The sequence below is a fragment of the Labrus mixtus genome, chromosome 12 (assembly GCF_963584025.1).
Source record: "Labrus mixtus chromosome 12, fLabMix1.1, whole genome shotgun sequence".
Classification (NCBI taxonomy): domain Eukaryota; kingdom Metazoa; phylum Chordata; class Actinopteri; order Labriformes; family Labridae; genus Labrus; species Labrus mixtus.
In genome coordinates, this window is record NC_083623.1 from 19,656,359 (window position 1) to 19,800,537 (window position 144,179).

At 40.5% G+C, this 144,179-nt stretch overlaps 7 protein-coding genes across 7 annotated transcripts; 4 read left to right on the plus strand and 3 right to left on the minus strand.

The window, feature by feature from the left end:
* The first annotated feature begins 935 nt into the window (after positions 1-935).
* ubxn2a (UBX domain protein 2A) lies at positions 936-7,129 on the plus strand. Its single transcript, XM_061052467.1, has 7 exons — positions 936-1,046; positions 1,438-1,500; positions 1,853-1,955; positions 2,584-2,693; positions 4,422-4,559; positions 4,994-5,155; positions 5,838-7,129. The coding sequence occupies exons 2-7, from the start codon at positions 1,457-1,459 to the stop codon at positions 6,019-6,021; spliced, it is 741 nt and encodes a 246-aa protein (XP_060908450.1). The 5' UTR covers positions 936-1,046; positions 1,438-1,456; the 3' UTR covers positions 6,022-7,129.
* Positions 7,130-11,804: 4,675 nt separating this feature from the next.
* mfsd2b (MFSD2 lysolipid transporter B, sphingolipid) lies at positions 11,805-30,176 on the plus strand. Its single transcript, XM_061052470.1, has 14 exons — positions 11,805-12,252; positions 16,748-16,873; positions 17,005-17,129; positions 20,415-20,538; positions 22,178-22,256; positions 22,416-22,597; positions 23,936-24,026; positions 25,079-25,200; positions 25,704-25,787; positions 26,138-26,221; positions 26,380-26,489; positions 27,606-27,749; positions 28,555-28,731; positions 29,814-30,176. The coding sequence occupies exons 1-14, from the start codon at positions 11,899-11,901 to the stop codon at positions 29,860-29,862; spliced, it is 1,851 nt and encodes a 616-aa protein (XP_060908453.1). The 5' UTR covers positions 11,805-11,898; the 3' UTR covers positions 29,863-30,176.
* Positions 30,177-30,227: 51 nt separating this feature from the next.
* Positions 30,228-35,047, minus strand: wdcp (WD repeat and coiled coil containing). Its single transcript, XM_061052468.1, has 4 exons — positions 34,940-35,047; positions 32,186-34,110; positions 31,941-32,061; positions 30,228-31,180 (listed from the first exon to the last, which is right to left on the minus strand). Exons 2-4 carry the CDS (start codon positions 34,085-34,087, stop codon positions 30,996-30,998), a joined length of 2,208 nt encoding a protein of 735 aa, XP_060908451.1. The 5' UTR covers positions 34,088-34,110; positions 34,940-35,047; the 3' UTR covers positions 30,228-30,995.
* A 580-nt stretch (positions 35,048-35,627) lies between these two features.
* On the plus strand, positions 35,628-45,469 carry fkbp1b (FKBP prolyl isomerase 1B). The gene is made up of 4 exons (XM_061052471.1): positions 35,628-35,829; positions 36,474-36,521; positions 44,123-44,235; positions 44,695-45,469. The coding sequence occupies exons 1-4, from the start codon at positions 35,793-35,795 to the stop codon at positions 44,821-44,823; spliced, it is 327 nt and encodes a 108-aa protein (XP_060908454.1). The 5' UTR covers positions 35,628-35,792; the 3' UTR covers positions 44,824-45,469.
* A 2,048-nt stretch (positions 45,470-47,517) lies between these two features.
* Positions 47,518-73,414, plus strand: mmut (methylmalonyl CoA mutase). The gene is made up of 12 exons (XM_061052472.1): positions 47,518-47,947; positions 48,950-49,317; positions 49,443-49,600; positions 53,661-53,832; positions 54,203-54,451; positions 54,560-54,671; positions 60,005-60,120; positions 68,264-68,379; positions 69,643-69,774; positions 69,866-70,013; positions 70,590-70,757; positions 72,398-73,414. The coding sequence occupies exons 1-12, from the start codon at positions 47,551-47,553 to the stop codon at positions 72,524-72,526; spliced, it is 2,265 nt and encodes a 754-aa protein (XP_060908455.1). The 5' UTR covers positions 47,518-47,550; the 3' UTR covers positions 72,527-73,414.
* Positions 73,415-78,759: 5,345 nt separating this feature from the next.
* Positions 78,760-93,530, minus strand: opn8b (opsin 8, group member b). Its single transcript, XM_061052473.1, has 4 exons — positions 93,287-93,530; positions 86,613-86,906; positions 83,191-83,519; positions 78,760-79,324 (listed from the first exon to the last, which is right to left on the minus strand). Exons 1-4 carry the CDS (start codon positions 93,354-93,356, stop codon positions 78,995-78,997), a joined length of 1,023 nt encoding a protein of 340 aa, XP_060908456.1. The 5' UTR covers positions 93,357-93,530; the 3' UTR covers positions 78,760-78,994.
* Positions 93,531-107,613: 14,083 nt separating this feature from the next.
* Positions 107,614-116,507, minus strand: opn8a (opsin 8, group member a). Its single transcript, XM_061052750.1, has 4 exons — positions 116,287-116,507; positions 114,012-114,346; positions 112,218-112,543; positions 107,614-108,447 (listed from the first exon to the last, which is right to left on the minus strand). The coding sequence occupies exons 1-4, from the start codon at positions 116,505-116,507 to the stop codon at positions 108,046-108,048; spliced, it is 1,284 nt and encodes a 427-aa protein (XP_060908733.1). The 3' UTR covers positions 107,614-108,045.
* Between the last annotated feature and the right edge of the window lie 27,672 nt (positions 116,508-144,179).

The window sequence follows — 144,179 nt, forward strand, 5'->3', positions numbered from 1 at the left end:
GCCCTAATATATTGCTTCATATGGTTGATGAAATGTATTTGGCTAAGATTATATTTTTCCTAGGGGCTAATAGGGGGTATTGCAATGTCTTTACAATATACAATATGAAAACCAACACCATAACCATGACTTAGGAAAATGAAACGATTGATTTGTAGTGTAAAAAAATGAATATGTCTAAAAATACATTGGATTTTAAAGTTAGAAAAATGCATTGAAAGATTGTGAGATTATAAAAATGGATCAAAGCCAAAACACCTTATTCTAGCCTGTCAGACTCAGCTCTAGTCAGACTTGGTGTGTATGTGTGTGTTTTTTTGTTTTTTTTTAAAGAAAAAAGAAATGGTGTAGTTCCCTAGAAATCGTGCTGTTTTTCTTTAGTTTGATTCAATTGCTAAAATACCACAGCGAATAATATTATTAATTGTTATTATCTTACATGCACCTCTTTCAATAAGAAGATAGGTCCAAAAATAAATATTTCTATCAATTAGTGTGCAACATTTTGAATCCTCTTTAGGGGTCTCTTGTAGCCAATGATGGCTCGACCTCAAAAATATAGCCTAGCCTACATAAATAATAGTCTAATAATATATAGGCAAATAATAATACAAAAAACAATAATAATAATAATAATAATAATAATAGCCTTATTATTATTATTATTATCATTATTATTAATACTATTATTTGTATTTGTATTATTATTATTATTATTATTATTATTATAATATCATTATCAATATTCATTTGATTATTTTTTGTTGTTGTTGAACGATGGATGGATAGAAAAAGAATAGATAGTCCAAGATAGATAGATAGATAGATTATCGACGCTCAGGTATGTTTTCTTATGTAATTTATTCTATACGATCGTTTACCCTGCTTAACTGAACTGAGCTCAGCAGCACAGTGTTTTGCGACAGGAGTAGTGGCTTTACGGTAGCCTCCTCCTGCGTCACAGATATTGCTGAGCAGAAGAGACGCTACACCAAACTTGTGGCTGCAGATGTGTAGCCCAGGATTATCCAACAAATCACGAACTGGTAAATCGGTATTTGACCTTAACCTTAATACGAGCATGCAGATGTGCATCCTTTGAGTGTATATGTTCATTTAATCCATGTTATCATTACACAGGTCCTCTGTCGGAGGCGTCCATGCTGTGTGACGCCCACTTACATAATTAACGATAACATTTTAGGTTATTGGTTGTTGTTGTTTTTTATCTTTACAATTCAGCCGCTTGTGTTGAGCGAATTCAAGTCATAAAGAAGTTTAATCTAAAACTGACAATGTACACGCAAATGTTAGTGTTTGTACACAATTCACTGTCATAATTTAATGGTTTATAAAGGTTATATTTCAATTAAAACTTGTAATGGTAGTAGATCCTATACTGATGTTTTCTCTGTCCACGTGCCTGTCATATCATAGATGGAAAACACACAACGTCATGAAAGAGTTTGACACCGTTGGTGGTGAAAATGATGCTGATTGGTAAGTCAAACTGGGAATGATTATTCTTTCCTTTTGATGTCATACTTAAATGAAATATTTGCATTTGAGAATTCCCACAACTCCGTTGGTTGTGAATCATCTTTTATTGTTACGGACAACACAGTATAAACTCACACAACATGTATTTTTGGTGTATAAAGCGTCTCAGCAGTTTGGCTGGAAAGTCATGTTTCAAAGAGGTTATTTTTCCCGGTTGACAAACCTATTTGCTTAATATAACCCTGCTGGGTTGAGAGGTCAATAATGCATTGTTTCTGTGACTGCAGGCAGAATTCAATATGATACATGATGACTAAATTGCACTTTTGTCTATTTCTTAATGGATGGTCAGTGAAGAAAATGCGGAGGAGGCACCAATGAGGCGTAGTTTCTCGGTTGAAGACCTCCTTGATGAGGTGGAGAAGATCTGTTACGATGCCTCAGGGACGTCAAAGGTCAGAGACAAACACACTCACACAATTTCAGGGACATTCCTCTGTCAATGCTCAAAATGAGATTATTGTTTGCAGTTTTATATTATTATTTTTGAATCGTAATTTACACAATTCAGTTGACTCGAAGCATTAAAAATAATGAAAAAGTTGATAAAACACCCACATAAGAAAAGGTTTTATTATTATTATTATTATTATTAATAATAATAATAATAATAATAATGATAATAATAATAATAATAATAATAGACTTTATTTGGCATGGACATCACAGATACATTGGACGAACCAGATGCATTGTTTAAGTGTTTCAGCAAGCATGCTAGTTCTCAACACCTGTCTAATTTACATAATTAAGGTGACTCGAAGTATTAAAAAGAATGAAAAAGTTGATAAAACACCCACATACGAAAACGTTTTAATACAATCTGGTACATAAAATTTGCATTGGATTAATATCTAATACAGCAGACATTTTAAGAAAACGATCAGGTGACAGTGTTCACTTCAAGCAACTGACAGTTACATTCCTGTTGTTAACATTTATGGGACCACAAGATCCTCCTGTCAGCTGGACTTCAGTACATTTATCTTTAAACACAGATCTGTTTTTCAAATTTGACTCCAGGCGGAGATGGTGGTGCGCCTGTGGAAGGATGGCTTTTCTGTGAATGATGAGGAATTTCGCAGCTACTCAATACCAGCGAATCAAGACTTCCTGGATGCCATCAAAAGGGGGTAAGTGAAATTGTCACAAGAAGCAAAAAGTCATCATATCTTCAGATCAGGTAGGGTTGAATATTTACATTAAAGATTAATCCAACAGGTGAATACATTTCTGGCTTCCTATCATTTTCCTTCTGGCCTGATATAACCCTGTCTGTGTCCTCTCACAGTGACATGTGGTTAGAGATGGAGCACAGTACACTGATGTCAGTAACATATTACAACATATTCTCTCTAGATGATCAAACGCGGGGCTTTGTTATTACTTTTCTGCCTGCTGTTAGACTTCATTACTAGATGTTTCTGTTGACTCCGGGTTGTATTAAAAATGTGACTTGTGTCAATAACAATCCAATGTAAGCCATGATAGTGACTTATTCATACTATTTCTGAAGGTAATAAAACATTTTAATAAAACTCTAATCATATAATACACTTATAAAAGATGAGTGAATGATGTGGATACCATAAAACAGAACGTTCTCTGACCCATTCATATGAGACTGATGGCACTGATTTGGATCTTTTAAAAAAAAGGGTTATTTCAAGAATTGTGACAAATGTTCATCACAATGTCATCATGCACAAGTTCACCTCCCCAATAAATGTGTGTTTTTTGAACAATATTGAAAGCCAGAAAAATGAAATTATCCAGAGAAGTAAGCACATTTGAGAAGATGGAACAAACAAGTGTTTTGGCATTTAAAATATAAAGGCATGTGGCACTGGTGGTTTGGTGGTTTGGTGGTTTGGTGGTTTGGTGGTTTGGTGGTTTGGTTGCATGCCTTATGTTTGGAGGTCCACACATGTGTGACCCACTTATGTGTGGCTTCATATTCAGCCTGTGGTTGCTTTCCCCCGTGTCATACATACTTTGTCTTTTGTAACCAACTTTGCCCGCTGTTCTGTCTCTCCGGTAAAGGTACTAAAAGCCCCAAATACATCTTTAAAAAAAGATATACTATACGTGTATAAAATTACATTTCTTTGACATTCATTTGTGTGATTTTCGAAGCAGTTTTAAAAGCATTGACACAACCAAACAGACACATGCAAATATTCTTATAAAAAATGTAAATTATAAACATATGAATGATCCATCAATTTTATATGAAATAAACAAATTAACTTATTTATTAATTGACTTATCCAGAAAGCTGTATTGTTTCACAGAAATTACTTATAATATATATTATTATACAAGACATCATATGCATACAAGTTAAGATTCAATTACAGTTCTCTTCTTATTCAAAGACTTCATACATTTGATTCTGTGATTTTGTCTTTCCCGTCTTTCATGCCCATTTTCTTATTAAGTGTTTAAGAACTATTTATCTAAGGTGTCAATAAAATATGACTTCCTGCCATCAATAAATTCTTTAAGGCCGTAAAGTCTGACCTGAGGTCATCCGGAGGAGATTAATGTTGCAAAGCCAAACTGATTGTACCTGAGGGCACGTAGTTTTTCCAATAAAAGACAATTTCTCTCAGGTCAGGTTTAGCTGGTGGATGTCCACTCCCTCTATATGTAACTCAGATGTCATATTATGCCCATCATTTGTGCGATCCTACATGCAAAAACAGTCTCCAGGGGATCATGAGCAGTTCAGCTGTCTTCCTATAGCCTACAACCAGGAGATGAAACATGGCTCAAGCATAATGCTCGTTAGTGTTCATTCTAGAGACTATTCAGTGTTCTGACTAGAGACTCTAAGCCTGATCTCAAACCTGTTCCAGGGAGCTCCCGACAGAGTGGGAGAGCAGAGCAGAGGAGGAGGAGCTGGAGATCAGTGTGGAGGATCTGACCGAGGAGGATTATGTTCCCAAGAAAAAGGCCTTCCACCCCTTCAGCGGCAGAGGTTACAGACTTGGCAGGTAAGAGACAGTTTCTGTTGTGACGATGTTAAACAATATATCTTAAATGTATTTGACCTTTTACAGTTATTTACATATATATGTCTTAATAAATGTCACAGATAATCAATGATGTAATAGCTGAGTTGGCATGTTTGTTGTCCAGTTGTGTCTGTTTATAGTTCCATAAGACACAGTACTGCTTTACACCACTAGATGTCCTTCTAAATCCAGATATTTGAAAACTGGAAAACAAGCAAATCTGACCAAGCAGTCCATCAACCTCATGAACTAGAACCTCAGCATTTTCATAAAATCCCTTTTTGGATACCAAATTCTCCAGAGCAATCAAAAAATATTTATTTTCCTAACATAAATAAGTTTGAAAAAAATAAACATTGCATGTGCTCGCTCTTATAGTTTTAATCTAATTATTTATCCCTGTCCATTCCCAGTGTTGCACCCAGAGTTGTGGCCAGGTCACCATCTGTGCACGAGGATGGAGAATCTCCTCCTATTCCCATGGTAACACTAGACCACGCCCTTCCTGTCACCTCCCTGCAGATCTGGTTGGCCGACGGCAGGAGACTGGTGCAGCGGTTTAACCTATCGCATCGGTGTGTATCCAAGTGTCAAGGCCCTAAACACATCCTTTTGCATCATGCATTGATATCCAAACAGCCTGCATAGTCTATCTTGACATTTTTTTTATCTCTGTTGTGCTGTCTGTAAATCCCATAATCTCAAGCATTGCAGCTGAGAAGTAGTTCAAGGGATGACGAAAAAGATTTTTGTTTGTACTAGCTCTGGAGCTGGTGAGGGGGTTTGTTAGAGGATTACGTAATGCTTTGTTCTAGTCTGCTGGAGTTTGAAGGCATGGTGCATGTTATATCCCCTGCCACAGTGCATGGGGCTGCAGAAAACATAATCTGAGATGTAGCAACGGAGTGGATCTATAAAATCCCCAGAGAGGGATTGCGTAACTGGGATGCAGCATTTATATAACAGAGTTTGTGGAAAGGATAGAGAGGGCTGAACCCCTCTAACCTTCAGCAAGTGTGTAAGGAGTAGGGTAGCCATAAGATCGCTTGTATGTGCTGGGTGGTGATTAATAATAGATTATGTTACTAGTATAGTGCTCCACAGAGAAATGATGTGCCACATGAGAGAGTAGGGAATTTGGATGGGCTGGGTTTTGCTGCTTAAAAGAACTAAAGCATTTTCTTAATCTTTGTATAATATGATTTTTAGCCTTCTGTCCTAATCTTTTCTATCATTCCGTCTGTAATTTTCCTGCAGGATCTCTGACGTCCAGGATTTCGTCGCACGCTCCCAGAGGAGCTGTCCACCTTTCGTACTGACGACATCGCTCCCTTTCCGAGAGCTCAACGACAAAGATCTTAGCCTAGAGGCGGCGGATTTGGCGAATGCTGTCATCGTCCAAAGACCCCTGAACACACAGGCTCCGTTTGGACACTCCTGACTAAAAAGGGCATATATTTCATGCATCATACCTCTTTTACCCACGTACACTGTCACCTCACAATGACCCCGATGGCAGACTAAAGGCCTCTGATAACTCATTAATCCTTTGTTTATTCTGCAGTTTGTGCTACATTTCATGATTGTTACCGCCTCCTTAGTTTGTTAATCTTAGTGGGAGATAATCTGCGGTCTAATGGAGACGTTGTCTGTTCGGGTGCTGCAACTATGAATGTGTTTTCAATGCTTAATTTGTCTCCTTCTGGAGAACAATATTTACCTGTCAACACGTGTCCCTAAGTCCCCAAACTTCTGAAAAATAATGTCAAGGAAAACCAATTGTGTTGCCTCTGCAGATGGAAAACCATGTGTGTGGCCATTTGTTTGTCTACTGCATTTCTTCTTCCCTCACACATTTACACACCACCAGCACCGCCAACCAACTCTCCAAAGTCTTCCCAAACTGTGATCACCAGTTTTTTCTGCACTATTTATATGAACAAATAAGGGTTTGTATCACTATGTTTACAGTTATTTTAAGTGGAAACATGTTGTATTTGCATGTTTTAAAGAGGTTAGATGGGAAAGATGTCTGCTTGTTATTTATGCTGACCTTGCTGTTAATGTCTATCCATTATTTTGCCTTAATTTGCATATTATGTGAATATTTGCCTTAATTCAGAATGTAATGTTTTTCTTTTGAGTGCATCAGTTGAATACTATGGAAGCCCTAAGTGGACATACATCTGTTTCATTTGATTTTACTCTGTTTTCCAATGATAATGAGTAATTTCTGGTTGTTTTCCTGAGATCTCGACTTATTTATGTCTTTATCTCAAGATAACAATGTTTATTTTTCCCATGATAACTTGTTAATTTTGCGATATCTTGAGAAAATGACCAAAATCAAATAGTTATCACAGGAAAACCAGTGTTGTTATCTCTAGATAACGAGATGAATATGTCGAGATCAGAATAAAACAACATAAATTTACTCCTTATTACAGAAAACTGGAGTAAAATGAAATGTATTCAGGCATGTCCTCTAAAGGCTTCCGTAGAAGACATATCACAAATCAAGCAACAATAAAAAATCCTCTTGAAAATTCTGCGCTTTTTAATGATTTCTCATTTGATGAAGAAAAAAAAAGGAATGTCATACAAATGGTTTGTCATTTTGAAAATTTGAATCCCGCTCAGCTGTGAAGCCTTCTGAATGAAATATTTGATAATAAGGGGAATCCATCAGCTTCAGGGTTTTATGATGTCAAAGTGATTTTGTCTTGACAATGAGCAGAACATTGTTTCATGTTGTAATGCCACATCTGTGCTGTCAGCACGGGTTTATTTGGGATTAAGATTGGGGACGCAGGCAGGTACTAGTGATGTCAAGGAACCCAGAATTGGAGCAATGACGCCTTCACAATGTCTCCGCTAAGACATGGTACGGGGTTAAGTAAAGTTGAATCCTTGATTTCTTTTTTGGTGCTCCTTGACTGTGGCATCAGAGGGTTTCTTGGGATATGTAGGGACACGCATGCTTTTACATGAGCTTGCGTTTGCCTCTCCATCTCCGAGCTTTCGGCCTGGCCCCGGGAAGAAGGCGAACACCATTATCCATCTTCAATATTTAAAGCAATGGGAAGGAGGGGCAAGCAGAACAGGGGAGGGAGTGTATTTTTCTCAGGAAGAGGAGATGACAGCCTTGGGGCGGTCAAGGTCAGGTGAAGAAAGTCAGCAGCAGAACTGTCCTGAATATAAAGAATTACCTTTCTGAGAGGCCAAGTTGCACATTTTAGGATTTTTAAATGAACATGCAAGCTGTATGCATCACTTGGTTGGCAGCCAGAGGGGGTCTGGCTAAAGAGTGAAAGAGGGCACATTTCCTTTGTGCTACATATTTAATAAGGCTAAGCATGCAGGGAATTACTTTCCCTTTAACTCTCACATTTCCTTTCAGATTGACCCTTTTACTTGCGCAGCAGCCGACCTTTCATTTTGGACATTCCTCTTCACGCATCATCTGAAACATACCCATTCTAATGCAGGTCATATGCTTGACTTTTCAGCAGCCGTGTCTTTTTTCATTGTCAATAATGTGGTTTTGGTAGAGGGGTTTGCATGCTTGGAATTTATGAAGAGGTCTGGGTTCATCAGCCGAGGTCTCCACTACATGTTTGTTGTCATGCTCTGAAGACAGGCTTACTGTGGAGAGTAAACATCTTTCACTGACGGATGAGAGGACTTAGCGGGGAAAAAGGGAAGGCACTCAATATATCATAAGCCAAAGGGCCAATAAAAGTTACATTGCAAGCATGTGTACAATGGTAAGTAGTTCCTGAACTAGTTTGAAAGTAAAAGGCTTCCTCTTCTTTAAAATTTCAGCCTAAGAAGAACAACTTAATGGTATATTTTAAATTATGTTGTTTCATTGAACTAATGGTCTGAATTAAAGCTCCTGAGGAACTTTTGGTTTGTATCAAATTCGGCGACCCCTGTGGACAAAATAGTCCCTCTAAAAAAGTAGTGTTTTCTAATGAATAATGTCATCCTGTTTCCTTTTAACAGTAAAGTGATTACTCATCACCAATCATTGTCGTGGAATATAACCTCCTGGTAAACGCTTCGTCTGACACCTACCCAGTGGCAGAGGCTAAAGGCATTAGAATCTGTATAGCCAATTGAGATAATCACTCTGGTTGCTCATTGGTTTGTTTGGGTTTTACGCTCATAATTAATCATTAATTCCAGTCTTTTTAAGACTATCTCAAAACTTCCCACAAAACTTCCCGCAACTTTGACATGCAAAGTCAAGTTACAGGCAAACCGTAGAAAATACATCTTTAAAAGATGATGATGATGATGCAGTATGGGAAATATGTAGCTGGATGCTGGAGAGCTTCCTTGTTGAATTCTTTACACACCTGTCTGGCTCCCTGATTGAAGAATAGCTCAGTTAATTTTTTGATGACTAAAATGACACCTGACAGCATTACATTACACATTACATTACAGACATTCCACGTTGTCACGCACCACTTCATGAGAAATATTATGCATCATTTAGGGAGGGTTTTAAGTCGGTGGTAGGATGATGACAGTACACCAAAAAAGGATTTTAAAGATAGTCTGTAGGCCACTTTCATAAACATAGTTGTCACCAAGCCTAAAATGTTCATGCCAGAAAAAACACGTGCCACGAAAAGAACCAGCAGGCCTATTCACGCAATCCTAAATCTGAAATCAAGTGTTTGAATATCATAGTACTTTTCAATAATTAATCTCATCCATTAACAATTCCAACATCATTTTAAAATTCTGACAATACAAGGAATAATGAAGTAAATGTTTGTCTCGTCCCTTAAGGGTTCATAAAAAAAATGCTTGCGTCAAACCATCCCCTTACACGAAGCACATATTTTGAGGCCAACCAGTAAAAAGGCCTGGTTCAACAAGACAATGACACAGCAAAATGATTTGCATTTATTTGTGAAAAAAAATAGTTTCAGAGGCTCTGTGTCAAAGCCAGGCAGTGCTTGCTGCTATCTAATGTAGCTTGCAGGCTAACCTGTGACATTTTTATTGCTAGGACATACTACAGAAGTCAGGGTCCTTTTCAAGGTTCTGTAGGCTACTCTGTACTGGAAAATGTAATCCTCTTCAGAATGAAACTATTGTCCATGGGAAAACATTATTTCATTAGATGAAGATTGGATTCAAGGTGAAAAAGCTAGCTCAGCTGCTAATGGAAAAGCTAAACAGTTTTTTCAGCATACCGCTGTTACCGTGTTGGTCATCAACGTTTTGGTTACCGTAAGCCATTCCTCATTTTGAAGCAGTTTATACTTTATTAGAGGAGTGAATGGTGAAAAACAGCTAAAACAAAGCTTCCCCCAAATTAAACTCTACATCTCTTCGTACCCTCAAATGCATGCTATTAGACTGTGTCTGCTGCGTGTTCTGCTGATAACTGTCATTATTAAAAATGGTTGTATGAAATGTTTTGTAGACTTGCAAAGACAAACTTTTCCAGTTTGATTGTGGGAAATGTAGGATCTGGTGTTTTTTGGAGCCATGTCATTTTGTGGGGCTAAAATCTGAGACTATTCTGCCCCTGCTGCTTCGATTTTGACCTTTAAAAAATAATCTGTTTCTTGTTAGTCCTTCATGTTGGTGTCGCCTAAAAGAATCACAGGAGCATCCTTTTAAGTGAGCCGACACACACACACACACACACACACACACACACACACACACACACACACACACACACACACACACACACACACACACACACACCTTGTGCTGGAATGTAAAATGTCAATAAAACTTGCCAAAAGGTATCATGAAATACTGCTATGTAACTACTGAAAAAAAGATTGTACTTCATACAAAGAGTATGATGACGATGATGACGATGATGATGATGATGATGCAGTATGGGAAATATGTAGCTGGATGCTGGAGAGCTTCCTTGTTGAATTCTTTACACACCTGTCTGGCTCCCTGATTGAAGAATAGCTCAGTTAATTTTTTGATGACTAAAATGACACCTAACAGCATTACATTACACATTACATTACAGACATTCCACGTTGTCACGCACCACTTCATGAGAAATATTATGCATCATTTAGGGAGGGTTTTAAGTCGGTGGTAGGATGATGACAGTACACCAAAAAAGGGATTTTAAAGATAGTATGTAGGCCACTTTCATAAACATAGTTGTCACCAAGCCTAAAATGTTCATGCCAGAAAAAAACACGTGCCACGAAAAGAACCAGCAGGCCTATTCACGCAATCCTAAATCTGAAATCAAGTGTTTGAATATCATAGTACTTTTCAATAATTAATCTCATTCATTAACAATTCCAACATCATTTTAAAATTCTGACAATACAAGGAATAATGAAGTAAATGTTTGTCTCGTCCCTTAAGGGTTTCATAAAAAAAATGCTTGCGTCAAACCATCCCCTGCTATAATCTCCCTACAGATGCACACAACACATGCACAGCCTAGATTGACTTACACACATATATGTGTGTGTGTGTGTGTGTGTGTGTGTGTGTGTGTGTGTGTGTGTGTGTGTGTGTGTGTGTGTGTGTGTCTGTCATACACCGTCCCGGCCGCTGCACGGCGCAGCTCCGTCACTGCAGACTACAAACAACCGGGAGTGGAGACGCGCAGACCATCTCCATCCTCCGCAGTCTCCTTCTCATCCTGCCCGGCAGACTGACTGGCAGATCACCGCACTGAGCGAAACTTACTTAGGCTGCAAACCGACCCACTGCTTTTTCATCCACAAAGGGGTAAGATGATTTCTGTGGGTTTTGCTCTTTTATTTTTATTTTTAAAACAGGCGTTAAGGTTTAGGTGTGCAGAGTGCTTGTTTATGGATGCACTTACAGTAATAGTAAGATGAGGAGACAGCACACTCCTGCGCGGGACGTCGACGTATCTTGCGCGCCTGTTTGCTCTTTTTTTTAAGCTATTGTCAGCTGTGCAAATGTAGAAAATGATGCTAATCTAAATGTCTTGATACTTTTAGCAGGCTATATATTTGAAAATGTTGATTAAGAAAGAGTGTTTGTTTGTATCATTTCTTGTTGCATCTGTATTCATCCTTTTTTTTTTTGCCAATGTCCCATTTGTGTGTTTTTGTGCATCCATTCAAAGTCTTTGTCTGTGCTCATGCATTCTTGTGCTTGTATGTCCCAACAACACATGCTTGTCATTGAATATGTGTGTGTGTGTGTGTGTGTGTGTGTGTGTGTGTGTGTGTGTGTGTGTGTGCAGCCAATACACATGCATGTTCTTTGCCTGTCTGATTTTGCCCTTCTCTCCTGGCCTCATTCCAGAGCACAGCCCAGCATGTGAATGGCGGCAGAAAGCGGCAGAGTTTTCACAGAGGAGCAGGAGGAGCTCCCGGCCCCTGGAGCTGTCACTCACGTGCACCATGCACACACACACACCCGGAGTCAGAGCCACAGTCAGTTTCACCCTCTGACACACACGACAACCGCCCAGTGGCAGGCTCCTCGCACTCTCGCTCACACAAGGAGTCACAGTCACACACACTTCAACACTCCCTCACACACACAGACGCAGAAGTACGGCTGCCGGCTCACACACAGCCTCTCAGCCATGACCAGAGGAGAGAAGGGAGCGCAGGGATCTGCAGGGAAGCTCATCAAACCCACTGAGCCGCTCTTTCCCAAAACCCCTCAGCAGGTAAGATCACCTGTTTCTGTCGGCTTATTTTGAAGTTTTCAACAAGAGGCCATCACATGTAATAGCAGCATTTCTAAACGCCACAGCTGTAACCTTTATTTGGAGTCTGGAGTGTTAGTCCCATGCACTAAATCTGAATGAAATCCTTAATCTCATCTGGTGTAGTCGCGGCTCAGTTTGGTTGAGAGTGACTTTGCATGATTGGATAGAGATGAGAAAAAGATGGAAAGTGTGATCTCTTTAGTGGCTTATCTGTTTCTGATTAATCAGCTACACTGTTTTCCCGTGAACTCTAATCCCAGTCACAGTAGATTCAGTAACTGGATGTTGATTGTTTTCATTGGTGAAAGGTTGATTGGATGATCTGCGAGATGATTGCTTTCTTTTGACTGATGACGACCATATCAGTCGACTTTGATGATGGAGACTGTTACTATCCCACATAGGAAGAGGGAACTGTGGATAGACAGTAGAACGTGATGGCTTTAGTGTAGGAATCACCAGAAGGCAATGTTTGCTTTCCTGTCATTTTTGTTTTATCTGCATGACCTACATTTGTGACTGTCATTTGAGTGATAGACGCTGATAGGTCTGTGAAGTTTCTTGTGTTTGTTTTTGCGCATCAATGGAAGTGTGAGAAGCTGGGTTTCAGCACTTCACTATCCCACAGGCTTTAAATCAAGGGAAGAACCAAGCCTTCACATTGTGTATTGCCACTCAGTTGAGGTAGAGAAACCATATTAAAGAAACAGTTGTTCACACAGACAGTCACAGTGTAATACTTTAGCAGTTAGTCACTCACATTCTGTTTGGCTGCATTAGCTCAGGGTTCCCAATAAACAACATTACATCACTAGATCTAACCAGTTTTGCAACTATCTCATCTCAGCCAAACCTCGGGCTGTTGTGCATTTTTTGACCACTTATATAGCCTACTAAAGAAGCTGAGTAATATAAGGACTTCATCTTTTTTTGATGCAGCCTTTTTGCCTTTATTAGATAGAACAATTGAAGGGAGACAGGAAATGTTGGGAGGAGAAAGTGGAGGATGACATGCAGCAAAGGGCCCGAGGTCGGATTTGAACCCACGGCCGCTGCAATGACTATAGCCTCTGTACATGGGGCAAGCAACATAACCGCTAGGCTATCCAGCGCTCCCAAGCACCACATCTTCACTTGTTTTTTAAATAATCCTATACCAGCTTACACAGCAACAAAAAACACTATTTTACAGTCATATCGTGATTTTGTCAGGTGAAATAAAAAGGAATGTTTTTTTTACATGGCTTTTGTACCAATTTTTGATCCCATATATATCTATGAAAAGGCATTCAGAAGGCTGCTGTCTTAAACAATTATTAAAGAATGTTTCGCTGTATAACACGTTTTCAACCAATTCTTTTTTTGCTACATTTTCTGCAGACATCGCTGAGAGCAGTGTTAGAATTGAATCAATGCTCTGCTGAACAAATAAGGTGTTAAATCAACCCCAGCATTTCTTTCTTTATATGTTTAGTAAAAATAGATAATTTGCTAATACAGCTATATCAGTGATGAGGCTTTATCTGCTGACAGATGTATCTGTCAAGCTCTAGTAAGAACGCCTTAAGGGGACAAAATATCTGATAGTGGTGTGTTCCTCTGTGAATGTGTGATAGATCTGTTGTCAATGAACATCAAATTCCACATGAAAGCCTCCAAATTGTGACTGAAACGATAAAGCTTAACTATGCATTTGCTTTAAAATGTCCTATCTTTAAGACAAGGCCTACATGCCTCCACTGGTGGGAAGAGTGTACAACAGTAATCCGGTGATTTTGGATTGATTCCCCCTCGGGTTTATCCAGTGTCACTGGGCTACTGCTCACGTTCTCAAGGCTTGCTGCCATCACTGACATAATCAACTTTTCCCTCCATATTCATAACACATAATCTGAAGTGAGAGCGTTAAAACCCTAACCTTGTCGACCCCTGTGTGGCTACAAGCGCAAATTCCAAGAATTGTAGGAACATCCTTCACAGAATGGACATTTAAACTGCTTTATGGATCCATTTTAGCAGCTTAACTTTTTTTTTTGCATGCAAACATGCAGTTTACACATTTTACTCCGCGTGGTGAATTGAGCTTAGCTGACTCTAGATGGAGTTTGTTTCCATTTGGGTTTTGGTCGCAGTAGAATTACCCTCAATCCTGATTTAAATTACTTGCGGTGCAGTTCAGACATTTTAAATTGTTTTTCCTGTAACGGTCAAGGATTCATTAACTTTAGAGATTAGTCTTATCTGTCCTTGTCCCTCGCTTGTTGATGCTCCAAACGTCACATGCTCCCTTTACTGTCAGTGTGTCTGTATGTATGTGTTTGTGTGTTGAATTGTGTGTATGCGGTGTTGTTTGTGCATGCAGACACCAGTTGAAGGGATATCCTGTTTATCCTCTTTGATGATAAGAACTCACTAATGAAAGATAGAGAGTTTGGAGGGAAAAATAAGAGTTGGAAAGAGAGGAAGGAGTACTGGGAGTTCAGAGTATTTCTGCACATCATCAGTTAAGCAGCATTCTCCAGACACCAAAGACTTTAATTTTTCTCTCCAATTAGGGGTAATTGCAGTGAGAGTGGAAGAAGAGAGAGTTTTGAAGTCGGAACCGCCACGCAGCCTTTACTTACCTCTGACCCGCTTGTCTTGGGATTGAATAATTACACACCTCCCTCCTGGTAATTGTCGTTCTCGAACCCCCTCAGTGTTTTGAAGGAGTAAAAGAAAAACAGAGGAAGAAAGAACGTGAGCCGGATAATAACAGTGTGTCGGTCTCGGCTGTGGTTACTTTGGTGATTTTCTTCTTTCATGAAGCTCTGAGGGGAGCAGCTGTGGGCCAAAGCCTGGGCCACTGGATTCGGATTGACACTGTTCTGTGTGTCTGTGTGTCTGTATTTGTGTGTGTGTGGCTGACACCAAAGGTTATGCAGGAGGGAGGAACAGGCAAAGTTTGATATGTATGTGTGCACAGCCTTAGAGGAGACGGTCGTAAATATTGTGCTCCCCTAGACTGTGGTGTCTCGTCCTATTCATGTGTGAGGATGAAAGCTCGCCCTCCATGCTGCACACACACACACACACACACAGCGTCACGTGCCTGATGGTTTAAGCAGAACATAAGTGAGGGGAAACAGAGCTGTGGATGACTTGGTGGGTTTCTCCGGCAGCCTCAGTGTCTGCACATATGGACCACAATGCAAACAGCCGACAGGGGGTCTACTTCAGATCCTCACACACTCACACACATACCTATAATTTATAGACATGAACATCATCTTTTTTTTTTATCTGCTAGAGTAATCTGTCATTTAGGGAGACAGAGATACGGCAAGATTGATGATCATAGATTGAAGCCAGAAAATTTGTGTGAAATTCAGGAGGATACTGATGTGTTACACATCCTCTACATACATCAGAGCAAACGCAGTGTGACGTATTTGCACTTAAGCAACTACTTAAAATTTAAACTTTTTTTATTACACTGAACAGATGCGACATGAACACGAGGGAGGGATGTTATTTTAGGAGCCCCTGAAATAGATTGTGTACGTTTTCGGAGTAACAATGACTACAGGCTTCACTATCTGTGAGTCATAATTGTGCTCCCATGGCCTCGTTTAGTTTACAGCGACACACCTTATTGTCGTTGGTGTGTCTGGGAAGTTGTGCACAGTTTAGGTAGGCATGTCTTTGTTAAAAAAAGACAAGACCTTAACAAAAAAAAAAACAGGTTAAATGAAGTCACATTGAGTCAGTTGCTATCTACCCACACTTTGCATCTGTTATCGGTTGTGTAACCGGAATGAGTTTTCATTTTGAGGCTGAATCATCCATTCTTAGGCCTGACAAAATGACACGTTCTTCACCACACTCCTCACTTCCAGTTCTAGGAAAAGTCTGATTCAAATATAAGCAATACGTGCGTCATTCATACCCTTTTTCACCTCAACTATAAGCCTTCGCCTCGCATACTTATGATTGAATTCATGACAGCTCATCAGATGACTGAACTCCAACCATGACCCTGATGACTGATGAGTTTTATTTTGGTTTAAATTATGGTGTTTTTTTTTTTATAGATTCTCAGTTTGCTGTTGTTACCCAATGACCTCTAGTATTTATGTATTTAGAATTCACTGTGTTTGTTGTTTCTATTTTCTATGTGCTTGTGTTTCTATATGTTTTCTGTTTTCATCTGGCTGCAAAACAAATTTCCCCTTGGGTACAATAAAAAAGTTGAATTGATGAATATGTGACAAACAATTGGTTTCCATGCATGCACAATGCAATTACATCATAGTGGTAACTCAAACAGCGTTCAGCTCTTTTGTCTGTGTATAGATTCTTTATCAGAGTATTTTGTGGTGCAGGAAAGTTAATTTGCTCATTAGCAGCCTGGCCTCTAAGTTCACCATTGTCTTATTAAGTCTTGTCTCCCTTGTCGCCTCTGTTCTCACAGACTGTGTTGGGACCGCAGTTGACATTATGCAGTAAGGTGTGTTTCGCCATCGGAGGCGCACCCAAGGAGGTGGCAGCCAGCGCCACGGCCTTCTTCCTGCAAATCTACCTGTTGGATATTGCTCAGGTAATATGTGTGCGAAAAAAGACAGAGTGGAGTGTGCTTCTTATAGGCTACATATGATCTTAAAGGTGCTTCATTTGTGGGCGTGCATGTGTTATTAACTCCAGTCTGTCCCCTTTCTTTGTGCGCCGTAGATCAACGCCTTCCAGGCTTCCATGGTGCTGTTCATTGGTAAAGCCTGGGGCGCCGTTACAGACCCCATTGTCGGATTCTTCATTACGAAGAGCAGATGGACCAAGATTGGAAGACTCATGCCCTGGTGAGCTCAATGCTCACTCTATTAAAGAAAATCTACACTCCATCATGTCGTCCTCTCATCTACACAGCGCTGTATTTTATTCAAATTATTTTGACTACTTTATCTGTTATCCAAAAATGTCTACTCCACTGGTTTCAAAGTACAAACACCAACATTCAAAGATATTAAAAGAGTATGTAAGAAAAGGACTATTATCTCTTAACTTTTTGGCCAAAAAGATCCAAATAAGATTTGAGAAATCAATTCATAAAGCAGCCTTTAAGACCAGAAACGGATGACCAATTGTAATGATAAAAGGGAAAGTATCTATCTAGTGTTATATTACAGGTTTGGCATGTATCTCAGTTATCTAACTACCTCCTTTCCTTGTTGCTGTTGACACACAGCCAATGTTGCGTAAAGGAGAGTAATTTGTTGACAGATTATGAAACTTGTTTAGCTTTTCTCCCACTCTCCCGACCTTAATTACAACCGCTACATCATGCTAATGTCTGTGCAAAAACTAAACAAAAACAGGCTGTGTGCCCCATTTTCGGATGGTTTTGAAATGATTCTCAGACCCGAGCCTCTCACCTGAGGATTGGGCTGAATAAATATCCATTGTGCTTTAATTACACTGTTCCTGACGCTCCCACTGATGAGCTCTATGTACTGTTTTATTCAAGGGCGTGGGCTGTTTGTTGCCTTTTAGAGCCAGACAACAATAGGCAAGACATTTTATTGGAATTCTTTTATAAATCATCTGCTACCGGCTGCTCGGTGACATCTCACCACAATCGGTGTATCACCTCATTTCACATTATGAGTCTCAAAGTGATTGGACTTTGTGGCTCTCTGTCTGTGGATTATAATAAGATTTGTCCACATAATCCATCAATCACTATTATCAAAGATGGTTTTATAAGCTTTAATGCGTGTTAGCGCAGAATGTGTATTTGAACACTCTAGCTAGCGTGACACTTACTGTAATAGCACATGTAGTATTTAATGCACACTGCATTATAAACCATAGATTCCTCACAAGCTGACAGTGCTGGCTGGGGACCAAGTCCTCTGTGGCCAGCCATCAGCGCTTAATAGCAGACAGATGCTGATTGCTGATAAATCATCTTTGATTACAAGTAGAAAGCTGTAGGTGGTATTGGATGTTGGTATTTAAAGTGTGCCTTCATCAGTATATGTTTTGAGATTGCCAGACACTCCCTCAGTTTTGACCCTGTTTAGAAAGTCCCGTCTACCATCATCTAGCAGGAAGTGTGTTTCCCTCTCTGGGTGTCACATCCCCATCCGGACATGAAGTGATTTATATCTCTAAAATCTCAAAGATGGGGTAATTTGTCTAAATGTTCTTCTGGGTGCAGCCATGTTTATGTTTTTTTTTGTGACTTAAGTAAGGGACTATCCCTGCAAAGGGAGGACGTTTTTTTTTCTTCTCATAGAAGACTTTAAAACCATCAATGGATGAACGTTTGTTTAATATATGACAAACAAAAGTGATCTCAGGACACTTCATAGAAAGCAGATCTTGATTGTCTCTTTGTTGTATTATTTACAGAGACCCGACACTAACCCAGCATAGCAAGTACTTGACAACCGTTGCGAGAAAAAAAGCTTCCTTTTAACCGACAGAAACCTGGAGCAGAAACAGAATCATAGGCAGACAGCTAACTGCAAGGAAAGGCTGGGCCAAGAAAGTGGGAGAGAGAGAGAGAGAGAGAGAGAGAGAGAGAGAGAGAGAGAGAGTAAAAAAGAGAGTTGCAAAAAAGACAAACAGACAGACGTGGAGACAAACACACAGCATCAACAAATAAAAAAAAGAAAGTGATAGTAAATCAGTGGATTAGGAAGTACTGTATAATGTAAATACCAAAGTAAAAGTGCTTTGCCTTTGGGACTGTTATTTTACTGGTGTATAAAAAAGTTCCACCTTAGATAGACTTCTCCTCTCCTCTTGGGTATACGAGCACTACAAAGACTCTCACCCACCTAACCTCTTTAATTCCTCTCTGTTCCTCTGCACATCCTCTAATTAACATGCTGAACAAGTCAGAAGGAAGAGAAATGTACGGCCCATCTTCCTGTCAGCCTGCTCCGGCTTAATTAAGACGATGTCAATTATTGGGACAGGTGTGAACGTGCATTCATGCATGCCTGATGTGTGAGAAAATATGCCTGTGCGTTTTTGCCTTTGTGCCCCCTCTTCCTGAACACACACACAGTCATCTTGCAGGAACATTCTAACTGTCCCATTCACCGACCCAGCAGCCCTTTCATCGCTCCCATGACCAAGCGGTCAATACTGCAGCACCAGCGTTGTCCGGCACCTTTTGTTTAAGCAAACAATCAGGAGGAGAGTGAGGTGGGCAGGCTGGACGATGCTAGAAATGACCATTGAAGGCCTCCTCTCTCTACCTCTTTCTCCACCTTTCTCTGTTTGTAATTCATGTGGCAGAGGAGGCCAGAGGTCAGAGCCCCTGCAGGTTTTAGTCACAGTCGACAAAATCCCATCAGTCGTCTTTTCCTACCAGTAGATGTGATGCTATTAAAGCTGCCTTCGGCTCCAAAACATACTCCAGTTTCTCTTGAAATCAAAAGGAGACCATGGAAGGATGATTTAATGTCCTTTAGCAGACAAATCATACTGTTGATCGACCGTAATCCAGCCTTTTCAGACTCATTTTTAAACACACAGCTGTTGGCTTAACCATAATGACACATGCCCGTTGTTTACTTATGAATTTTACATGGCCCACATACTGTATCACTCCCAAGTTCTGAGAAAAGCATAACACAGCAGAATTGCTTCCTGCTGCGTTGGCTGGAGTGTGTACTACATATGCATGTATTTCTGTCTGTGTGTGTGTGTGTGTGTGTGTGTGTGTGTGTGTGTGTGTGTGTGTGTCTGTGTGTGTGTGTGTGTGTGTTTGTGTGTGTAGATCCCTAAATGCTATGTCGGTTTGCAATATTGTGGTATTTCCCTGCTTGCCCGTCCCTCCGACAACAAATTCCTATCATACTTACAGCAACATACCGTAATCGTTTGGATGTCAGCTAAGCCTTCACTATAATCTGTCAGAAATATGGCCTGAATTTAACGCTGCAATGCCATGAATAAAATGACATAACACTCCCTCTATCATTGCGAGTCTGACAGTTTAAAATGGTGATGATGGATGCTCAGAGATTACTTAGATTACAACCATAATTGCTGGATTTTTTTTTTTTTTTTTTTTTACAAATATTTCTGTGTTTTTAATTGAAAATGTGCACGTCTGTGTTCTTCAGGATGGTGGGTTGCACTCCATTCCTGGTGGTCTCCTACTTCTACCTCTGGTTTGTTCCTCCATTCCTCAGCGGGAGGTTCTTTTGGTACCTAGGCTTCTACTGCCTCTACCAAACCCTCATTACCGTGAGTATGCATGCTCTCTCAGCAGTGTATTTGATGTTTAATAAATCTGAAAAGCTTGCCTCTGAAAACTCAGCAGGATTCCACATGCAGTGCAAAAGAAACATCAAGTAGGCAGGTTATATAATATGTATATAAAATGCAGAAAACACTGCAGGTGACTATAGTCTTGTCATGCCAGACTCTGACAGCCCTTTGAAGGATTGACTCTTATTGCAACGTGCAGCAGATTAGAGCGCAAAGCTCTAAGATACCTCACCTCAAAGGGGAAGTGTAGTTATTTAGGTTCCCTTTTGTTATTATGGTTCAGACCATTCATCTCGCTCGTTCCCTGCCTTGCTCTGCTCTGGGGTAACCCATATAACATGTGCTGCAGAGCGTGTAGACCGCTGCGGCCACACTGCGGCGGGCTGTAATGGCATGTCATTCTAACTACTTGATAAGTATATGGTCAGTCCTGCCAGGAACCTCTCGCTGGGTAAATGCTGGTTACCCCTTTTAGCCTCCCTTCATTGTCTGTGGATGTGTGTTTGTGTGAAGTTAGCAGGGAGAGGCCAGCTGTTATCATTCAGAGGGTCACAGACTGTAAACAGAGGTTAGGATGCAGTATATATAATCTGTTTATATAATCAACTAATAATGGGTTTCCATCCAATTTATCAGTTCTCACGTCCATCTGTAACGGAAAGTCAAGCAGGTTTAATGCTATAAATATTTGCATCCACTAAAAGCACCGTAAATGACATGCTGTATAGAACCAGCGGCTGCAAAAGAAAAAGCCCTTTCACGGCCGTGTTTATTTTCGCCGTGGCTTTGCATGCTTGTTTGGCCGCAGCGCTGACTGAGCCCTTGTGTAAATTACAAAGTGAAGCAGAACTCTTCAACCTATTCTCTGGCAGGGTCGGTGAGGAGGAAGAAAACAGAGTGCTGAGGTTGGCCGACATGGAAACTGCCGAGATTGCTTTTGATAAATATACACTGTGTATATTTTGCGATTTCACATGAACACGTAGATAAAAGACATCCAAACATATCTAGGGTGTTCCCATTTGATTCCGAGTGAAATGTAACATGGGAAAGAGACTTTACACGAGTGTACAGCCACGCTAGCAGCTCCAATGTACACCAGCATGCAAACATGGTCGAAACAACTACACTAACAAATTGATGGACAGTTATACTGTTTAATTTCTAAGTTTGCATGTTAGCATGTTTGCATACTAACATGTGCTAATTACCAGTAAAACTGAAGGTTAAGCTGAGGATAATGGCTGAGTGTACCCTTTTTGAAAGTTTTCAGCTGACAAGTTGATATACACATGCAAATTTAAAGTGATAGAGCAAAATAAATTAATCATTAAAAATATCATTGGTTTCTGCCAATAGATGATCCAAAATTTGACAGACTAGTCCTTTAAAGGATTAACAAAAACCATGAGGATGCATAATGATGAATCCAGTAATGTCTGTACAAAATTCCATGAGAATCCCACAAGGGGTTACGACGCTATTTTTGTCTGCTGCTAGCAGGGATGAAATTAAAGAAACAATTAAGACTTGTGCCGCTGCTTGATTATTCCTTTACCAGCCTTTTATTTAATTTGTTTCCAGGCCATAACTGTGTCTTTGTGCCTCATTGCAGTGCTTCCATGTGCCTTATTCTGCTCTCACCATGTTCCTGAGCACAGACCAGAAGGAGAGAGACTCAGCCACTGCCTACCGTAAGATGATTTAATATGCAAAAAAAGAATGTATTCATGCCTCCAACACTGAATTAATCTATGCCTCTTCACCGTTTTTGCAACGGTTCAGACAAGAAATGTGTGTATTATAGTGATATTCCTGCACTGATAGCTGAATCTTTGCTTGCATGATGCCAGGAATGACAATGGAGGTGCTGGGGACTCTTGTGGGTGCTGCCATCCAGGGCCAGATTGTGGCCAGCGCTCACACTCTGAAGCACTGCCCGATTCACAACATGTCCATTGGTAACCTTGGCAACAGCAGCGGGGCAGAGATCGTCAAGAGCCTGGTGCGCTCCCAGGACTACCTGTCACACTCCGTAAGTGTCACTGTGCCAGGCCACGAGACCAGGTGTGCTCAAAGTGGGCCGAGACTGTGGTTAGGAAATAACTCTGACTGTCAGCAGCCTTCTCGCTTAAATTAGAGCTGCAATGTGTGCTGGGGCGGTTAGCCTTTGCTAAATATCTGAAAAAAAGCGGTGCTGAATGAAAAGGTTGATTGTTTAAAATTGGGTCCATATTTGCAGACTGTTCTGACATCCAAAATGTCTTCATGTTTTAACCCGTGTAACCCACGGGATTGAAGGGAGACCCCAATGTTTGATATCTGAACCCCACATCCTGAGCAAGCTCCTGTCTCATGACCACAAAATGGGGTTCCTCCCTTTTCATCAGGCTCCAAACTGTGGGCCCCACATTTAGGGGTCTCCACAGCCTGTAAGTCATTAGGCATATTTATATCTAATCCTGCCTCGTCGCACTTAAAAGCACCCGAGATTCAAAATGTTGGAAACATAAGTGTTGTTCTTATAAGTGTTGGCTGCAGTCTAGCTTGAAATAGGAGGGAACGGAAGATTAGGGACACATTTATATCAACATTTCAGTTTGCAGAGCTGTGAGAAACCTCCAGGGCTGCTGCTAATCCATCATGGGAGTTTTCTGTGAAGATGAAACAAGCAAAGGTCCAAACTGTCCCGCGTCGGATTACGGGTTGCACCGCAGCTATTTGTGCTTCAAATGGTTCTTTTCCAATGGATTTTTGGTGAACCCTATCTGGCTGTACCACTCACCACCCTAAAGCAGCCACCCACAAAATTCCTCAGTGGTCACTGGTGAGGGTGGCACACCGTCTGTGCAAACCAGGTCTGCCCTCGGGAACAGGAAGTGTTTGATGTGCGTAAATAATAATGGATTGCTCGGCTTAGCCACATGGAAAAATAGCAAACAAATACGAGTTGTTTAAGGCAGAGCAGTTCCTGTCTGGGTTGGACATTAAACGGTGAAGGATGCATTTGAGGATACAGATCTCCTTGAGGTTTTTTTCCTGTTTAGACTTTTATTTGTACAGTGAAATGTGCGTGGCTGGGTTTGGGGATTAAACTGATGTGGAAAACAACACAGAAAGTCACAGCCAATAAATCATGCACTGATGACTTTAATGGGAAGAGGTCAAGTGAACAAAACGAAATCTTCCCCGGAAAACGAGCATTTCATTTGTTTTCACAGAGGTCATATAGCATGTGTAAGTGAGGCACTTCAATTTTTTAGGCATTGGTGGAGATTATAAATTAAAGATTAAGGAAAGGCTCAGAATAGCCTGGATTGTGCTGGTGGTGTAAGAAGACATACTGATTTAGGCTATGTGTTTGTCTCTGCAGAAGGAGGTCTACATGATAGCCGCTGGTGTTATAGGAGGAGTGTTTCTCGTCTGCACCGTGGTGATGTTCCTGGGAGTCAAAGAGAGAGATGGTGAGACATTTTGGTTTTTATGTCTAACACTGTTAATCCTCTGAAATTTAGAGCGCTTATTTGAAATCAATACTCCTTTAATTTCGTGCTTAAAGCTCTGATTACAGATCAAAGAGTATCACTCAGACATTCATGCACTGGTATACTTTTCCCTGTGGTTCTATGGACGTCAAGCAAATGATCTTAGATCTGACTCCAGACTTTGTGTCTTTGACAGATAACTTGCATTACAAAATATTGATGTCTTTTTTGCCAATCTCTTTAACAAAATATATCTCTATTGAGCTCCTAACGTCCCTGACATGCAATATAAATACAGAATTACCCCTTTAAATCATCAATCAAGCAAATGCTGGATTACGTTTCACAATCTTGTTTAATTTCCTCCTTTCTTAAAGAGAAATATTAGAGTCTATTGGTAGGAGACTCGTGCCTGGGAAAAAAAGACAATTAGTCCTGAATTTTTAAGCACATTCAGACATATTATTGAGTGAATATGTACAGTCCATGTGCTGTAGTTTGCATCCCTTCAGAGGTATTCCAGACTCTAGGAATGGGAGGACACTTTGTATTAGAAACAGTAAAGTCGGAAAACAAATTAATAGCCTAGGGACATCACTTTAAGTTAATGGTGCGTACTAAAAAAACGGCAACTCTTGCAGTATTTTGATGACTTGGGGCCTTTGATGCATGTAATCAAGTAAATTGACATTGCAACAGGGACTTTCAGTGACATGTAAAACGCTCTAAATTTATTAGGCATATGTTCTGTATACATTTTCAGGGATTTGAATTACTGTTAAGTATGATTGAAATAGATCCCACAGTCTAAAGTAAAGTCCTGGATATTCCCCTGAAGTTTATTTGATCCACACCTGCAGTCCAGTTCTGTCTTTGCAGCGCAGTTATCACACTCTAAATGACAGACAGCATCCACTGCAATGCAGGGGCACTTCCAGGATTCCCAGGGAGCAAATCTATTGCCTTTTTTTTTTCCTCCTGCATGTTATTGGATATGCTGCATACTCACATAATTAATCCACCTGTTTCAGATCCGTATGCCCCGAGGACTGAGAAGCAGATCCCCTTCTATCAGGGTTTCATCCTGGTGATGAGACACGGGCCGTACCTCATTCTAACCGCTGCATTCCTCTTCATCACTGTTGCCATTCAGGTAAATGCCAATTTATTTGTGAAGCACTTCTCAGACATGACACTCAGTGTTACAGTAAATGGAGCTCGGATCCTGACAATGCTGGCAGCTCAATGTTGATTTGATCAATGCAGAAGAGCACTTACTGAAAGCTCATGGTTTTAAAGCAAGTTTGGAGTCTCAGGACTCTCCAGAGTGATACGAGTGATACAGGCACAAAATATTCTCGCTGTTTGTCATTTGTAGGCCGATGTCTTACTTTTGACACATTGGGTTTAGGCTGTGTAAATGATTACACACATCCCAACTTTTGCATGGGGTCTATTTCTGTGTATTTTCCCCCTCTCATCTCAGAGGAGGTGTCAGTTGTCATCCATGCAACGCCGAATGAATCACGGCAAGAACGCCGTCAGCAGCTTCCCTAGTCACTTCATCTGGCGCTCAGAACAGCAAGTGGAGTGCCGAGCAACATGCTGAGTAGACAAGACCTGACTCTCTGAATGTTTGATCTCTGATTTCTGCAGCTGGTTCAGAGCAACTTTGTCCTCTTCTGCACTTATGCCGCCGACCTGAGGGATCACTTCCAGAATATTGTGCTGACCATCCTGGTGAGAACAGCTCTTATCACCGATGCACCTCACAAATATGCAAAGATAAAACCTGTCTGTAAGATACATTTGTTATGACAGTTTTTCCCCTGGGACACTCTTTGATTTATATAGAGGCACAACAGTTTTCTTTTTTTTTGGGAGGGGGGGATTTTCAACAGAGAAAACACTTTCCTCATTGCTATTCACATTTTGCAAAGTCTTTGATGACCCCCAAAGGACCCATAAAAAGTTCATCATTTTGCCTTTTACTGTTTTTTTTTCCAAACACACTTCGTAGACTGTATGACATTTAAAACCTTTCTTTGTAACTACGCGTCATACATTTACATTTCCATGTGTTTACCCAGGTTTCTGCAGTGATAAGCATCCCATTGTGGCATTGGTTTCTGCAGAGGTTTGGGAAGAAGACGGCAGCTTTTTGCGGCATCACAGTGAGTGTTCTGTTTTTATTTTGGTTCACCGGAGCAGCCTTTTTAACATTGACCGTTTACACTTTGATGTTTGTGCCATCTTGTGGCTCGTAATGTTATTGTTTAAATCTCAGAAATACTGACTTTTTTTTTTTACGACTCTTTCTCCCTCTCTTCAGTGGATCATGCCCTTCACCATGATGCTGGTCTTCATCCCAAATGTTGTGGTGGCCTACGTTGTGGCTGTCTCCTCTGGACTAAGTGTGGCGGCCTCGCTCCTGCTGCCATGGTAACACTTCAACACATCATATCACACCTTAAGCAGACGAGGGGGAACCTTTCTTGGCCGTATTTAATTAGGGTTATAAAAAGGTCTAAATATTTGAGCTTTGGCCACCATCAGCCTTAAAAGTGGAAACATCTATTATAAGAGCACATGAATCAAGTCTCTTCTTCTTCTGTGGTGCCTCAGTTTCCTCAAATGGTTAGAAAATGGGTAACTTAGAAGGTAGAATGGGAACTCTGAGTTGCTTTATGGATATACAAATATAAGATCATCCGTCTGTGTCAACCCCATTTTGGGACTGTGAGCTACCAGAGTTTATTTTGGAAGAGCCCCCTCTGATCAGATTATTTATTCATATCCTTAAAGTTTTTGAAAATCCACTGAGCTTCTGATTTTGTTTATTCAGTTGCAGTGCTGTTATATGTCTGTCTGTGCTGCTCATGTTGGTTCCTTTTGCTTTAATGCAAAGTGTCATTAGTTAAACCACAATATTGCACCAACATGCTTTTAGTGGTGACTTGGTTCCTAGATGGCCTGGTCCATTTCCTTCAGGTCATGTAACGGTCATATTAGTGATGTCATTTTGATGAATTAGAGGCAGCATGTACTTTAAATCTTCTCCACCATCACAGAGCTTACACAGCGCCAGAGGTAAAGCGATCTTCCTCTAACTGTATGTTTTCCAGACGTTACTGTGGACACCGTCTCCTCACTCTTCCCTTGACCCAAATTACAGGGGCCTCATGTGGGGGCCTGTTTATTTTGGAAGGGGACAATTGTTTATCCTGTCTGTGGTCCGAGACCTGCTGCTCGTCGTCTAATCGTGTTATTAGCTCTGTAATTTCAGCCCACTGCTTTATCAGAGCACTATAAATAAGAAGACCTCACATCATCAGCTGCAACCAGCTTGACTGGTTGAGTAAGATGATCAAAGTTTGTATCGTATCGTCAAAGTGAGAGCATGAGGGAGGTCCCACACATCAGCTTAAAATTCCACAGAGTCTTTGTGTGATGTTGAGTATCAAGACAAACACTATATTCTCTCCTGCAAATCCTGGAAAAAAAAACCCAGAATGTTTTGCATTTAACTCTTTATGTGTATTTGTGTGTGCATCTCAGGTCAATGCTGCCAGATGTCGTGGATGACTTCAGACTGGCAAACCCCTACTGTAAGGGTCATGAGGCCATCTTCTACTCCTTCTACGTGTTTTTCACCAAGTTTGCTTCCGGCATCTCTCTTGGAGTGTCCACCCTCTGTCTGGAGTAAGTCTGCACTGACCGTATTCACATGGCGGCCATTTTCATCTGACGTCAAGTTGAGGGAGGAAAGCTCAAACCCTGTTTTAATATCAAATTGCAGTCTTATAGGATGTAAATCATATAAATGTAGACTATCTAAGAGAATACAAAACGTATCATTACAATGCTTTTACATTGAGGACACCCTGAAAAGATAATTGATAGTGAAACCGTTGAGCGATAAAGGCCTTAAAGACTTAAAACAACATATTTAAAAACACATTAGCCTGTCTACAGTTAGTCAACAGCTTTTTCTGCGTAGGTAGTATGTTCAAGTACCTCCTACCCCTTACAGTACACATCGGCACAGTTAGTAGTATCATGTTAGCTGGGAGTTTACGTCTAGGCTAACGTCATTTTAGCTAATAAGTGGATGGTTGCTAACATAGCTGTTGTGTAACTACTACGATGGAGGCAGAGTAGGTTTTTCAAGCACAACTTCACCAACTTCCAAGGTGCATGGAGAGTGAACGGCCTTCATCAGGATTGTCCTCGATGACAAGCCACAAGCCAGAACATGTCAGTCTTAGAAAGTTAATATAGTTAACATTTGGACCGACTACAATCAAATGAGTTAGTTCAGTCACTTACCCTTCATTTAGATGACCTACTACCTGGAATACAGTAAATTATACATATTATTAAGGCTTTCCACCCTGACAATGACATCAGAAGAAATGGCAGCTGTGAGAATTTGTTAAAGGTGTTGGGTTGGTCATTTGTATCATAAGACTGTGTTTAAATGGGACATGTGTGTGTGTGTGTTTAGATTTGCAGGGTATGACACCGGCGCCTGCAAGCAGCCCGCTCCTGTTGTGTACACCCTGAAGCTGCTGATAGGTGCTGCCCCGGTGGCCTTCATCGTTACGGGGTTAATGATCCTACTGCTCTATCCTATCAGCGAAGATGTGCGGCTCAGGAATAAAGTCTGCCTGGATGAGCTGAGGTGAGTGGATATCATAAAAAGCACACCTCAGAACAAAACGTTAGCCGATGAGGTTTTAAAGGGAGTATTTCTCAGCCTGTAAACACAGTCATAAATATTGAGTAGATGGGATGCTAATGACATCATCGTGGTTATTTTTCTAAAACCCTGATGATGATTTCCTTTTGAACCTCGGGTTGTGCACTTTTAACAGTAACTCTGCATATTAAATGTGCTTAAAAGGTTGGCGATAAGAAGTACTACAGGTCTCATAGAAATATCCTTGTACTGTATATCTAGGCCCTATCTGGTTTAGATTTTTTTCTTATTCTGTGAAGTGGAAGTGCATTACTAAATTGCAAAAGCCCTTAGGCTATACCTTTTATAGGCTGACTTTTTAACCACTTTGTGTAACAAATCAAAGATTCAACTGAAAAGTCTGTCTCGTGAAAGAGATGTCATGATGTCAGTTGTGACAATATGAGAAACGTTTTCATCACCTCCCACTGAACATATACCTGAACACTAGCACAAACTGTTTGAAGGCAGCATACTCTACTATTACGCAAACAATGCTATTAAAATGAACTTTTATCGAATGGTGGACGAAGTATTGAAGCCATTACTTTAAGTAAAATAGTCGTTCTAGGGTGTAAAAATAGAACCTCATAAGTACATGTCCTGGATTCTCAAACTATACTGAATTACATTTATAGATAAACAATGAGCAACATTAACACCGAGTATTAAGACACTATATGTACACTATTTTGGATCATTATCATTAAAATTACAAATATGTTAGAAGAATTGAAATGTAGCATTGGATCAAGTTTGGGCTCATTTGAACTGCTTTATGTTGATGAATAGTAGAAATGCAAAATTATTTATCATTATATCATAATGTGTCTTGAATGAGGCATCTTGTAAAAAAAAAACCAATATGTAGCTGAAATAAATTAAAAATACTTGAAAATGTAGCATAGTGGAAGAATGAAGAAGATAAAAAAATGTAGTTTTCAAGCTTGTACTTCGGTATAGTGAATTAGTCATGTGTTCTTTGTCATTTTCAACCACATTAATAGTTCTCATATTTCCCACAGGAAACAAAGCATCAGCGCCAGAACAATGGAGGATTTGAATAGCGTGTGACCTGGACCTTGAGTGACCTCACAAAGCCACGTGTTCCAGCGGCGCCGCTGGAAAGTTGTTCATTAGTGTATATTACACTGATAAAAAAATTAGTTTTAATGTAAACATTTTTGTTTCATTTTCACATGTACTGTACAGTCATCTTGGACATAAAAAAGTATAAAAAGATTACTTAATTTATATAAATGAATGTATATCATTATTTGCTGTGTTTAACTCTGCAACTCTGTTATTTATTGATGATATGATGGTTACAGAGGGCTGATAGTATGAAATAAATGTTGTAGAGGTTGGTTGGCAGACCGAATAAATGTGTGCAGTGTTTTTATTTCTGAAGTCAAACAAGTAAATCAAAAAACGACAGGCACTATTTATGCAAATTTAATTTTCAAAAAGGATACCAAGATAAGTCATTTGAAAGACAACACACTTTCATGCTACTTTGGTCTTCAATAAAGCGCTGAACAACTGAATGCCAGTGAGTCTCGCCCCCTCTAGTGGCCAGTTGTGCAACCACGCTTTGTAACAGTCTCTCAGAGGTAAAAGTGCTTCAAATGTGTTCTCTTCAACATCTTAGATATGCTTATATTTGCCGACTATTCATCCTGAAAGTGCTCATCAAGACATTTTGTGAGTGAAATCTGTTGACATACACCCAATTTCAAGTGTGAAGATACCTGCACTCTTCAGATAACAACTAAAAAAGAGCAAAACATTCCCCTCGTACGTCATTGTCCCAGGACGTACAAAATGTATCTGAGAAATCTCAAACATAAGCTAAGCTTTTGGTAGCGGGACATGGCACTATAATAAATAGACTGCATGGAATTGACTGCATCTTGACAACATCAAAAGAACGGAAAAGACGAGGACGGCATCAGCAACTCAGACTCCTGTCAGTTGAGCTAGCATGACAAAGTAGAACATGTCAGTATTAAATGTAAATGGAGTGCCCTTTTAAAATCATGGCTGTATTTCATTACAAAAATAAATCTGTGTATCTGCATTAGTGAGGTTCTACATGTTTACACCATATCTGCTGGACCTTGCACACTGGGATCCAGTCAAATATAATGAAGTAACATAGATACACCCGGCACGAGTCCATAAACGGATGTGTATGTAAAGAGGCATTAAGTGGAGGCCTCCACGGTATTATGGGGGATTTGTCCCGGAGCCGGACTTGGTGGACAGGAGCTCTCAGGAGTCCGTATGTTAGTTTTCCTTTTCCCGTTCCGAACTGTGAGTTCCTCTTTGGGCTTGAACGCCAGAGGCACAAAGCCGTCTGCATCCGCCACGAGTACAATCCACAAAGGACCTGGAAAACAAACAAACAAAAATGTCTTAGAATTATTCTTTTTTTAAATCCATCTGTTATTAATAATTTACTACACAATGAAGTGTTAGCCTTGTAAGGTATGTTACTGGTCCCGTCAGTTTAGGAGGAACAGTGTCGGCTACAGCAACAACAAACTCAGTCAATAGAAGTAAGCTGCTTTTGTTTAAAGCCGTGTAATCTGACCAAGGCTTTTAATCATGTCTAATTATAGTTCACGCATGTTAACAGAAGAATATTGATAGAATCATATGTTGCCTGAGATTGTACCCCAACAAAAGTAGATCCTTCATGAGATAACTGGAAACTGGAAACGATTAAAGATGCTAAAAAGAGATTTGTTTGGAGAGTTCAACTCTGATTGCATAAAGTTTGGGACGACTTTCAGTCGACATCAGCGGGGGGAGTCTCATCACACTCCAGCTGAAAATACTCACAGGGGGGGAAGACCTTTCAACCTTCAGACGCGTGAAGTGGAGTTTCCTGAAAGTGCTTTTGATTTATTAACCCTGTACGCTCTCTAGCACGGCACGGATTATCCGACAGGTGATGCGACGCGGAAGGTTCTAAGAAGATTAGACAATGCTTTGTAGTGAAGACAAACCACTTTCAAAGGTTAAGATGCACTTATGACAGGAGAGATGACCGTCTTAAAAGATAAAGAGTTTGCTATTTGAATGTTTGAGGAACAAATTGTTGTTGTTTTTTTTTTTATTTATAAAACATGACAGACTGAACCTACCATACATCATCTCCACAATAGTAAGATTGAAGAGTTCTTGGAGGGCTCGCAGACACAGCTTCCCGTCACACAGCAGCACTGGCCTCCTTTCATCAATGAACACGTTTTCTGATAACTGCTTCTGCATTATGCACAAAGAAGGGACAGAGTCAACAAAGGGGAAAAGCCGTCATGAGAGATCAATCTAATAATTCAAGATGAAAACAGCAGGTTTTCCAGATGCCTTCAAATGAGGAGAGCTGTACCTGACATGTCACATTGACATAGGGGGGTTCAGAGGCATTAGGGTAAACACTCGGGGCCTTCTTCCCATTCGGCGTGTAATCTTTGATTTCTGCCAGGCACTGCTGGACGTCTGCAAAGTGATTAAAAAGCCTCTCCATGTTAAGGACGAGCTGCTCCAGCGCGCGGTCCTTGGCGGGACCTGAAGTCTTGTCCGGCATCGGCAGTGTGGCCTCAGAGTGGAGCTTCTCCGACAGCTCCAGGCGAGGCGAGCCGGCCCGGCTGGAGTCCCTGCTGGTCTGGCCGGCGACAGCCAGGCTGCTCATGCGGTTGACATGGTCCATGTCGAAGTTCTCCACTGTGACAGAGGAGGCGCTGGAAGTAGCTCTGTCTGACGCTCGGTCAGAGAAGTCCACAGAGCTGGTGACGGGGCTCGGCTCACCGCTTCTAAACTCCTCAATGAGCCTGCGTCTGTTTGCTGGCGAACGAATGACTCCCCCTCCAGGCAACACCAAATCCTTTATCCCTGTTCGCTCCCTGTCGTCCTTTGACAGGTTCTCCGAATGCCTCCTAATCCTTGGGGTGAAGTTAGTAGTAGAGTCGTGATTGTGAGGAGATGGAGAAGTTGGGATGGGGGTCTCTCCGTCGTAGATCAACTCTTTAGCCGTGAGACGAAGAATGTATTTATCTGTGTTTGAAGAGGGAAGAAAGGCAGGGTCGCTGGACTTCTGCTTGCCCACCATCAACAGCAGCATCTTGTCATTGAGGAAGCAGACCCCTTTAGGTCTCTCGTTAGCCTGCAGAGAGATCTGCTGGATGTTGGGCATGGTGGAGGCCGTGATGCAGTACACGAGCACCATGTTGCAGGTGTTTGAGGCCACCGCTACCGTGGAGCCGCGCGGGTCAAAAGCTACGATGTCTGGGACCAAAATCCCGGGGATGCTGACTTTGCGAGTGGTGGTGACTTTTCGCTCATAGGTCACCAGGATGAGGTGTGAGGAGTCCTGGCCCGAGCCCGTCACAGTGTCTCGGCGACGCAGGTTAATGAGGGGGCTGGGGTCGGAGCGGCGGTGCCTGGCCAAGAGGTGGGTTAGATCCAGAGGGCCTGAGCTGGGCATGTAAGACCGCTCCGATTCGGAAGACCTTCTTTTCGGGTGAAAGACGTTGTCGTCGTCCGACATGGCCACATGGGACTCGGCCTCTGAGGGCATGTCGAAGGCAATGCCCGCATTTAACCCACAGAGTTTATCCAGCGGCAGCTCTGTTGCCACGGCTACCTGAGCTTCCCCCGTCGCCTCGATGGCACAGATGTAGCCTCCCACGTCAAAGATGGGGCAGAAGGAGCAGGCCACCAGACTCTTCTGGATGTCATTCCAGATGTAGGAGTGGAGAGCACTGCCCATAGCCACCACCAGGCGAGTGCCATCCTTAGTCCAGCATGCACAGTGGATCAGTCCGCTACCTTTGATGTCCGCTTTGGTCCTCCTGTTGTCCACGCGCACAGAAAACAGCACAGAAGTGTCCCTCTTGGTCAGAACGGCAAGAATGTCCAGTTTGGGATGCCACACACAGCCCTGGGAGAGCAAGGGGAAGGGCTCGCTCATCTCACAGGTCTGCGTGCAGAGCAGCTTGTTCTGCTCGAGGGCACTGAGCTGCAGCTGCCACACGGTAACGTGCTTCTTGTGCTGAACAGCAAGCAGTGCGGGGGAGTCCGAGCAGCACAGCGGACCCCAGAAAAGCCCGAAGACGTGCTCAAACTGGCCGATGACGTTGGTGTCTCCGAACGTGATCTCGCCGTTCTGGAAGTAGAGGGACGTGAGGCAGACCTGCTTGCCGTCCGTCCATGCTATCCCGTGCACTGGGTGGATGGCCTGGTGTAGGGTGTTGAGACCTGTCCTGAGCAGCTTCGCCTTACCAAGATCCATCCTGGCTGACAGGTATGAGGATGCTTGTTAGATTTGAAAAAAAAGAATTAGAGAGTAAACATTCATGCATAGACTTGTGTCCGGTCTGAAAGGGGTACTGCACAGGAGCAGCTAGTGCTACCCACGCAGATTAAGAATAGCAAAACCCTCTGCAGTGTCTCCTTCCAAGTACATGCTTTAATCCCTTCTGCCTGAGCTGAGGCAGTTGTGACGAACACTTATAGCTGCTTACGTCTGAATGACCTTAACTACACACAGGTCCTGTTAGGCCATCAGCGCATTAACAGAACTATGCTGTGGAGTAGGAGCATCTCCGCACTAACAGCATTAACTCTGATAGACCTGCAGAGGCTGTCATGATTTGTTCAGAGACTTTATCAAATATAGATGTTGTTTCTCATTAAATTTGACATTTGTCCAGACAATTCAACAGTTTGTGCAAACATTATTGTATAAAGTGTTATACTGTGATGCTTTGGAAATACTGTTTTGAAACGTTCATCCCTCCTTTCAAAAGACACTTTCTATTATGGTTGAATTGTCAAATACTTTTAATTGACAATTTGATGTTGGATTAATTATTAACTGTGACTGTGACAATGGGCGATTTTCATAGTAGCACACATTATTTTAAAAAGGTAGCTATCTGAATTATAGCAACTATATGGAAAGGTAGTATAAAATAACAGAATGCCTTATAATATATCTACTGCCTTACATTATATATAACATGACGTTAAAATAACTCAATATTCAGCCATTATTGTCCGATTCTTCACTCAAATTCAGCCTTATTTCACTTAAAGTTGGTTATCATCTAACTAATAACTATTTATCATATTCTACTCGTACCTTATTCACCCACAAGCATCGCCTGTGTGATTCGTGTAGTTCGGCTCAAGTCAGTTTCCAAAGTAAAAATCAGAGACTGTAAGAAATGCACGTTTCTCCAGTTGAAATGAGCCTTCGTTTGCAATTGACCCGGAAACAAAACAAACCCTGGTGGTGCATTATGGGATATGAAGTCGAAGTGTAGTCACCTGTTTTTTGCCTCCTTTCCCGCCTGAGGGCGCTGCGTGTGCTTTTGCGAAACACTTAGTGCTGATAAACAAACGAAATATTTTATGTTATAAAGAATAAAGAATAAAGAATAATAATAATAATAATAATAACAATAATAATAATAATAATAATAATATTTTATGTTATAAAGAATAAATAATAATAATAATAATAATAATAATATTGTATGTTATAATGAATAAATAATAATAATAATAATATTTTATGTTATAAAGAATAAAGAATAATAATAATAATAATAATATTTTATGTTATAAAGAATAAAGAATAATAATAATAATGATAATAATATGTTATAAAGAATAAATCTATCCAAAGAAAAGAGAGATACGGTTATTGTGCTCACGTAAAACTGAGCAGATCCTCTATGCAATGCAAAGTGTAAGCCACAGCTGTAAACCGAGGCTGAAGACGACGTACGTGTTGTAGTTGTAGATCTCAACGACGTCTCTCCACAAAATAGAGAATATCTTTGCTGTAGCTGCGGGTCTGGTGGTGGTCTGTGAATTCATGGTTTCTACCGATAGAGCCCGACTTGTAGCCACAAAACGGGTGACACTGGCTGTCAAATCGACTCCATAGGCTGAATGTTTCAGAGCTGATCTTTGCAGTAAGCACAACCATGGGTGTGGAAGTCGAGACTATATCTCCCGGTGATGGTAAGTTGATTTATCCGCCTGAATGTGCTTTGATGCGGGGGTGGCTGCAGTGGGGTTTGGGGTTCGGTGGTTCCTCGTTCAAATGTTGGTTAATATTAACTAAATGTGCATAAAAGTAAGAGTCCAGTGATGTGGGAGGTGAAGTAGTGTGCTCGTCAGATAGATGGCACACAGTTGAAGTATTCGGGGTTGGAGGTAGGAGTCTGTAAAGCCTGTATGTTTACTGTGGATCTTTCTAGAACTCCTCAGATTGATGATAATGTGAGATGGGTTCAGTCACTTTAAATTAAGGAATGGCTCACAAGGTAACTGAGATTTGGCATGCAGGAAGGGGTAGACACGTAAAGCTCCTCAAGGCTTTTAATCTCTCTGTCTAACGTACTAATAACGCAATGAATCCAGAGGTATCTGATAGCCCCTCACCCTGCACAAAAAAGCCTGCAGGCTAAAGTTTGAACATGAGGATGAGACTAAGAGACACATATCTCACCTCTAAACGTCTGCACGCATGAGGGAAACAATTGCATGTCTGCCAGGAACACCTCACCAGACTAAAGCCAGTAATTGTTAATACTAGATTAGCCTTAGAGCCTCCGAGTCGTCCAAACACACAATAACAATTGTTTTCTCTTTCTTCTTAACAGGAAGAACATTTCCAAAGAAGGGCCAGACATGTGTTGTTCATTACATAGGTAACGTACTCTTTCTTTGCACACCAGACGTCATGTCTGTCTCTTTGTCTAGAGAGAGGAAATTTGTCCCTAAATTTGTGTGTGTGTGTGTGTTATTGTTTTTTTTCTCCCTTGACAATCTCTGGTGCACAGCAGGGATCAGTTTGCAGCCCAGCTCGCTCAGTGTGCACAGTCTGCCAGACATGTATGCACCTGTGTGTCGCTTACGGTTTCATAGAAAAGGGTGGAGCTAGCACCACACCCAGAAAACATGATATTGTTGTTTGGTTTTTTTTTAACAAAGGAGAAAATTGGTTTTCCTTTTAGAGACTGTTGCAACTCTCACTATGCTAGAACTCACACACACACACACACACACACACACACACACACACACACACACACACACACACATTCTTTCTTTTTCCTGTTTGTCTCCTGTCAGATTGCCCAATTTTGATGCAGGGCAGAAAGACGCTGAGATATTTGGGGAATAAATTTGGGTTATTTGCTGCCCCCGGGGTTGGCAGTCCAGACATCTAGGTCAGACAGAAAGTAAACAAAGCCTAGTTCGCATGTCATCTGACTGTCTGAGTATTACAGCGTTATTACACGGCTGTAAAAGTCACGGCTCACTCTGCGGTTTAGGCTCAGTTGCAAACAGGTTTGACTGACGTGTGTGAGTATTGTTATTGCCTGGATGCTGAAGTCTGCAGCCAATTGTTTGCTTGTACGGGACGCTTGGTATTCCCTTAAAAAAAGAAAAATTCTAGATCTGTTTAAGATATTATGTCATGGCTTCAGAGACGTCCTTTTAGTTTACACACAGCAAACACGCAAACCATGGTGGAATGTCGTGTTGGACTTTTTCGGGACAGTGGGAAAATGTAACAGATTTCCCTTTGAGCCTGATCTCTGCAGAGATCAGCGACAGTAGTAATGAATTGTGCTATATTTGGAGATGATTCATCTCAGCATGTGAGGCTGCTCTATTAAGATACGGAACATCCCAGTCTGGGACAGTCTTGCATAGTGAGGCCTTTTTTATTTTTTATTTTTTATTTTTAGTCTCTTCCCTTTTGTCTGCTGGTTGTTTCCCTCCACATCTCACATTATGTAGAAAGCACATCAGCAGAAGAGATGATTGATTACATTTCATATCTCTATGGGTTTATATTTATTGATGGAGCACTGATAGTCGTTCCCCTCCTTTATTGTCTCTGCTCCTTTGTTACAGATCTAATGCCTGTATTCTGCTGCTTATTCATTAAAAGGTTATTCATAAAAAAACCCGTTTTTCTTTTAAAGTAATCTGTAGCCTGGCATCGGCCCTTTAAGAGATTTCCTTTTCAAACACCCAGACAAGGTCCTCGTGTTCCCTTTGTCTGAATCAGCCCGTGTCATTCTCTCCTTTTGGCTTTTCCTTTTCCACTCACAGGATTTACCATTAAGCTCTTATTGGCACGGCTGGCACGCGAAGTTAAGCCAAAGCAAGGACCGTGCCCACTGAGCACAGCGAGAGCTTAAAGTATGTTATTGTATCAGCAGGGGAAATATGTTCACCGTGATGAGTCTGTGGAAAAGAATGAATTGGTACTGAAGACTGGAGTTGTACGCAGAGACAAGAATCCTGCTTTCTTAGGAAATAGAAGAATGTTGTAATAGTAGTGTTACAGTTCGGCATGTAAGCACCTGTAAACAAGTGGCACATATCATTTTGAGCTTAAGAGGTATTTGTTGACTTATGTTGACCTATCCAGCCTGTTAACCTTGTGTTGTGAAAAGACTCAGCAGACAAAGTATGGAGTATTCCCTTTAAGTCAGTGTGGTCGGCCAAGTGTGGGTTCATTTTCCTGATCTTTGTATAAAAAGCTAAAATAAGATGAATGTTTGCAATGCATGCTGACTCCTCAGGTCAGTACGCTGTAGCTGAGCAGGGACTAACCCATGTTTGTTTTATTCAGATGCTTAAACACAAGATCATTGGGGGCGGGGTAGCTTAGCGGTTATGTCGCACGCCCCATGTACAGAAAGTCTCACGCCGTTGGTTTGATCATGGGCTGCATGTCGTCCCCCCTTTCTGTATTCTCAACATTTCCTGTCCTATCTAACGAAAGCGAAAATGTCTTTCTGAATAAATTATTTTCAGATCGATTAAAGAGATTTTGCTTGTAATGGAGGTAAGTCTGTCTGAGAATCCAGCTAACTGCTAGCATGTAGAGCTAAAGACTACACCCTGCACTGACTGCATGCTGCACTGGTGTTAGCTTTCCAGATAGCAGAGCTAAGATAAACAGTGAAGGTATGGACAGCGTGATGTCCCAATCCATTATGGGATTTTGAGACATCCCCCCCCCCCCCCCCCCACCCCACCCCCCCCCCCCCACCCCACCCCCCCCCCCCCCCCCCACCCCTCCACTCCCCCTCTCAGTTTCCAGCGTTTAACCGGAGCCTCATTCTCCTCCCTCGCTGCGATGCCTTTTTGATCCTCACTTTCTCCTGCGGGATGTTAAACATGCAGACGTACACATGCCTCAGAGCACACAGACACTCAGATATGTGAGTGACCCTCCTGTGTCACTCGCTGAAAGCTGCATTTGCCCAAATTAGCAGAGTGAGAGAGAGTGAGAGGCAGGTAAGGGCTGCACAGAAGCAGCGGGACAAAAATAATGAGAAAAGCTGCACAGTGGTTCACACACGTCTATGTTTGTATCCGGCCTGACTGAGAGTCTGTTCACATTGAACACCACAGAGCAGTGCTGCACTCACTTAGCTGTGTTATATTCAGACTGAAGACACTGATTTCAGAGGGAGGAAACCTGTGTATCTATGACAGATACAGGCGTGTATATCCTAAAGTTTTAAAAGGGGATGGAAATAGAACTTTTCTACGAGATTTTGCTAAAAAAAAAAATGTATCCTTCTGAGGTACTGAACTTAGACAATCATTTCATGACAGAATATTACACACATTTATTCACTGTCACATAGGGAGAGGACAACATTTAGACATGTATCGTTTTCATGATACCGTTATTGTAAGGCTGGTTCCAAATATAAATTCAAGTCAATTAAAAAAAGGCAGATTTCCCTGCCAATATGACTCACTGCAATACTACGTCACACTTTTGACACGAATGAAGGTAAGGTGAATGGAAGTGAATTGGCCATAATTGGATCATTTCAGACAGTGGTGAGAAGAGGTTAAAGTATGAAGCCATCCGATACCTGTAGTTCAGGCTCTACTCAGGATGTGCATGGAGTTGGATTGGATATAATGCATTATATGTTCTATAATAAAATACCATATTGGCCTATATCAAGTACATACAACTGATACCATGGGTAAAATGGGTGATAGGCCAATTTGGGCTGATCGATACATCAGTTAGGCTTAAAGAGAAATCTGTAAGATATCTACTGAATGAAGTTTTACAATGACTTTGCTATACCATCAGACATTAAGGAAACATGCTATGTGGAAGTGCTGCCTTCTCTCTTAACATTGCAGCAGTCTGTATGTCCTCCTTCTAAGATTAGATTCCGGTCCTGAATGTTTTTTGGGTTGTTTTTTTTGACCAGAGAAGGTAGGCAGTTTGTAAGCACACCCACACAGCCGTTGTGGACCCCCCCCCCCCCCCCCCCCCCTCCCCCCGGTTTGCCAGGCAAACGCCAAAACCAGCAGGTGTTGCATTGATGGAATTGGGCAAGCACATTGGTTCTTTTGAAAAATGGAGAGGGGTTAGAGCGCAGGAAGGTCTACAGACCGATGCAGAGCTGGCTAAACGCTGAAGCTTCCGTGTGCATCGACTCTAAAGGAGGAGGCGGGGCGGGGGAGACAGCTCTCTACAATGTTTGAATTTGGATTTGAATCTGCACTTTAATGTGTCTTGATATTGCTGCTTTAAGTGTTCTCATCTATTATACTTCATATTTTCTGTTGTGTTGTATTAGACTTTATAGATCTATCTATGCCCTCACACATTAACACAGAGCTTCTTACTTCAATAACAAATGTGTTTGACCAGGAAAAAGATGAATAGCTGAGGATAAAGTTCAGCAATTTGCATTTTGGACATTTCTGGATGTGTGAGACTCCACAGGAAGAGAGTGAACTGAAGTCTATATGAAAATAACATTCCAGAAGCCTCTGCGTCTGGTTTAGGACGCCTGGGTCTTTACTACGATGATCAATTTGCTCTCCACTGACAGGACATTTGAGATTTGGGAGCAACAGGCTTAGCGGATATGATGTCATGCCTAAATGCGGACGTCATTCCTTACCATGTTTGAGCTCCACACCTCACCATGAAACGTGCTGAAGTGGAGGCAGGAGGACCCTCCGTGTGTGTGTGTGTGTGTGTGTGTGTGTGACACAGAAATAGAGTCTGAACCGCGGGTTTGTGTGTCAGGAGATACTAAACTGGACTTCCAGGGGAAAGTGTTGTGATCGAATGCCGTGGGAAGAGTTGAATCCCAACATGGTGGAGTTACCGTGAGCGAGGAAAAAGCAGTTATGTCAGCTTTTTGACAGGACCAAAACTAAGATGTATCTTTATTGTCATCATGTGCTGCTTATTTTTTATTTTTTTTACATGAATTATGGATTTTGAGTCTATATCAGGTCAAAAAGTTGTAAAAAGAAAAGTCTCATCTCAGTGTCACAGAGCCCAAGTGATGGCCTCAGTTTGCTTCTTTGTCAAATCAACAGTTGAAATCAAAAAAATGTAATTAACAAAATGACTAAAAGCAATAAATCTTTCAATCAATAAATATTTTACTTTTTTGCTTGAAAAAAAATGATTAGAAAAGTATGAAAATATTTCGAGATGATTTTCTGAAACGACTCCTGATTCCACATCACACCTCCTGTCACTTCGTCACACTTTGACATATTCATAAAGCGCGAGCGAGATTTAATTCTTTCCATTGAGACAAGTCTGCCTGCAGCTGTGAAATGCTGCAACACACGTACATCTGTCATGGACAGATAGCGTTACACGCGTCTCATTTCATCCACACTTGGTCGGGCAGAGGGGGGGGGGGGCTGTTGTGCTGGCAGTCGTCCTAGACGGGGCTGAGACAGGATACAGTGAACGGAGTAAAAATAACCCCACCCCTGTGCGCCAGTGACTCTCTGCAGATCCAGCCAGAGCTCTACCAAGTGGAAGCCTTTCATGAGGAGAAAGTGTGGGAGCCGGGGCGCAGGAAGTGAGCGGGGCCCTGCTTTTATTTTCGCAGAGACCCCACCCATGTTTAGAGTGCTCCAGAAGGTGATAAGGTAGCTCTGATACAAGAGGGGGGGGGTAAGAGTAGTATTAGGTGATTTCACTTTCTTTCATGATGGGGTTGCACAGCCATGAGTGAACATTTACACTCACTTTTGTATTTTTCTTCCCCTCAAACTGGTATTTGCCAGTTTTCAGTAGGTCTGTGATGTTAACCCCTCTCCAGAGGAGATGTTAGCTGCTCCATTTAGTGTAACACAGAGGAGCGTTTACAAATAGAGTGTTAAGTTATCAGGTGTTAATACCTCCTTTTACGTCAGCAGACTCTAAACAGAGACCCCCGACCAACCAATGTGACTCACTGGTTTTAAACGCCCAGGATACGATCCCTCACTGGCTCCCCACCTCTGAACTTTGCCAATCCGTGTTTCCTGCCAGAAACTGACCCTGCTTTAATGCAGCTGATGCAGGAAGGTTTTTTTTCCCCCTCTCTCTGCTGCTCCCCTGCTCTGCAGCAGGTGGTATATGTCTTGGTGAGTGCACTTGATGACTCCATGGTTGAGATGAGCCAAGTGCGCTGATATCTGGGCTGCTGTGATTCTTGGAAATGATGGACCTACTAAGTTTAGGGGGGCCTGTAAGGGGAGACGCAGTACAGTACCAGCATACATGAGACCAGATGAGCCAGACACCGTCAGTAAACTTGAGTTAGCACACAACTTTAAATGCCAAGTATTCACACTTACAACCTGGGAAAGATTCATCAGAGGAGTATCAGAGCACGGAGAGGTGGATGTTGTTGCAAGTGGAATTTTTGCCCAATGCAAATTTTGAATCAACGCAACAAGACAGTCAACAAGGTTATAATATCTCCTCCTTCATGCTCGGGGTGGGTGATGTGGATACACTCACACTCTATCACAGTGAGGTTGACAACAATCTCAATACTTTGATAGTTTTTGATACCACATGTTTTAAAATGATACAATCAGATTTATTTAATGATCAGCAGTATTGACAAGTACAGAAGAACTGGAAAAAAAACCTACAGATCTTAAGTCACATTTTTAACCATAAAATACAACAGCTACAAAGAGAGAGAGAGAGAGAGAGAGAGAGAGAGAGAGAGCTGTTTAAATTGTGCAAATATTTTGACTTTTCAGTGCAGTAATGTTGTCGAAATATTTTTACCATTTGGACAGGGTGCAGAATTTTTTTTTGCATTTTTGGTCATTAAAAGCGATAAATTGTGGGCTGCAGGTAGCCTAGCAGTTGGTGCTCGTGCCCCATGTACAGAGGCTATAGTCCTCCGTCCGGGCGGCCCAGGTTCGAATCTGACATGTGGCTCTTTTCCCGCATGTCATTCCCCGCTCTCTCTCTCTCTCTCTCTCTCTCTGATTTCTGACTCTATCCTCTGTCCTGTCTCCACAATAAAAGACATAAAAAGCACAAAAATGAACTTAAAAAAAATTGTATTGGATGCCTAGGAATTGTTGTTGCCATGGTATCAAAACATGTATCGATATCAATTGATTTTTTTTCCTAGAATCATATTGATGTTTAAAATCGGGTATTGTTACCACCCTATATCACCGTATGTAATATTTTAAAATACAATGTTGATATATAGTATTTTGATTTATACATTGTAACACACACACTTTATAGAGAAGAATAATTTAAATAAATTAAATAAAAATAAACCTTAAAAAAGAGAATATCTAGAGTAGAACATGATTTGATCCAATTCAGGAAATGTCTTTCACACAATAAATGGTCATTATAATGAATGAATAATTCATTTCTATGAACATACTCAAAGTGTCAATGGGATATCAGGCCTGTCTTGTTTACAGTACTGAAGAAGGGCTTGTGTCTCGATTCCTTCATTAGGGTTAAATAGCCCCGATGTTCCCATCATGCCTGAACAGTCGCTCAGCGTTTTGAAGGAGCGCAGTCCTGCACTGCTCCGCCTTTGTTACCAATTTCTCCCTGTGGTCTAGATGCAGGCAAGCAATGGCCTAGTTAACTTCAAAAATAATCCACTGAACCAGGCCAACGCTTCCTGATTCACATTCCCTTTGTTCATTTTGGGTAATTGAAACGGGCCTGAAGAAGCTGATAAGACAAGCCCCACAAGAAAAGTTTCTCAGACTGGAGCCAGCTGTACTTTATTCTTTTAATCTTTAAATGTTGGAACATTAGCCTCTGAGGAAAGGGCGTGCATTGATCTGGTATCACATGAGAAATGAGGATAAAGAGTTGAGCTGTTGACTACACAGCCAGAAGGAAAAAATGAACACTTTGTCTTCACCAGAGAGAAGTCAAATGTGTACTTTTAACCAGATGCCTCTGCTCTCTCTAACATGTGTTCATATGTTTGTCTTTCGCCAGGTATGCTGCAGAATGGGAAGAAGTTTGACTCGTCTCGAGACAGGAACAAGCCCTTTAAGTTCAAGATCGGACGGGCGGAGGTCATTAAGGGCTGGGATGAAGGAGTAACACAGGTGAATACTGTCCTCGCAGTTATTGCCCTGATTCCATGTTGTGTTGTCCTCCTGTCCTCATACAGCACTAAGCGATTCTTTTGAGGTAGGAATGCCCAGCTTCAGTCAAAGATTGTTACTGGGGTTGCTGGCTAACGGCCCTCGTCAACAGCATGCGAGGCTGTAAGCTGATACGTTTCAAATGTCCCTTCAGTAAGTTGTAACATGACTTGAAAAGTAGTCAGCAGAACATGTTATAAGGTCCTATTGATAACACATTAAAGTTCATCGCACAGGTAAGACAGCACTAATGTAGGTTGATGAAGACCTATGCAGATTAAAGGAACAAATATGAAAGTTTCATATTGAACAGCCAAAGTTCAAGTCGACTCCCAAGTTGTGGTTTTTATACTCAGGAGCTTCTTAAAGAAACAATGAAGCTTTATTCTTCTGACCCTGATGTGTTTTCCATTGTCTCAGATGAGCCTGGGCCAGAGGGCAAAAATTACCTGCACACCAGATCTGGCTTATGGCGCGACAGGACATCCCGGGGTCATCCCTCCGAACGCCACACTTATATTCGACGTTGAACTGCTCAAGCTGGAGTGACGCCTCGGGTCAAACACGAAAAGCTTAATGAGGCTGCGATCGCCACAAGCTGTTTCCACGGGGGGAGACCATACTCACACGGCTGCTGCCTCCCAACGTCCAGCCGCTCTTCTTCTTTGATTTATACAGTCTACTTTTAGTTCAATATTTAAACATACCTAATGCTGCTTTTAATGCCACCTTGTTGTCATAGATAATGCAAGACAATTGTTGTTGTTTGTCGGAGATGCTTTTTTTGTTTAATTCCGTTTTAAAGTTGTACATTTTGTTGAACCATGAGGAAATCAGTCATCTGACAAAAGGCTGTAATACATAGCAATCATAACTTTTTACTGCCTTACAGATTCAACAACAGGAGGAAGGGTACGTATGTTGAAAGTCAATAAGTTCTGCTCTGTATCTTAACTGGGCATTATATACACCACTGTCTGCATTGCCACTTTGATAAAGGTTTGTCCTGCTGAATGCTCTGAATGATGCTATGTTTAGTATATTTTATATCCCTCATACACATTTACTGCAAGTGTACTCTATCCAATCTAACCCAGTCTGATACTGTACAGAACTCTATAAGAGCCGTTGCTGTTATTATGACAGTCTGTCGACCAACTCTTGAATAAAAATGGCATGTACTGTGTTGAGAAAACTGTGTCCTGTGTTTGATGTGTGAATGAGTGAAGATTGTTTACAGAGAAACCTTTAGAGGAAGTTGCACTGTGTAATAGTATGTATTAGACAGCATGCCTAACAGGGCCCTCTGCAGCAACATCGCCTCCCAGTGGCAACGTTTAAATAAATGGAGTGGAGTAATGCACCAGCAAGCTGAGCTTGAAATGTAATAAAAACTGCATTACAGACAAAGTACCCAATAGTAGCTATATTACCCTGTTATGACTAAGAAAGTAATATTCACCAAATCAGTGTTTTATTTATTTTAATCTGAGGAAAATATTTTACACTCCTCTTTTCACCCAGAGGGAAAATGATGAATTATTCAGTTGGCAAAGGTGTAATCATGATGTGACATAGTCAAATACAAAAATAAGGCAATGGTGATAGTAACATACTTAACTGGGATGATAAATGAGAAAACCAAATGCTATTAGAAAACAGATGAAAACAGAAGAAATCAGGTGAATAGACCAGGGAGCACGAATGAGCAAAGTAAAATACGTTAAAGAGCCAGGGCTTTGATGTGTTTAGTTTTTATATTATAAATAAAAAATATTTACAAGCTTAACACTATCTGACATGTTTGCATAATAGTTCTATTTTTGTTCCTCCAAGCAGCATTTTAGTTAACAAAATAGCAACCAAACTGACCAGAAAATAACAATATAACAATATATAACATGAAATAAATCCAAAAAAATAATAATTTAAATTACATTTAAATTGAATTAAATGTTGAGGATTTAATCAATGTAAAAGTCAAGTAATTCAGTAAGTCTCAATGTACTTTATTTTCCAACTCAAATATTTAAATACGATTTTCAAGTCATTTTGCTGCAAAATGTGTGAATATAGTTAGACCGGTAATCAAAATGTTATTACACACAAATTCTACCTATTTTGCTGCATTAACACACCAAATGTTACCATGTGTTAAACACAGTTATTACATGCTTTGAAAGAAACTACACACGGATTATTCTGCCCCCCCCCCCCCCCCCCCCCCCCCCACAAAAAAAGCTTCACAGTATTTGCATAAGAGTGGATGTTACAGATCTCTACGACTCTCAACTATCTTGATCACTTTCACTTCCGGTGTCACCAGTCAGAGGTCGTACCACTGCTCCGGCAAGCGATTGGCTGACTGCTAATGTTGTGAAACTTCATTGGACAGGTGAACTCACGCCTTTCCGTCCATCTGAAAAGAACACAACAGACGACAAGGTCAGAAATATACCTTAAAAAATATGTAAAATGTGTTTTTTTAAAGCAGTAACATGCCTAGAAAATGTATCATGTTAGCAGACAACCATTAAGCTCCTTAAACCAAAGCTAATAGTGTAAGAGGTTATTTGACATTGATCAGGTGCTCGCAGCTGCAGCTTTTTATACCATGTGTCATTATCACGTTTATTTTGTTTACTAGTGGTGCATTAGTCACATAATATTGTAACATGTTTATAGAGTTGAGATAATGAAGTAGTTTGATGACTCGGCCCTCCACAAAGCTAAAGTAGCTAACCTACTCACAACAATGCTATCTATCAAACACAGCATAGAGTCTCTGCTGCTGGCTGTGGACATGCTCAGCCCTGTACGTGTTAGGAAAGTGAAGTTATTTCGTTTTAATGAGACGAAATGTGAGCTTTGATTCAAAGTTTTACTCCATCCGGGTTATTTTATCATTTAATTGAAGTGTGTGAAAGAATACTGTGTTGCTGTTTGCTGTCATGTCATCAAACACCTACACCTGTGGAGGGTGTCAGCCTGCAGGAGAAAACACCCACTAACATTTACTATATTAATAAAACACTTGGTTGAAATTGTTTTAATTATTGTTTCTGTCTTTAGGATCAGATATTCTAAACGTTCTTATGTAAATTGTGACTACACGTGTGATTATTTGTTCCATACCTGTTAGTATAACTCTCTCACTCCTATATCAAGTTCACCCCGTCTTGTGTGTTTTCATCACATCTGTTTTTTTTTTTTTTAATTTTTATGTCGCCCGCCTCAGGTTATCCATGTGCGTGTGATCCGGTGCAACAGAAAAGCATGCTGACTGCACGGAGGGCCTGTGCGGCGATGTCTGCTGGACGCCTTGTCGGAGCTTCTGTCTCCTCAGCACGCACACTCCGCTCTCTGATCCACACCTCTGTACCGTCTCAGGACCGGGTCGACCTGCACTCCGATTGGGCCAGTCTGGCTAAGAAACAGCTGAAGGGGAAGAATCCAGAGGACCTGATATGGCGCACACCCGAGGGAATCAACATCAAGCCGGTGTACACTGACGCAGACTCGGCTGGCAGGGCAGATGAACTGCCTGGAGTGTTCCCCTACACTAGGGGGCCCTATCCCACCATGTACACCTACAGACCCTGGACTATCAGACAGTACGCTGGCTTTAGCACTGTGGAGGAGAGCAACAAGTTCTATAAGGATAACATTAAAGGTACATTTGTTTCACTCTTTATGTAGTTATTTCTAATCTGATTTGAAATGTAAGCCAAACTCTCACACATCAACGTCTTCACCACTTCATTTCTATCGTGCAGTTACATTTTGCAACCCTGCAGTGAGTTGATAAGTCATGGGACGGTAGATATACAGGAGCTCACTTTACTTGAAGTGCACTTTTTTTTTAAGAGAGTATATTAGAAATCCCAAACTTGAGCAGCACTCCGTCAACACTGCATTGTCGAACTCAAAGCTACTCACTGAATTACATGGTGTGTTGGGAAAACGAGTTACAATAGAAGGGAAGTTTAATAGAACTTGTAGAAGGTCAGAACTGTGGGTAATGTGCATATTCTGGACACGTGAGTGTGCAGTGAGGAATTTTAACCTTTTTCAAGGTCACCACAGCTTGCAGGGGCCCGACACAAACATTTGGTGTTCTAATCTGAAGTTGTTGAATCTCAATGATGACTATTCATTTTGTTTACTGCCTGATAATCATGCTGTATTCTTTTTTTTTTGGTTTGAGGCAGCAGACCAGTAAAAGTAACGGCGTGCATAAGTGGCAGCAGTACAAACGTCTCTAAAAATAAGACTACTATGCTGATGCCGTAAAGAGTGCATGGACCTGGATCATACCTCCATTTGTTCAGTCTTACATTTTGCTCCACTTTGTTGACGTTATTATCATATGTTTGATTCATCCAGTAAACATCAAGCTTAAATAGAAGTCAACGTGTGCCTACGATGTTCACTATTAAGTAATGGTTAAAGACAAGTGGGCTAAGGATTTAAAATGTAATCCTTTGTGCTGTTGTTATTCTCAGGCTGTTTTGTACTCATAAACTTTGATTTACTTTGACTATTATTTGCCCGTTTAAAGCTCTCTTTTTTTTTTAGCTCCAATTTAAGACTTCCTCTGACACATGTATCTCCATTCCTCCACGAGCTCTGATTCACTCTCCGCTCTCATTGGCTCATTCCTTTTTTTTTTAAGCTGGACAACAGGGTCTCTCCGTGGCCTTTGACCTCCCGACTCACCGCGGCTATGACTCAGACAACCCACGAGTCCACGGCGACGTTGGCATGGCCGGGGTTGCTATAGACACGGTTGAAGACATGAAGATGCTTTTTGACGGGATCCCACTGGAAAAGATGTCTGTTTCAATGACAATGAACGGAGCTGTGATCCCCGTGTTGGCCATGTTCATTGTGACCGGAGAGGAGCAGGGTGTGTCCAAAGCCAAACTCACCGGCACCATTCAGAATGATATTTTGAAGGAGTTTATGGTCCGCAACACCTACATTTTCCCGCCGGAACCTTCCATGCACGCCATTGCAGACATCTTCGCGTACACCTCCAAAGTACGTCACAGTCACACTGTTACTTAAATAATCGGATTGTTTGATGCTTCTTTTGTCAAGTTGTTACTGTTACAATCCCCATATTTGGAGTTTCACTGGTTATAATATTCTCTCTCTGTCAACAGCACATGCCCAAGTTCAACTCCATATCCATCAGTGGCTACCATCTTCAGGAAGCCGGAGCTGATGCCATCCTAGAAGTAGCCTACACCATCGCTAACGGCCTGGAGTACTGCCGCACCGGACTGACAGCAGGCTTAACCATCGATGAGTTCGCCCCAAGGTAAAGAAAAATATCAGGAGAGGAGAGTTTTCTTTTACGTGTGCATCCTCCCTGTTTCTGAAGGATTGTTTGGTAGGATTTCAACATTACTGCAGAGTTTCCACGAGGTACTCGGGCTTGAGCTGAAGCCGTCTTCACATCCGTACCTCCTGAACATTATTACAGGCTCTTGACTGAAAGAGAGACACTTGTAATAAATAACAAAATGACAAAAGAATGAACTCCAGAAGACATTTGACAGGGAGAAAAAAATGAACCATTCTTTGTCGGTGAGGTTCATCCATATAAAATATTAGATAGCTACTGAATTAAATCCTAAAATGACCTTCCCATATCACCAGACATTTAGGAAACATGCTATGTTGAAGTGCTGGCTTCTCTGACAACAATGCAGCAGCCGGTATGTCCTTCTCCTAACTTTAGATTCTGGCCCTGAATGCTCTGTTTTTGTTTTGACCAGAGAAGGTAGGCCGTTTTAAGGATCAATATAAGACATGCTTTTAAAAAATGGAGAGAGGTTTGAAATGCAGTAAGGTTTCAAGACTTGAACTGCAGTACCAACTTTAAACACTGCATGTCAGGGTTGCATTTTGCCCCTTTAAGATGTCCGTACTGAAACATTAAGAGTAAAATGAAGGAGGATGCAGTGTGAAACTTTTAACGGATCCAGGGAGTCTGTAGTTTTAAGGTCTGCACTTTTAGTTAACACTTAGTTTTATCTATCACATCTTATAACACCATTACAACGACATGTTTCTCACACTTAAGATGAAATCCTGTCAGATATGCCTTCTAAAAAGAGTTAGAGGGAAATGCTGTATGTGATTTTTGTATTTTTTTTAAGTACTACAGCTTATTAATTCAAAAAGACATGTTTAATATATTCAAGTACTTTCAATTATTTGAAACCATAACTACAAGAATAAAGGCATACCATGATCTAAGATAAGATGTCAACCGTGACGCCACCATCAGGCGAGCGGCGTGTGACTTGGCTCTTAGCACCACCGCTGTCACCAGATGATGTCACTTTCACTTTGCACCCCATATTTCTCAGACACTTGTGTTTGTTTAATGGGTGACATTTTTGCTGAACATTAAGTCCAACAGTGGTGTAGCAAAATGAGGACAAGTGTTGGTGTCCTGTTTGAGAGCAGGAACTTCATTTGATGAACAGTATTTCACAGAGGCTTTGACTTACTCTTCTGTTAATGATGAGGATTAATTCATTTCCCTTGTTTAAATAGAACAGATTTCATAAACGTTGGCTTCACCAAAGCCTTTTGATTGGCCTCAGTGCATTTTATGTTTGGAGGTGCTCGGCAATTAACAATTGAAAATAAACTAATTGGACAGACATTTTGAAACCAAACATCCGCTGCATCAAGAAAATATTATTGCCTGTGCAAGGAGAGATGTTAAAGAAACTGTGTTTTGACAGCAGAAAAGCAAGTCAAAGTCATGTGAATGCAGCTGATTGATTGAAAACATAGTTCTGACAGAAGAAGAATCAGAAAAGACAACAAAAAGAGGTGGGAGGGAGGGAGAGAGAGAGAGAGAGGGGGGGGGGGGGGGGGGTTAAGAAAGATATTGGGTGAGAGTTTGTGTGAGATGTGGTGATGACCAGTGACAGTAATATCCTCTCTCTCATTTACCAGACATTCAAAGGTAACAGAGCAGATCATTGTCTCTGTCTTACTTGCTTTGAACTAACGGGCAATGTGTCCGGACCAAAACACTGCAAGTTAGACAGTGAGCAGGAGCTTGCATATACATTTTTAAATACTTTGAAAATCCATCGTCTTTATGTGACATTAAAAATTAAGCTCATGTCGCCTTTTTCTTGTGCCATGAAGCAGATATGATTGGTGAAGTAAGAAAGATTAAATAATTGATATTTATTCGTGTGTTGGTTCATACATCACACTTCAGGCCACTTAAGGCAGTGACTTCAGTGTCTTCTTGTTACATGTGATTCTTTGTTTTTATGTTTTTACATTCAGTTGATTATATACCAAAACTCTCACCCTTCACTTTGCTCAATCAGTGTTCCTCCGAATGTATTTCCATTTTGTGACCTCCTTCTTTTCTTTTTTTCTTTCACTGTCTTTCAGTCACTTAGATAAAAGGAGAGTAACATATAGATGCAGTTCTCAAAAAAATCCTTTAGGGCCTGGATTGGTTTGACCCTTGGACACATAATTACATCTGAAAAGACAGACCTCACTGAGTGACAGTCTGAATGAATATACAGCTGTCACACAATTGTATGAAATGGAGGCCTTTGCACCATATACTTTAATCTACGTGCTGCCTTTTTTCCTGATTTCCCCTCGACCTTTGGTCTGCAGAAGAAGTAGAAGTTGATTTCATTGTGACTCTCATGTCACCCTTTTGCACTTTTTCATTCTGTAGTGGAAGGCTTTGATTGTGCTGTCAAAGTGTGTTTGTAGGGCGACAGGAGGAGGAGCACCGTTTCTTGACAGTATCTGTTGTGCTTCACTAAAAGCATTATGTCATGTTCAATCCTATATGTTGTCAAATATTTCTATAAGGGCCCGACCGATATGGGATTTTTGGGGCCGATACTGTTATTGGGGAGAGAAAAAAAATCAGATATATCGGTGATAATGTTTGTCAATCCATTTAGCGCAGTGATGGTGAAAGAGAACTGCTAGTGTGTGAAACTCAAATGAAATGCTATTTGACTGGTGAATAAATAATCTAGTAATGTCTGCGATAAATTAACCATACCAACAGTCACTTGATATGCTAATACCGGCCCATAATATCAGCTGGCCGATGAATCGGTCGGGCTCTCATTTCCATGTTGAAAACGGTGTTGCCAACATGTTTCTATCTTGTAGAGGTGGGGTAAAAAAAATCCATACAGCATAGTATCGCAATATTTTGTGTGGTGATATTATAACGTGTCATGGCGGCCCAGTATCGATATTTTTACTATTATATTTTAGATATGCTTTTTATCTTTAACTGCTGAAGGGGTCGCACAATTCATTTTGAACCACCGGTAGTTGCATTGTTTAGAATTCATGTTAGAGTTCAATTAGACGGAAATACAAATAAAAAGACTGAAGAGAGATAAACAGACCGAGAATTTTATCTTATTTGACAAAAGTTCTCGATTTAGTTTAGTGTAGTGGACATAATTTGAAGTCAAAAAAGTTAAATCGCAATATTGTATCGCAATTCTCAGCATATCGCAAAATGTTAATAGAATCGTATCGTGTCTCAATATCGCGATAATATCGTATAGTAGGGACTCTGGTGATTCCCACCTCTACTGTGTTGGCTGTGTGACAGATGAATTATCTTCTCTCTCTCTTTACACAGTTGATTGAATCTGAATCCTGAAGCATACATGTTGATTGACAAATTATCCAGCTGACATTTTTCCATAAATGCATAATGGTGTTTTTGATTAGATTGCCCTGAACAAAATTCAATTCAAACAAGACTCTAGCTTGAAGTATGAAGTATATGTCAATATAGGAATTGATAAAAATGCAGGCAAACATAAAAGAAACAGGAAAAGAAAAAAGATATTGGTCAAGGACGAGAGTTGTGTGTGTCTGTGTGTGTGCTTTTAGATACATGGGTATATTGACATGAGCATATATGCACAGAGAGGTGCAATAATCTGGATGCAGAAAAGATACAAGAAGTGTAATTCAAAATGTGAAGCGAGACTCGAATCACTTCCACTGCATTAGTATGGTGATGGCAGGGTGTATGTTATTTGTTCCACGTGGTAAATTTCCCAAACCTTCTCAGTCCACATATTATATGTATAGGTCAGGTTTTTACATCTTAATTGTGAAACATTTGATTGCTGCTTAATATGTTTTTGATCTTCATGGGATGCCTACTTCTGGGTCAAGTGTTGTCACAATTTGATCTTTTGTACAAGTTTGATGAAATTCTGCTCAACAGCCCAACATGTTCTCAATCCTTCACTTGTCCAAATGATGCGGGTAATGGTGGCCAATTTATGTCTTTCTCTGTTTTCACCATTTTTTTTGTGTGTGTGTGTTGTCAGGTTGTCGTTCTTCTGGGGTATTGGGATGAATTTCTACATGGAGATTGCCAAGCTGAGAGCAGCCAGGAGGTTATGGTCAACGCTCATTAAAGAAAACTTCCAGCCCAAAATTGCCAAGTCTCTCCTCCTCCGCACACACTGCCAGACTTCAGGCTGGTCCCTCACTGAACAGGTTAATACGAGTCGAAGTTCTCAATATGTGTCGAGATAAAGCTGTAACTACAGAATCAGAATGGTGAGATGAAAATACAGGGGACAAAATACGAAGGCAATCTTCTGGCAAAATGCAGGCATCCTTTATTTTGATGTCTATGAAATGATAAAAGCATTCACACTGCTTTTTAATAACATGCTGAGAAACATTCATGTGTAGTGGCAAAAACAGGCTTCTGTAGGTTTGAAGATGGATTGAGAAGCACCGTACACATATGGTTGTTACACTACGCTTTTTTTTCCCTACCAGAGAGCCCCTTCATCTTTTTTTTATCACACTTCCAAGCGCTCCTGCAATAACATCCCTTCCCCGTGTAAACCCTCTTTAGGATCCGTACAACAATGTGGTCCGTACAGTGATTGAAGCTATGGCGGCCGTGTTCGGGGGGACACAGTCACTCCACACCAACTCGTTTGATGAAGCACTCGGCCTGCCAACTGTGAAGAGCGCTCGGATTGCCAGGAACACACAGATCATCATCCAGGAAGAGTCGGGCATCCCCAAAGTGGCTGATCCCTGGGGGGGCTCGCACATGATGGAGTCACTCACTGATGATGTCTATAACACAGCTCTAAAGGTCTGTCTTACGGACGAGTGGGAAAACGGTGTTGAGGTTTGATCTTTTTTTTTTTACCAGTCCTATTTCTTCCCAGTCTTTTACAACCTGCGTTTTCTCTTTGCATAGTTCATCAAAGAAATTGAAGAGGTGGGAGGCATGGCCAGAGCTGTGGCAGAGGGAATACCGAAACTTCGCATTGAGGAATGTGCTGCTCGTAGACAGGCCCGTATTGACTCAGGTAATGCATGACTATACTATCTGCTATTCACTTTAATGACTCTCATTCTTTAAGCTTTTATTCTCTTGCTAATTCTCGCAAGTGAAAATGTCTAATGCGGGTTTTAGTTTGAAGTGAACTCTTGCAGAAATGATTCAGGACCTCAAGACATAGCTGCATCGTTCTGTTGTCTTCCCCAAATTTTCAGACACAACCAAACCAACACTAAACCCAGTGGAATCCCTAATTCTTTGCAAACAAAAGGTTGGGGGGAAGGGTGTTATAGACAGACAGTACTATATATTCCATACTGTACCTGCATAGATGCAATGTGTTATTGTTTAGTCAGAGCCAGCTCACTGGTGGAAGTGTTATCGATAAGCTGGAACCTGTCATGTGTCTTTTTGGGAAGTTCTGCAAAAAGGAAATTTGTGTTTGTAAGCTTACATTAGTAACTATAATCTTTGTTACGTTTTGCATGTTTTTGAGACATCAAGTGGTTCATGTCAAGTAATGCATCAGACAAGCTCATTAACCAGGTTAAGGCTATCAAAGAAAAGTGAGACTTATAGCTCTGTATTGTTGACATACTGTAGTTATACAGGTGCAGCTCTAAACATTAGAATATCACAGAAAAGTCGATGTCTTTCTGTTACTGAAGTGAGAAAGTGAAACTTCACTATATTCTGGATTAATTACACTAGGGAAATATTTGAAGCCTTTTTTTGTTTAAATCTTGTTGATTATAGGGATAGTAATTTACAGTAATCCCTGTACTCGATTTCTCGAATTACCCAATGAACGAGTACTCGAGTACCCGCAGATTATTATTAATTTTTTTTTTAACTGTAAACAAAAAAAAAAGGGTCCGTCGGACACGGACCTCCCGGACCGGAATTGTAGACTTTATGCCTGTAAAATGACATAAACATCCAATATTTAAACATAAATATAAATAAATAACCAACAACAGAAAGCGATTTCAATTTCAATGACGTGTGCTAACAGGGCTAGCAAATGACGTGATGCGAGACTGCCTGTTTTCTGTCTCCGCTGTTTTCTCCTTGTGCTTTAAGCACAACATCAAACTAGTATTTCTGTGGTATGCAAGTTTAATAATAATAATAATAATAAATTAGATTTATATAGCGCTTTTCTAAATACTCAAAGGTGGTATGCAAATTTAACGCCACATATCTTACACTGCACATTAACTAATCGTTTTTGTCGAAGTACTTCCAGACATCACTTTTCTTGACTGACATGTCGCAGGTGTAGCTGACGGTTCTGTATTTATTGTGCTTTTGCTTTCGGTGTAATAATTTGTTCCTAGAGAGTTGCCGTAGCTGCCGTAAAAAACTGTTGTTTTTGCTGAAATCTGGCTCGGTGTGTACTAAAGCTGAAGCCGTGGCCGGTCATAAGTCATACGATTGTATCCCGTTCATTATTTTCCTGCCTAGTATATTCAGTTAGGCGAAAACAAAAAGCTGGGTCACACATGTAACGCTGTATGAGTTCAAGTTTTGTAGCCAAAAGTAGCGCTTGCACAGGTGCGCGAGTAACAAAATGTTACTCGAATAATGGGATCAACGGCGAGTACTTGTACCCATCCCTAGTTGATTACGGCTTATTTACAGCTCATGAAAACTGAGAGTAAGCGAGAACAGCATCGATTAAACACAGGTAGGCGAACACGGCCGTTCAGCAACAAAAACAAATGCAGCAGCTTACAGCAGATAATAAACAGACTGCGACGTTCAGTCAACAATAATGCACGATCATCAGTTGTTAGAAAATAAACCTTCCTATACTATTCTGTGCCCAGACTAAAGCCTCACTTGGAATCACTTTTCTGATGGCTGTTTCAAGGTTCGGTTGGTCTTCAATCTGTTGACTGTTAAAATCAACAGATCCAGGCAGGTTTCCGTGGCAGATGAAAAGAGACGGCAGCAGGAGTCAGATTTGAGCAATGCTCTATTGTCTTTCTGGTTTGCAGGAGCAGCGTTTCCTTGGTGTATTCTTCTTCAGGTAACATGGGGCTGTCTGCAGCGCTCCTGTCCAGTTACGTTCAATGACGTCAAAGAAGATTAAGAAAGAAAACTCTGTGCTCGACCACTAGTTATGTGATTGTGCCAAAACTCTTAAAACAGGCCGTGGAATGAGGCCAGGTTGAGATGGGTGTCTCCTCTGAAGCTGGAAGCATGTGAAGAGATGGAACAATGAGAGGCGACTGCTTTTATCGACCCTACACTTAACACCTATGTGTCGATGTTGCAGAGCATGCTGTGAGTGTTTCTGCAGGGCAGGGCATGCTGGGAGTAAGAGTCATTTAAAGTACTCGTACTCAGGCTTCTGTATTGGCTACAGTCCAGACCTTTGTTTCAACAAATGGAGATACCAACATTGCCTTAGTAACGGGAAGAGTGGACAGTCCTTAATGTGGCCCAGGGCACGTGCGTACACACTACATAGCCAGTGTGGATAAATGCATCCCAGACCACCTACGGTATCCAATATTTGATATTCCTTAAACCATAGGAACAAAGGAACATGATACTGAAGTTTTTTTATGCATTCTTTTTATTGTTTAGCATTCGCAAGATGTAATGTCGTCTTGAACTTGGGCTGTGGGAGTTATTCTATCCATGACTTACAACACCACTGAAGTTTTCCTTCCTCTCGTCCCATGATAACAGTGTTGGTTTTGATCTACTGCTGGTAGCAAGATAGGAAATACTGAAATCTCTGCACTGGCTCCCTGTGACTTATAGGATTAAGACAGGCCTTTTTATCTATGAAGTACTCGTTTGTTCCTGTTTGTACATGTTGTTTTTTGTTGATGTAAAGCACTTTGTGTGACCTTATATATAAATATAAACTTTACTTACTTACTGATATATGAAGCTAGTCATTCAAAAATAGAGCAGTCCTCGAGAGAGACTGTGCTACAGAGTAAGTAGCTGGTCTACAGAGAATCAATTCCCACTCATTGCTTTAGCTTTTGGTACAATGTGAAGAGAAAGATAACATAACGCCGGTGCTGTTTCAAAAAGCTGTGTGTTGTTAAGTCAGCTCTGAGCTGGAGGAATATCTGCACATGTGAGGTCTATAACCAGGAAGGTTATGGTATTTAACGGTCCAGCATTTGTCAGTGTGACTGTCAGTTTAAAAGCAGCATGAAGACAGAGTTTGATGCAGCCTGCATTAAATGAATAATGTTTTCTACATGAGTACCATGGTGGACCACAGACTGTATGGATTATCCAGTCTGCCTGATGCTGATCCTGACTGGCATCAACTCAGACAGAGGATAATCTGACTGACTGACTGGAAGAGTCAAAAGAAAATAATTTATGAAGGTCAGAGTCCCCTGAGGGGTTTTAGAGCAATCTGGTCATGTAAGAAAACTGATTTCTTGTTTTGTTTTTTGTCTTTGCTGGAGAGGAAATGTTAACAGTGTAAGGCGTTTATCAATGATCAGTTGGGCAACGTTTTAGGGAGAAGGGGGTTATTAATGTAGTCCATTTTTTCCTCAGATAGAGAAAGACTTAAGAGACTAAGAGAGAGAGAGGGAAGAACTCCGATCCTTAGAGTTTGCTGGAGGGCGTTCCACGAATTTGGAGCATCAAAAGAAAATGCTGATTTACCAAGTTCAGAAAAAGCTCGAGGGACTTTAAGAACGAGCCAATCAGAAGAACAGGTCATGTAGGCGCCCAAATTCCACTCCAACAGGTCTGTTATTTAAGGTGTACGTTTACTAATAAGAGCCTTAAAGATATATAAAAACCAGTGTTTGTTGCGCCTCTCTTCAAGAGAAGGCCAACCGACCCTCTCATACAGGTCACAGTGGTGAGTGTCAAATTGATCACCAGTTATAAACCTGAGTGTGGAGTGATAGATGGCGTGGAGAGGCTTCAGAGTTGAAGCTGCAGCATGTCTTTAAATGACATCGCCGTAATCCTGCACTGACAAGAACACAGCTTCAATAATAATTTTTCTGTTTTAAAAGAAAAGTCTTAAAAAGAAAAAAAACGAGAGCAGCTCTTTCTAAGGTGACGGGGAATGTCAGTGAAGAACATTACGACCCTGTGTTAGACAAGATGGATCCTGACTTCGAAGACACTGCTTACCCTGTGTTAGTTTAAAAACTTTATTGTTTATTTGTATTTTAGTGTGCTGGGGTGAAAAACAAGGGGGCTGAATGTGGCCAATGGTACACGTACATACACACTGCCAAATCACTGTGGGTTAAAGCATCCCAGACCACCTACGTACAGTATGTAGCCTGAGTCTTCAAATCTCAATGCGTCGTCAGGATGCATTTGGGTGCGTTCAAACGTAGCATTAAGTCTGCCTGCTTGAGATCCAGTCACCCAGGAGGGATGTTGATACAAGTTGTAAACAGGGTCAGACTCATGTTCACTTCCTGAATAGGTTTCATCAGTTATGCTATGTCTTTTCCTGATTTGTTAGGGTCCTTTGCCCAGCTTGGACTGCCGTATGCTTTAAACACATTTTAATTCATAAATGGTGAAAAGAAACAAGGTAATTATGTTTTTTCTTTACACCGTTGCTTTTCTGTGCTGAAAATATTTTCTTTAGACGAGCAACAATATATGTACAGGACATCCCCAAGTTTTTGAAAGCAGCTCACCAGATTTGGGTTCTGGATGTTGTTGTTATTGTGACACCCCTTGTTTCTCTTTGGAAATTACTTTTGTCAACCTCCCTTAATACCCGGAGTTACTGCATCGAATCAGAGCAGAACCTGCTCAGACTTGTGTGGCTTCTGTCTGTAATCCCTCTGATGCCTGTTCTCATTGATATTCATTGGCTTTCTGATTCACCTTGGTAGCATGTTTGCTTCCGCTCAGTACCTTACCATAATACATGAAGATAATTTAAAGGTCAAGTTAGCTGGGAAAAAGGTTTTTTTTTAAATAGATGTCTGTAAGAAGTAGCCCGGTTAAAAGACAAAAGGAGGCACACAGAGATAAAGTCAGCGAGGATGTTGGTCCCATGTTTTTCAAGTTGCTGGTTACTGTTATCTGATGTGTACAGGCTCAGGGTAATCTTCTGATAACACTGGGTCTGCCTTGCTCTCTGCTGTCTTGCACATCTTGATAATGATCCAGATCCCGGCTGGTTTGGTACCTGTAATCTCCTCAGGTCTGTTTTCTTTCAGGACACTTAATGGTTTTTTGTGTGTTGTCTCCAATTGCCTCAGTGAGAGTGTTTGATTACATCCTTAGAAAAAGATTGTTCACAATTGTGCAATCACTGTGTTGTACTTTGTTGTTGCTGATTTTCTTCTCTGTTGTTGCTGATTTTCATTTTCTTTTCTTTCTTTTCAGGGTCAGAGGTCATTGTCGGAGTGAACAAGTACCGTCTGGAAAAGGAGGAGACAGTGGAGGTGTTGGCGATTGATAACACCGTCGTACGTGAGAAACAGATTGAAAAACTGAAAAAGGTAAGTGTTTCTTCGAGATATCTGATCATTCAACTACTTTATCTATGATATCGAAAAGACAAAGGTGTAAAGAGTACTAATATATTCTACTCAAGTAAAAGTACTGTTACTTTGATAAAATTTTACTTAAGTACAAGTAAAAGTACCAGCTTAAAAATGTACTCAAGTAAAAGTAAAAAGTAACTTGTTTAAAATGTACTTTAAGTAAATGTTACTTAGTTACTTTTTTTAACAACGCATCTCTTGTGTGTCGTGAAAAAAGGATGAGAGAATATTAATCTCAAAGTTTTTTTAATTAAAGGCCAATCTTTACAAAGATTTATCTTTTCAGGTAAACATTTTCTTTTCTACCCCATTGACAAAAACAAAATATAAATAATGATGAATAAATAATCAAGGATTATATGTTCAAGTAATCAGCTGTTTTATGAAGGGAAATGTTTAAAGGCTTTATATGTGATTTTTTGATCCAGCAGATGTCGCCTTTGAGCACCAGCATGAAACCAAAACAACTTGCACTGCATTGTTGTGTTTGCATGCTAATGCTAGCGATCTTTATTATGCTCGTATCTTCACACTGCATGTCAATTTACCTGAAATGAGCGTGATCTAGAAACACAGTTAAGCAGTGAGTACAGTATGTTATTCTTCTTTTCTCTAGTCCCTCAATTAAACAACTTTTTTTACACGAGGGGATGAGCTGGCCGGCCGTCCTGGCGATGTAAACAAACTGAAGATAGGACTCTGAAAACATCACAGACAGTGGGACTCGGGTGTTACACCCATTGTAGACAGTCATGACTCACAGAGTTATGGTTTTCATGCCCTCCCAGACCTCTCTCGTGTTGTTGTTCTGCAACTTCTTCTCCACTTTCCTTCTGTACTCCTCCTTTGCCTCTCTGAGCCGGACCTTGAGTTCCCCCTGCACGCGCTTCAGCTCTTCCTGCTCTCCTTCCTTGAATGCCCTCTTCTTCCTGTTAAGGATGTCCTTGACATTACTGGTAATCCAGGGCTTGTTGTTCGGGAAGCAGCGCACAGTTTTTGTGGGAACTACAACATCCATACAGAAGTTCATGTAGTCAGTGGTGCAGTGTGTGACCCCCTCAATGTCCTCACCGTGTGGCTCTTGCAGGGTGCTCCAGTCAGTCGACTCAAAACAGTCACTTAGTGTCTCCACTGCCTCAGGAGACCACTTTCTGAAGGTGCGTGTGGTTACTGGGTGTCTCTGAATCTTTGGTTTGTACTGTGGGTTAAGAAGGACCAGGTTGTGATCAGACTTCCCCAGTGGTGGTAGAGGGATGGCAGTGTAAGCTTCTTTCACATTTGCATACAGGAGGTCTATTGCCCTGTTCTTCCTGGTAGGACAGCTGACAAACTGGTGAAAGTCCGGTAGTGTTGAGTCCAATGTAACATGGTTAAAGTCCCCAGAGATGGCAATGAATGCATCAGGGTGTTGTGTCTGTAATCTCGCGATGGTGGAGTGGATGACGTCACACGCGGTCTCAGCGTGCGCTCGCGGAGGGATGTAAACACAAACAACAATGGCATGGGAGAACTCCCTGGGCATGTAGTATGGTCGGAGACCTACCGCCAGCAGCTCCATTTGGTGTTAATAAACAGCGCAAGCCCCCCTCCTTTCCGTTTGCCTCCTGTCCGCTCTCACTGTTGTGAAGCCCGGTAGATCCACCTTAGCGTCGGGGGTCTTTTGTGTCAGCCAGGTTTCTGAGAAGCACATTAAACTGCACTCTCTAAATGTCGTTCCTCACAAGGGCAGCCAGCTCATCTGTCTTGTTGGTTAGACAGTTAACGTTCCCCATAACTATCGACGGAACACAGGGCTTGTACTTCCACCGCTTAGCCGCTAGCCTAGCTTTTACCTTGGCTCCGGCTCTGCAGCCTCTGTACCTCCGTCTCAGCTCCTCAGGTATGGGGCGAACGATGCCGGCTTGTCCCATTGTTCGGAGTGAGAGCAGCTTCTCCCTTGAATAACCAAGTCAAAGTAAAGTTAGCAAAAACACCGATAAAATATTAAAAACGAATACGACAGGGATGGAGCTACTGGATATGCGGCCACTCGCGTCGGCGCCGGAAGTAAGTGTGAGATAAACCAAAAATCTGTCATATGTTAGGGGTGGTATCGATCACTGGTATCAATTATGCTAGGAAACGCATGCCTGGTGAGAACTGAATACACCTCGCAGGACAATGTAAGATATGTCACAATTTGTATGCTGCCATATTTTGCATCACACAGACACTTTAGAGACAAACACTGTTTGCAGCTCCTTTAGATTAGAACTCCCAAGAAAAGCCATTGATGATCTATTGGTCACATATGCTCACTGCCTTAAGGGCAAGGCCTCCACCCCGTGTCAGGGCAGGTGTCAGTTTTTACAATGAGAGTGAAAACTTGTATTCTCTCCTCCCGAGTCTCAGCAAATAACAGCAACATTAATTTGGTGTGCTCATTTGCAGCGTGTATCTTTCGGATTGTCTGGGACATAGGCAACATAGGCAACGTGCTGGAATGTCTTGACTCTGTTTCACTTGAGCGCAGCACAGATTTGCATATTTATTGCAATGAGTCTACCTTCTGAAGGTGTGTTTCAACTGATAACTTGCTGGCTTACATCCAAGATGATTAAATGAAGGGGGCTGGGGTTCGGACCAGTGTTCACAGGAGTGGCTGTAAACACTGTAACTCCCTAGGTTGTTCTTGAAAACCCCCGCTAATTGTAGTTATTTTATTGATAAACAATTTTATTACTGACAAATCCTTCAAAATAAAAGGCCCCTCCTGTTATGTTGTTGTTGGAACACTTTTATTGTGAAATAGCTTAATCAGGATATTATGTGTTTTAAGCACCAGTTTAACTTCAGTATGTGCTGATATCAACTCTGAACCTTTTTTAATGGTCAATCATGAGAGAAGGCATGGGACTCTAACACCAAAAGATGCAATGAAACAAATCGGAATCTGCTATTGGCAAACTTGTTTTTTTAAACATCTGTATCGGCCTAGATTTTCACAGTGGGCGGATCTCTAACATTTATCTATGAAGGCACATCAGACATGTTCACCCATCAGATGTGATGTATGTGAGATGACAGAAGAGGATTCCTCTACCTGCAGTCATCTGTCTGTCTGTGTGTCGGGGTTCACTGGGTCTGTTAGAAGGTCAGCAGGCTTTTGAAATGTCATTACATATTGATAGAAGCTGTCAGAAGATAGGCCAGAAATTAGGTGCTCTGTGCTCAAGGGGCAGATGTTTCAAAGGAAATACATTTTGTATCTTGTGGGATGTCTCGATTGACAAGCTGTTCTCGTTTTTGTGACATGAAAGAAGTGTGACAAAGAATGACATCATTGATTTATCGTTGGACCAGAACTCAACAACTTGCCAGTCCCACATGACAATTTTTTTCCCCCTCAAGTAATGAATTCTTTTTTGTGACTGAACAAGACGAGTTTTAAGCGTTTTTCCTTTTTATTGCCACTAATTAAGGCCAATCAGCTTAAAGCCGTTTTCACATATGTACCCCTGAAAATATCTAGTTCATTTGAGAATATTTGCCTTCAAGTCAATGCTAGGTTTAGTTCAACGTAATGACATTATCAACAAAAGAGCGGAGAACAACATACTGGAGAACAGAAAACATGTAACAGCCATTTAATTATGTGCACAGAGATCGTAGAGGTGGTGGTCAGACAGTCAGTAAACTGATTCAAGTCACAGGACATGCATGTCACTCCCCCCTCCCATTGGCTCGAGGTGAATTCTCCAGAGAATATCCTGCTGTGTTCTCACATCATCTCACTCGGACTTGCTGCGGAAAAATTACTAGGGGTCTGGCAGGAAAAACTCCGGGTGAAGTCATAGTGAAAAATTTGCCTGTTTGTGTTCACACATACAGCTCCTCCTGGAAGTATCAGGAGTTTTCTGCAAGTGTGAAAGACCTACTGTAGTAGCATTCGTTCAGTCAGTAGGAAACTAATGCGAAGTGACTAGCATCTCTAGGTGTATGTTTTTTTTTTTTGCTTTCCCGCTTTTTACGTAAATATTTTTTTAATGTTTTTGTAAACAATGATCTGGTACGTAAATATTTCTTTTTTTGGATTTAAAGGTCAGTAAAAACGAGGAGGAAAAGATTTTATGCAAAATGTACATGATCTATACTGGTTATGCAAACATACCTTTTAATAAAAATATTTAATAGGTTGATTCATCAACTTTTTAAAAATGACTTTAAGAATCTAGAAATAAAACATCTTGTGTGAAAGTGAAATATTTTAGTTTCTGACTGTCGGTCAGACAAAGCAGATTGTTGGATTATTAAAAGAATTATCTGCTGTTTACGCAGCTCCTTTGTGTTATTTGACTGGACAATACGCTTCTATATCTAGAGATATATACATATACACAGCTGTTGATGGACACAATTGACACAATGTTTAAGCTTTGAATGGGCCGTGCTGTGCTGTCAAGATGCACCATTTGTCCAAGGCTGCATCTTCGTCATTTATGTACCGTGACCTGTTTACACATAATGATAACATAAAGATGTTAGTGAAGGTCTTCAGTACCTGTTGCAGTGCACTTGGCTCTAGACACTTTGTTTTAAAGAAACGAGTCATAGAAGTGAAGGCCATTGATGTAGGTCAGTGTTCTTCACAGCTGCAGTTCAACAGAATCACAATATCAACGTGATGAACAGAAAACGTAATGCAGCCGTTTAATTACGCGCACGGAGATTGTAGCGGTCAGGGGCAGACAGTCAATACAACTGTCACTCAACTGTTGACACTCAACAATTGGACCACTCTAACATGCAACCCTGCCATTAAACAACCTGGACTTCTGCGTCGGCCCCGTTACATCCACAGAAGCTCCCGTCAAAAGTTTGTTTACTTCAAGCCCGGTTACTCCATTCCATCTGGTCCTCAGCTGAGTGCACCTTTGCACGTCTGCGACGTCATCAGTACGCTGCTGTCCCTGGAACAAGCAGCACTGGAAACTCCGCGAGATCACCAAACTTCAAGCTGCACAAAAAATGTGGAGTGGACTCCAGTCTTCTTCGGCCTCTATAACGATTCTCCCCTTCCTCAGCAGTCAAAATAGAGCTTTTTAATGCACAATCTCAAATCCAAATCATCCTTTATTCAAAATCACATTTCGGACAAGGGCATTGACTTAATGTGCCTAACTGAAACTTGGCACCAGTCAGGCGTCTTCTCTGCCCTGAATGAAGTCTGTCCTCCTGGTTACAGCTACCTCGAGAAAGCCCGCAGCTCTGGGCGCCGGGGTGGCGGTGTAGCTGTCTTTTTCCAAAATTCATTTGAACTGTCCCCCCTGCCCCTGCCTGAACTCTCCTCATTTGAATGCCTTGCATTTAAATGTAAACCCCCTTTCACCATAACAATTGTTCTCATTTACTGGCCACCCGAACCAAACTCAACCTTCATCTCAGAGATGCACGATCTTCTCTCTTCACTCTGCACAACCTCTGCCAACATTATAATACTTGGAGATATCAATATCCACGTCGACACCCCCTCCAGCCAACCTGCAGCTGAGTTCTTAGAACTACTGGACTGTCTGGACTGCACCCATTACAAACATATTAGCAAACGATTTGGGTGTGTCTGACCACAAGGCTGTCTCAATGGAGCTGCCTTTCCATTCTGCTCTCACCAGACCCAAGCGCCAGATTCACTTCAGAAATCTAAAAAACAAAAACCCGGACTCACTAACACTGGACCTTCAAAAACTGATGAAAACTGCTGTCATATCACCACTTCTCAAAAAACCCACCCTAAATCCAGATGTCTTTGCCTACTACAGGCCCATCTCCAACCTTCTGTTCATTTCCAAAATGCTGGTAAAAGCAGTTAGAGCTCAACTTCACGATCATCTACAACACAACAAACTATCTGAGAAATTTCAGTCTGGCTTCCGCTCTGCCCACAGTACAGAAACAGCTCTGGTCAGGGTCACAAATGACGTGCTGATGGCAGCTGACGCTGGTTCTCCATCTCTCCTCGTTCTTCTCGACCTGACAGCAGCATTTGACACCGTCGATCACGACATCCTCCTCAACCGCCTTCACTCTATCATCGGTCTTTCTGACTCCGCCCTGGACAAGTTCTGTTTATACCTCTCTGGAAGAACCGAACATGTGTCCCTTGGAGACAGAAAATCCCAGGCTCACCTTGTCACCTGCGGTGTCCCCCAAGGATCAGTCCTCGGCCCCACCCTGTTCACTATCTATATGCTATAAATGGGATGGGGAGAAGGATGATACAGAAACTGTTGAACATTATGGACAATAACATGCATCCCTTACACAATCTTGTGTGTGAACAAAAGAGTGTTTTTAGTGGGAGGCTACGGCAGCTAAGCTGCAAAAAGGACAGATTTAAAAATACTTTTTACCTACTGCAATTGCACTTTATAACGACTCCCCTTTAAGTAAGGACAGAAGACATTTAAACTTTTAAACTTTAGCCTGAGTTGCATATATCATATATCAAACTGTATTGTGGGCTCAAGTTTTTTTGTATGGGTGGGATATGTATGTATGTATGTGTTGTGTTGTGTGTTTGTATGTATGCTGGCTGCTGGAACACCTAAATTTCCCTGCTGGGATGAATAAAGTATATCTTATCTTATTATTTATCTTACCCCTTGGCCGCGTCAACAGCCAACATGGTATTTCATTCCATTGTTATGCTGACACGCAAATCTACCTAAAAACAAATCAAACCCCCTCTGCACCCCTGCCATCATCGACACTGACCACCTGCCTGGAGGAGATAGAGGCGTGGATGAAGCACAACTTTCTCAAATTGAACAGCTCCAAAACAGAAGCGATTCGACTTGGCACCCCACACCAGATCAGGTCATCCCCCATAATCACCTTTTCTGGCCAAGTCATCCACCTCTCTCCAACCGTCACAAATCTCGGCATCAACTGAACTTTGAAGCCCACATTAAACATCTGTGCAAAAACTAATTCTACCACCTCAGAAACATTGTCAAACTCCGTCCTACACTCTCCCTGCCAGATGCTTTGTCTCCTCCAGGCTGGACTACTGCAACGCACTCCTCATCGGGATCCCTAGCAAGAGCCTCCAGAAGCTCCAACATGTTCAGAACAGCGCTGCTAGGATCCTGATGAGAGTGCGTAAATATGAACACATCACACTCATCCTTCAGACACTACACTGGCTCCCTATCTCTTTCAGGATTCAATACAAAGTCACCCTTCTCACCTACCAGTGCACCCATGGAAATGCCCCCCCATCTCAAAGAACTCCTCATCCCAAGCCTCCGCTCTGGAAATACCAACCCCCCCAGGACTAAACTCCACACAATGGGTGACCGGGCCTTATGCTCCTCTGCTCCCAGTCTGTGGAACGCTCTCCCCGAGTAGCTGAGGTCTCCACAGTCTGTTGACACTTTTAAAAGGGCTCTAAAAACCTTTTTTAACAAAGCCTTCTGCTTGTGCTTTTGCAAAAATGTAAAGTGCGTTACAAATTAAATGTATTAGTATTATTATTATTATTCTTATTATTATTCTTATTATTCTTATTAATACACCGACTCCCACTGGCTCGAGATGAAATCTCCCGCTGCATTCTCACATCAGCTCACTTGGACCTGCTGCGGAAAAAATTCCAGGGGTTTGGCAGGAGAAACTCCGGATGAAGTCTGAGCAAAAAATGTGGTTGTTTGCGTTCACAACTGGAAGTATCAGGAGTTTTTCAGGAGTTTTCTGCAAGTTTAAAAGCCCCATGCGTCTGCTCCTTTGAAACAATGGCATGAATAGACTAACAAACTAGAGATATCCTATCACTTAACAATCAACACATTGACAGTCCATGAGGGATTTAACACCAGAGAACGTCTTATTATCTCTTTTTTTTATCACAGATTTTCTCAGAGGAACAAGGGGGGAATTTTCCACTAGTGAAATAAATGCGGATGGCTGTTTTCTCATGAAAGCCTAAAACATTAATGATAGATTAGATTGCATAAGTTCTTCAAATCATTCACAATATGATACACATACTGTTTTGAAATGAATTCTTAATGCAAATTTTGTCAGCAAGGTAGATCGAATCTCATGACCTTTTTTGCAGGTGAGAGAAAGTCGTGATGCAGAGGCAGCGCAGAAGTGCCTGGCAGCCATTGAGGAGTGTTCCCGAACCAAAGAGGGCAACCTTTTAGCCCTGGCTGTGGAGGCAGCTCGAGCCAGGTGAAAACTAAAACCTCTGATTGTAATGATGACTCTTAAGTCTGCATGATTTGAGCTTCAAAAACTAATTATAACTCTCATAATGCTTTATGATTGTGGGAAGTTTCTCCTCATTACGTAAGGTTTGGAAGCTGAGGCCAAACTAAATCATCGCAGGCAATCCAGTGATAGTAGAAAAAATATTACCCACGATATTAGAAGATATATCGTTATATATTTTATTGAATTGAAATCACTGCAAAGCAAAATCTTGAAAGTGACTTCTAAAAGTAATGACAAACTAAAAGTGAGACTGAGTAGGGACTGTTAGTCAAGTTTTTATTTACAAGCGAAAGAGCAAGTAAAGAATCGGCCAGCTGATAATTTCTTCCGATATTAGCATATCATGTGACTATTGCATCAGCTGATTTTCTCGCAGATATGCGCAGATATTATTAGATTTATTCACCAGTTTAATAGCGTTTCATTGTATTACACTAGCAGTTTTCTTTCACCAGGGTAACAACAAGCATTATCACTCTCCAGTGTCGGGCCATGATGCACGGCATGTGCAGTTACTTTCCAGTTGAGTCACCAAATTGTCTTTGTTGTATATCTTTTCCACAAGTGTTTGATAACTGCATTTGAGGGATTAGTTAATAAATTTGTATATCTGTATCTATCTATCTCTAATACGAAGATAGATCAAAGAAAGTAATCAGTATCAGATTTTTTCTATTCCTAATATCGGTCGGGCCCCAATAAGTTAAGAAGATATTGGTATTACAAGCAGGTTTAAATGGAACTTGATGCATTTAAACAAATGTGTGCCATAACTGTGATTTAACATCCCTTGATTGATGATCTAAATAGTGATCTCTGTTAATTAGCAACAGCAATTCTTTGACTTCCTGCTTTAATTCTTGCAATTACCAGAACAAGTCATGACGGAAATAATTGAGTTAAGCTTTTCTTTAGACAGTGTTTTGTACCTTATTGTCAAGTGTTGCATATTTCAATCATCTCAAAAACTACATGAGCAGCTTTTTAAAAAATGACACTTCGGCTAGATGATCGTTCTATTTTATCTCCCTCAATCCAATAAGAAAATACAACAAATTATTTAGTTAATGAAACGGACTGCAATAAATGCTATAAGGATATTCAAATATTGATTATATGTCTTAACATGTTGTAACCAAATGGAAAACTGGATTGCCTTGCTTTATTTATCCCCCTAGAGAGAAAACTCAAAGAAGTAGTTGTTGTCCGCTCTTCTTGTAGATGTTCTGTTGGTGAAATCACTGATGCCATGAAGAAAGTGTTTGGTGAACACAAAGCCAGTACCCGGATGGTCAGTGGTGCTTACCGCAGCGAGTTTGGGGAGCATGAAGAGATCGCTTTGACCCACAACAGGTAGAAAATAAACCTAATTGTCACCTTGCATTTTATTATTTACACTGATTACTGGTTGGGTTCCATTGCTTTTCCTTTTATTTAATCTCAGAGTTACAGAATTTAAGAATAATGAGGGCAGGAACCCTCGACTGCTGGTGGCAAAGATGGGACAGGATGGTCATGACAGGGGTGCCAAAGTCATCGCCACAGGGTTCGCTGACCTGGGCTTCGATGTGGATATCGGGCCACTGTTTCAGGTAAGTGGTACAGTTACAGGTGGAGTGGAGATACACAGTGTCAGCCAAGTTTTTTTGTTTTTTTTTCCTTTTATTCGTGAAATAACAAAACAAACAGTGACACAAAGGACAAAACGGGGAGGACAATTTTACAGGCATATAGAGAGTCAATTGCCAGAGCAATGGACAACCCAAGAACTTGAGAGATCTGTCTTTAGAAGACTCGGAATGAAAGCAAAAGAAGAGCAACATTACAATTAAACACACCAATACATAGCCTAATCACACATAACAGGTTAAACAGTCCAGCTCCCCACACACAAGCATACCCACCGATCCACACACCCACACACACCCACACACACCCCCACACACACACACACACACACACACACACACACACACACACACACACACACACACACACACACACACACACACACACACACACACACACACTCACACTCACAATGCACAGGGATCATACCCCTGGGCACACATTTAGCAGATTGGCTCATCATAAATTTGCAAACCTCAACCCTACATACTGTATTGTTCATTTCTTCTTCTATGTTTCTACGTCTTCTTGGTAACCAGACTCCCCTGGAGGTTGCCCAGCAGGCAGTGGATGCAGACGTGCACTGTGTCGGTGTCAGCACGCTCGCCGCAGGACACAAGACCCTGGTCCCTGAGCTCATCAAGGAACTACGGAAGCTCAACAGACCAGACATCCTGGTGATCTGCGGAGGTGTCATCCCACCACAGGTAATCTTTTACCTTTACTTATTAGCACAAAAAACAGTGTTAATTTCATGTTTGTGTTACATACACACAAGGACGGTACATCAGTATATCAGGACCGTCTTAAGGATTATCTTCATTGTTAATACAAATGTTCACTTTGACACAAGAACAAACTCATTAGATATTGTTGGTCAGGTACATTATGTCTAATGTATGTTTTCACCACATCTAGATATTTTAAACCCTAACTATGACACCATTTTGCACAAATTCAACTTTTTCAAAGAGAGGTCAAATGGCAACAAGGCTTTTTAATGTCTGAAAAAAAAAAAAAAGGTTAGCCATTATTTCCTTCACAATTCCTGTGAACACAATATCTCAGGAATGCCTGGAGGGGATACTGTACATTAGACATAGAAGCACTTAGAAAACTGGACCTTTTAGGCCCAATGATGAACTGGCACATTTTTTAAGGAGCCAAAGGTTAAAGTTATCATGACCAGAAGTCAGTGAAAACAATAACTCAGCATCACTTGGAGGGAAATATAGACCAGCTGATTTATACATTTTTCCATGCGAGTGGACAACGTCACATCACAATCGAGAAGTGTTCAGTCTCTCCTCTACTCCAGGCTTGCCTGTTTGTTCGGATGTCGCCAGAAGTGGTTAATAATAAACTCTGTCCCCTGGCTAACACCAACATGTGTGAAACACTGGTGGACATAAACTGCAATTAAGATATTTGGCCAAGGCGTAAACCAGCAGGCGGCATTGTATCTGTGCTCTCTTGAATTCAAAGTCAAGGCAGTGGCGACTGTGTGCAGAATGTCCACACAGACACTTTGTCATGCAGCGTGTGGTCTGCTCCTTCCACTTAACTTTCACAGCAGGTGCTGGCACAGTTGCAGCCGTGCATTATTTAACGCTACTGGGAAGAGATACTGCTATAAAGCTAGGTGTAATGTATGTAAATCGCATCGGCTTTCTGTTTATGTTAGAATTTTTTTCTTTCAATTAATGGAGCACACAGGACGACTTCAACTTCTCATGAGACTGTGGACAATGGACTTTATGTTAATCAAAAGCAGTAAAGCTCATGTTTGTGTGCATCAGACTGAGCATTATCATACTGCCACTTACATTGATACAGGCTACTGGCCTTGTTAAGTTACCCTCACTAGGGAGGCAGTGGATAATGAATAGCACAATGCTTAATACTCTGTGGGTCTACAGACAGAAATAAATTACCCTACAGCTCTTCTAGGCAAGCTTAGGCTGTTACATCTGCAGCAGCTGGTGCCGCGGAGTCATGAAAGCCCCATACACGAATGTAGCTTAACATAAGAAGCACTTGCATACATACATATAACCCTGCTGTCATATGGACAGTGAACCAATCTTATGATGAGGATTCACCTTTTAAATAATAAGCATAACCAACCACAGCAATCAGGTCTCTTTACAGGACATGGGTCATATTCCTGTCCCGTGTCTGCAGCACACACTTCATCTCTGTCCTGCTAGGCATACTCCAGGTTGAATTAGCATTTGCATAATTAACAGCACAATCATGTAGGAGCTGTGCCCATCCTTCTGTCTTTAGGGGGGCTGAGGCCTCGTAATTGCAGATGATCATAACTGGGTGTCGTATCTGTGTGCAGGATTATGAGTTTTTGTACCAGAGCGGTGTGTGTGCCATCTTCGGCCCAGGAACCAGGATCCCACAAGCTGCAGTGGAGGTTATTGAGAATATCGAGAAGAGCCTGGAAAGCATCCGACAGGCCATGTGAAAATACAGAAACCATTCTGTTTATTCAGGCTGAATCACAAGTACCTGCAAGTGGGAGCTCAAACGGCTGTAAGGAATCTGTTTTGATTTGTTGCGTTAGATTGTAAAGATTATAAAATGTCATTCCCCAAAGTGAGAACACAGCATGTGCGTTAGTCACAGTCAATAACAACCTTTACAAGTGTCATTAGGTTTGAACATTACTCTACATTCTTTTTAATGTCAAATTTCGGTACAGAACGTTTCCTCAGTTTGACATTTTCATTCCTGTAACTCAGCCAATAAAAAAGTGACATCATTTTTCAGTTACGTTTATTCACAATAAATGCTTGAAAATTAGGAGACACATCTTTATCAGTTAAATAAGAGGTAATTTTATTAATTACTTTGAAATGTTCTTTTTTTTTTTGGCCAAGTTAAAATTGGAGATGTTGCAGTGTTTTTACTAATCCTCTGTTAATATCTGATATTTTCCAGAATAATAGTGTGAATGTGGCTCTCATCAGTACCCACCATTAACAAAACAGCACAGCACTAGAGACCTGCTTGGAGTGTAATACTTTAGTAGAGTAATTAGTGTTTGATTGGAGTTATGTAGCAGGTTGTGATGAGCGGCTGTGTAAGAGATCCAAATGCAGAAATCTTCAGTGAAACAAATCACCTATGAACTCCTTCACCCTGTCACTTGAATGGTTCTACTATCTTGAACGTGGCCTTCTGTTGCCTTGAACTCTTGCCTGGATTCATGTTTAATAAGAGAGCTTCTGTTAGAAGAAACCACACAACAGTGATCCTTATATGTGAAATGGTGGGGAAAGTATTTTTCTACTTGTAATGCTGATCAGATTTATTGCTCTTTGGTTTAAATAAAGTATGTGAACTTTGAAAAGGTGGCCTGCAACTCTTTTTTTCAGAGATGTTAAAACACTTAGAATAATTGTTTTGGATTTGTTTTATAGTTAGTGTTTAACTTTACTGTATACAGCAACACAACTACACCACACCCAACAAGCCAAATAATTAAAGATCTGAAACAAAAAAGACATTCTGTTGATTAAATGCTAAATTAATTTCCAAATGCAAAAAGCTGACTCAATATCAAAACATTTTCTTATAACACAAGTCCTGTGTTATTATTCGAGAGGAACAAAAAGTCAGTTGTAGCACAAAAACTTTAAAATAAAATAATGGTTGATGCAATTGATGGCTTCCCAAAAACGGTGTTACTTTTTCTGGTTCAGCTCTACCTGAATATAAATGATAATTTATAAAATAGATTTCATATTATATTTCGGTTACCAAGTTCATTGTGAACCTCCTTTGGCTCGGTGGCAAAGGAGGTCAGTTCTGGACTGGTAGTAGCCTACAGTATACTCTTTAAGGGTGAATGAGTCTTCTATACTTTTTCAGACTGTACAGTAGAATCAATGCAAATTGAAAGAAGTTCTCTCAGAGGTTTTCAGCTGTTTCAGAACAATTTTTTGATTTGTGATTTTTACAGAAAAAAGGCTTCATAAAAAGATATTGAACCTTTAATGTCTGCATACTGGGAATAAGACCCCCCCAAAAAAGCCATAACTTTGGTGCTGTTGTTTTCTGTTGACTGAATGTTCAGTAAAAACAGTGATTCATTCAATCATTTTAATAGTTTAGTCTCACAACAGATGGATGTGATCGTATTGCGATCAGAGTTTTGAATGTTTGACTGCTATAGAAAAAGGTGACATCAATAGGTGTTTTCGGCCCGAACAGTTCTGGGGACTTTTGACGCCCCCCTCCCATACATATATATTAACGTGAAAAAAGATTTAAAGAATACCCCTAGATGAATCAAACTTAAACTGTGCAATTAAAAATAGACTTATAGAAGAAATAACCCGTGCAGGGATAAAAATATATGTGCAATTTAAACAAGAATCTATAAACAGTTGAGGAAAAAGTTTGTAATTAGACCTGAATATAAAAAAATAAAAAAGTGTTGACCTTCTGAAGTTGTGTTGTTTGTATATGTACAGCAATGTTTAAAAAGCAGATAGTGCAGAGTTATCAAAAACCAGACATTAAATAACAGGCAGTGCAAACATTAAATTAAAGGTGCTATGTAAGTAATTGAGGTGATCATTTAAGTGTCCAACTAGAGGCTGACTCTTGGGACAGCTGTGCAGATGGGAAATGGAAAAAGGAAGGTTAGTCCAAGTGTGTGCTTTCCCCCTGCCATAACCGTGAGGTGTTGTACAGACGTATGGCCAGTGACAGCAGTCTGCCACTGAACACACTCCTCTGCCTGGTGAAGGTGCTGCGCAGAGGGTGATGGGTGTTGTCCATGATGGAGAGCATTCTGTTCAGGGTCCTTCTCTCTGCCACTGTCACTAGAGAGTCCAGCTCTGCGCCCACCACAGAGCCAGCCTTCCTCACCAGTCTGTCCAGCCGTGCTGCGTCCCTCTTCTTGCTGCTTCCTCCCCAGCACACCACAGCATAGAAGAGGACACTGGCCACCACGGACTGGTGAAACATCTGCAGCAGCTTTTTACAGATGTTGAAGGATCCCAGCCTTCTCAGGAAGTACAGACGGCTCTGTCCCTTCCTGCAGATAGTGTCCCCCCAGAGTGGCAGAGCTCGGAGTTATACTGAATATATAATAATAATATATACTTATATTAAGAAGTTCCTATGGTTGTTGTTAGTCTTTCTTTTAAGTGAGAAGTGTTGTTTTTTTCATCTGAGTGGTTATGGGTTAAAGCTAACTGGAGAGAGTTCAGAATAGTGAGAGCAATTTACTTTCACCTTCTTTTCCAAGGAACTGACTTGATGGAGGTGAAACACTTATGCTATAAACTGTGACCTTTGCAGCAATTACTCTCCCTGGATGCTATGTGGGTCAGACATACAACCTACTACTACTTCTACTACTTTCACTCCTTTTTTCACAGCAGCAAACCCATGGTTTCTACATTCAATTCAGATCCAGACTCTTACTCTTTTGTCCTGCAGCACTTCTGGTTATGAAAGTTGTTATTTTTAGCTAGACATGGGGAATTGAGGCTGCAGGATTGTAACATCTGATATTCAGTCCAACATGAGTTAAAAAAGATCTTGAAATTTCTTGAAGGAAAGAAAAATGTTTTTTTGTTTTTTTTTAAAAGGGGGCCATGATAAGAGCTGAATATTCTAAAAGCTAAGAAAAGGTGTGTCAATGCTGCCTTTATAACCTCCTTTGGCATAGGGTACACTGGATCATCCTTTACGAAAGGAAATCAGATAATGCCGTCCCACAATTCCTTACGGCCGCAACACTTAAAGCAGCTCATGCATTTGTCGGTTCACCAACACTAACAATGACCGAACTGGGAATCAACTATTTCGTGACATTACACATGCACAGCCTGTATCAGTCACAGCAACTTCAAAGCACAACAAAGTCTACATGCCATAGTGTTTACTGATTTGTGTGGTGGTTCTTAAGATATTATGCAAAGCCATATAATCAGATTAAAATCACCATAACAAAGAGCACTCTGTCTTTCAAGGGATAAGAGACATTTTTAGCCAGATGATGTTTTATACAACATATTTCATTCACTTAAGAATGCTTTGTGCAGTTGTACATACTGCACATATATGCCACAACATGCACACGCACACACCCCAAACCACACACACACGCAGATATACTGTATAATTAATTTATTAAATCTTAATGTTTATGTAACTGTTTATTTTTATGCTTTGGCAACATTGTTCTTAAGACTTTCACGTCAATAAAGCCCGTTTGAATTGGATTGAGAAAGAGAGAGAGAGAGAGAGCGAGGGGGAGCAGCTGAAGCTTTGAGTTTCTGAAGGTCAACATGTCGTTTTCATGTTGTCCACATCCTTCTCACATGGGGGGGTTTAAAATAGTGTATTAGGGGGCGCTGGTGGCGCAGTGGTTAGTGCGCGCGCCCCATATATGGAGGCTGTCGTCTCAAGCGGGCGGCCCGGGTTCACCTCCCACCTGTGGCCTCCTTCCTGCATGTCATTCCCCACTCTCTCTCCCTGAATTCCGACTCTATCCACTGTCCTATCTATCCATTAAAGGCACAAAATGCCCCAAAAAATAAATCTTTAAAATAGTGTATTAGATTTTATTCTACATTTATCATTCGTAGCTTAAGTGTTCATACTGCATACTAAAGATTATGGCAACTTTAGCATGTTTAATGTATGCAAATGTACACATTGACATCTGGTTGAATGGCTGACTATTTATGCTCTTAGTGATTTACATTCCCTCCTAAGAGCCCTGAACTCAGGCTATCTTGAAGTTGAGATTAGGAAATAGGAGACACAAATGTAAGAATTCAAGAAACTCGTACCCCAAAGGTGCATTCACTGGAGATCCGGGTGTGCATGACTGGAATGCAGGACGAGGATCACAAACTGTACATGACTGGAATTAAGGACCTGTTTAACAGACATGTCAGGCTGTTGCTCTAAGCCAATGGTTCCCAACCCGGGGTCAAGAATGCCGGAGATCTCAGGCAGTGAGATCTCAGTGGAAAATGGTGGTGGTATTTTAAGAACCTGATGTTAGAATCTTTTTTGTGTACGTTCAATAATGTTCATTGTTATATGTTTAATGTGAATGAAGTTGATTATTCTCTTTTATGGCTGCAGCAGGGATGAAGAGCCGAAGGCAAATTCCTTCAAAAAGAGATATTCTCAAATACAATAAAATCATGTTGAAAAATTACTGGAAAATCCAATTGTAAGGAGGGATCGGGGTCAAATAAAAAAAGGTTGGGAACAACTGCTCTAAGCGATGGTGGTTGTTGCGATCATACCTGTATGTGACGTGTATTCATTGAACACTACTCCGTTGTAATCAGTCAGTGTTTATTCCAAAACATTACCAATCCATTGTGCACACAAAAATGCTTAAGGTTCATAGCGCTACATTCACAAATGTTAGAAAAAGTCAACACTGTTACAGTAATAACAAACTGGAATAAAAAATAACGGCACATCACAGATCAAGCTTTGTGAAAAGGAACGTTTTTAAAATAAAACTGGTTTTCAGGCAAATACACGAAAATAAATCCCTGAGTACAGCAGGACAATCACACTTCTCTGTTAAGCTAAAGTGTGTAAAGTGACATTAACTGATTATCATTTTGATGTGGAGGATTTACAAATAAGCTTCTATTTTTATATCTCTAATTGTTCACTGTTGCAAATGAAGGACAGAGCTTTATTTTGTCTTATATATATCTTGTATTTATTTTTATTATTAGCAAATCCAAAATAAAGTCCAACAATGATGTTATCTTGCTCTTACATTGTATCTTCTGTGCCAAAGGACTACACTATTCTCCTCATTTGCAGAGTTTGTACGGTTGTATTTAAACTGTAGACAGTTAGACTTTCATTGTGAGCTTTGATACGACTTCAATTCAGCGTTGACTTAAAACTGTCAAGGCCCGTGGTAAATTACTAACTGCTAATGAGGACTGTGTGATTTACTTTACTGGAATGTTATTTGAGCTTGATGTCAGGCTGTTTTGTCAACTGCTGTTTCAAATAAAGGAACTGTCTACCTCAACTTCACTGAGATTATTAATCTATAAAGAAAAAAAAGATTTCAGGAAAGAGGTCTATTAGCTTTCTTGTCCCGCAGGTTTTATCCTATTCTTATATCTATTTATTATGAGGCTACCCCTAGCTACAAGCTAGCATCTAAACTTAGCTGACAGCTAGCATTTCCATAAGGGAGGTTATAACCTTAACTTAGCACTAAGCTTGTGAATGGGGAAACTAGCAAGCCAACTAATTTCCTACAACGTATCCCTGTATGTGTTGTTACCCTAACCAGGGTGAACCTGGACATGAATTGGTGTTTTTGATAAACAATTCAGATGTATCAAGCTTTGAACAATTACTAAAACACTGAGCATGCACAGTGACGAGTGTTCCAACAGACAAGCATCTACCACAGACTGAACCTTACATTTTAAGTAAACAACTCCTCTTTCTCTGTGCTTAAAATAAGGTTTACGACATATTATGCTGTACAACCATTGGTGAATGTCTTTAAATACATGATTGAAGTTAGTCCTGTGTGGCTATACCACTTATTGTTTTTGCTTTATTCATATCTTGCTGCTACTCATCTGTAAGCAGGAAAGTGAGTGCGTAAGCATGTGAGTAGCATTTAAACCTGAGCAACGATGGTTACGGAGAGTTTGGACCTGTAAGAACAGATTTAACCCTTATCTTAAACTTCACTTTCACAGCATTTAACATATGTGCAAACATGCCGTCTGATGATTCACAGTGCCACACACAAAGGAGGCTGTTGATACCTTGCTTGTTTTGTGATGACAGTACTATCTATCCTGATAGTGTACAGCACAACAGTCTTTGTTAAAGAGTAAAATCTTTACTCTCAAGCAACAAAAAAGTCCCAAAAAAACCAGAGTCACTGGCTTGTTCTCTATGATGACTGCAACGATGTTGTGACTTCTGTTTTGTGCTTCATGTCCATGCTAACCATATAGATGCTGTTGTCATTGATGCTGTTTGAGACGCTGCATGTGTTGGATCCCAGGCAATGCCAGCACAAATTCTTCACCTCTCTTTTGAAGCGCTGGCTGAACAGGTAATAGATCAGAGGATTGTACACAGTGGAGCTCTTTGCGAACATGCACGGCAGGAGACTGACTTCAGGGGGAATGGTGCTGCTGTCACGGAAAATAGACCACATGCTCACCAGGCCATAGGGCGCCCAGCATCCTATGAAGCCTATGCTGACCATCACAGCAATCTGCAAAATATAAGAGGAAAGTGAGTCACACAGGACTACAGAGATGTGTAAATCACATTTTAAAATCCAATTACATATCCAATTCAGATCAGTAAACGTTCCTAAAGGCTATTTCTACTGATATGTATACTGGTTAGTTTATAGTTAATGGCTTTTCAGTTATCAAGGGGCTGAAGAAAGACTGCGGTGTAGCTTACGCTGACAAATTTCCCCAAGGGGACAATAAAGTTTATCGAATTGTATTGCTGCTTTAAAAATGGTACAATAATGAACACTTTATTTAAAAACACTTCATCACACACTGACTAGTTTAAAACATGTGGCTAATAGAAAAAAAACATTTAAATAAAAGGACAAATTTAAAAAAAGATTGCAGCCTGTTAAAATAAAACAGAATAGTTGGCTTAGATCAGGCCTGGCCGACCTGCGGCCCCCGAGCCGCCTGCGGCTCTTTGCCCGTTTTTTGCAACGTTATTCCCATGCATTCTGTTTGTGTTAAAAATTGTCCGTGCCCGTCAGTATGAGAGCATAACAGCATGTCTAATTTTGATGTAGCCTGAGAGCCAATCACAAAAATGCCTGCGAACCAATCAGCTTTGAGGGACGGAAGGGCCTAATTGTTCAGTAAACAATTTGTGTGAAACAAGCCAACAGCAACACGAAAATATGAAGATGAACACAGGACGTTTTTAACAGAGTGGGAGAGTTTATATTTCTTTGCTCAACGTAATGGCAAGCCATTCTGCCTTACATGCCAGCCATGTCATTAGCGCATTTCAAGGCTTCAAATCTTCAGCGTCACTTCAGCTCACTCCATGCTAACATTGACCAGGAATTTCCAAAAGGTACTGATCTTCGCAAGCACAAGTTAAACAGTTTGAAAAATCAGGCAGAAAAGCAGACACAGTTGTTCCAAAAAAATGCCTCAGTGACATGGTTGACATCTTGAAAACGACAAACTAAAACGAATGATATCAGACGTCCAACTGTCCCGCCACATTGTTGAACACAGTATATCGGACATTAACACAGAATTAGCGCATTTTCCCGCACTGCTAAAAGCAAGCAGGCAAGCCACCAGCGCCGCCCTGAAAAAGCAAACAGCCAGATATGCAACACTGGCTGAAAACCTTCACGAAAGCTTTGTGACACGGTTCCGTGATCTACAGCTGAAATGGCCACAGATTACGTTCCTCGTCGACCCGTTTAATGCAGAGACGGACTGTTTGAAAGCCCCGCTAGTCACAGACGAGGCAGCGGCCGAGTTGGAGATGATCGATCTTTGTGAGGAGGAGCAACTAAAACCTGTTCTAAGGGAAGGGACCATTGAGTTCTGGAAGAGTGTGCCAATGGAAAAATACCCCAATGTTAAACGGGCTGCGCTCAAGCTACTGTCAATGTTTGGGTCAACATACGTCTGCGAGTCTGTGTTTTCTACCATGAAACACGTGAAATCAAAGCATTGATCTGTTCTGACACACACGTGAAAGAATTGCTTCGAGTGGCCACAAGCCAGATTTGAAGAGGATTGTTCAAGGCAAGGAATGCCAGAAGTCCCACTAAGAAGCAACATGCATAGTAAGATAAAAAATAAAAAAATCACGCATTTTGTTATTGACGCTATTGTAAATTGTTATATTTTTGTTTGTGGACTTGAGTGAACTGAGAGTTTGTGTGTGTGAGAAAATGCACACAATGTTCCTTGTTGACTGGCCTGTGGTCTTAGTCAGTTTTAAGTCCATTTTTGTCAATATCATGTTGGTGTGTGACATTTACAGTAAATGTGGCTGAGCAGAGGTATGTGTCTGTCTGTGTGAGGGTGTGTGTGTATCTCTGTCTGTGTGAGGGTGTGTGTGTGTGTCTCTGTGTGAGGGTGTGTGTGTGTGTCTCTGTGTGAGGGTGTGTGTGTGTGTGTGTGTCTCTGTGTGAGGGTGTGTGTGTCTCTGTGTGAGGGTGTGTGTGTCACTGTGTGAGTGTGTGTGTGTGTCTCTGTCTGTGTGAGGGTGTGTGTGTGTGTCTCTGTGTGAAGGTGTGTGTGTATCACTGTGTGAGTGTGTGTGTGTGTCTCTGTCTGTGTGAGGGTGTGTGTGTGTGTCTCTGTGTGAGGGTGTGTGTGTGTCTCTGTGCGAGGGTGTGTGTGTATCTCTGTCTGTGTGAGGGTGTGTGTGTGTGTCTCTGTGTGAAGGTGTGTGTGTATCACTGTGTGAGGGTGTGTGTGTATCTCTGTCTGTGTGAGGGTGTGTCTGTGAGTGTCAAGGCTATTGTTATTTTTTTTATTTTAAAGAGAGAGAAATAGAGAAGAACGTGGAGGAGGAGGATGAGAGTGAGGCAGAGAGCAAAAGAGAGGGGAAGGGACAGGGGGATGTTCATGTGTGCGTGTGTGTATGATGTGGCTCTTTGCAGTAAGACAGTAAAAAATGTGGCTCTTAGTCTCTGACTGGTTGGCCACCCCTGGCTTAGATAATAGTAGATGTAGCTAAATGTAATGCATGACGATTGTTTGGTTTAAGTCATATATATCATATAGTCATATATATATATATATATATATATATATATATATATAGATAGATAGATAGATATAGATATACATATATCAAAAGTTATGACAACTACATTTTTGTTGTAAGCAAAGGGCTGGTTATAGCTGGGACTATAGCTTAAGGTAAGGGATCAACTTCTTGAAATAGCTTGCCAAATCAGTCATTACATGGTTACAGAGCTGTAACATCACGATTAATCGCTGATTTCAATAGTTAATCGTTACTAATAGCCCTTTTTATTGCATATTTGAAATTCCATTATTTTGAATTTAAGAACAGTTTTTGTTGGGCTTTTATTTTGAATGTTTGTACAGTCTTGAGGGTACATTACTTCCTTTTTTTTAATAAAAAACCTGAATTGATTTTAGAAATAAAATAATGATCTTCCGGTAGATCGAAGGTTTTTAATTTAACTACAGAAAAAGGAACTCATTGTGGATCAAAAACTGAATAAAAACAGCCAAAGAGAACAATGAAAAATTGAAATGTTTGAGGTCACAAGGTTGATATTAATTTTTGGCAATTAAGCAGTTTGGGATTTTTTTGTGTAAAATAAGCCATTCAAAGACGTAGCAGGGATTCCATCACTGTGACTACAGAAAGATGTTTTCAAGGCTTACCGAAAATAGCATCGCCATTAATTCAGGACCTTAATTAATCACAATTATCGCCTTAATGCTGACATAAAAAGTATCTTGGTAATGAATAACTGGTTAAATTGATAAATGCAAACAAATTGACACATTTGCCTAAATGAATAGATATATGGGGACATATCCAATGTAATTCAATGTTAGCTAAAGGTAGTGGATAAACTAATTGGATAATAACTGAAGGTTATGCTAACTGGTCATAAAGCAGAAGGTGATAGATAAACTTATGGAGAGAATAAGCAGAAAGTAATGGATACACTTTTAATATCTAATGTAATGGATACAAATGTTTTTGATAAGCTAATGGTGATGGAAACTTTTTATATAATAAGAGGTAATATGTATGCTAACTGTACTAGTAAGCTAAATATATTGATAAATGGTAATATAACTAAAGTAATGGATATATGGTTAAATTAAGGTAAGAGATTAAAGTGTCAAATTGTTGACATTCTCAGCACCAGTACTCTACAAAATGCATTCTTGATTTAATTAACAATTATCTGGTGGATACTATTACCTGTATACCAAAATGAACTACTGAGTGAATTACACAAAAATATCAGCACACTGTCAGTACAATGAAATTCAATCAACCTTAAGCGGAAATGTTTAAAAAGACTTAAACCTATACTAAAGTCCCAGAACCTACAAAGAAAGAATCACTTACTACTAACAGCCTCCGATGAAGCTTGACGATATTGGGGATTCGTTTTCTGTTGCTGATTGACTTTTTGCCCGCGTAAAAGAGGTTGATGGCGATGCCAAAGTAGCAGCCGAAGATGATGAAAGAAGGGGTGATGAGGTTCAATGTGAACATGGAGATGACAAAAGAGAAGCCCTCTGTTTTCATTTGTCCCCAGGCGAGAGAGCAGGACAGACCGAAGGGTTCCGGGCCGTACCGTCCCCAGCCCAGAATAGGGAACATGGCCCAGATAAGAGCGTACAGCCAGATCCACATGCACAGTATCTTCACCGTCTTCTTGCTGATTTTCTCTCCTGCAGGAAGAAGGGGAGAGATTTGTTTTGTAATGTTCCTTTAGTTGTTTAAGCATACTTTATGTAACTGGCAGGTTGTGTTTACTTCAGACACTTGTGTGGAACAGATTACAATTGATGCATATATATGCATAATAAGCATATCAGTTGTTAAGAGTGGGACTGTGCATTTATTATAATACAGTCAAATTGCTGATGTAAAACCAGATTAAAAGGTTTTTACCTTATTACTATAAAGGGATTTTCTTTTTGCATATTGATGGAACTTTCTGGTTTCAAAATACTAAATACAATCTGCACCACAAAATATTCCTTGACTCATCACAGACTTCTAAAGTTGAATTTAGATTTCATTTTTGTAGAAGGGATACACATGCTTAGCCCACTTAGAAGGCTGGACGCATCCAGACACGAAGAAGCAACAGGATTCTAGACTGATTCACAAATATTGGTAATTCAAATCAAAACCTTACAAAGGATGCTTATTTATTCAATGTATGCCCTTGCATTCAACGTGCTGCACCTTCAGGACAGAGAGACTGTGCACTGATGAGATGTCAAGATTGAGTCAGCTGTTGCATTAAATTTGTTCCTATGTTCATCTATCTTTTTCCCAGTAGGAGGATGGTAATGGGGGATTATGATTGTTTTTATGATTATCATTGATTATGATATAATTTAACCTGTGACCCTGTTCTCTTTGCATTACTGTTCCAATAATTAAACTGGAATGTTTCAAGTTAGGGTGTGGAAGGGTAATTCTGGGATAAATGTATAATCTGAATAAGCAATATATATGCATGCAAAAATATTGCTAATCCATATCTGCATTAACCTACATTATTGAATTATGTAAAAACAGGATGGGCAAATAACATTAGAAAACTTACATAATCCATCCTGTACAGCCTACATTTACACTTCTTAGAGGCCTTACATAAGGCATAACTGTCTCATATGTGAACCTCATCCTTGAAGACAGTTTTATGCTCAGGTTATTTTCATTCTTGCATGTTTACTGTATACCAAAGGGGCATAAGCATTTTGTTTATTTACATTATGTAATCCAGCCTATCTAGCGGGCTTTGTATGTTATTCAAACTAGGTATACATTAATGTGTGCAGGCATGCTCGATGTAGGCACACATTCTGTACATATTATATTATATTTAGTTATACATCTTGTAGAATGTTTAACCACAGACTCTTGCCCCCAAGCCTTTGTTGTTTTATGTGGTTACACTGTTTGCAAACAGTACGGAAATGATCAACTTTTAGACCATGAACCATACTGAAAATGTTTCTACCGTTCTACAATTCATTTAGCAGACGCTTTTATCCAAAGCTACATACAATTTGTCACTGTGGGCCTTTTCTGTTTATATATCTGTTCAGCTTGGCTGCGTCCACCTTAAACCAATTCTGGGTAAGCCTAGTCAATAGTCTAATCCTGTCCATCTCCAACCTCCTTCACCCACACACCACATCCTGAAACCTCCAGTCCTCAGACACTGGCCTGATCTCCATCTCCCACACCAGACTCCGCACCTATGGAAACAGGGCCTTCAGAGTCAGAGCCCCCAGCCTCTGGAATACCCTCCTCTCAGACATCCGTAATGCCCCATTTTTGGACTTATTCAAAAGACTTCTCAAACACCATCTGTTCTCCACAGCCATACAGCCTCCCTTAACTCTGCCTCTCCATTGTTCTCCCATCCTCCCGTCCTTGGGTCCCTTGAAAAGCGCTACATAAATGTATTATTATTATTATTATTATTATTATCTCCATCCTACACTGAAAAACCAGTCTGTTTCTCTCAGGCAAAGAGCTTCCATTGGGCTGTCACTGGTAAAAAAAACAAAAAACGGTATCAGAACGCAAAGTTAAAACACTCTGCATCTTGCTGCTATTTATCATACAGAGTCACTTTAATCATCACTTGTCACTTTATCTTGTCATTCTCTGTAAATACTGTCTCAATTCTCAATTCCCCCCTGCTAACTTCATCATTCATTTTGTACTTGTATATACCCCTTGTTTTTTTATTTTTATTTTTATTTTTATTTTTATTTTTATTTTATTTTATTTTATTTTTATTTATTCTGTTTGATGTGTATTTTGTATATTCGAGCTTTCTTGTCTGTGCTGCTGTAACGCCCGAATTTCCCCTCTGGGGATCAATAAAATATTATCCTATCCTATCCTAATGAGATAATCCGTTCCACTATATGGCTAAACTAGGGCATTTAAATGGAGAGGAATGATTTTGCATTTTGTGAAAAACGATTTTACACTTTCTCAACAAATGTCAGTGAGACAATTGCTCTAATATCTGACCATTTAATATAATGTGATAGACTGCAGCAGAGACTGTATAAACCATGATAAAGCCAATGTTAGGTCGCCCATTGGTTTGCCTTTTTGGAGCCTCTCATTTTGACCATGGTGGTTTGTCTGGAGCCAGAAGTGAACAGCAGACGGCAATGGAAATCTGCAGTTGGTTGGAAAACACCAAGTTATACGTATAGGATATAATGTTTGTGCTCATGGCTTTTTTTGAACATGCGAATGAGCTAGTTATGTATTTCCCTTAGAAATACAGTGGTTAACTTTGGTGTTAGCTGACAGGAGATATCTATTTATTACACTAAAGATGCTAAAAGACACAGTGTCAGGTTAAAAACACAGACAATATAAGCATACAGATAGGCTATCATCTGATGAAGTAAATGTATACTGTATGGATTTTATGTTGAACATTACAAAGAAATTAAAGTAGTTTAATTACTTTCCCTCTTTGAAGTGCAGCTTGAGAAGACCTTTGAGTGGGTTTAGTTAATCTTCTTAACAGTTTGTATTTACTGATCAGTTTTAACCCCAGGCTGAATCAAGTTTTAGCTCTAGTTAGTGTAGGTTCCAAGACTTCTGCTGGAATCATCCCTTTGACACAGGAAAAGTCTGCCCTTGTTATGATTTTACTTGCAGGTTTTAAAAGTTGCTGCATAAAATTTGCATTGCGGTTATGTTCTCCAAAAGTTAAATCTTAAAATACCAGGCATTATATCTTTCAGTTTTTTCAGAACTATACTCACTGGGAGATGTCAGGTTGAGGGACACAACAAACCGCACTATGGCCAAGATGGTCAGGTTCATGATGCTGGCAACACCAAAGAAGAACCCGACCAGGCCATAATATAAACAGGTAGTGTCTCCCCCGAGCCATCGGTGGCTCCAGGCAGACGCCACAGCTAGAGGGTACATGGTGATAACTGCTCCCAGATCTGTTACCGCCAGATTCACGCTCAGCAGCTCTGGCGGTTTCATCCTGGATGATTTTTTGATTGCCATGATGATGACCAGCAGGTTTCCAGCGATGGAGAGAACGGCTGAGGCACAGGGGGTGGAGAGACAGAGAGGAGAAGACAAGAAGGAAAAGTTAATAATGAATTTTCATGTTCATGTTAATGACAAACTAGAATAGAATAGACAAACTAAAAAGCTACATTTAGGTTAAAGGTCACAAATTATGCAAAACACACTTTGCCATGTTTTTATTACACTAATTTGTGTCCCTATCTACAAACCTCCCAATTATGAGAAAAGTCCATCCTCTCTGTGTTTTGCCTGCTCCACTTTTCAGAAAATGTGTGCTCAAACAGGCTGTTTGGAGATTTTCCCTTCATGACATCACAAAGGGCAGTAACCCCTCCCCCCGGAGGGTGACACTCCCACAGCTAGGTATTTGTTCTGCCATCTGAGTCAGCCTTCTCACCAGAAACAACAGGGCACGGTGCAAGAAAGCCCAATCCACCCAAGCCCTTATAGAGGGGGGTGGTCGCAAACAGCTCATTTGCATTTAAAGCTACAGACACAGAAACAGCCTGTTCCAAGCAGGGCTGACATATATAGGATCAGAGTGGATTTTTACAAAGAAACTTGTTTTGGGGAGCACTGAGAATTATTTAAACTCGCTGCAAAGGAGAATAATATGTGACCTTTAAGCTTATATCGATGATGTTTTGATTGCAACCCTCAATGTGTTTTTGTGTTAAATTACAGCACTGATTACATCAACCATGCACTTCATCAATTACATCACTGTTTGATAAATCATCAAACATAGTCAAAACATAGTAAGGAGTTCATTTTTTTTTAGAAGGTTAAGAAGGTGTCCTTAAAAATGAAACCCCCATTAATAGCATCATTTATATAACTATATGCAGAAATTAAAAAGGGTCTAAACAAAAACTGCCTTAAGAAATGTATATCCAGGAACTGTTCAGCAGTTGTTTCTCTGAGAAATAAATTGTACAGTTTGTCTTGACTTAATAAAAAAGAACAATGAATTTATCATAATTAAATCTGCCGAAAAATTAAGAAAATGGATGTTTCTGATACGTTACATAATGCTTTTTGTATTTTTTTCATTCATACATGTAACCCATGCAGGGGGCTTGAGAATAATAGGAAATATCTCTGTCATTCCACTCAATCCACCTCTACTTTATTTACAGTAAATACAGTTAATGTGACATATCACTGTCTCTATTTCTTGCATGACTGTGACTCCAGAAGCTTGTTGTTTGTGTTCTGAAGTATTTATATGAAAAAGGTCACATGAAGAAAAAAGGAAACGTGAGTAAACAAGGGTAGTGCATACATTATAATTCACTTTGAGTGGTTAGCCCATTGAGATGAAACATCTAATTTTTGAGGGGAAGCGGGGGTGGGGGGGGGGGGGGGGGGGGTTGGACATAAATTAGCAATTAAAACAGAAATACATAATATACACATGTATACAGGCAGCCTGCCTTCTCCCATCAACGCCCCCAGCCATTGTCAACAATGATTCAGCTGTAAAATGAATTACATCTGAATGAAGAGCATTTGAAGCGCTTTGTCACGTTGAGAGCGCTCACAAATGACACATAATATGGAGCTTTTGTTACCATAAAAAAAGATCAAGTTGATTCAAGCAGCAGAAAGAGTTATTAGACATTTGAATATTTAACCTCTAATCTCTTCAAATAATATTTGGTTAATGCTGTCCCTAAATGTCAAGAAAACAATATAAAACATAAAAACTTCCATCACTGTCTTAACAACATTATTTCTCCCTTGCAGGATGGACTCCAGGGAGAGTCAAGCGTCATTCTGCTACTTGTTGAAGACATAAATTGAGGAGATTCCCCCGAGCCCTTTGTTAACTTGTTAAGTTAATGCATCAACTACGGACGGACTCCTCCTGACCTGACAGGCAGGATAAACAAGGAATGAATACACATTAGCCAAACATTACCATGAGGTGTGAAAGAGTGCAGAATAGTCACGTCTCTAATGAGTGCAAGAGTGATGGACAGTGTAAAACAAACACTGAAAAGGGGTTTCCTAGAAGCAGCTTCACAGTTAGTCATTTTACATTAGAGAAGCCAAAGAACAGATGCTATAGATTTCGTCTGAACTCTCCACCTAGTAGCAGACTGAAAAAAAAGAGACGCAACAATAAACCACATCTAAAGCATGGAAAAATGTTTGAGGAACGTCTTTACATTAAGGAAAAGATTTTCTCTTTGGCTGTCTTGCCAGTTTGCTGAGAGCTGTTCAGGTAGCCTATTAATGGAGCCACAGCTAGCAGGTGTAGCTTAGCCTAGCATTGGCCTACAGACTAAAGCAGCTATTCCACTGTCTCTGGAGGTAACAAAATCAAGAGCCTTTTAAGGTAACTTCTTAATTCTTCGTTCATGTTCAGATGGGAAGGGAGAGTTGAATTGTGAGGTATAGTGGGGGGCCTTAAAAAAGCAGAGACTGTAGAAAGTCCCTGCGCACAGTCAGGCATTAGCATTGCTATCTTTGTAATATTACTCATCAATTAGATATTACTCAACAAATAGATTGTTTCTTAAACAAGAGACTTCACGTTTGTTTGTTTGTTTGTTTGTATCTTTGTAGTCTGTAACACTATTGGTCAAACGTCCATGACCTGTTGGCTAAATGAATTTAGCTCAAATGACCAAACAAATCACGGGAGCATTATTTGACTCCACTCATTCACCACAGAAGAGGATACTGCTGTGCTTGAGATGTAATCCAATTTTGGTGGCAATGCAGCCCTAAGCAGCGGAATTGAAATTGGAACTTTAGTATGTATAAATAAAGAAAACCTTGTTCAAAAACTAATTAATTTCTGATTTAAGGAAAATGTATTTAACCTTATTTACTGAAAACCCCATAGACCACTGTGAGATGAACAAAACCAGCAAGTGAGAAGCTAGGGGAACAAACGTCCAGCCAGGAAGTAGCATAAAGTGATAAATAATCAATGCCATGTATGTCTCCCAACTAAGCCTGTCTCTGATAATAACCCTCTTGCCTACTTATACCTGAAACCACAGAATCATGAATGGGAGCGCCATCAGAGGCTGCAGCATTATATGCATTAATATACGGCGACATTATGTCATTTGAATGAATGGAATAACTCTGTGATGTCGCTTTGTACAGGATATTGGTGAATGACTTACGCTATCACTTCTGCAGCTCTCAAGGACACAGAAAGTTCACAGATTAATAGTAAACGATGGCAGGGAGGGGCGCATCCCTCCGGACAAAAAGGGTTTATTCATGCAGGGACACAGGTAATATAGTAAATCCATTTAAAGGACAAAAATGTTAGCCCTACGTCTGTCTCACATGAGGAAGAAAGCACAGAGTAAATCTAATGTGCCTGCTTATATCCTGCTTTAAATTGTACATGTGTTTTCATTACATAGCCCACAAATGCATCAGTACTGTATTGGGCGTAACCCTGAGGAATTACTCCCTCTCTCAAAAAGTCTGTTTGAGTGTTTGAAAAATAAGCTTTATCTGACACTGAACACCTACCTCAGCATTAGCTTTTGCTACCAGTCAGAGCTGGTGGGATTAACAAGGCTGTTAATGTAGGACATTAACATTTAAACAGGTAAATCTGGCACCGCAGTACCTCTGCATACATGCAACCTCAGGACCACCGTCTGCAACCTGAACATGTACTAAACGAATTATTCTCATCAAACAAATAGACAGTAATTGGGATACTGTGAGTTGCAAAGTTGTCTGTGTATGTTGTAAACTGTGTAAGGACTATATGTCACCTCATTTTATCTTATGAAGTGTTTTCTGCATTTAATGTCTTATCCAGTAACATGTATTTTACTTAATATGTCTATAGACTGATCCCAATAGACCAATGCAGTAACTTTTAACAGCTAGTATATTTTGGCAAGACACTGGCAAGTTTTAGTTTGGGTACAGGACAAAATCTAATCTAATCTTGCACTGCACTTAGTATGAACCATGTGTTTGAATCATATACCATGACCCTGTCTGCTTAGGTCTGGATTTTCATCATGGGAATTGTTCTGGTTTCTGTTAAAGTACAATGATAATGTAACATGTGCCTCTGTTATTGAGCTAAGCAGGAGGAGGATGACTGTCCAACAGAAGCAGGACTGATCAGCAGAAGCAGGCAGAGATGATCGTTTTTTAACCCGTGCACAGTTGAAGGTACTGAATTATGGGTTGTTTTTTTAATACAAAATGCTGATGTGCTTGGTGATGTGCTGCAATAATTTAACGTGTCAAACTGTTGACACGTTAAATTATTGCAGTATCCATAACCGCAAACGAGAATGATTTTTAGATTTTGAAATATGCGGAATAATAGAACCGGGTTTAGATCTCCATCCCTACAACTGATTGTTACCCACACATTTATCCACAGTTTTGCTACTGTGAGTTAGTTTACAGGTTACAAGTATTTAGAACCTTTTGCTGAAGCAGAGAGATACACATAGTAACAAGTCCATGTTCTGTTTTACTGTAGGTGGCAGAAGGTGCAACGGCCATCAAGTGATTTGAGATGGTTGGTTAAAAGGTTAAAGGTTAAAAGAGCCAGTTAGAAAGTGTCAGTACTGTTTGATAATATGGCTTAGGCTAAGAGGAGGAAGAGGACGCTTGGCAAAACAGTAGGCTTCTAATCACAACACAGAGCTGGCTATATAAACGCACTATGTGGGTTTCACAACAGTGCAGTTGCACTCAGAGACCTTCAGAGGATGCAAAAGCGTAAGAAACCAAAAGCCTACATAATCTTGCTTTAAGACACAGGAGCAAGCTGCTATAATGTTAGACTTTGGAGTGATTTTTCTTTTTTTTTTAATAATGTAAAAATATTAGTTTCATCCCCTCCTCAAAAAAATGATTTTTTGTAGAGTTTTATTTTGCTTTTAAAAGAACAAATTCTAAGATTAAATCTTAATTGATCATTTCATAAAACTGATATGTAATGGTTATATGATGTCACCATAACCATCACAATTATGTAGACATCCTTCCCTATTTCAGTAACTACTTATAAAACCCTGTAGCAGAGAATGGAAAGGAAATAGGATATGTAATAATCCCCCCCCCCCCCCCCCCCCCCCACACACACACACACACACACACACCTTTTCCATCTCCTGGCACACCACAGAAAGGTGCTTGAACCGACTCAAGAGCTCATCACAAGAGTCGATGTAAAGTTGGATGTTGTGTCATTTTGCACCAACAGAAAACATCATGGGGGGAGGGGTTTCAGAGATGACCCCTTTGATATCTGTTTGTTTTGTAGCAATGTTTTAATCAGATGAATTTACACACACTCCTAGTGGATATCGGATAAATAAACAGTTAGTCAGCAGATGTGAAGTGAATATAAATTGGCCACACCATCAGAAGAATCAAACCACCTCACAATGTGGATCTTCTAGCACAAGCTGGATCTTCAACCAGCTGTCAAGATATCATACGTGGAATAGCAGCCAGATGGCAGCAGTGGGTTTTATCCCTATAGCTGGATGCAATTATTCCTAGTAGCTGTGTGAGATGAGAGCTTCACTGTGGAAGGGGGATGTGAGCAGCAATCATAGTGCCACACATTATTAAGGCTTGCTATATTAAAGAAGTAAATGGGAGACAAACACACACATGCATTATGGTTTCAATATTTCATAGCATGGAACATCGTCTATATGCATAATGAGAATAAAATCCACAGGACTGATAGGGGTCTTTATTTTTCCTTGTATTTGACAACTTAATTATGTTGAGCTATAAGGCTACACAGTTCCATGTTACATTAGGCTAAAAGGTTGTGTATGCTACAGGGGGCAAAGACAGACCTCCCTCACACTGACTCATTTGTTTTTCTTCACTTTGGATGATGTGGCTTTTACCTAAAATCATCCTCTGGAGATTTACTTAATCATCGCAATTACATGTCTACATCTTATCTAAACTGAGCTATTATATAGAAAGAACCTGCTCCCAGCTTCCCCTGAGAATGGGGCGCTCATAGACATAAATGTATGAAGATTAAAGAGTTGCAGCTCTGTCGCCGTGAAATCGACATTTAATATAAGATGAAGAAAACACTTGAAAAGCTGGACTTCATAGACTTCTATTAGTTTCCCTTTATCATTATGCACAAACCAGTAGTTTATGTTTATCCATCGGTATATTTTCAAAAGTAATCCAATAGACACCAATGGTGGGCGTAAAAATGGATTACGCAAAAGTTTAATATAGTGGTTTTGATTTCTCGTCTCCAAATCCTTGGTAAGACATACTTCCAGTTTAATTGTGTTTTTCACTCACACATAACTAAGTCAAGCTGATAAGGAAAAGCCCCTAAAGAATAGATTATAATATCATGAACTGATGTAACGCCGGGTTTTTAACTCACCTATAATCAACAGATAACAGCCTGTGCCGATGTCCAGCGCTGGTGATAAAGTGGAGGCGTACATATCCATTTGGTATTGTGGTCAAAAGCAGAATAAAAAGTGTTTTTTTAAAGGAAAAAAGAGACGAAGTAACCCTTCTTCAGGAGATAGAGAAAGGTCAAAAGCTTCCTCTGTAGTTGCGCTCCGCTGTCAGATCCATCTGTCCTCAAGTAGGGAGGAAAGGTCCTCAGAGCTCATCGCAGCGCGCCGATGTCTTCGATTCAGCTGAAGAACTGAGTCGCCAGGGAGATCGTGTTAAAGGGCAGGGCTATACCTTCAGAAAGGGACGCAGAAGAGGAAGAAGCAGAAGAGAAACATCTTAAACTGTGAGCATATTACTGTCTAAATCACCAGTAGGTCCTCTATGGGTTCCATCACCGTTTAATAACCCCCAATGTATAAGAAGTTACGATTAATAATTTAGAATAAATAATTGGTAAAAGTTTTTTTTTAATTCGTCCCTTGATCTATGCTAACACCTATTTGAAAACCAACTGCTGTGATCTTAAATCCCAGTGTGATGTAGGGTAAGGTTGTGATTAAGACAAGGCAATGAAGTAATACCTTTGGCAGATTTGTAGACTCTTTTTTTGAGTGTATGCTCATTATACCCTCCATTATTAAAGTTTTGTTTTATGTGACCTTTTTTTTTATTTTCAAAGTTTGAATTTCCGGACTGTTTTCAAATGCCAATATTCTTTTTACTTTGTTATAAGGCCAGGTCTTCTTTTCAGAATGTAGAGTTGTTTTTTTTTCATATATAGGCATAATTTATAGCCAAAATCTAGCATTTGTGACATAATGAAATAAAAATACACATTAGAACACTTTAATACAAACAAGAATACATGATCAAATGGTAAATGGACTTCTTTTGACTACTTGAAGCGCTTTTACACCGCTCTTTTACACCGCAGGTCACACCTTTCCCTCATTCACACACTGATGGCAGAGGTTGCTATGTAAAGTGCCCATCAGAAGTAACTAATCAAGTAACAAATTCAAACGCCCCTGATGAAGCAGCTGGCGCAAATTGGCGTTAAGTGTCTTGCCCATGGACACATTGGACATTTAGCTGCATTGAATCTAACCCCCAACTTCCTGTTAGGTGACAACCAACTCTGCCAATTGAGCTGCAGCGTCAAGGTGGCATAGTGGATAAGACTGCCACCTCCAAACCAAGAGGTTGAGTGATTGAATATCAAATACACTCTATCACATTTTATTCCTATCAGTTTGGGGCAATAGTTGAATACATGAAACAAAGACATTAAGGGTAGTTAAGGGTTGGGGCTGGTTATCAGGCCTTAGAAGGCCCTTTTTCAGGACTGAAAGACAGATTTGTTTTCCAAACCTCTCACAGCATCATATCTGGATTAGAAAATCAATGTAGGTAACTCAGTGACCCACAGTGTTCAGACAACTTAATAGCATGACGTCTGTTTCTAACAGTGGGGTGCAGGTAGGAGAGTGATTGTGGAAAAATAGCATTTGGATTGGAGGCTGTAAAAGTTTAAAAGGTAAGAGTAAGATGTTTTTTTTCTGGTTTGGTTTCACAATTAACTGTTTTGCTTCACAATTCTCTGCACACTGAGGCCCAGTGGTTAACAGCGGGTGCCCTTTTTATCCCCCTCCCCCTGCTCCTCAGATAGCCTGCACACACCACTGGATTCAAGTGTTGTTGTTTTTGTTTGGTTGTTTTTACAAAAGGCTATCAAAGAGCTGATGTAGCCACTGGGGAAATTAGTCCAAACTATGTTCAAGAGTTAATATTTCACTTACATTTGTGGACATTTTGGCCTTAAAAAATCAAAAGCTTTAGTTTACAAATATAGCACACACACACCATTCTGTATGTGTAATTCTGAGTCTGAGAAATGAAAGAGCAAAAGTACTTTAAAGTGAGTGATAAAAACAACATCAGGTTTGTCAGGCAATTGTGATAACGAGACCACAACATGCAGCTTTGCAGGCCCCCCATGGAGTTTTCACTGTAAACAGAGGAGGTTTTGTTCATAGTCTACACTGCTCACTTAACACATTGTGTTTATTCTTGAGGCCTGTGTTCAATGCATTTCTTATCTCTCATTACTTTAAACTAATTTATTAATACATTGAAACATGCAATGTTTACATTGTTGCCATCTTCATTGCCGGCTGCCTTTTATAATGAGACGTTGGTACATGACCCCTGTGGAACTAGATAAAGTAGGATTAAGAGATGACTCAGCATGCTGGAAAACTGTTAGACCCTGCCCCCCTGACCCATTTGTCATGGTCCCACCCCAAGGCTCAGAGTCGGTGGACAGCAATTCATGAGAACTATTAAACTGGCCATTGGTTAGGACATTCCATTTATACCAAGCCTATCAGAGGACTCTGCACCTATAAGAGGGATCTCTGATCCTCAGTCAAGATGGATCCACACAGGCATCACGCTGGGCTGAAAGCTCCTTGTGAAACATTGGAAAGACGTGGATCTCCCTCCAGCCTTTGGTTCACATAATTCATTGATGTGGCAGACTATGAAGAGTCAACATACAGCCTGGTAAACAGACTAGATCTATACTCCACTAAAATATCAACTCTAATCTTTTGTGAATTAAAAACTGCAACTACTTGCATATACTTTAAAACTAACAAGCGTCACTCTTCTTGGTTAGGCTTACAGCTCCCTGTAGTTTCATGGTGTCATTCAAGTTTGAAAACAGTCGACAGCTAAACACTTTAATGTAGTTTATTTAAAAAAAATGAATTGTCCACTCTAATTTTTTTTTTTATCTCCATACTTTTTGTCAGGCATGTTTGTCTTACATTGGTTGACCTCCTTGGACATTGTAGTCTATCATCTATTGTGTTATGTTGTTGTGAAACATTAAAAATTAAACTTAGGTTAGAAAAAAATGAAAAAGGCTGCTTAATGGATCATATTTTAAGATTTGCTTTAAAATAAAGACCATCACAAATAACATGTGTACATTGCTGCCATATTAAATCCTTAAAGTGAAAGTACAGTATATAATATTGTGATTAAATATTGTTTTTCTGACCCCAAGTAACCCAAAAACAACAACAAAAGGCAGGTAGACATCAATCATGGATTGAAAAAACGATCATGTTTCAACAGTGAGCAGAGGAAATACATTGATTAATGTTGAAATGTAAGATAATGTTTTCCTGTGTGGGTTTGCTTCAAGGATTTTTCAGTCATGGCTGCTTTGCAGTATAGCTGTCATTTGTTCTCTTGCCATGGTATCAGGCACACTTGAGAACCCTTGAGAGTCCCTTTCTTCTCTGATAACCCTTGCTACATGCTGGAATGACATGAGTAGAGGGTCCATGTAGTAGAGTAGTCGAGGCTAATTGAGATGCTGATGATCCTTGTGTTGGAAATGAAAAATCTGAGCACACCAGCTGTGTGTTCCTTGTTACAAGAGCACACATTAATATGTGTGGAGGGAAAGTTTGGGCAGATATTTGCAGATATTTGTCAAAGGATTTGTTTTAATCCTATTCTTACATCCTTCAAAGTCCATATTGCACCTCCTCACGTCCTTGTACCCTCCTTCATTGTGCTCACAGTGAGACTGTAAGAGAGAGTATTACGTCAGAGTGATCAGAGCATACAAAGTGTGTTCAATAAGTGTCTTAGCCTATGTATCATAAAAAGGCATTGACATCATAATGGAGGCGATTATTGTACCTTGAAAGGAGCTGCTAATGAGTGGCTGGTCATTTTCTTCTGTGTGTATGGAGGAGAAAGTGTTTAACATCCCAATTAATTATTGTGTGAGCTGCCCCCTTTTGCCCCCTGGTAGCCTGTGCAGAGGAGCTGTTTTAATGATCTGGTTCATGTAGCCTATTGGTTATGTATTTTCATTCACTTCTTGATCTATCTATTATATTTATCAAGGTTCTAAGGACATCTGGCTCATAGATCACTGCTATTTTGTTCAAATTATCCAAACAAAGGGAATTGTGATGGTTTGTGATGCGCACACACGTCATGTTATAGCTGAAGATCGCAGAGAATTGCCATGCAGTGGGGTGCCAATAGCCTAGGCCCTAGTGGTTATGGCGCGCCCCATGTATGGGGGCTAAACTCCCCAATGCACCATTGCCGCATGTCATCCCTCACTCTCTCCTCCCAACATTTCCTTTCTCTCTTCTAATGAAGGCAAAAATGACCCAAAAATAACTTTAAAAGAAGAATTGCCATACAGAGTCATTTAATTAACTCAGTGTGACATTTATTTTAGGACATTCCTCATTAGGAGTAGGTATTTTGTTTGGTTTAGTAGTTTAGTTTACCCCAGATACCTAAGGTCCAGTGATGTTTATTCGCTGCTTCTCTATCAGTGTAGCCAGGTAACAGGGTAACTAGGTTACAGGGTTGCTTTGGAGGAAAATGAAGTATGTGTTCTTATTATTTTCTCTTCTTTGTGTTTGCCCTCTAACAAGAGGCAAACAAAAATATCATATATGAATGAATAAACAAGTCAATGTCAACTTATTGTGCTCTAGTGTCATGTCAATACCCATGAAAAGATCTGGTTGTTATCTTTCTTTCTCTGTTTGTCTTAGAGTGTGTGTGTGTGTGTGTGTGTTTGTGTGTGAGGAGCACCCCGCCAGCTGCATCATGACAGCATGTTATGTAGAAGAATGAAGAACTGTGAACAACAAAAAAAACAGCCTATACCTTCCGATGAGGTGCCATTGTTTTGCCTATTCTACCTAATCACATTCAATCGTGCAGATTCTCCAACAGATTGTTTGGCGGTTTGCCTTTAGCACTCATTTACCTCGAAACTAAACTTTCAAAGAAAAAAGAGCGTAAACAGGTTTTCACAAAGACATGACCGACTCAGGCTCTTTCAAAGCACTCTAAATGTTTAATGAGACCGAGAGAAAAACATTGCACATTATGTTTTATACTGAAAGTGATTTAATGAGACAGGAATGGAAATGATGTAAACAACTACAAAAACCTCCCAAGTGTTCCTTTTAATTACCATTGACATGTTTTTTTCCCGTTCAGTAGTGGGCATTAAAGGGTTTTCTGTCTTCTTCAGAAAAGTTACCTGCTGTTGTGTTTCTTCAACTGCTGTCAAGAGATCACAACTGAGGTTTTTTATGCAAAAGCTAAGGACGGTATATGAGGCACTTTTCTTTGAGTAAGCTGATTGGTTCAAATCTTTTGCCCCAGTTAGACATAATCAGTGTGGTTATCACACATCTCTCATCAGTCTTCCTTCTTCAGGCTTTGTGAGCACTAATGAAAAAGGGGTGTGTATGGTGGGTCATTTGACACAGTAATTACAGTATCTGCACTTCAGAATGGTATGAAAAACTGCATTGGTGAGCATATTGTGGGAAGCTTGTGTGTCAAGAACAGTTCAGAGGCGCAGATCTTGGTTTAACGCACAGCTACTGTGCTAACTTCACCTGGAGCACAGCTGTAGTACACATAAGCATAACAGCCGGATGTATAACTGCAACAACTCTCATACTCATGATGTAACACATTCCCATGAGCCTTTGCTCCACAAACTGTCGGATCTCAGAGCGATTGTCCATTTTGGGTCTCTACAGTATAAAAGGTAAAAAATGCATTAGCAACGTTACTGCAGCAAAGAATGCAAGACATGAATGGTGCAGAAAGTGGTAGTGCTAGTTCATGAATAAAAGCTCCTGTGTGGAGTCTTTCACTGATCTGAAACAGACTGAATACAATACTGATCCCTCTACAGCAGTGGTTCTCAAACTTCAAAGTTCAGCACAATCGGCAACAAGCAGCTGTCAGTTTTTGATGCATGTACGGACAATCGCTCACCCCCTCTCTCTCTCTCTCTCTCTCTCTCTCTTGCTCTGAAGCTGATGTGATTCTGCTCTATTTTGTTGTCTTAACTCTAGGACCACCAACAGTCTAGACCCCCCTCCAAGCGCCTGCGGAGCGCGAGCCTGCACTCTCACGCGCACTCTCTCTCTCCCCCGCTCCCTCTCGCTCTCTCTCTCAGGCACGCAGCAATTTTATGAATAAATGAAAAATTAAATAAGAAGAGGTTTGAAATATACTTGGGCCCAGGTATCGTATTAGTGGGAAAACACTGGAGATTAAATATTCTCAAACAGGTTGTTGGTATAAAGCATAGACTGTAAAAATAAGCATAGACTGTATAAAATTGTCATTTGTATTGTGCTGCACTTTTTTTTTGATTTGGGCAAATGTCAGAGTTGTGTGGCGTTTAAGTGCCAGTTCTAGCGCTAGCTCTTAGTAGTCCTATAGTGTGGCTGCCAACAGTCAATAATAAATAACCTCCTGTGTAAAATGTGTGTAGAAATAGGCCTACAGTGTGTTTTAACGTCTACCATAATGGTGGTACTTGGAGAGACAAATATTTCCGGAGGTGGTACGCAGTCTAAAAAGTTTGAGAACCACTGCTCTACAGTATGTGACCTATAAGTAAGCAAGACCACCAGCGACAGGACTGGTCATTTCTTTAAAGTAATGCTTCTATAGTAGGGCTGCAAATCCCTGCTGCAGTATAGATGTGAAAAGAAGAGAGTCACAACACCAGGAAGAATAAGCCTCTGCTTACATTTTCAACAGGAAAGATGTGCATTGAATAACATTTTTGAGTGTTAAAAGACAACAAAATTAGAGTTTTGGTTAGAAATTGTATGTAAAGGACAAGATCAGCGCAGAGATAAGAGGTACCATTAATTCGACAGGGGGCACCAGAATTGACGCAAACCAAGAGTTCCTCACATTACTGTAGCACTTTAACACTCAATGCTCTCTCTCAGTGCCTGCTCTTTATTTCTTAAGCGATAGCTGCTGATAGCAGAACTAATGATATGCATGTTTCAATAATATAGTAAGGAACTGTATTTAAAGGAGCTATGTGTAACTCTGACATGTAGCGTTTCAAATGTGTACTGCAGTCCAACTTCAAGACATTAGAGAGAGCTGTCCCCCCGTACATATCTTACATAGTGGTCCTTTAAATCAGACAACTGGTGAAATAAATGAGGAACCTCTTTTTTTCTGTGCCACTGAGGGTTCTGCTGACATGATGACATAGCTCAATTAAAGGTAGTCCCTGGCCTCTTTGAAAAGGCAGAGATGACAGAATTAAAAAAAGTAATTGGATGATTCAGAGTGCTAAAACACACACTTTGTGTTTGTAAGGTGTGTTTTTCTTTTTTTCTTTCTGGCTGTAGCCAGGCTTAATAAATACTTAGATAATGAATTAAACTCCCCCTCCAGCACATTCTTTTGTTTTCTCTGAATTATTTATTCATGTTAAGGCTTATATTTTGTTTACCATGCTCCAAATGCACATGTTAAAACACCACTGTTCTATACTATTTCCTTCTCTTTTGATTTGTAATGTTTTTCCTCATTAAAATTCATAAACTATTGACATGTAATGCAACCTAATCAGCAGCAGTTAGAGAGGTCACTTTTTTAAATCACTGTATGTAATTACTTGAAAAAACAGATGTTTCCATGACCTTATCATATTTTTACAATCTATTAAATTGGAAACAGTATTTATGAAACCTCTCTTTCATGCCCTTAGAGAAAAAACATATTGATGTCCATAAAGATAGATAAACCAATCAGCCCCCCCAAAAAATGTGAGACAGGAAATAAGGAGAGAGAGGTGGATGACATGCTGCAAATGACGCCTGTGGCCCCGTACATGGGCAGCTCTGTCTAAACCAGTGCCGCTCTGCTTTAGTCTGAACTTCATTTCACATTTTTTATTCAGCAAAAACAAGAACTTACATTTGTATATAAAGGTGTATGGTTAAAAACGGTATGTCATCACAGAACCTGACTCAAAAACTGTTTGGTTTCGTTAGCCTTACACCTTTAAACACTTCATGCTTAGCTGTTAATGAAGACTTGAACTGGGACACTGTTTGCCTAAAGGGAAACCTTTAAAACGATTGGTTGGAATAGACTACTTATGTCGCTTAAATGTGGCATGCTTTATCTTGTGTTAGGTTTAGGGTTAGTGTAATTGCAGAGAGAGATTACATCAATTATAGAACATCACTCTTGCACCTTTACCCTTATACAAATACAGTTGAATACATCACCATCCCCTCCCCCACCTCCTGATGGATTACAGAACGATTGAAACCGAACGATTTGGCATTTTGACACCAATTTCATAGAGAAGGTCTTATGTTAAATACACCAAACCTCTTCCAGTTTTCCTGTGTTTCTCTCTGATGAGAACTATAGTATATAACCCCATTGGCCCCAAACTGAGTCCGTCAACGGCAACAGGTTTTTTTTCACACAGAGATACTCTATAGACAGGGCAACTGATTCAAGTATGTTGTTTACAGAAAATACAGAAAGGTGGAGATGAATGTTGGTCGATCATCCGCCCGTTTCATGAGCATTTAAGAAAAAACACATACACAAATCATTATTTAAATGGTTCAGCGCTTCATGGTTAGATCAAGAGACTTTCCTATCCTTAACATTAGATTTCTTTAAAAACACTGCAGGATCGAAACATTTTTATCTGTAGGATTTACAACAGTGAGACATGTTTGATAGATTTCATCTGGTAATGAATGAAAGTAATTACCTGGACAAAGAGGTAAATTACCATAAGTTCAGATTTGTCCTTGTGTCAATCTATTTCTGTTCAGATCAAAAGGGGGGCTGCAGCCTCCACCTCCGTGCATAATTCTTAATTTTCAACTGTAAAAAAAATAGGCTTCTTAACAGTTATATATCATGAATGTAGACTGTTATCAAGCACAACTCAAAGGAACAGCTTGTGACTTCACTTGGATGCACTTTGCTCATCTGTATGTATATTCCTCTACACTGTCAAGTCCATTATGCTAAATATCAGGCTACATACAAATAATTGGCTTTAGCTAAGCCCAATCACTTAACTTTTCATCTGTTCATCAATACCTTTTGTTCAGGTTTGCTATAACTGCAGCGACACCTCAGTGCTCTGTTACAGTTTTGCTCCTCTGCTCACCTGATTCGTTCGGTCATTCAGTACATTTCTCCATTTCCTCCCTCAACCCTGAGCCCTTAGAGACTTAACTGACGTCACCTGGAAAGTGATTATGTGCATGAGGCTGCAAGTGCTTGAAATTGTTTAATAGGAATGGGACAGCACTTCTCTATAACCATGACAGCTTGCAGCATGTTGCTCACCTCAACATTAGTTATTAACGTTAGTTACTTATTATTCTACATTTTTTACTTTCCTCACAACCAAGGTGCTTATAAAAGTTCTTACATGTATATTTTAATTTCTCTGTTGTGGGATAAATAAAGATATATATTCCTCCTGTGTTATATATGTATATCTGCTCTAGGAGTAATATGCTCTCTCTCTCTCTCTCTCTCTCTCTCTCTCTCTCTCTCTCTTGTTTCGAACAAAAAGCATGGAGGAGCATCTTGCTGAGATAAAAAAAATTAGCAATATTTATTTCAGGCAGACTTCTTTTTTTGAAGGTTCAACATTTGTTTCACCTTCCTGCTCTTTTACCGTCTTCCCCTTTTGTCCCTGTCTTTGGACAAAACACGTTTGTGTACCCTTCCATTCTTGCCGACTTCCCCTGAGAATCCTCTGTTTCAAGTCACAATGCAATGAACTATGGGTAACTCCCTCAGACTAACACACTCGATAGTCCAACAGCAGGACAGCCCGAGCTCTCACAGACTTAGCGGGAACACAGATCAAAGTCAGTGGCCCTTTCTGAATTGTCACAGTTCAGTAGGCAGTACGTACTTTTCAGTAGGGAGTTTCAGTATACTGAACTTTTCAGTATGGATACTAATTTCCGGGTTTTATGCAGTATGGATCGGATGGATGCGTGCTTTCAGGAAATTAATTGTATTTTACCACCCACAATGCTGTGCGAAATTAAATGCAAATCGTCACTTCACTCCAAATCAAAACAAACGAGCATGGATTAATTTAATCTTAATTTAAAGTCCCGACTGAAATCGCTACTTTTAGTTAACAACAAAAAAAATTAACAAATGCATACATTATTATAAAACCTTTCCCCCTCTATTTAAATAATGATTTCACTATTTAAATGCGTCTTTATTGGTTTATTTTACTTTATATTCTGTATATTACTGTCTTTCATTTGTATTTGTACTTTCCTTTATGTTATTTAGTTATTTAATCTGTCTTTAACTTGTGATATTGTTTTTTGCTCACCTGACTGTATATGCACATTACTCTTCTTGAGTAAGGCTAAACAAAAAAACAAAAAAACGGGTGAATGCGGCCGGTTCGGGTAACGTAAATGACGCCACTTCCTTACTGAATGAATCAGACGAAGTAGGAACAAATATCTGCCTACTGTGCGCGCCTACTGAATAGTAGATACTAAACAGTAGACAGCACGGATAGTATAGGTACTGTCTACTGTCTACTGACAGATTGAGTAGGTACTTGCACCCAGTGAGTGTGTGAGGGTGGACATGGAGATTCATCCCCTGTCTCTGCTTCACTGTGCCTGCCAGCCATGCCACATCATCAGCCAATTCAACTCACCTGTGCACAGCTGCCTCTCATCTGCAATCAAGCCGGTATAAAAGCCTCTTCTTTTTTCACTCAGACACCAGATTATTCTTTCACGTTCATGTAAGACTTCCCAGCATTCACGCTTGGGTTGATTACCTGGTACCGACTCTGCCTGCCTCTGACCACCGAACCTAGTTGCTCTCCCAATAAATGCTTCAGCCTTTTGACTGTGACCTCAAGTTGACCTTTGTGTACTTGGATCCCTTCTGCTCCTCTCCTGGGCGTGTGTTTTGAAGCGTGCATTCCTGTTGATCTCTGTGGTTCAGTGAGTGCTTCTCAGTGGCCACCCTTGCCCCGTAATAACAATAAATCCAACAGGAGACAGGTGGAAGACCGGTCTGAACCAGATGGGAGATGTTTACGTATTCATGCTGGCTACCCTCTGCATGCTTCTGACCTGTCTCCCGCCTGTCCCCCTGTTGGATTGATTGCTATAGCTGACTGCTGACCTGTTGCCTCCTTGACCACATCCTCAGTCTCTGCTGCCCCATGGTACCATTGCACTCTGTTGAACTTTGGTGAGAGTTTGCCTGTTGCATCTGGGCCTCACTCATCTGTATCTGGATCAGATCTCAGCAGCCAGAGCTTCTGGACTGTTAAAAGACTGTTGTGACTGTGCGACTCTGTATCAGTCAAGAACTGAAGTCATCTGTCATCACGTCTTTGTATAAACACACTACTCTCCCCCGCTGGCTCCGATGAGACAGTCTCACCTCTTTGTCCCCTTCATTACGCCTCTGTGACACGTCACAGGGATGTAAATATTGGGACTTGAGACGGAAGTCTTAACAGGGCTTAAGTAAAGCATTCAATGTTCATTTATATTGAAATGACCATAACGGGAAGACACAAAACCACCTAAACACATTTAATCCAATGCTCAACTAGTAAAACATGATAAGATAATGAAATCACAGTTTTACCGGCAGAACAGTTACTCAAAAAGAGAGCTTGTTAAAAGGGGCTGAACTCTATAAGGCTACAAATAATTGATACCTAATTTAAAAAAAGGCTTCTTTTTTTCAAATGTGAGACCTTCTTTGTTAGTGTGGAGATACTTCCAGAGCTGGTTATTTCTGTTCAGTACAAAGCTTAATTAGCAGAGCAAGTGAACGCAGATCAGTGGGAGTTTCTGCTGTTCACACCTTATATATATTTTTCAGCTAGTCATATAGGCCGGAGCCTTTGCTTGTTGCCCCTCACACTCTGCCCTCCTCACATACTAACTCTGATAATGAGTAAGGCATTTTAGAGAATATAGACCTGAATCTAAAATGACTGCTTATCAAATGTCATTCAATGGAGAGGTCAAGGCTTTAATTATAAATTCAATTTAAAATCAAATTTAAACAGGAAATTAAAATATAATGATCCATAAAAATACCTCAGTTGGTACACACAAACTGTGGAGCATGAATAAAATAAAGGACAGAACATATTTATAACCGTTTATTTATTGTGCTTTGGGTCACAAACGTAATCTGGCTTCTCAGTTCATTCTAAGACACTACATAGTAAGTCTCTCCATTTGATCCTTCATCATTTGTTATTAACTGTGGGCTTCAAAAAATTAATTGGCAGTTCACTATGGTGCATGCACAGAGTGGAGTAAATACCAATCAATCATTCTTTATCCAAGTAATAGAATTCCTCTCTGATTCTTTGTGTGAGACAGAAATAACCCTGTTGCCTGCATTATCCCATCCAGTCCTCCTCCCAGTTTAACCATCTTCCAGTTCCACTTATTTTATGCAAAAACATGTCAATGCTGCAAGCTGTTCTCAAGATTCAATTAGCATAATCCTATTGATGAAAAACAAATATTATGCATTTATACTAGGGACAGTGTGCGTACTATACAAAATTCCCTGTGGCTGAATTCATGTAGAAAAATATATTTACCAAGCCAATGTTTGTTTTGTTAATGTATGTCAGAATATTAGAAATACAAGAAAATTGTACAGCGTGACGGCAGCAGTACAGGTTTTAGATTGTGCATGGTTTGGGTATAACCCGTTGCAACACTATCAACCGGTTGCTTTGGAATTTTTCTTAATTTGCAAACATAGTTTCACAAGTTGTACGGCCCAGACACTGATATAGGCCTATGTGTTGTTTGTGCTGATTTAATGTGTGTTTTGTGAAATGTCGGCATGACTTGATTTGGTGTCAGATGAGTTTTCCCACTGGGGGATAATAAAGTATAGTTTTAAGTTATACCACTGTTTCATGCACACCATAATTCATCACTGACTATTTCTAAAGCAGCTGGTTGACCTCGCTCAGCATGCAGGGTTGAAACGATGCAACATGTCCACTAAGACTGCCCTGGGAATTATACAAAACAGAGTTTACTGCAGATGGAAAACTCGTTGGAGGCACGAAGGGGAAGGTCACACTCACAAAAAAATGTCTGCGACCTTTTTTTCCCGTCCTTCAGCTGTGCAATTTGAGAACAACACATCCTGCTTCTTTTTCCCCCTGTGGTGACCTTCAAGCTTGGTTGTTATGCATGTATATAAAGAAAATGTTATTTCATTTCTGGGAGCAGAAGAATTGTACATTTGCCTTTTGCTGAGTGTTGGAGGAGATTGACACGTCTGTAGGCTAAATTTTGTATCTAATTATAACAAGCGCAGCATGTATGTAGCAAAGTATTAAAATGGATACATGGGGAAACAACTAGTTCAAAAATAACCAAGACATCATATTTAATTAATAAATCTTAGTGGTGCAAGTAGCTAGATCAAGAAATAGTCTGGCACCCAAAAATGAAAAAAAATGCAACAACAGGAACTTGTTATTCTCCCTTTTTTTCTTTTCTTTTTTGTATTCAATCGACTAAGGCCAGTGGATCCCAAACTTTTTCTGCCAGGCCCCCGCTTTGGCAGGAAAATAGTTTGCCTGCTGGCATGGAGAGTTATTGCCTCTCATGCATGCGCAGAACGTATGTGGTGGTTGGCCGTCGGCTGTATTCTTTGCGATGTGTTCAAGTGCAACTTTTTTGCCAATACAGAGGCGACGTGAGGCGGCGCCACAGTCGGCCTTCATCGCCAGTAGTTCTTTGCCGTCTGCTTGGTGTGTCAGGGCCTTTAGGCTGTCTTGATACAGCAAGCTTGCCTTTTATTTTTTTGCCAGTCTTACACTAAGTGAATTTGCCCCTTGCTCGCTAGAGCTAACAACCTGTAAGCTTAACACCAAGTGTGACACATAATTACTTATAAAAGTGCACCATCTTCATTGAAAGCTTTTAGTTTTGTACCTAATAAAAAGGACAACAAGTTTTAATAGATAGCTTAAGATTTTCCAACATTTGTTGGATTTTGTTTTGTTTTACAGAAAAACATTGCTGTTTCATTCCTTTACAAGTCTCGACTAAGCTAACAAGCTCCTCAATAGCTAGAGCCCATAGCCGTTAGCATAGCATCAAGGTTGAAAACATTGGGAAACAGCTAACACTACCAAACAATTGCCTGGCATAGAACCAACCTTTCTCAAGTATTAAGTTAAGTTCAATCAGGAGAGACAATTGAATAAAGACAATTATTTATTACAATGAAATATGGAAATGTTTCTCGACAGAAATATTTTGGCGCTTGGACTCTACAGGGTGGGCGATGTGTAGAATGACAATTCTTAGCAACGTCAGAATAGATTCCCCCCATGGAGTCCAGACACTGGTGGTGGTGAAGCTGATGACTTGATGAGATCAGATGGGATGAGACATGATGGATGATGATTCTGCGAGATGGCGGTGTTGGGGAGGAGGAGGGGCGCACGAAACATCAGCATAAAGGGACTAAAGGAGAGAAAGAATCATATTTAATAGGGGAGCAGAGCGATGATAGGTTGAAAATAAGGGCGGAACACCATGCCATTGGTTAGGTGAGTACCGCTGACGAGACAGCTGATTAACCAATGACAGCCCCCAGAAGATGACAGCGGAAACAAGAGTAAGCGTGCAAAAAAGATGAATGAGAAAGACCCGATCGTGAAGGCAGTTATATAGTCTTCCTGACTGAACTTACGCTAGAGCTTCATTTAAACAGCTACTTGAGCTAATCATATTTTGATTGTCATTGGAGTGGCTAAGTTAAGTAAGTCAAATAGCAATGCACACTTCCTCACATAGGTAGAGTATCAGCCAAAGGCATTATCTGACTCCCAGAATGACTCCCAGGAGCTCCCATTAGACCAGTACAGGTTTCATTAGTCCTTGTTCCAAATAAGGTGCAGTCAGAACCTTTGACAAGTTTGTCTTCCAGTTTGCCTCCTTTGGCAGGTGAATTGGCCTGAAGGGAACAACAAAGCATCAACCTCTGCAGGTACAGAGGCTTGTGCCAGGACGCACGCTGGAAGATGAAATAAATGAGAGGGTTGTACACGGTGGAGCTCTTGGCAAAGAGGCAAGGTAGCAGGGTAATGAATGGAGTCATGTTGTCTTGCTCGTGAAACATGCTCCACCAGCTCACAGCCACGTAGGGTGCCCAGGCAACAAGGAAGCCTGAACTGATCATCACAGCCATCTGAAATAAAAAGAGCAGGGTTTGGCATAAAGAGTAAAGAGAATAAAACAAGGGGAAATGACTTTGGTGAAGGAGGTCAGAGGGATCCATAAAAGGAAGGAAGAGGTTGAAATAGAAGAAACATTCAACAGCACTCTGCATTATGAAACCATTTCCAAGTATGGTTGGACAATTTTTGAAAGAAGGCTTATGTGATTTCATGTTGAGAGTTGGATAAGACGATCAATATCACTCGTGTCTGTGCCATAAATATGAAGCTTCCAACAGAGGCTAGATTATTTAACACATGGCAGGGTCTGCTTCCTTCTTTTTTTTACGTGATTTACAAGAAACCTTGTGTTTAGAAAGGTTTGGACAAAAAACTATGCTCTATAAGTTAGGAAAACATATTGGAATGGGTTTCATCAATGATCAAAGACTATTTTTCGTACTTTATTTTTCTTCACACAGGGCATGAACCCTCGTCTCATGGGGGAAAGTCCTGTGTTTTTTTTCCCACGGATGGGTTTAAATTGGACTTAGTTTAAATCCTGGTCAATCTGTAGGAGAAACTGGAGGCTACCTTGTGTTTGCGTGCTATGCTGCTGAGTGCTGTGACAAATCACAGACAACTTAGGAATCTGAATAAAGTGATAGAGGAGGAAAACCCTCTCAAAAACAGGCCTTTTGTTTTTGGTTGATCCTAGCATAAATCCAACGGTAAACGGTCGAATTATTGGATTTCCCCGTTTTTAGTTTTGGGGAAAAGCTAAACTATAGACTTACAGACATGAGATATCAATTTGCTTTTCCAATTAGTTCTTACTAACAAAGCACACAAGTGTTTAATCTAATATAGTCAAAGTTTCTTTTGAACTTGCTTGAAGCATTGATGAAGTAAAGCATCTATGATAGTAAAGCCTGACAGCAGCATAAAGCCTCATAGCTGATAAAAAGTTAACTTGAAACACCAGAGAATAAAGTACATTTCAGGGTAGGATGATATGTTGTGTTAATCATATTGATGATTTGTGAGCGATTACTTAACATAAACAGTGCTTTAAATAAGTGAATTTAATAGTATAAGGGGCTGTCATCATATTAAATTACCCATGTGATGCTTTTGTTAAATCATCTTGTATGAGGGATTTGACTGTTTGTTTCATTGTAAGTCATTAACATAAGCTGTTTTCACATGTGCCCTCCTGAAATTTTTAAGAATATTTCGGGCAGACCGGCCCTGAAATCTTAATGAGTTGCTTGTTCACACATTCACCTCGCAGCTTCTGTGCCTCTCGGAGGAGAGTGGGGGGATCTCAGGACAACAGAGATGACGTCAAAAGAATGACGCAGAAGCAGCGGACAAAGCAACAGCGTCTGTTGAAAATGTTTGCATTGATACCAATGCTTTGTGTAGTTTGACACATTCACATAATCAACAAAAGAGCAGAGAAGAGCATACTGGAAAACAGAAAACATAATGAAGCATGATTGTGCGCTGGTTGCAGCATATGAACGTCATCACCCCTTTTACCTGGAATTTTCTGAGTGAAAAATTTGTTTGAGTATGCACATGCAGATAACTGAGAACATTTTAGAAATGTTTCAGGAGTTTAGTGCAAGTGTGAAAGCACAGCATGTCTGTGTCCTCCGTCTATTATAATTATTATTTTTATTATTATTATTATTTTTTTTTTTTTAAGTTTTATTTTTGGGCTTTTTGGGCCTTTAATGGAGAGATAGGACAGTGGATAGAGTCGGAAAAATCAGGGAGAGAGAGAGAGGAAGGATATGCGGGAAAGGAGCCACAGGTGGGATTTGATCCTGAGCCGCCTGCTTGGAAGACTACAGCCTCCATACATGGGGAGCGAACACAAACCACTGCGCCACCAGTGCCCCAAATTTTTTTTTTTTAAACTATAACTGACTGCTGGAGGTTAAATCACAAAGGATTTTACTATTTAATAATAAAACATAAATGAATGGTTCTTAATTAAGGATGACTAGCAATACTTTGAAAATTATTCTTCCCAAATTCCCCATAGCACTTTATGAAGAGTCAATAATTCATCCCTTGAATAGTCCACTTCATCAATATTCCTCTCTTCACATCAAGGAAAATGAAGTGGATCAATGAGGTCACCATAGTAATTCCCATGTGAACATGAATGCAAACAAATGCAGAGCATGTAAAAGCATAAATGAGCATGCCCAAGGTCTGTTTGGTTCATCATGATGCACACTTGAATTCAAGTGTAAACAATTTGGCAAATACAGATCATTGAGAAGATATGCAATGGTTCCATATTATGAATGTTAAACAACGGTTCAGTTGGAACCCTAACATACAAGTTAATCTGTGCTATTTGAGCTAAAAGGGTTTGCTTTCTGTCTGCTCTTGTGTGAGGGAGCAGCTTGGTGGCTGTGATGCTGAGAGCAGAGTGAAACAATGCATTTCATGAATACGTCACAGGTTTCAGCTATTTTGATTGCCTGGGCAGAGTAGATGGATAAAAGGCATCCATTTTCTTTAATCAAGTGGCCTGCTTCTCTATAAATAAAAAGGTGGACTTCCAGACTTTCAGACAGAATTAATGAATCCACATCTCTGAAATGGAACGTGGAAACAAGCTCCAGCGCAGCTAACAAATTGGTATTTTAGATTAACCTTTTAGCAATCGTGTTGGAGAACATGAAGTGAAAGAGCCACGTTGTAGAGTAAGCACTTGCATACAAACAAATGCACACACTCTGACACATGCTCTGTAGCAGGGGGGCTTTCACACATCTATAAGACTAAATCTGCGTTTTTCCTAGAAATCAAGGTGTTATGACACAATGACGTGTCACTGACCTTGAGTGCCTTTAAGCACTATTGGAAGATCAATGAAACACTTTCTCTTCTAATCTCCTGTAGACAAACTCTCACCATTTCAAAGTTTAAAACTGCTGCTTTACTTGGTTACATTTTTATCAACAAAATCCCTATAAAGATAAACTCTCTGTTTCATCACTAGCCCGCCCGATTTGTAAATGAAGGCAAATGTTTGATTCAGTATAAAACAAACCAATAAAAAGTAGTATCAGCTTCAAAATTTTGTGGAAATTGTTTGCCTTGTGATCTCATTTTAGCACCCCTTTCCCATCACCCTCTTCGTCTTCTGCACACTCATGAATATGCACTGACACACTCAGTGAATGCACATAGCTTCACACGTGTGGACAGACAATTCTTATGCTGCTTTGATCAGACGTACAACATAGGCTTTCAGATCTCATGAGGAAACTTATATATATTTCCATTACCTCACATAGAAGTGATATACACTTATACCAAGGAGTAATGGAAGATATTTCTACAACCCTTACAAGAAAGACCACTCTTTGTCAATTGCTCTTATTATCTATAATAGACTGTTTTCACCAGCACAGTGTTTGTTGCTACCGTTGTCTCTACGTCTTATTTTTTGTGTACTTATTTATTTTATTATCTCTCTCATGCCCAAGTTTCATGAACATAAGAAAAAATGTTTAAATAGATGAACCAAGTCTTCAATGAAAAGAAAAATGCAGAGCCTTGTGTGATTATTGGTGGTCTTTGCAGTTTTAAATGGCTGTGTAGCTTTGCACAAGAGAACGTGTCGCAAGAGCAGCAAAAACCTCTTAATCAAGATATGCATTTCACCAATTATGTCCTGTGAGATATCTCCTGCGATTTCTCCTGAGATTTCTCCTCCCATCAGGGAGAGAAAAAAGGGAATCAATACAGCATTGACAATCTTTATACTTACAAGAGTGATTTTCCTCTCCACATTGCCATACTGAAAATCATTGCTCTGGATGGATTGGTAAGCCCTGTGTAGGTTCCAGGCAATACCAAAGTAGGTGAAAAGGATGACCAGACAGGGGAGGAATGTGCAGAGTACAGACAGAGTCACGATGAAGGTGGAGTGGTTTAGAGACGCCCCATATCCGGTCCAGTCTATCGAGCAGGCTAGTCCATACGGCTCAGGCCCGTAGCTTCCCCAGCCCACCAGAGGAAACATGGCCCACAGACTCGCATACAGCCAGATCCCGGTGATCACCATACTGATGGTTCTCCTCTGGAACTTAATGCCTGCACACAAACCCATTAATAGATCTGTTAGGAATGCATGAATTTGACTTCTGTTATTATGCTTTTGCATCAAAAAGCATAATAAGCAAATATGTAATAATTGCCCTTTTTAATTGGCAGAGCATGAAAGTCTGATCTATAAGGAAATCATACCAGTGCAAAACCATAGCAGTGCAATCAAACATGTACTGTGAAATCGACTATTAGAGTTCTGCTTTTTGATTTAAGAGAAGATCAGCCTATTATTACGAGTCATGGCAATATCATCTCAAATGCTACCTGCATCATCTGTTTCTGAGTAGAATGTTTTTAACTGGATATGAAACAGACAAAATTCAATAATTGGGCCTCTGTATGACTTCTATTGACAAAACAGTCCATAAAAACAAACAGTTTTGTCGACAGGGGTTTATCAAAATGTTTCCCAAAGTTGCTTGAGTCAAAATAACACAAGAGTCAGTGTTGTTGTTCTAAATATCAGTACGACTGTGTATATACAGTTCAACAGCACAACAGTCCAGTTCATATTTGTTTTTTTCTTTAATATTTAAGTCACCCCTATCAACACATCTATCTCTGCAACTTGACTGTTTTCAAGAAACACAAAACATTTTTTCTGCACACTAACTCCCTGTATGACCAACAGTGACAATTCATTGAGCTTAAACGTTACTTAAGGCAACATGTCCACCATTTTCACCCACATCCTACACTCACCCAACAGCCGACACATACCCACAACACCGACAAACACACCTCACTCTTGTTGTAAATTGTTATTATTTTTGTCAGCTTTTGTAATAAACTTTTGCACTGCTTAGTTAAACCGTACGTGTCCCTTGTTTTTGTCATGCCGGGTCATGACATCGGTTTCTGAGGATACACAAAGATGTAGCACCAATGGGTTTTAGGTTTCCTCTTCAGAAAAATTGTGGCCACTTAAAATGAAATAGTATAGTGTGTAGAAATGCAAAAGATGTAAAGTAGAGGATCTTTAAAGAAATAAGACTTATTGCTTGACCACAGGGGCTGCCAAAATGAACACAACATGAAATTACCCTTTAGCTGCTTTAACAGTCAGGACTCTTCCTGCATTCTCATACAATAAGCTATTCACTGCCATGGTGCAGGAAGGAAACAAGCATCAGCGTTAATGTCACGTATTGCTTCAGTTTTATGTATTATTCAACAGGCCTTGCTCTCTAGAAAGACTTGATCTTAATTTGGTCTTCAACAATCAACGATTTTCCCAAGAGCTTTAGTCTAATTGAGTCTAATCCCACCCTACTGTCAGTAACACTAATTATATAAATTCAAAAGGTTTCTCCATCATTGCATTAAGATGGGATAATCCCAGTGACATTTGACTTAATTAACAGCTTGCCCTTACATAGTTTTTTTTTTAAGTCATCTGTTTTTCACTTGGAGGTTACCTGATCGTCTTCAAATCTCATTTAGGGTAGACTACCTGTCTTTGGAGGACTTCCTGTAACCAGGTACCTGACCATCCCCATCACAGCCAGAGTCATGATGCTGGTCACACTGAAGATCATGCCCATCAGGCCGTAGTAGAGACAAGAAACGTCACCTCCAATCCAGGAGTGGTTGAAAGATGAAGCAATGGATAGGGGGTACATGCTGAGGGCCATGCCGATGTCTGTGACAGCCAAGTTCACTGTCAGCAGCTCGGGGGCTTTGAGAACGGTGAGGCGACGACATGCACTTACCAGGACTGCTGCATTCCCAAGGATAGAAAAAAAAGCTGATGGACAGAAAACAGAAAGGAAAGAAAGAGCACACTTTCTATATTAACGATACAAGAAAAACTAAAGTTTAATTTTACCAAATATTCCAAGTTCCTCATTTTAGCACAGGCGGCTAGCTGTTCCTTTGCTATTCCCCTTAAACGAAAAGTACGCTAACCAAAGCCTAAAATTACAGCTTTGTTCTAGACAAATTACAACTATACGAAATGTACTTTATTCTCTTAATGTCACTTTTTGTTTTCTCATAAGATTATGATTTTCCTTTTTCATTTCATTTTACCGTTATTTATTCTCGAGAAATCATTGAGGGCAAGCCCTCATTTACAATGACGTTGAGAGTACAATTAAAACGAATAAGAGACAAAAAAGACAAAAAACAACAAAGACAAAATACATAGATTATAAGACCAGAAGAATAAGCAGTAAGCAGGTAACTACAGTTAATAACATTTACACTCATGAGTACAGTGAGCTGTGATCAAGTTTTTAAATTGACCCATGGTAACCATTGTATTGAGTTTTAATGTGTTTTGTATTGTGTTCCAGGTGTTTGCAGCACAATAGGTGAAGGATGTTTTCCCAAAGTTTGTTTTTACATGTGGAAGCGTTAACATTAGCCAGTCACTTGATCGAGTCAGATACTGATTATCAGCCCAGATTAATAAAGAAGTGATGTATGCTGGTAGATTACCCGCAAGTGATTTATAAATAATAATTAATAATTTTAAATCAAGGAGTGCATTTTGTAATTTGTGAAGTGCTTCTTGTAAAGTTTCCATTGCTAAATGTGCAGTCTCAGCAAAACAATACAAAACTGTGTCGTCAGCGTAGAGATGGGCCTTACAATTTGTAAATACAGAAGCAATATTATTAATATAGATCGTGAACAGCACAGGACCCAATACAGAACCTTGTGGAACCCCTTTTGATAGTGGTAAGTATTCAGAGCGATCAAATTGTACAGTCACACATTGCAATCTATTAGACAGATAATTCTGGAACCAAATGAGGAGTTGTTAAAACCAACATGATGTAGCCTCTGCAGGAGTATGGTGTGATCAACAGTGTCAAACGCTTTAATTAAATCAACAAAGAGGGCAGCACAGTATTTCCCTTGATCAACAGCAGATACAATATTATTTATGACAAAGGTAATTGCTGATGTGGTGCTGTGTTTTTTTCTGAACCCAGACTGGTGAGGACTTAATACAGAATTTCTTGAAAGGAATGATTTTAGTTGATTGTTGACTAATGTCTCCAGGATTTTAGAGAGGCTGGACAGTTTGGAGATTGGCCGGTAGTTGTTGAGTTTGTTTTTTTCGCCGCCCTTATGCAGAGGGACGATGTGTGCTGACTTCCAAACCTGAGGGACAACTCCAGTGGTGATTGAAAGATTAAAAATATAGGAAATTTGTTCCTTGATTAGAGGGGCACAGAGTTTTAAAAAGTACGGCTCTAGATTATCTTCTCCCCTTGCTTTCCTAATATCGATAGAGTGCAGAGCCTCCATTACAGCAGAGGAAGTGAAGGCCTGTATAGTAAATTTAGGGGAATGGTTGTGGGAAGGAGGAATATGAGCCAGCGGCCGGATATTAACAGTGTTTCCAGAGTACAATGTTTCAAACTGAAGGCAAAATGGAGGTTAAAAGCACGGCAAATATCTGAAGTTTTATTTGTTTGGCCTTCATTTAAAATAACATAAGAAGGGAGAGATGGGGAGTATTTATTTTTATTTATATTCACTGCTTTCCAGAATTTTGATGGGTTTGAAGAGCAACTAGAAATCAACTCCTGGTGATAAGAGGTTTTAGCTTTTCTCAGTGAATATGTGCATTTATTTCTGAGTTGTCTGAATAAAAGCCAATGGGCTGCTGTGCCTGTCTTTCTTGCTAATGCCCAGGCTTTGTCCCTTTCCTTTAAGAGTAATGCTAATTCAGTGGAGAACCACCATAGCCTTGGCACCAGGGGAAGCAGTACGTCATGGCCGTTTTGGATTTAATCCTTCTGATTATGGAATCACCGATAATCAAAGAGGCCGGAGGGTTGGACCAGGAGTTTGGAGCCGCAGCATGATCACGGCAAGCAGTGACATGTTTCCAGCTGGGCCGTGGGGATCCGGCGCGTTGGTCAGAGCGGGTCGGCTTTGGTTCGGGGACCCGAACCAGAGAGTTCACCACGGGGTGAGGGGTGAATTGCATGCACCCCGGTCGCGAGGGTGTTCTGAGTCTGGAGCAACGGTCAGCAGGGGAGGAGGATCGCCTTGGCAAGGACGTGGGAAGTGGAGGCGAGGCCTTTTCCAGAGATGACCGGGGCGCACAGCAGCCGGCGAGCGGGGGAAAATCCTCGTCATCCAGGATGGCAAATTTGTTCGAGAGCCGGATAGCTGACAGTGGAGTGGGGCGGACTGGGGGGTTCACACCATGTTTACTTTTCCGTGCAACCTCCCATGGCTCTTTCTGGCTTGGAGTGGAGCTTACAGGAACTTTGGGTTTAGCTCCGAGTTGGACCCAGTTGGACAGACTGTGCGGCGGCTATGTCCAGGCATGGAACAGTGGAGTCCAGTTGTCCGGCCGTCGGAGAGGTGATAGCGGGACCAACTGCGACCAAGGAGTCCAAAATCCGCTCTTCATCCTTGAGCTGATACAAGATGGATATTCTCCCTTCAAGCTCGGAGATTCTCTGGGTAAGGCGAAGACAGCTGTCGCAGCCAGACGGTGAGGTGAGTGAAGGCATGACTCCTGGGGTCCTGGTACCCAGGGAGTAAGTCACTGTAGCAGATCGGCCCTTCGGTGAGCAAGTCTGTTAGCAATGCTAAAAACAAACTAGGCAGCAACTTGTCACAGCCAGAGTTAAAAATAAGTAAATACGTTTCCGATTGCTGTACACTTTATAACAGTATAGTATAAGTATAATATAGTAGTATAGTATAAGTAACAAGTATAAAATCCACTCGAAATCCAATGTTATCGTTTAAAAACAGTAATACAGGGATATCATCAGAGTGTAAGCAATGTCTCTCTCTCTCAGCGTGTCGCTCAGCGTGTCGCTCAGCGTGTCGCTCAGCGTGTCGCTCAGCGTGTCGCTCAGCGTGTCGCTCAGCGTGTCGCTCTGTTTCAATGGATTTCACTTTCAATTTGAAAAGTGGAGTGGTTTTGAACATGGCCTTGGCTAAGGGGAGGCCATGGGTAATGAACTCCTTTGTATTCGGCCATCATACATATCCCACTGCTACCAACACACTACCTGACACATGATCTGGCCTCTTGGTTAGTCTTATTGTTAAACTTTTATGTTATATTTACTTAATTTCATGTGAACACGATGTTACTGACCATAAAGCTGTCGAGCTAAAAGCTGAGCCAAGAGAAATATCTCTGATATCTTGCAGAGTTGGAGCTAAGATCTGATCTCCTTGTGAGGGAAACAATTTATTGTTAAAATCTATAGCTTTTGATAGACAACTTCCAGAATAACATTATTTTAAAGGACCTTTTTCACTTTTTCTTTGCAGGTGACCATAGTTTAAGCAGGATATTGCACATCAAGGTGTTCATTATGTCATTATGCAACAGTCCTAAACTGATGTTGGAAGGTTTTGGCATCCACAACGTCCTTAAATTCTGGATAATTGACACCTCGCATTATAATTTTCTTGATCTCACCCATCGCTGGTGGGTGATACATACATACATTCCAATACGTTCCAAGAAAATAAATAGCTTTTGAAGTCTTCTGATACTTCTCTAATCCTTTCACAACAAAGGCCAGGGCTCATTAGAGCATGTTCTGCTGCTCTAAGTGTTCTGTTTGAGGTGCAATGTGCTGTGAATTCTGAGATGTGATCATTCACACAAAGGTTGCAATGTGCTGCTACTTCAGTAACTCCTGCCTCCAGTAAATTCAACAACCATTTCCTTTCTACTGTCCACAGTCCCTGTGGCGTTATCCCCCCCCCCCCTCAGGCTCACGGACTTGTTGGTTCTCATACCATGCCTGGTTAACTCCAGACTCTGCTCATCTCAAAATAGAGAGTGTTTGTGAGATGTTGAGACTGGCTCCAATCATCATACATATTCTGCTTTTTCCTGCTTTCTCTGGCCGCATATTCAACAACCTTACTGACACAAAGAAACTTAAACATGGAAATCATGAATTCCATGTATTTCACAATTTCCAACCCCCTTCATTGTCACATATAGATCTTGATCTCTAGAGTTGGCTATTTGTTGAATTCTAATACCAACACAATTAGGTATACAACTAAGGAAATATACTTCTGCTGAGTGGTTTGCCTTCTAGCACCCCTTTTATTTGCTTCCCATTTCATCTTGTGCTCTTCTAACTACTCAATGTGGTTGTACTGGACTTTTTGGTTAATGCCCAGTTAACTTCAGAGAGAAGGTTCTCACCTTTGCTTCATGTACAGCCAGACAAAAACAAAGTACTATGTTAATTTGTGTCATGGTATAGGAAGATTTAAGTCCAGCATGTGATGGCCCTCTGTTAAGTTGTGTCTTCTCTTTTGTGTTGCAGGTACATGTAATTGGTAGGCGTGACTGAGAGCACCTGGGTCCAACTTTTCTGCATGTGCCTTGTTTCATTGCATCAGCTCCCTTTTCCATCCAACACATAATACACTTTTCACATACCAACTCACATACTGACTCCACTGACTTCCAAACCTCATCTTCCTAAGTGGTAATTTGATAACTCTCATTTTGTTTGCCATGGCCTTTGAGCCGGTCATGACAGTGCCCTCTGAATCTCCTTTCCCACCATACACAATAGGGCATGGTGCAAGAAAGTCACCCAAAGCCATTTTAGAGATTGATGTAGTCAGATTAAGCTTATTGCATTTAAAGCTATAGACACAGGAACAGCCTGTTCTGAGAAGAGCTGAATTAATAGAGGGGTTTATGTATGCTGTCAGGATCAGAGTGGATTTTGAACAAGTAACTTTAAAGACATGTTTTGGGGAGCTCTAAGACTTATTTAAACTGAGACTTATTTAAAGTTTTTTTTTAATGAGCCAGGCTATGGTCAATCCTCTCTGTTTAGAGTCTTTGGCTAAAATAAGAGCTTTTATTAATCTCTGCATGAAGCAAAATGTAGTTTTTCACTAGGTGTCAATCAATCATAGGTGTCAGCTGATGGAAAATGCATTGATCATGTGTGATGAGGAGGAGGAAGATCTGATTAGGTTACTGGATTACATACATTTAAGGTTAATCATTAAAATTTCAAGCAGGTTATCAATACATCTGACCTTTTGCTGGAAAGAGTTATCAAAGCATGTGCCTCCCAAAAAAATAAAACTATTGGATATGAAATTGCATATTTTCGGCTTATGAATCCTCCATTAGATAGATTGGTTGATGTGTTCAATGGTTTAACCTGCTTTACATAATTTATCTCTCTTGCATAAGCATGTGGAAATTTAATTGATACAAACAGCAACATTGTGCTGACATGCGTTCATTTTATAAATAGTCCCTTTAATCTGTGAAAAAGCATGTCCCTCCCTAGTCCTAATGGAATTTGATCTCCCAGAGCACCTTTGACACAAATCATCGGCATTCATGCATTATTCATTAACTTTGTGGACACTTTTCTATCGGCAGATTTGTGGTGATAAACTCCACATATGCTGCGCATACATTTAGCATATTGAATGGCTTTGGAGGGCTTTTTTAATTCACTCCAACATTAAGGGATTTCAGTGGTGGAGGGAGTTCAATTTGCTCCAACCATTTCGAAGCACAATCATAAAAAGGTGAATAAAATGTCTTTTGAAGTGGCCTAGGTTGAAAGAGTGGCGAGACGGGGAATTATTTCAAACTACAAACATACTTTTTTGGCCAGGGAAAACAAAGTGTTGCTGAGGTCAGAACTCTTAGTTCCTAAGTGAGTTAACACCAAGGAATTATTAGCAATGTATTAATAGGACACCAATATTTCAACCTTACGTTGTGCATGCAAGGGGTATCGATTGGTATTCATCTTTTCTTCCACAGTCCAAAAACAGGCATGTTTGGCAAACATTTGCCTGACTGTCTCTGTTTGTCCGCCCCTTTGATGAACTGGTGGCCCAGCAGGGTGTACTCCTCTCACCTAATGTGAGCGGGGATCAGTGCATATAAGGATTATCAGTATATCAAATTGATAGATAGATGGATGTTGGGACGGATGCCAGGCAATGTTGAGAACTCATGCTGTTTATGAAACACTCTTAGAACAGCTTTGAAGATGGTCTATCTCCCGCCAGCAGCACTGATTGCCTAATCGTTGGTTCCCTCGTGGGATTCATTGGACAGTATGAGTGGACAAATTCAAACGTAAATATAGAACAGCTTGTTTAACTGGTCTGGACCCAAACATGAAAACAGCAGTTGTACTTAAGAAATAATAGGCACATACTGCACGCATACAAATACAATCAAATAGTCTTTTGTAAATATAGTGGTCTTCAGTTGCTGCTTGACTTATTGAAAATCTACTGTACAAGTAAGATTCACTTTCTATTCCCTTGTACACTGAAAAGTATTTTAAATGAATGGAATCAGAGGATTTTATTCTATGAACCTAGCGTCTACATAACAAAGACATTTCTTCTTTGTTAAGGCTTTCATTGTTTGTGTTGTGTTTTGCAGAATCATCTTGCATCTCACTCCCTGGGCTTTATCACCTCTCCTTATGATATTTTTTCATCTGCATTTACCTTGAAATGTCTGATATTTTGAACACTAAGTGAATGTATTTGCATTAGATGATTTGCTTGCTGCTTGTGCAAGGACCACAACCCGTGTTGAGCCCTGTTCATAGTAAATCATTCAACTTCAACAACACAAACTGAAGGCCATAATCTTCTATTCCAATGCTCTCTTTTTTTGTATGCTATTTCATGGGGTTCTTAAAAAAAAACTCATCCCACTTTCTCCTCTGATAAAATGATGGACAGTCTTGCAGACCAACTAAAACGTTATATTTCTGCCCTGCTTTAACTTGCAAGCCTAAGTTAAGTTTAGCATCTCTACCGTGACAATTTCAATATTTAAGATATTTATTTCAAAAAACAACAAAGATTAAGTAAAAAAAAAATACATAGTGGTTTAAAATATGAATAAACACCATGATGTAGTTATACGTGATGTGTCATGGAAACCACAGGCACCATATTGAAAAATTCCTACTTACTGAAGGAGATGAAGGAGAGTATTTTGAGTGTTTATTCCATGCATGAAAATGTCATCAGTCTGAATGACTGTTTGAATAATAAATGTGTTTGTCACACCATACAAATAATCACTTATTTTTTGTGCTTCATCCATTATGTCAGGATGACGTGTCAAATCATGTGATTAGAAAACCAAAGAAACATCATTGTACAGCGAATCTTCAGACTCCTCAGACTCCTCAGGCAGGGAGTAAATAAGAGGCTCTCAGAGTTGTATGGGAACCGAAGCAGGTCTATGACTGTACATTAATCATAAAGAGCAGGGGTTGTCTTATGTGTCTCTGGTTTGAGATCAAGAGCAAAACTCAATTACTCTGTTACAGTGCACGCGGACAAAGTTTACAGAGCACCATGGCTTCAATAATAAACATTTCACAGCAAAAACAGGATTTTATGGTATTCAGCACTTTGATTGAATTGGCATGGATTAACAATGTTTAATGTCTGAAAGCTAGACTAGAGATAGTTTTAAAAATGGTGGATTTATCTCTATCGAATACATGTTGACTGTCTCATGTCTGAATTCACATATTGAATTGTTTTCACTGCACTGGCAAATGTTCTTAGTTTCACTGACCTTTTGCACCACATGCCAACATATTCTATAACGAATCAGAATCAAAGATAAAAATGTGTATTTTCAAAGGACAAAATCAAATTTGAAGTATTAGACATGATCCTGCATAATTTAAGACAACATAGCGTAGATTAAACTAGAACTGCAAGGCACTTTAGAAAAATCTTTACCTTTCATTTTTGACCCAGCTTCCTGAGTCAACCCTTAAAGATGCATTAATTGATTTTCGGTGCACCAGAGGGACAAAAACAATCACAACACCCTGACAGCTACGAAGTCACATGCCCTGACTGTTTGCAAACATACATAATATTGCTTTGGAGTTGAACTCTCTCTGTCTTGATCCCCTGTATAGTCACTAAAATAAGAAAAAGGGAAAGGAAATAAAAAGGTGTGTTTTGGTAAGAACCTATAAATCGCTTGTTTGAAAAAAACAAAACGTAAACATAAATAAATATATGTAGATCAAATTTTGTCAACAAAAAGTATTAAGTAAATGAGGATGATCAATGCCGGCTCAAAGCTCACAGCTCTAAGGAAATTCTGAGCTTACTTGAATTAAATTTTTTTTTGATTTTACAGATCCCACACATCACACAATTATGTCAGATCGTGTCTTGACTATGTAATGACTGGCGTATCAAATCAGCCACTGACAAATTAATAACAGTATTAGAAGTGAACCAGTGGTGTGCAGGACAAGAAATTAGCAAGTCAAATTTTTTCATACATTGTCACTGGTATTTCTTATTAAATCCCATTACCACTTAATGAATGTAGGAGAACACTGAAGAAAGATCACATTCAGATGCCTGCCCCCCTGCTAACTTCAGTTGTCGGCTGTAGCCTAAATACATACATTCTGGGATGAGATGGGGACTTCTGGCGGACGCGCGCAAGTGATGGCAGCGTGAGTTTCGAGCTCCCTATCACCTCGGTCTTAGTTGATAAATATATAACATGTTCTAAACGAAAAGGGGAAAACCAAAGGCCTATCCTCATAAGGGAATGAATTTGCGCTCAGGAGCAATCTCACTTTCAGAGAAGAAGACGGAAAATAAATCACGAGGTAAAACAAACAAACAAATCACAGACAAGAACACAGAACACGAGATGGAACAATTACTCCAAAAGTTTACCGACGAAATCACCTCTAAATTGGACAACTTCCGAAAAGACTTCAAAGACTTTCGGACGGAAACAAAGCAAGCTTTCTCTGAACTACAACAAGATATTAAAGAGGTGAAACGAGAAATAAAAGACACCAGATCACGGATGGAGGAGGTGGAGGAAAGACTGGCACTTTGCGAAGAAAAAGAGACAGTTTTTTATGAGATCAATAATTTCCTAATGATGAAGTTGAAAGACACAACCAATAAACTGGATTATTTGGAGAATAAATCAAGACAAAATAACATCCGGATCTATAATGTGAAGGAAGGAGCAGAGGGTGAAGACATGATCCACTTTTTGGAAGGCCTGCTTAAGGACAAACTGTGACTACAAGCTCAAGAGAAAATTTCACGAGCACACCGTGCCACAGCAAGTAAGCGCACAGAAAACAATCGCCCTCGACCACGCTTGATTATTGTCTCTTTTGTTGATTGGGACACAAGACAACAAGTTCTCAGATCGGCTTGGGGGAAAAGAGAAATCCTACTGCAGGACACAAGAATCTTTTTTGACCAGGATTTTACTACTAAAATCCATCCGGAACGAAACCGACTGCACCCAATCAGAAAACACTCACAGCATGGCAAAAGGTGTTTGAAAAAGACCAACTAGACATCTATGAAGATGCCTATGCAGCCGGTAAAGCCCTGGATATACAGATCCCAAGATCTCACATTGTTGACTTGGAGGAAAAACTGCTTAAAGGAGACTTTTGGAAAACGCATGCATCCAAGGGGGAACAGCAGCGAAGACACAAGGCGGAGAGGAACGCGCATGAGGAGTTTCAGGACAATTAGACTAATGGCTTTTGATATAGGTAGGAAATCCCTAATATGTGGCGGAAATCTGGTAAATAATTAAAAAAGAAGAAGCATGAACTATATATAAATCTAGCCTTTCTATTACTTTAAGTTACTTAAACCTAACAATGTCGTAAAGACTGAAATATGGTGTTGGACAGAGCCAAGATAGTAGAACCTGGACGGAGACACAAGTAAAAAAAATTGAAAACTGTTTTAAGTTTAAAGAAGACAACTTCTAACGGTGTACTGGTTGGTATGACTCGGTACATCTAATCCCTCGTTTATCGGGAAACTTTCTCTTTCCCCCTGCATATGCTTAAACTTTGACTGAATGGTTGTCGTAAATATAAACTTCACTGAATAGATTTTTTGGTTATTTAAAAACTAATGTGCAGGGGACTATGATGAATTTATGATTTCTTCTAACATACACTAATAAATTAGCTCAGATTAAGGTGCTTTAATTCTCTTAGTGTCAGAAAAATAATGTAATTTCGATACCGCCCCCTTTTCTTCACCTTGACTTAAAGGGGACGGGGTGACACTTGAAATATTAGACAAGCGTATAATTTGCCTTAAATGGAAACTAGCACAAATAAAATAATACAATTTGATTAATTATCAACAAACAAATAAAAATAATGGGCAAGGGTGAGTTAGCTGAAAAGAGCATTTAAGAATTGGTGTTATCAGAATTAGTTCTAAACTGTTGAATCTGTCTCTACCTTATTAAAATGAACTTACTAACATGAAATCATTCACTTGTATATGTATGATCAAATTAGTTTAATATTGCTGTTTTGTTTTGACTAGTTTGGTTCTTGGAAAAACATGCCTCCTGATGATGCAGAAATTAGGCTTTAAGGTAAAAAAATACAGGAATAAAATAGGGAAATTAGAGGCACTATTGTGTCAAATCCCTATTCCTAAATTCCTAAAATCACTGGGTTCAAGAGGAATTTCCACAGATGGAGGAGAGACTGGGAAAGCCTGCAAAGGCAGGGAGAGCCGACTGGCTCAGTGGAAGTGAAGAAGTTCCAACTCCTTGACAGTGTGGACGAGAGAATATGCAGAGACCTGCACCTGTCAACATACAACAGTGCTGAAGACATATTTAGAGTACTTCAAAACAGGTATGGAAACAAGGCAACAATTGCCTTGGAAATAATTGAGGACCTGGAGAGGACCCCCCCCCCCCCCTTCACACCAGCCAAGGAAGGTGATTGACCTAATTCAAGCTGTAGAAAAGGCCCTGAATGACCTCACCGAGCTTGAGAGCACTGGAGCCATCAAGAATCCCCTGGTGATCAGATCCATGGAGAGCAAACTGCCAGACAATATGAAGAGAGACTGGCTCACATTCATGGTCAATCCAAGAAACGGAGTCACACCTGACAATCACTTCGACAGCCTTCTTACATTCTTAAAGACTCAGGAGGACATTATAGAGAAACTAGACCAACTGGGTGTAAGTGGAAAGTCTGAAAAGAAGCCTACTTACCTGGAAAAGAAGTATGCCTCCACAAAGTCCACAAGGAAAGGAGGATGTGTTGTCTGTGGAGATGAAAGGCACAGTGAGAAGATTTTCTTGCAAGCGGTTCAAAGAACTAAAGCCTGGCAAGAAGCTAAGTGCTGTTGAAAAGCTGGGAGCATGCAGAAGATGCCTGAGACTGCAAGAGAGGAGGCTCCTCAGACCACCATTTCTTTCTTTGCCTGAAAGGAGGATTCAAAGGGAAAGAATCAGAGAAAGTGGGAAAACCCAGCACCAGAAGGCAAGCACTCATGGAGGAACAGGAGAAATTAATATCTGAGCTCACCCCAGGCATGGCAGAAAAATTCAGGAAAGCTTTCACCAACATGACTGCAAAATCACACTGCACTGAAAAGGACCTACCTGGAGTGATGGACTCAAATACATGTGAGTTACCAGTTATTCTTATGCTTTTGGAAGTAACTGCCCATGCAGGACAGAAAATTGGAACTCTCATTGACTTGGCGTCAGATACAAACTACATCACTCACAGAGCTGCCAGAAGACTGAAGCTATGGAGTGAAAAGATCACGCTTGTTGTCCATGGAGTCGGAGGCATGGGTATGAAGGTAAAAACCAGAAGATACTCACTCAAGGTGAGAGTCAAGACACCTAGAGGCACGGAGAGAGCTCATGAGCTTATTTGCTATGGCTTGGATGAAATTGCAAAAGTGCACAGAGTAATCAAACCACAACAGCTCAAGAAGTTCTTCCCCAACACCAACCTGGAAGACCTTCAAAGACCAGAGCACGTTGAGCTTCTCATCAGCCACCGTGAAGGAAGACTCGCTCCACAAAGAGTAAAAGTAGTAGGAGATCTCGTCCTTTGGGAAAGCCCTTTAGGAAAGACTGTTGGCGGAGCACATCCAGACCTCTGAAGTAGTGGACATGGCTCTGCACAATTCTGAGACTCACTTTGCACGGTCAATGAGAACCACAGCAGTGAAGTATCAAGAAATTGCTGAGATGCAAGAATTCAAAGCTGAAACCAAAGGCACAGTTGCTGGCAGAGAGTTCTTAGACTGGTGGAAATGGGACAGCATTGGAGCAGCCTGCGAACCAATGTGTGGAGGATGCCGGTGCAGCAACTGTCAACCGGGAGGAAAAGACATGACTCTGAGTGAGGAAAGAGAGCTGGAGATTATCAGGCAAGGCCTCACCTATGTGAAAGCGAATGCTCACAGTCAGGAGCCTCACTGGGACACAAAATATCCCTGGGTTGAAGATCCAAGTTCCCTACGTCCACAGCAAGTCTGTTGAGTGTGATGTCTGGAAAGGTTACCTCCTCTTGAGCCGCAAGGAAGAGATCCCTGAGCGCATCTTCACACTCCCTGATGGTAAGTGCAGCTTCTTTGGCTCTGGACCTGATCTTTTGGGCTGAAGGAATTCCCTCCCCCTTTGGCTTACTTGTGGCTGAGGTTCTGGCCAGCACTTTTCTCCATTTTGTGGCAGCTCTCCACACCCAGGCAATGACTCTGGTCAGCTTGGCTAAACTTGCTGGTGTCAAGGATTTTTCTCACTGCAGAACCAGCAGGTGGTCTCCGGACTTGGATTCGGCATTCTTCTCCACTAGGGCTGCTTTGCAGGTCCTTGCCTTGGTCAGTCTTGGCTGGAGTAGAGGTTGGAAACATTTTCACCTGTGCACGGGTCAGTGCTGCAGTGAAACATTTCCTTTGGAGCTTGTTTATACCTTCTTTGGCATACGCAGCGATGTCTTTGGCTGACTTTGTCGGCCACTCTTCCACAGGTCGTTTCAGAAACTCTGGTCCATTTTGCCACACAGAGTCCCCTTTGAGGTCTTCTGGGGTTGCTCCTCTTGTTATGAGGTCAGCAATGTTCTGCTCACCTGGAATCCATCTCCAGTCTTCAACAGATGTGGACTTCTGGATCTCTCCAACTCTGTTTGCGAAAAAGGTCTGGTACCCATAGCTGTCTCTTTGGATTGCTCCCAGCACGGTTTGACTGTCCAGCAGATGGAGCCAACGTTCAACTTGCATTCGACTGTGCTTTTCGATGTATTTTCTGAGTCTTCCAGCGAAGACAGCACCACAGACCTCAGCCTTCACTGGTTCTCCCTTTTGGTCAAGTGGTGTGAGCTTTGCTTTGGACTCAACAAGCCAGACCAGGATACCTTGTTCGGTTTCCCATCTGAAGTATGCAACAGCTCCATAGCTCTGGTCACTTCCATCAGAGAATGTTATTCCCCAGGGTCCTCCAATCCTTTTGACTGGTGTGAGGCTTCTGTGGAAGGTTATTTGGTTGAAGCGTGTGTATTCCTCAAACAGGTGGATGGCTTCTTCTCTCAGTCTCTCAGACAGAGGTTTGTCCCATGTATCTCGGGTCAGAGTTTTGCCTCCAGCTTCTTGAAAAGCCTTTCTGACTAGAATGGCTCCCTTCTGTTTGGCAGGTGTTGCGAGGCCTATTGGGTCATACAAGCTAGCTACTTGGCTAAGCAGTTGTCTCCTAGTCAGCGGGTTTGGAGCTTTTTCTCTCACCTCTTCTCCAAGGGGATTTCGACCGATTCTCATCTTTTTTCTCTTTGAGAAGTTGATCGAGGTCATGAGGTACAGTTTGTCTGATTCGACCAGGTAGCCAACTCCAAGGACTTTGTGGTCTCCCTCTCTCATTTGGTTGGGAAGAATGAAGACCTGATCTGATGATGCTGGATGTTCTGATGCATCCTTCTGCCTCCCACTTTGGCCTGACCGGACCCACGGCTTGAGGGAGAATCCACCTGCCTTCAGGATTTCTTCAACTGTTTTGGTGGTTTCGTCTAGCTTTTCCAGGTCATTGTGGGATGTCAGGATGTCATCTACATAGGAATCCTCTTCAAGGATCCTACGCTCCTCCTCCAGGTGAGTGAACATGGGCAGCTTTGCTGTCTCTCTCATGGCCAGTTGTGCGATGCACCCTGCTGGTCGATCGCCAATGTTGACTCTGGTGATGGCGTATTCCTCAATTTCTCCATCTTCACTGTCTCTCCAGAGAAATCTGTGGATGTGCATCTCCAGGTCTTCAAGCCACACAGAATTGTACATTTTCTTGATGTCGCCAAGGGCAGCATGGACTCCTCTTCTGAACCTTAGTAGCACTGCTCGGATGAGATTGAGGACATCAGGCCCTTTCAGAAGGAGGTCATTCATGCTGAGCCCTTTAAACTTCTGGCTGCTGTTCCATACCAGTCGCACAGGTGTTGTAAGGGAGTGTGGGTTTGGCGCCACCAAGTGGCTGACATACCATACTGGGCCTTTCCAGTCAGCGATGGTCTCCTTGGTGAGTTTCTTCGCTGCTTTCCTCTCCACCATCTCATGGACTTGAGTTGTGTTCTTGAGCTGTCTCTCTGTCCTCAGAAAGGTGGCCTCCACTGCATTCCTGTTGTTGGTCAGGGATGAAAACACTGGACTTTTGCTCTGTGGAGGAAGGTTTCAAATATTTAATGAAGAAAAAACTGCAGTACCAATCTTGCCTTGCACATCATGGCTATCCACCGTCTAGCTAAAGAAGCCCACAGTGCAAATCATGAAGAGATCGCAGGCACACTCCTCCGGATGAGAAGGAAAGCCTGGGTGGTAAGGGGCCGGAAACTAGCTCAAAAGATTGTTGACAACTGTGTGACATGCAGAAAAGCCAAGGCCAGAAGATGCCAGCAGATCATGAGTGACCTTCCATCTGAGCGAATAACACCAGCCAATCCATTCGAGTACACAACAGTGGACTTATTTGGACCTTACGAAAGAAAGGATGAGGTGAGAAAGAAGGTGAAGCTCAAAGTGTGGGGAATTGTCTTCTGCTGCATGGCATCCAGAGCTATGCACACAGATCTTGTCAGTGACCAGTTAGCTGAAGGCTTCCTGTTGGCCTACCAACGATTCACAGCACTGAGAGGGCATCCAGGGAAACTGTGGTCGGATCCTGTAAAGAACTTTATTGGAGCCAGACCTGCCCTCAAAGAGCTATACATTTCTGGACCAACTAGAAAAGTCAAAGCTTGAAAATGAAGCCTCCAAACACGGCACAGAATGGAGCTGGAAAATCCATCCAGCAGACTCGCCTCACAGGAACGGAGCCGCTGAAGCTGCTGCCGTGAAGCGGGCTTTGCGCAATCTTGGAGGTAATAGAGTCTTCACATGGGGTGAGTTTCAAACCTTCCTTTATATGGCTTCTAACCTCGCCAATGAAAGACCTATTGATGCCAGGACTCAGAGCCGGGAGGACTGTGTAGAATACGTCAGCCCAAATTCACTTCTGCTTGGAAGAACTAGACCCAGTGGAGATCCAGGGACCTTTGACTTTGAAGGCTACTCTTACAAGAGATTAAGAGCCATCCAGACAGAAGTTGACCGGTTTTGGAGGAAATGGAGCCAGTTAGCGGGACCAAACCTGTTTGTCAGGACCAAGTGGCACACAGGAACGTGGCCATTGGAGATGTCGTCTGGCTGGCTGACCAAAACGCCCTGAGAGGTCAGTTCAGGCTTGCCAGAGTCGTTGGTGTCAACACTGACAAGGAAGGAATTGTAAGGGATGTGCATGTCAGAACCTTCCCCAGCTACCCAGTTTCAATTGGGAAGCCCACTCAAAAGTTGAAAAAGCCATCAACCAAAATACCTGCAACAGTTCTTCACAGGGATGTCAGACGGATAGTTGTCCTGCTTCCAGTTGAAGAGCAGCAACAAAATTGAAAATGGAACAACTGAATCCACTACATTACACAACTGGTGTGGCCTCCTTGGGTTGGAGAACCAGGAGGTCAAGTGGGAGGTGTTGTGTCAAATCCCAATTCATTCACAAGAGCACATTCACACTCTGATGCACTCCAAACCTGCAGAGGGCGACCACATGCAAAATAAGTTGGTGGAACCCAAACTCTTGGAAAGTGCTCCTAGAGGGACCATATTCACCTGCGCACCCACTGGAAAAGCATGGCATGAAATGTTTGGAGGGAGCTCAGTTAGCCCTCTCACCTGCCCATGGAAACAGGGGACAACCACAGCTCCTGATCAATCAGAAGATGCAACTGGTAAAAAAAAAACAACTTTGAATGTGGATGATGTGTTGAGGTCATGCTTCTCCATGACTGTTAGGTTGAATTAGTAAGTAAAATGCAGTTTAAGTTGGACAATTTTGGTTATGCTAATTTAAGCTTCTGTATTTTGTTGAAACTTTGTGAACTTAATGATTAAGTATGTATATTGTTACTTTAATCATTACATTGGTTTGAGATCCTAGGTTAATTTAAATGACTATTTGAGAATCAAGTAACAGTAACATTTATTCTTTAGGAAAACTTTGAGGGAAAATGTTTATTGGAATTTATTTGAGACTAATGCATGTCTTTTCTGTTTATCTTGAAGCTTATCAACCTATTCCATTCCCTCATATTCCATCATTCTGTTTACGTCCATTGAAACCATCAAACCCAAAACCATCTTCAAGAAAATAAAAATCAAAGAATAAGAAGAATTGAGTTGTCCTTTGCATCCTTCAGCAGTTGATCAAGCAGTTTGGGCAGAGTTGTGGTCACAAAAACACACAGAACTTGACAGGCACCGAGGTGGAAGGGGCTATAAAAGCCTACTGCTGCTGTATTTCATTGTGTTGTAACAGACACTTTTTTTGTTTTGGTAAGCAAAGGGTCACAACCGCTTATAGACCCTAGGATCCATGTGACAAAAGACACATGGAAAACCAAAGAAAGCTGCCCAATTAGCGGGTGACATTATTGGAAGTCATTTTATTTAATTGTATGTTACGTTTATTTTATTTTCAATTTATCACTTTTGCTTACTTTTTGATAAGACCTGGGAACATAGTTAGGAAGACAAATATGAAAGAATTTGAGACTCAAAACATTAAAAATGATCTTATGTCAGGGGACATTAAGATAACTTCACTAAATGTGAATGGCTTAAATAACCCAATAAAAAGGAAAAAAGTGCTACAAAGATGGAGAGAGGGAGGAAATGTCATGTTCCTCCAGGAAACTCATCTCTCAAGAGAAGAACATAAACTAGAAAGATTAGCAAATGCTCAAGTACACTCAGCCTCTTTTCATTCTACAAGGAGGGGAGTAGCGATATTGATTACGAATAACACTATTTTCCATACTGAAAAAACAATTGCAGATAAAGATGGGAGATGTATACTAGTTAAAGGAAGAATAGATAATGCTGAAATAACACTTTTGAATGTATACAAGCCACCAGAACAAGGGCCTGACTTTATATCCAAAATAATAGACTTGATCATTCTAGAGGCAAAAGGGACAGTGATTATGGGGGGTGATCTAAACCTGGTCATGAATCCCAAGCTAGACTGCCAATACAATGTAAAACATAGAGCAGAGAAGGCCTCACAAATATTAAAAGCGGCAGAAACTGAGATTGGTTTTCCAGACATCTGGAGAAAATTAAATCCAAACAAAAGAGACTACACTTACTACTCCGCAGCCCACAATGAATATTCAAGACTGGACTACTTTTTTATGTTTAAAACAGATCTAGACAAGGTTTCCGAATGTGAAACAGATGCAATAGAGGTATCAGACCATGCAATGATATCTGTGAAATTAAACTTAGAAACTTAGAAATAGAGAAAAAGTCAACAATTTGGAGACTTAATAACTCACTTTTGAATGATACCCACATTAAAAATAGAATAAGGAAAGCAATAAAAGAGTATTTGGAGATTAATGATAATGGAAAGGTCTCCCCCATCATGGTATGGGAGGGGGCTAAAGCAGTAATTAGAGGGGAACTGATAATGCTGGCTTTATTTAAGGTAAAGGAAAAAGAAAAGCAAAAAAAGCAATTATTAATCTCCTTAAATAGACTTCAAAATGAACACAAACAATACCCCAAAAGGCAGACTTTAAATTAAATAAGACAAATCAGAAAAAAGTTAGACCAAATTGAACTGGAAAAGATTGAAAAAGCATTAACCTTCACTAAACAAAGGTATTATGATAACGGACCAAAAGCTTAAAAGATACTGGCATTCCGGCTGAAAAAACAAAATACAAAAGCAAAGATACTGAAAATAAAGGACAGTAACTCAAAAAATCTATTTAACAGGACAGAAATAGCAAATGATTTTGTAAATTATTACCAGAAGTTGTACACCCCAGAGTCTCAAAGTAACCTGGAAAAAATCCAGAATTACCTTGAAAATATACACTTACCCCAGGTAACTGAAGAAGAAAACACAGAGCTGATAAAACCAATAACAGAGAAGGAACTAGAAGAAACTATACGAAAAACTAAAAATGAGAAATGCCCAGGTAATGATGGCTTCACAAATGAATTTTATAAGGAATTTCAACAAGAATTAATACCATATTTATGTAAAGTATACAACTGGGCCCTCGATACTAACGAGTATGCTCCCACATGGAACTCAGCAATAATTACAGTAATACACAAAGAGGGCAAAGACCCAACAGACTGTGCGTCATATCGACCAATTTCGTTGCTGAACGTTGACCAAAAAATGCTGACAGCTATTTTAGCAAACAGGTTGATGAAAATAATCCCTAATATTATAAATTTAGACCAGACTGGCTTTGTTCCAAATAGACACGAGTGACAACGTAAAAAGGACTCTAAACATAATTGAACACTCTCAGAAAAAAACCCAGCAATTACTCATGTTGACACTCGATGCGGAAAAGGCTTTTGATAGGGTACTGTGGCCTTATATATTTGAAACATGTAAAAAATTTAACTTCAATGGAAAATTTCTTGGTTGGCTACAAATGATGTACAATAGATCAAACGCGAGGATTAGAGTAAATGGCACCCTGTCGAGATCCTTTGAACTCTTAAGAGGTACACGGCAGGGGGACCCCCTCTCCCCGTTGATCTTTATACTAGCTACGGAACCTTTAGCAGAAAAAATGAGGAATAATAACAATATACAAGGAATACATATTGGACAGGAAGAACACAAAATGGCAATGTATGCGGACGACGTAATTCTGTATGTAACTAATATAACCCAGTCTGCAGTGATGGATGAAATAAAGCAATACAGTGGCATTTCTGGATATAAACTAAACACAAATAAATCAGAGGCAATGGTAATTGGCCAACCAATAGATCAAGATACTCAACTGAAATATCAATTTAAATGGGAACAAAGCAAAATTAAATACTTAGGGGTGTTCATCCCCAAAGGCCTCAGTAAATTACAAGAATACAACTATGGCAAACTGGAAAACAACCTTAAACAGGACTTAAAGAGATGGTCAACCATACCACTATCTATAACAGGAAGAGTTGAAACAATAAAAATTAACATCTTGCCAAGATTCATGTTTTTATTTCAAAACCTGCCAACATGCATTCCTCAAACTAACTTTAATAAATGGGACAAACTGTTGAATACCTTTGTTTGGGGAGGGGAAAAAAGCTTGAATTAAATTTAAGACACTGAAAAAAAGAAAAACATCTGGAGGACTAGCCCTACCAAACCTCTCTAACTACTATATAGCTGCCCAAATAAAAGTAATCCTAGCCTGGATGAACAACATTTCTAAAGCAAAATGGAGAAAAATTGAAATATCACAAATGGAGAAAACGTTAAATGAATGCATATTTACTAAAGTAACTAATTTTACCGCCGATAGAATAGATAGCACCTGCATTAGCAGTACTTTAAGAGCCTGGGTAAAAGTTACACGAATAAAACAACTACAAAAAGACCTGGTGTACTTGAGGGAAATTGCAAGCAATAGAGACTTCAAACCAAATACAATAGATGATACATTTAAATTATGAGCTGAAAAAGGGCTGACCAGATTTATCCAGTTCATTGAAAATAAAGGGGTGGATACCTTTGAGAATCTCTCAAAAAGTTTCAATCTGCCAAATTCTAATTTTTTTAAATACCTCCAAGTAAGAAGCTACTTAACAAAAATAATGGGCAATAAGACTCTAAATGACATACACCTGCTGCTGCTGGTGCAACTGTGGAGAAAGCAAAGCTAACCACACTCACATATTCTACTCATGCCCAGTTTTAGAACAATACTGGTCCTCAGTGAAAGAGGAAATAAACAAGATTTTTAAATGTAACCTCTTCCTCGGTCCACAAGATCTACTTTTGGGAGCTCCCCCCCCCCCCATGCTCTGTCCCTCAATTCAGATAAATACCTCTATAGAATTTTAAGAATAACGGCGATCAAACAGATAACTAAAAACTGGCTTAAACCAACCCCACCACAAATAATTAAATGGAAAGAAACAATTAAGGACGTTTATAATATGGAGAGAATTACACATAGGATAAGGAATCTAGGTGACGTCTTTGAGTCACGATGGAAGATGTTAACAGACACAGATTTAATATAGGGGCGAAACGAAGATCAACAAAGAGCGAAGTTTTGCGTATACTTGAGCATACAAGCCACAAGCAGATGGTGAAGAACACATAAACAAAAATATATATTAAATTCTATTAGAGTAGAACAATCCAAGGCCCACGTTTTTTTATTGTTTTGTTTTTAATTTTTTATTTATTCTTTTTGATAAGTTAATATGTTCTGTTGTTCTTTTGCTCTTTTTCTATTTTATTCTTTTATTTTTATTTTTTCCTTCTTTTTTGCTCACTCTTCTCTTCTGTCGTAGAATGAGCTAACAGAAATATTTATCCATGCCTGTATAGATGATGCACTTATATGTAGATCTACGCTCATTCTGACAGTTTGTTATTTTTCTTCAAAACTGTCAAATAAAAAGTATTTAAAAAAACAACTAAATACATACATATATATACATATATTCTATAACATACTAATTTAAATAGTATCACTGTTTAATTAGATTTTATATTTTTCTTACTCCTCATCTCTTTATGACCTAAAACGATATATTGTCATCATGTTTGATTATTACCAGCTGTCTCCAGTAGGGGGAGTACAGAGTAAAGAGCAGCACTGGAAACACAGCTGGCTTTTGTGAAGTTAATTAATTAGTGAGAAAGGCGCGTGTTGACTCCTCTAAGTCTTTAAAAACAAAATACCACTTTAAGGTATGTGGCCCTGTTATTAATGTTTATCTTTATAGGTGACTAGGTTCAGTGCCTACACTTGCTAAAGGCACCATTTGTCTTTTTCTAAGTTTATCCACAGTCATTTTAGCTAGCTGAACTCCTTACCTGTGTTTTTTATGGGCTAGCTATTATCTAGTTAAGACAGGTGAAAACAATGATAGTAATAGTATCGTATTGTAGAAATTAATGTCCATTAATATATGTCAGTGTTACTGTCTTTAAAGAGAGTCTTTTGGTGAAGTTTAGGTATTACTTTATGAGATTTTGCAAACTGCTGCACTGTCTGTTTTATTCTGTCAAATGTTGTCTATAATGATCTGAATCTAGACGCTTTGCTACACAAGTATCAATGTGGTCCTAAGAAACAGTGGTCATTGAACTGTGCCTGCATATTAACTTTTTTTAATAATAATATATATCTTTTTTTATTTTGCAGTAGTTGTAACCTACTTCATGATTGTCACTTCACAGTAGCCTACAGTGGATTTTAAATAAATAGTGCTCCTTCTGTGCATCTATTTTTGAGGTGTTGCTTGCATAGCTGAACCTCATTCTGAGTTTATCTTGATTAACATATCAAGGTATGACTAATGTACATGAAATAGTATATAAATAAACAGGAAACACTTATGCAAGCAATTTAATTCAGTACATTACCTTCAAAGTGAAATAGCCGACACAGTTAGGAAAGATCGTTAGTTGTAGTTTATATGTGTGTACACAAACAAATTGAAAACATAATTTATTGGTATAGAAAATACCTTTTTCATTTGTTTCAAACAAGAAAGGCGAATGAGATGTCAAGTATAGTGTGTGGATAGTTTAGGTACCTGAGGTTATTTTGATTTGCAATATTACTCTTTACAGCCGACAATTGAAGGTATCAGTAGGGGACTGAATGTGATGTTTCTTCAGTGGTCTCCTGCATTCATTAAGAGGTAATGGTATTAAATAAGAAGTGACCATGTATGAAAAAAATTGACTTGCTTTCCCGCACTTCCAATACTGTAATGCATTTGCCAGTGGCTGATTTGATACTCTAGTCATTACAAAGTCAAGACACGATCTGACATAATTGTGTGATGTGTGAGATCTGTAAAATCAAAATGTTTTAATTCAAGGATGCTCAGAATTTCCTTAGAGCTGTGACTTTGGCTTTGATCGCCTTAATTCACTTAATATGTTTTTTTAGCATTACTTGAAAGAAATATTGATATCAAAAACAGTGATTTTTGAAGGCTAATGTTTCTTTGATAAGTTGTTGCTACTGCATGGAAGTTTTGAATGAACAAAACTGATGAATTAAAGTATGTCTCCGTTGACAACCAAGTTGTTTTTCTCCTAACAACAGCCTGTGGACTGAATCCAACCTGATACTAGATCATCTTTTGTGGTTTTCTTTACAACATGGGGGGATGGCAACACAGCAGACCAAGCACAGACGTGTGGGGACACATCGATCTGGGAAGGCCAAACAAACAGCAGAGGAGGAAAGTGACAAAACTTCCTGAAGGTACACTGTTGCACAAATACCCTTACATTTTAACAGGGACAATGGAAATGTGGTTATTAAATATTCCTGTATGTATAATCATAATAGCTCCTGGATTCTGATGGTCTCTCTGCAGCTATACTTTGATCCTTAAATAGGTGTGTTAATCTTTCAACATCTCATGATTCAATTCGATTTCAATTCTTGGGGGTCGCGATTCAATTAAAAATCAGTTTGATTCAAACCCGTTTCCAATTCCCATTACGTTCCCCATTTTGTTGCAAGAGTGATTATTTCAGGATCTGCTCCAGTCTGCTGTGCGCTCTATCGCTTTTGAGAGTATCAAATTATTATTGTTGGACATTAAAAAGTTCAATGAAATGTGTTCAAAATAATGAGGCTTTCATTTTTGTACGGAGGAAAACCGACAACAAAAATAACATTTATGTTTTGACGGGTTCAGACAGCTAATTCATTATTTATCAGAAACTTTCCAGAGAAAAAAAGATGGGGTCATGAATCAAGGACGTTGAGAACGTGCATAAAATGTCACTTCCTGGAGCTTTCGCGGAAAATACGCAACACAGATAGACAGTGAACATCGACTTTTTCACATCAGTTAACCATTCGCTTATTAATGGGCGATAAAAAACGATTTATACATGTAAAATGTTACATATAGCCCCTTTAAGAAAGCTTAAATATCTTAGAAATGACTTTTCTTACTGTACACACTCTGACTTACTATTCAACATAAAGGGTGCTCATTCCTGTAGTGTTTGAGTTACCTCAACAGTCGAAAATCGACACATTTTGATTTTTTGGTAGAGAATGATGTGGAACTAGGATAAGGTTTTTTCAAAGTACTACAGTCCGTTTATCCAGCATAACCCGCCAAACGTCCTTACTTAAAAAAATGATTATAAATATTATCCAATGGGGTGTAAACCTAAAATATAGGCCCCTTTAAATACAATCAGTTATATATAAAAACTTGCTAAAAGCAACTAAAATATGGTCTAGCATTTTTATTTTTGATCCTACGGATACTTTTTTTTTGCATCTTGAGATTTTATTGTTTAAATTCAATATGTTCATATTTGTAAATATCAAATTATTAACCCCACAACCAATGGTAGCTCTCGTCAACCTTTTTGATCCCTATAACAAAATATTTTTTCCTGCAGTTATACCATCGTAAGGGTTCAAATTATTAGACAGTCTCTGTGTACACACAATGAACTCGAAGATTTGAAGAGTTTGGTAAAAAAAAAAAAAAAAAAAAGTACACTTTGGTGATATTTCATATTTCCATGAGAGATGACATGATCTAACAAATTAATTAAAAAGTAATTAAGCCGTGTACTTACCAATTATCACCAGGTACATCCCTGCACAAAAATCCACAGCAGGCGATAGTTTGGATGTGTATTTGTCCTCCATGTTCGTCCAGTTAAAGTACACAAACTTAAATGAATTCCAGTTGGGGGATCATACACCTGGTAATAGGTACACAAGTTAAGTCCTAAATTCACCTGCACTGCCTTCTACAGACCTGGCCTAATTGCATTCCCAGCGTCTTCAGGCAATCCTCATGTTTCTGTGTGTGACGCTTTGTCAGACACCCATATATATATACAGGCATGAAACTCTGACATATGGTCCATTTAGCATTACAGCGCAGTTCACAGCAGCTCTAATGATCAGTTTTCCACCACACCACCATCACCATCCTGCTACATCTGACACAGGCAAGCACACACACAGACACACACACACACACACACACACACACACACACACAGTGCTAATGTGTGATTACTATGATTGCTAACAATCACTTTATCACACATTCTGCCCCTATATTAAGAAAAGCAATCCAATTCCCCACACACCCACACACACACACACACACACACACACACTCACACACACAAATGCATTTGATCTATAAAATCCAGAGGTTATTACATAATATGATGTCGGCTCCAGCAGGGTAAAGATAAGATGAAGACAATTGTTGTCACTGCTTTATAAATATCTGATGAATTACAACAGACAGTTTTGTTTTTACATCACATTCCGCATCATTTGATCGAATAACATGTTTCCGTAAAGTGAAAATTAGAATGTTTAAGACATGATGAAGGAACTGAAGCTTTTTTGTCGATGATGCCATTGATTTAAGATAGAGTGGGATCAATATACTACTCAAAGCTATTGAGTCCAAACCAGCCCACTCTCTGTCCATGATGTTGGTGGTGTATTCTTGTGTTTCAGAATAAAGTCAGAAATACTTTATTAATCCCCAGGGGGAAATTTGGTCTTTCTAGTTGCTCTTACCCTCTTACACACAATATAGCTGTAAAAATGTTGTAATAGACATAGAAAAAAGTACTGTACAAAGGCGCAGAAAGTCTTTATTTTTTTTTACGGAAATCAGGGGGGTGGGGAGGAGGGGGGCTGTATTTATATCAAAATATGTTTTTCCCTCTACATTAATTTAGCAGGCTGTGAGATGACGTTGCTATTGTTACGTTAGCAGCAGACAGTGAGAGGGAACGGAGTAAAGTCGAACCAACCGTTTGACCGGATCACGTGTTCCCGACTCGGTCCGTACCTAATGTGTACAGTCTATGGTCCGTACGAATCACGGATCAACTTTGTGCTGTTGCACTAAAAGTAAAAAGGTGCGCGTGGTGGCTGGCACTCCAGTGTGTGCGTGCGTTTGTGCAGCAGTGTACTGTATGTTGGTGTAGCTCAGCGTGCCCCGTGATGCTCACAGTCATGACATCAGAGAGAGGAGCGGGGAAAAGTAGCTGCAGCTACATCAAACGCGCTTAATACTCATAGCGCGCCTCTTGTGCGTTCTCTCTCTCTCTCTCTCTCTCTCTCGTGCACTTAGCAATTTTATGAATACATAAAAATGAATCTGTGGCGTTCCTTGTCGATAATGTGGCGGGCCGGATGTATGGGAAACACTATTATACTAATTTAGTATAATAAACTATTTTTCATGAGCGTACAAGGTCAAGTCTCCTATTCTTGAAAAGTTGTGCATCACACTTATTTAAAACAGATTAATCTTACAGTAACCGTGTCAAAATTAAAAAAAACAATCTACATTATTATATTATTCCCATAAAGTTTTGAGTAAGTTTTAATTTGTAACTTGACCTCCTGGGATAACTTGAACCCTTCACCTTTGTTGATATGGCCTGCAGCAATTCTTTACTTTGCACCTTCTCCTCTTTTAACCAAGTCTTCACACCTCTTGTGTGAAAACATCTCAGTTGACGCCCTATCCTGTGAAGTATGAAAATGTCAATGGTTAAGAGTGTAACTGCGCTGACCATGTACAATGATTGTATTATTAATGTGTTGTCACAGCTTCATTATTATTAGAAAGTGTCAAACCTGTTTGTACATTATTGTTAATAGTGAGAAGAAAAGGAACATAGTGTTCTCATGGAGTCTTTGTTTAAGGGGCCTTGTATTCATGGTCATCATCAATGATTTGATGCATTGGCATTTTCTAAGAATTTCTTTTTTTCTGTTCAGTACAAAGTTTTTTGATGTTGTCTACCTGTGCAAACAGTCATACAATAACTGTTGTGGTAAAAGCAGTGAGGCTTTGCTGATGTGAGGGATTTATGGCGAGAGAAGGGAACGCTTTTATACCTTTTCATATTGGTGTACTTATGTCAAGGAAGAATTTTATGAAAATACTCTTATGAAACATCTTAGGACTATAAAAGGACTAATAATATAAAAGGACTTAGTAACAGTCTGCCACACTTTGTCTTGGCTCAACTATTGTAATACCCTGTATTTAGTGTGACCCATGCCAATCTGAACCGATTACAGATGATTCAAAATGCAGCTGCTAAGCTTTTAAATGAAACAAAGAAAAGTAGACCAATTAATCGGCCAGCCGATAAAATATATATATACATATATATATATATAAGCATATCATATATATATATAGTATTAACTTATTGCATTAAAATGGGCTTTGCAGGGTGACCATACGCACTATAGTATGCATTTGACCCACACATAGTAGTATAGTCTATGACTTTCTTTATTGTCATTCAAACTTGTACTTTACAGTGCAGATAAGAACGAAATTTCGTTGCATTTGGCTCGTTGTAGTGCAGGATAAAAAACAGCAGTAAGTATTTACATAGAAAAATAAGGTGCAGATATAAATAGATATAAAAAGAAAAGCTATGAGTAAAATTACTATACAGATAAATATATTGCACGTTTGTGATGTATGTTATATTGTAGTTTACAGTCCAGTGAGGTAGTCCTGTGTGGGGGTTTGAGGGGGAATGGAGGGATTATTTTTTCGTGTTCAAAAGTCTTATGGCCTGTGGGAAGAAGCTGTTACGGAACCTGGAAGTTCTGCTTCGGAGGCTGCGGAACCTCTTTCCAGAGTCCAGCAGTGAAAACAGTCCTTGGTGGGGGTGGGAGGTGTCTCTGCTGATTTTCTGAGCCCTGGTCAGGCAGCGGATTTTTGCGATCTCCTTGATGGGAGGAAGTGGAGTCTTAATGATATTTTCCGCCATCCTCACCACTCTCTGCAGGGACTTCCAGTCGGAGGCACTGCAGGCTCCGGACCACAGAGATGCAGTTTGTTATGATGCTCTCTATAGTCCCTCTGTAAAAGGTGGTGAGAATAGGAGGAGGGAGGTGTGCTCTCTTCATCCGACGCAAAAAGTGCATGCGCTGCTGCGCTTTTTTCACAAGAGCTCCGGTGTGAAGGGACCAGGTCAGAGTGTCTGTTATCTGCACCCCCAGGAACTTTGTGCTGCTCACTCTCTCCACTGCTGTGCCGTTGATGAGGAGTGGTGTGTGGCTGGGCTGGCGCCTCCTGAAGTCGACGATGATCTCTTTGGTTTTATCGACGTTCAGGACCAGGTTGTTGGTTCTGCACCAGTCAACCAGATGTTTCACCTCCACTCTGTAGTCCATGTCGTTGTTATCACGGATGAGGCCCACTACTGTTGTGTCGTCTGCGAACTTCACGATGTGGTTAGTAGTGGTCCTGGCGCAGCAGTCATGGGTCATCAGGGTGAACAGCAGCGGACTCAGGACGCAGCCCTGAGGGGAGCCGGTGCTCAGGGAGATGACACTGGAGGTGTTGTTGCCCACCCGCACAGACTGGGGTCTGTTTGTGAGGAAGTCAAGCAGCCAGTTACATAGGGGGGTGCTGAAACCAAGGGGGGCCAGTTTGCTCACCAGATGCTGCGGGATGATTGTATTGAACGCTGAGCTGAAGTCCAGAAACAACATCCGCACATGTGTGTCCTTCTCTTCCAGATGTTGTAAGCCCAGGTGGAGTGAAGAGGAGATGGCATCCTCTGTGGAGCGGTTAGGGCGGTAAGCAAACTGGTACGGGTCAAATGTGGGGGGAAGTCTGGAGACAATGTGGTCCTTTACCAGCCTCTCAAAGCACTTCATCATGATGGAGGTTAGTGCTACAGGGCGGTAGTCATTGAGTGAGGAGATTGTGGATTTTTTAGGCACTGGTATAATTGTAGCAGTCTTTAAACATCATGGTACCACAGCCTGGATCAGCGAGGTGTTGAAGATGTCTGTGAGAACCCCAGCCAGCTGGTCAGCACCTTCCTTAAGCACCCGTCCCGGTATGTCGTCAGGGCCCGCTGCTTTCCGAGTGTTCACTCTCCTCAGGGTTCTCCGGACATCAGCTGTGTCCAGGCTGATTGGCTGCTCATCGGAGCGAGAAATAGATTTCCTCGCTGGAGTGGTGTTGAGTGCCTCAAACCTTGCAAAGTAGTTGTTGAGGTCGTTGAGGTCGTTGATGTTGTTGTCACAGGGGGGAGGAGTAGCTTTATAGTCTGTGATGACTTGTATGCCCTGCCACATTCGTCTGGTGTTCGTGGGGTCCTCGAAGAAGTCCTGCACTTTCTGACTGTGAGCACGCTTTGCAACCTTTATGGCATGGTTCAGGTTGGCTCTGGCTGTTTTTAGTGCCACCATGTCGCCAGATTTAAAAGCGTCGTTCCGGGCTTTCAGCATTGCACGTACCTCACTGGTCATCCAGGGTTTCTCGTTGGCCCGTGTGGAGATGTTCTTGATCACACAAACATCCTCCATGCACTTCTGAATGTATGCAGACACAGACTCGGCATACTCCTCCACACACGTCTGATGATTGTCCGTAGCAGCCGCCTTGAACATGTCCCAGTCAGTGCATTCAAAGCAGTCCTGTAATGCTCAGCAGGGGCTTGTATGCATGAATTAGCATCACAGAGAGATGGTCTGAGGAACCAAGGTGTGGGTGGGGTGCAGCCTTGAATGCCTTTTTGATGTTGCTGTAGGCCAGGTCCAGCGTGCTCCCACCCCTGGTTGCAAAATCCACATATTGATGGAAATGAGGAAACACAGTTTTCATGTTGGCCTGATTAAAGTCCCCTGCCACAATGAAAACTCCCTCTGGATGTGTAGATTGCAGTTCACTGATGGAGCGGTATAAAACATTCAGGGCTTCTCTGGTGTTTGCACTGGGAAGAATGTACACTGCTGTGAAGATCATAACAGTGAATTCCCGGGGTCAATAAAAGGGCCTGCATTTTAAGGTCAGTAGTTCTACATCAGGAGAGCAGTGACATGAGACTATCTCACCATTGTTGCACCAGTTGTTGTTGGTGTATATGCAAACACCGCCGTCTCGGGATTTACCAGTGAGAGAGCTGCTCCTATCCGACCGAAATAATGTTAGCCCCTCTATGCTAACTGCCTCATCTGGAACGGATGGTTTCAGCCACGTTTCTGTGAGAAATATGGCGCAGCAGTCTCTCATCTCCCGTTTTGCAGTTAAATCCAGCTTCAGGTAGTCCAGTTTGTTCTCCAGGGAGCGGACATTAGAAAGCAGGATGGAAGGAAGCGGCGTTCTGTGCGGGTTAGCTTTTAGCTTGGTTGCTAGCTCCGCTCGGCATCCCCGTTTTTGCTTCCGGTCACACCGCTTCCATCTCCTCCGC

Excerpts from the sequence above, each read along its gene's own strand:
- opn8a (XM_061052750.1), bottom strand. The coding sequence starts at position 116,507 with ATGCAATTCACCCCTCACCCCGTGGTGAACTCTCTGGTTCGGGTCCCC. Across the intron at positions 112,544-114,011 it reads AGGAAGTCCTCCAAAGACAG|GCATTAAGTTCCAGAGGAGA; the intron begins GTAGTCTACCCT and ends GTTTGTGTGCAG. Across the intron at positions 108,448-112,217 it reads TGGAGAGGAAAATCACTCTT|ATGGCTGTGATGATCAGTTC; the intron begins GTAAGTATAAAG and ends TTTTTATTTCAG.
- wdcp (XM_061052468.1), bottom strand. The coding sequence starts at position 34,087 with ATGGATCTTGGTAAGGCGAAGCTGCTCAGGACAGGTCTCAACACCCTA. Across the intron at positions 32,062-32,185 it reads ATGTCAATGTGACATGTCAG|AAGCAGTTATCAGAAAACGT; the intron begins GTACAGCTCTCC and ends TGCATAATGCAG. Across the intron at positions 31,181-31,940 it reads TATTGTGGAGATGATGTATG|GTCCTTTGTGGATTGTACTC; the intron begins GTAGGTTCAGTC and ends TTTGTTTTCCAG.
- opn8b (XM_061052473.1), bottom strand. The coding sequence starts at position 93,356 with ATGGATATGTACGCCTCCACTTTATCACCAGCGCTGGACATCGGCACA. Across the intron at positions 86,907-93,286 it reads CTGTTATCTGTTGATTATAG|CCGTTCTCTCCATCGCTGGA; the intron begins GTGAGTTAAAAA and ends CCTGTGCCTCAG. Across the intron at positions 83,520-86,612 it reads CCTCAACCTGACATCTCCCA|GAGAGAAAATCAGCAAGAAG; the intron begins GTGAGTATAGTT and ends TTCTTCCTGCAG.
- ubxn2a (XM_061052467.1), top strand. The coding sequence starts at position 1,457 with ATGAAAGAGTTTGACACCGTTGGTGGTGAAAATGATGCTGATTG. Across the intron at positions 1,501-1,852 it reads GGTGAAAATGATGCTGATTG|TGAAGAAAATGCGGAGGAGG; the intron begins GTAAGTCAAACT and ends ATGGATGGTCAG. Across the intron at positions 5,156-5,837 it reads CGGTTTAACCTATCGCATCG|GATCTCTGACGTCCAGGATT; the intron begins GTGTGTATCCAA and ends ATTTTCCTGCAG.
- fkbp1b (XM_061052471.1), top strand. The coding sequence starts at position 35,793 with ATGGGTGTGGAAGTCGAGACTATATCTCCCGGTGATG. Across the intron at positions 36,522-44,122 it reads ATGTGTTGTTCATTACATAG|GTATGCTGCAGAATGGGAAG; the intron begins GTAACGTACTCT and ends GTCTTTCGCCAG. Across the intron at positions 44,236-44,694 it reads GGGATGAAGGAGTAACACAG|ATGAGCCTGGGCCAGAGGGC; the intron begins GTGAATACTGTC and ends CCATTGTCTCAG.
- mfsd2b (XM_061052470.1), top strand. The coding sequence starts at position 11,899 with ATGGCGGCAGAAAGCGGCAGAGTTTTCACAGAGGAGCAGGAGGAGCTC. Across the intron at positions 27,750-28,554 it reads GTGTCCACCCTCTGTCTGGA|ATTTGCAGGGTATGACACCG; the intron begins GTAAGTCTGCAC and ends GTGTGTGTTTAG. Across the intron at positions 28,732-29,813 it reads GTCTGCCTGGATGAGCTGAG|GAAACAAAGCATCAGCGCCA; the intron begins GTGAGTGGATAT and ends TATTTCCCACAG.
- mmut (XM_061052472.1), top strand. The coding sequence starts at position 47,551 with ATGCTGACTGCACGGAGGGCCTGTGCGGCGATGTCTGCTGGACGCCTT. Across the intron at positions 49,318-49,442 it reads TCTTCGCGTACACCTCCAAA|CACATGCCCAAGTTCAACTC; the intron begins GTACGTCACAGT and ends CTCTGTCAACAG. Across the intron at positions 70,758-72,397 it reads GAGGTGTCATCCCACCACAG|GATTATGAGTTTTTGTACCA; the intron begins GTAATCTTTTAC and ends ATCTGTGTGCAG.